Here is a 144,179-nt window from a genome sequence, read left to right as displayed (position 1 = left end):
ACATCATGAGAAGTCAGGACAGTAGGGTTCCATCCATTAATTATTTTGAAAGCTTGAGGTGCTAATAAAGCTGCTGCCCCAATTACTCTTAGGCAGTGGGGCCACCCACGTGAAATTACATCTAATTAGGCCTGACAGAATGTGGTCCACTGGAGAAGGGAATGGCAAGCCACTTCAGTATTCTTGCCTTGAGAACCCCATGAACAGTATGAAAAGGCAAAATGATAGGATACCAAAAGAGGAACTCCCCAGGTCATTAGGTGCCCAATATGCTACTGGAGATCAGTGGAGAAATAACTCCAGAAAGAAAGAAGGGATGGAGCCAAAGCAAAAACAATACCCAGTTGTGGGTGTGACTGGTGATAGAAGCAAGATCCGATGCTGTAAAGAACAATATTGCATAGGAACCTGGAATGTCAGGTCCATGAATCAAGGCAAATTGGAAGTGGTCAAACAAGACATGGCAAGGGTGAACATCGACATTCTAGGAATCAGCAAACTAAAATGGATTGGAATGGGTGAATTTAACTCAGATGACCATTACATCTACTACTGCGGGCAGGAATCCCTCAGAAGAAATGGAGTAGCCATCATGGTCAACAAAAGAGTCTGAAATGCAGTACTTGGATGTAATCTCAAAAACGACAGAATGATCTCTGTTCATCTCCAAGGCAAACCATTCAATATTACGGTTATACAAGTCTGTGCCCCAACCAGTAATGCTGAAGAAACTGAAGTTGAACGGTTTTATGAAGACCTACAAGATCTTTTAGAACTAACACCCAAAAAAGAAGTCCTTTTCATTATAGGGGACTGGAATGCAAAAGTAGGAAGTCAAGAAACACCTGGAGTAACAGGCAAATTTGGCCTTGGAAGGCGGAATGAAGCAGGGCAAAGACTAATAGAGTTTTGCCAAGAAAATGCACTGGTCATAGCAAACACCCTCTTCCAACAACACAAGAGAAGACTCTACACATGGACATCACCAGATAGTCAACACCGAAATACGATTGATTATATTCTTTGCAGCCAAAGATGGAGAAGTTCTATACAGTCAGCAAAAATAAGACCAGGACCTGACTGTGGCTCAGATCATGAACTCCTTATTGCCAAATTCAGACTTAAATTGAAGAAAGTAGGGAAAACCGCTAGACCATTCAGGTATGACCTAAATCAAATCCCTTATGATTATACAGTGGAAGTGAGAAATAGATTTAAGGGTCTAGATCTGATGGATAGAGTGCCTGATGAACTATGGAATGAGGTTTGTGACATTGTACAGGAGACAGGGATCAAGACCATCCCCATGGAAAAGAAATGCAAAAAAGCAAAATGGCTGTCTGGGGAGGCCTTACAAATAGCTGTGAAAAGAAGAGAAGCGAAAAGCAAAGGAGAAAAGGAAAGATTAAATTAAATTCTGACCCTGTGGGCAATTCAGAGTGGGAGCTTGCAGGAGAGCAGTCTGAAGAACCGTCAAAGCCTTTTGAGTATCTGGAGACCAAACCAGTTTGTAGGTTTGGGGCTGCTGAGTTTCAGCTATAAGTTTATATAAAGGCCGGCAAGTGCTCCATAACCTGGAATCCAAGCACGACAGTAGCCTGTGATTTTCAAATAATCCTCTCAATTGTCTTAAAGTCATAGGTAGGGGATGATTTCAGTTCCAGTTCCAGTTCAGTCGCTCAGTCGTATCTGACTCTTTGCGACCCCATGAATCGCAGCACACCAGGCCTCTCTGTCCATCACCAACTCCCGGAGTTCACTCAAACTCATGTCCATCAGGTTGGTGATGCCATCAGCCATCTCATCCTCTGTCGTCCCCTTCTCCTCCTGCCCTCAATCCCTCCCAGCACCAGAGTCTTTTCCAATGAGTCAACTCTTCGCATGAGGTGGCCAAAGTAGTGGAGTTTCAGCTTCAGCATCGGTCCTTCCAAAGAAATCCCAGGGCTGATCTCCTTCAGAATGGACTGGTTGGATCTCCTTGCAGTTCAAGGGACTCCCAAGAGTCTTCTCCAACACCACAGTTCAAAAGCATCTATTCTTTGCCTCTCAGCTTTCTTCACAGTCCAACTCTCACATCTGTACATGACCATGGGAAAAACCATAGCCTTGACTAGACGGACTTTGTTGGCAAAGTAATGTCTCTGCTTTTCAATATGCTGTCTAGGTTGGTCATAACTTGTCTTCCAAGGAGTAAGTGTCTTTTGATTTCATGGCTGCAATCACCATCTGCAGTGATTTTGGAGCCCAGAAAAAGAAAGTCTGACACTATTTCCACTGTTTCTGCATCTATTTCCCATGAAGGGATGGGACCAGATGCCATGATCTTAGTTTTCTGAATGTTGAGCTTTAAGCCAACTTTTTCACTCTCCTCTTTCACTTTCATCAGAGGCTCTTTAGCTCCTCTTCACTTTCTGCCATAAGGGTGGTGTCATCTGCATATCTGAGGTTATTGATATTTCTCCCGGCAATCTTGATTCCAGCTTGTGCTTCCTCCAGCCCAGCGTTTCTCATGATATACTGTGCATATAAGTTAAATAAGCAGGGTGACAATATACAGCCTTGATGTACTCCTTGTCCTATTTGGAACCAGTCTGTTGTTCCATGTCCAGTTCTAACTGTTGCTTCCCGACCTGCATACAGATTTCTGAAGAGGCAGGTCAGGTGGTCTGGTATTTCCATCTCTCTCAGAATTTTCCACAGTTTATTGTGATCCACACAGTCAAAGGCTTTGGCATAGTCAGTAAAGCAGAAATAGATGTTTTTCTGGAACTCTTGCTTTTTCAGTGATCCAGCAGATGTTGGCAATTTGATCTCTGCTTCCTCTGCCTTTTCTAAAACCACCTTGAACATCAGGAAGTTCACAGTTCACATATTGCTGAAGCCTGGCTTGGAGAATTTTGAGCATTACTTTACTAGCGTGTATAGATTTTATTCTCTTGGGTCCTATGGCCCTAGTCCCTTCTGATATGATTAGGCCCAGATATCTAACAGATTGTTGACAAAGCTGAGCCTTTTCTCCTGATGACTTGTAACTGCAGCTTGCCAGAAAGTTTAATTATTAATTCAAGAAGTTAGTAAATCACTTTTTGTGGAAGAAACATATTACACATTACATACGAAGATACACTGATGATCAAAAGCTTAAAATCTAGGTATAGCAAAGAAAGATGGCCAATCTCAACCCAAAGCTTTCACATGCATGAACTAACCCTCACATAGGGGCAAAAAAGCCCCACAACAATTAATTGATTAAAGGTATTCAGCAGAATTGTCAATTATTGAAGTCCTTTGTAATTTAGGAGGCTCTGAGGTAGCTATTGTGGTGGATGTATTTCTTACAAAAAGTGTGTAACAGGTGAACATTCTAGTTTGAATGCTTTAATGAATATAAACACTAGGTGAACATGCCTCTTACCCTTATGAGAGTTCCTGGACAGGAAGACCAGCTTAGAATTCTTTGTCATTGAACAGAAAAGTCTGAATAAAAATTATGAGTGCTGAATTTGTAGACACTATATTGAAATACACAGTTTTAAAAATTAAATACCATTCAAACATCTTGAGTGGTTAGCTGATGAATTTTGTTTTATAATAAAATAGCTAAATATGCAGAATGTCAAAGTTAAGAAGACGTTGGAAATACAACTGAAAAAAATGTCATTTAAAAAAATTAACTATATGTATCCCTAAAACTATTTTATATTGCTTAAGACATTTAAAAGAGCAAAAAAAAAATTAATTTTGAATTGATAATGAAAAGCAGAATGAAGAGGTGAAAAGAATAACACATCAGATGCAAATATCAAGTTATTTCATAAAGGAACTTAAATTCAGAATTTGTATTTTTGAGTGTTGAGGCGAATAGCAAAATTACAATCACTTATCTTCAGAACTAAATAAACATTGTATACAGCAGAAAAAGAAAGATTAAAGTTTTTTTTAATTTACAGATAGGTTTAATAAGGATGAAAAACACACTTTATCACACATTTAGAGCACCTGGTGTAATAGGTTTGGTTTTTATAGGAAATTGAAAAAAAGCAAGCTGCAACATCCTGTTTTATAAATAAGAAAACAAGAGCTAATGAAAGTGAAATAATAGTACCTCTGATTGGATCATTCCCACAGATGAGATATGAAGAGATGGAAGCAGAAGACAGCGTGTCCACAGTGATACAGCTTGTTTTCCTGGGGTTTTCTGAGCTTCCAGACCTCCAAGGGCTATTCTTTGGGGTATTCTCCATCATTTACATCATTATCTTAACTGGAAATAGCCTCATAATAATACTAACTAGGCTTGTCCCTGCACTGCACAAACCCACATATTTTTTCCTGGCAAAATTGGAAATCTGTTCCGTGTCCGTCACTCTCCCTAGGATTCTGGCGAACCTTTGGACTCAGGACAGAAGCATTTCTGTGCTGGACTGGGCTGCCCAAATGTGCTTCTTCCTTATCCTCCGAGCCACTGAGTGCTTCCTCCTGGCGGTGATGGCCTATGACCACTGTGTGGCTGTCTGTGGCTCTCTGCACTATCCCCTGGTCCTGACCCCAAAGGTGTGCCTCCAGCTGGCGGTGGGCTCCTGGGTCAGTGGACTCCCAGTGCAGATAGGGCAAACGTGCCAGACCTTCTCTCTGCGTTTCTGTCATTTGAACGAGATTAACCACTTCTGTGACATTCCCCCCATTCTGAAGCTGGCCTGCGGAGACACTTCTGCACACAAGCCGTCAGTCCCTGCAGTAGCTCTGTTGTTTGCTGCTGTCCCTTTTTGCTGACCCTTGCCTCTTACAGCAGAATCATTTCCACTATTCTGAGGTCGCCAACAGCCAGAGGGCGAGCCGAAGCCTTCGCGTGTTCTTCTCGCCTGTCGGTTGTCCTTTTATTCTTTGGATCTGCTACCATTGCATACTTAAGGCCCAAATGCAGTCATTCTGCAGGACTCACAGACTCCTCTCTCTGTTCTACACCATAGTGACTCCGATGTTCAATCCCATGATATACAGCCTTTGGAAAAGGCTGTGATTGCAACACTGAGAAAATTATTGCTGAAAACAGTAGTGTGATGAGTTTATTTTAAAATGTTTTAAATACTGGCCACACGGTTATTAGAGAAAGTTTTAAAGATCTCTACATTTCCCAGTTTAGAAGTTAACCACTTCTTTTTATATTATATTTTTCAGTTCAGTTCAGTTGCTCAGTCATGTCTGCCTCTTTGTGACCCCATGGACTGCAGCACACCGGGCCTCCCTGTCCCTCACCATCTCCTGGAGTTTGCTCAAACTCATGTCCATCGAGTCAATGATGCCATCCAACCATCTCATCCTCTGTCATCCCCTTCTCCTCCTGCCCCTAATCCCTCCCAGCATCAGATTCTTTTCCAGTGAGTTAACTCTTCACATGAGGTGGCCAAAGTATTGGAGTTTCAGCTTCAGCATCAGTCCTTCCAATGAACACCCAGGACTGATCTCCTTTAGGACGGACTAGCTGGATCTCCTTGCAGTCCAAGGGGCTCTTAGGAGTCTTCTCCAGCACCACACAGATCAGCCTTAATTATTCCTGTGTCCGCTCCCTCCCCTCCCCCTCCCATCCCTCCAGGTCATCACCTGAGACTGGGCTCCCTGTGCTGCCCAGCAACTTCCCACAGGCTATCCATCTCACGCCTGATTGTGTATGTATGTTGATGCAACTTTCTCCGTTCATCTCACTCTCTCCCTCCCCAAATGTGGAAGTCCATTCCCTACATCCATGTCTCCATTTCTTTCCTACAAATAGGTTCTTCAGTATCATTTTTTTTAGATTCCATACACGCGCATTACTTAGTAAAGAAGATTTTACGAAATCGTGGAACACTGCTGTCCCAGGAGTTCGATCACTGGTTTTTAATCTTCTCTCTACCAGATGTAGAGCAAGTCATTTAGCTACTATTTTTTCCTTTCACTCTTTTAAAGAACAAAATTAAAATGAGTATGAAGCTTATTTAAAAGCACATGGCTAGCCATACCATCCCACCAGAAGTGTTGCTGTGTGAAATAAATAAATGTGTTTTGTTGCACAGGCTTGAATATGATTCTAAAGAAAAAAAATACACATTCATGTTTCACAGTGTTTGGTGATGGTAGACAGTACCTTTTTAGTGGCTTTTCAGCTGGTGAAGAAGCTCTTCTGTGGTAGAAATGCAGGTTTTGGTATTTTAATGTGTGTGTTTTGACTGAGCACTTGAATGTTTAAACAGTGCTTTCCTCTGCTGTGTATGTATTCAACACAACTTCATCTTATATATGAACTTCTGTGAATATAATCTGCTGTGACTACAGACACATCTCATTAGTACTTTGCAAGAATTTAATATACTCATGGTGTCAATGCGAGAGCAGTTAAAGAGGTCTTATTTTAAAAAAAAGAATTGCATGCTTCTGTAGGTGTGGATTTCATAATTAAAAATCCTATAGCTAGATATTTAACAGCATTTTTGCACAAATATCTACAAATATTGTGGTTATTTTTTAAAAAGTGTTTCATTTTGTCATCCAATTTGTTGCTACTCCTATATGATTTTAACATTAAAAAGCATTGTTGAACAGGCAGGCTTTGCAGATTTTATTTACAATTTGGCTTACAAAGAATATGACCCCATCATCATTATTTGAAATAATGGTAAAACCAAAGTTGAGAAAACTATTTCCACAGCTTATGATTCAATTCAATTCAGTTCAGTCACTCAGTCGTGTCTGACTCTTTGTCACTTTATGGACTGCAGCACGCCAGACTTCTCTGTCCATCATCAACTCCCAAAGCTTACTCAAATGCATGTCCATCGAGTCAGTGATGCCATCCAACCTTCTCATTCTCTTTTGTTCCCTTCTCCTCCTGCCTTAAATCTTCCCAGCATGAGGGTCTTTTCAAATGAGTCAGCTCTTAACATCAGGTGGCCAAAATATTGGAATTTCAGCTTCAGCATCAGTCTTTCCAATGAATATGCAGGACTGATTTCCTTTAGCATTCACTGGTTTGACCTCCTTGCAATCCAAGGGACTCGCAAGAGTCTTCTCCAACACCACAGTTCAAAAGCATCAATTCTTTGAGGCTCAGTTTTCTTTATAGTCCAACTCTCACATCCATACATGACCACTGGAAAAACCATAGCTTTGACTAGATGGACCTTTGTTGACAAAGTAATGTCTCTGCTTTTTAATATGCTGTCTAGGTTGGTCATAGCTTTTCTTCTAAGAAGCAAGCATCTTTTAATTTCATGGCTGTAGTCACCATCTTCAGTGATTTTGGAGCCCCTCAAAATAAAGTCTGTCACTGTTTCCATTGTTTCCCTATTTATTTTCCATGAAGTGATGGGACTGGATGCCATGATCTTAGCTTTCTGAATGTTGAGCTTTAAGCCCACTTTTTCACTCTCCTTTTTCATTTTCATCAAGAGGCCCTTCAGGTCTTCTTTGCTTTCTGCCATAAGAGTGGTGTCATCTGGGATTATTAGTATTTCTCCCAGCAATCTTGATTCCAGCTTGTGCTTCATCCAGCTCAGCGTTTCTCATAAAGTACTCTGTATATAAGTTAAATAAGCACGGTAACAGTATACAGCCTTGACATACTCCTTTCCCAATTTGGAATCAGTCTGTTGTTCCATGCCCAGTTCTAACTGTTGCTTTTTGTCCTGCATACAGGTTTCTCAGGAGGCAGATCAGGTGGTCTGGTGTCCCCATCTCTTTAAGAATGGTCCACAGTGTGTTTTCATCTACACAGTCTAAGGCTTTGGTGTAGTCAATAAAGCAGAGTTGATTTTTCTGGAACTCTCTTGCTTTTTCAACGATCCAACAGATGTTGCCAATTTGATCTCTGCTTCTGCTTTTTCTAAATCCAGTTTGAACATCTGGAAGCTTATGGCTCATGTACTGCTGAAGCCTGGTATGGAGAATTTTGAAGATTACTTTGCTAGCACGTGAGATGAGTACAATTGTGCGGTAGTTGGAACATAATTTGGCATTGCCTTTCTTTGGGATTGGAATGAAAACTAACATTTTTCAGTCCTGTGACCACTGCTGAGTTTTCCAAATTTGCGGGCATATTGAGTGCAGCACTTTCACAGCATCATCTTTTAGAATTTGAAATAGCTCAACTGGAATTCCATCACCTCCACTAGCTTTGTTCATAGTGATGCTTCCTAAGGCCAACTTGACTTCACATTCCAGGATGTCTGGCTCTAGGTGAGTGATCACACCATTGTGGTTATCTGGGTCGTGAAGATCTTTTTTGTTTAGTTCTTCCATGTAATCTCACCAACTTTTCTTGATATGCTCTGCTTCTGATTAATAATACCTATATTGGTACTGACCTATAGTTATGTTTCAATCTATCTTTCCTTTGAATGTTCAGCCAATCATGATAATAAGTTCCTATGACTAAAATTTTATCATTAAGATTAAATTAGTTAAATATTTATGAATAGCCTTTAAGGAAGAATGGGTTGTTCTCTAGTCTGGAAAGGATCACTTTATCATATTTGAAATATAGCACAATTTTAACAGTATTGTGCTTGTATCATTCAGACAACTGTGACATAACAGGCATGTTTTGTTTTACCATTAAATCTTACTGTCATCATCTGTGTGTCCCTCTCTGCAAACTGTATCGATTAGGTGTATGAGAGTGTCTGTGACAAACAAGTGACCCAGGAATGACAAAGACCTGCCAGCATCTAACTGAGATTATTTCTCAACCCACAGGCTGACCATGGCAGTCTAGTTGTCAAAGTTAATAATTGTTAAATGAGGATAAAGGGTCCTCTTTAGACTCGTTCAGGGGAATGGCCATGTATAATATCATAGAGATATTTTCATTAATTGGTAACATTTTAAAATATATTCTATAATATTTTAAATTTGCATGCAAATTAAAATGCACTTTTTTGTTGTAAACTTTTTGAGAAGTCTGACAAATCCACAGTTATGTTACCAAAACATGATCAAAATACAGAACAGCTTGATAACTCTCCAAAATTCTCATTTTTTGTCTCTCTAGTTAATACCCTACTAATTTACTACCAGCTGACCAGTCCTCTGTCCATATGCCCTTTTCAAAATGTCATATAAATGGAACCATAAAGCCTTTAAGTCTGAATTTTCACTTTGCATAAAGCATTTAGCACATTGCTGCCTGCATCAATATAATTTGTTTATTTATATTTCTCAGCAGTGTCTCACACTCTGTAATATGCCAGAGTTTGTTTACTCATTCCTTGGGTGATGAACGTGGCTGTTTCTAGAATTTCACTGTTATAGCTGCCCTGAATGTTTGGTAATAGATTTTTGTGTAAATACAAGTTTTCATTTCCCTATAAAGTGGGACTTCTGGGTAAATGTGTTTTGTAAGTGTTCCAGTAACTTTATAATGAACCACCAACCTTCAGAGAAGCTGTCTCAATTTCTCATTCCTATGAGAAATGCACAGAAGTTCACTTGTTCTAAATCATCACCAGCATTAAGTATCTGTGCATTGTTTTTTGTTGTTGTTTTGTTTTCATTAGATTTTTTTTCACCGTTAGTGTGTCTAGTGATATGTTAATTTTTAATTTTGAACTTTTCTTAATCAAACTCAGTAATTTCACACTGTTTTTCATAATGTAATTTGTCATCTCTATATCTTCTTTGTTGAATTATCTGTTCAAATTGTTTTCTAACATTTTACCTGTGCTGTTGATTTATTACAGAGTTTTAATATTTTTATATATTTATATGTAAATGTAAAAAGTATATATGCAATGCATATGTATTCATACATATTTATATTCACTGACAGTCTTCCTTGGAAGCTCAGTGGTAAAGAATCAACCTGCCAAGCAGGATATAAGGGTTCAATCCTTGGGTGTGGAAGATCCCCTGGAGAAGGAAATGGCCATCCATTCTAGTATTCTTGCCTGTGAAATCCCATGGACAGAGGAGCCTGTTATAGTCCGTGAGGTTGCAAAAGAGTCAGACATGATTTAGGGACTAAACAACCACAATATTCATTGACAGAGTTACAAAAAGAAAGAAAGCCATTATCCAAAAATTTTAGTGTCAGGAATTAAGCTGATAGAACTGCTCAGCTGCACATGTATGCTACGTTTCATGAAAAGAAACTTGTAACAAGGAGTCTGACTCCATATTTGATGTTTGACTGTCAGTTCAGTTCAGTTCAGTTCAGTCATTCAGTCGTGTCTGACTCTTTGCGACCTCATGTATCACAGCATGCTAGGCCTCCCTGTCCATCACCAACTCCCAGAGTTCACTCAAACTCAGGTCCATTGAGTCGGTGATGCCATCCAGCCATCTCATCCTCTGTCATCCCCTTCTCCTCCTGCCCTCAATCCCTCCCAGCATCAGGGTCTTTTCCAATGAGTCAACTCTTCGCATCAGGTGGCCAAAGTATTGGAGTTTCAGCTTTAGCATCAGTCCTTTCAATGAACACCCAGGACTGATCTCTTTTAGGATGGACTGGTTGGATCTCCTTGCAGTCCAAAGGACTCTCAAGAGTCTTTTCCAACACCACAGTTCAAAAGCATCAATTCTTTGGCACTCAGCCTTCTTCACAGTCCAACTCTCACATCCATACATGACCACAGGAAAAACCATAGCCTTGACTAGACTGACCTTAGTTGGCAAAGTAATGTCTCTGCTTTTCAATATGCTGTCTACGTTGGTCATAACTTTCCTTCCAAGGAGTAAGCATCTTTTAATTTCATGGCTGCAATCACCATCTGCAGTGATTTTGGAGTCCAAAAAAATAAAATCTGACACTGTTTCCACTATTTCCCATCTATTTCCCAGGAAGGGATGGGACTAGATGCCATGATCTTGGTTTTCTGAATGTTGAGCTTTAAGCCAGCTTTTTCACTCTCCACTTTCACTTTCATCAAGAGGCTTTTTAGTTCCTCTTCACTTTCTGCCATAAAGGTGGTGTCATCTGCTTATCTGAGGTTATTGCTATTTCTCCTGCCAGTCTTGATTCCAGCTTGTGCTTCTTCCAGCTCAGCGTTTCTCATGATGTACTCTGCATATAAGTTAAATAATCAGGCTGACAATATAGAGCCTTGACGTTCTCCTTTTCCTATTTGGAACCAGTCTGTTGTTCCATGTCCAGTTGTTACATGGACCTGAAGATATTTTATTACAGGGTTTTTAATTAGTGAAAAATTCATGAATACCAGAGAAAATACTTTAGAATTTAATATTTCTTATATTTATGTAAACTAATGGGCTTCCCTGGTGGTGCAGAGGTTAAAAGCGTCTGCCTGCAATGTCGGAGACCTGGGTTCGATCCCTGGGTCGGGAAGATCCCCTGGAGAAGGAAATGGCAACCCACTCCAGTATTCTTGCCTGGAGAATCCCATGGACAGAGGAGCCTGGTGGGCTACAGTCCATGGGGTCGCAAAGAGTCGGACACGACTGAGTGACTTCACTTCACTTCACTCTGAATAGAAGTTAAATAAGCACGGTGACAATATACAGCCTTGATGTACTCCTTTTCCTATTTGGAACCAGTCTGTTTTTCCATGTTAAGTTCTAACTGTTGCTTCCTGATCTGCATATAGGTTTCTCAAGAGGCAGGTCGTGGACAGCTTTTAAAGCACACAGTTAAAACAGTTGAAATGACCCAGTGTAAAATAAAAGGGGGTCCTCTAAGATTTAAACTTATTATACAAGAACCATTTGAATGAGAAGGGGATTTTTTTGTTTTTTTTTTTTAGTAATTAGGGCCAGAAAGCGCCTTCCTCTTCTTGTCTTCCCCGTCCTTCTGTACCCGCATCAGCCTCTGCAGCCCGAACTTGGGGAGCAGACTCACCGGGCTGACACTGGCAGCTTGCGGCCGCGGGGCTGTGTAAAGGGCGAGGCCCGGCGAGCTTGCGCAGACCTGTCCGCCCGCAGGCTCCCTGCACGCCTCCCCTTGGGGGCTGGCCTTGCACAGCCCCAGCTTCAGGCTGGGGATCATCTGGGAGAGAATGGCCGTAAGCTGGACCCTCCTGTAGTCGGAGGTGATCGGGGCCCCAGCAGCCCTGGCCTCCCCAGGAAGGCAGGAGGACCTTTGCTTTGCCTCTGGTCAGGCCGTCTGGGCTCAGAAAGTACAGGCTGGTCCAGAGACAGCGTGTTCCCAGTTCCCGGGGTACAAGTTGCAAGGAACAGGGACCAAGGACGCATACCCCCACCCGGCGCCAAGGAACCGCGCAATGCCCTGGGGCCTTTGGTTTGTGTCGTTGCTTTGTCTTCCACCTTCATCCATCCCCTTTCTTCAGATGAAGTGGATTCAGGAAGACCGGGGATCAGCTCCCAACAGGTTTCCATTTTACAACTCAATTTGGCCGGGCCATAAAATGGAAATAATGAATGACACCATATGATCACAAACTTAACGCCGTAGCCCTAGTTATGAAGGCTCCATAGGCAATAGCAATGAAATTACTGACTTCATTCCATTAGCAAATGTCAAGTATTCTGCAGCCAGATTTAGCCAATATATTCTGTTCAGTGCCTATTTCAACAGGCTTTCACCTCTGAAGGGACACAAGATACTTTACCTGACTACTCATAGGGTAGCTCGGCCATCTCATACAATTTTTTCAAGATATTAACTGCATTCAACTCCTTCTGGAAATATGTATATGACTCTGTGTATAAAGGGATTTAGGCTTCCCCAGTGGCTCAGCAATAGTTTGCCTGCCGAACTGCAGGAGATGCAGTTTCAGTCCCGGGATCAGGAAGAGTCCCTGGGGGAGAGTATGGCAATCCACTCCAGTGTTCTTTCCTAGAGACAGAGAGTTGTCTCTGGTGCCATCTATCATCTGAAAGATGTAAGAATTCTAGGATCTACAGTATATGGGAAACACTTTTATTTAAGTTCATTCCTCTCAAGTAGTACCAGTGTGAAAGAGCATTTGCTAGGAAACTCTGTTTTCTTCAGGCTGGTTCATGGTGAGCATTTAAGTATTTGAGTGGAAGTAGCAGGCAATGGCATCCCACTCCAGTACTCTTGCCTGGAAAATCCCGTGGACGGAGGAGCCTGGAAGGCTGCAGTCCATGAGGTCGCTGAGGGTCGGACACGACTGAGTGACTTCACTCTCACTTTTCACTTTCATGCATTGGAGAAGGAAATGGCAACCCACTCCAGTGTTCTTTCCTGGAGAATCCCAGGGACGGGAGAGCCTGGTGGGCTGTCGTCTATGGGGTCGCACAGAATCGGACACAACTGAAGGGACTTCGCAGCAGCAGCAGCAGCATATATTTTCTTGATGATCTCCTTTTTTTTTTTAGTTCCATGAACCTTTTAATTACAGCAGCAAAAAACAAGATGAGCACTCCTTCCCTATAAAATTACTAGTTTTGATTAGCTATTTATAAAAAGACATGTTATCTTCTGGGTTCTAATATCCTTTACGTGTGTTCTTCAAGACTGAGACTCAAGGCTGTGAGTGCAGAAAGTGGGAAGCAGCTACAGAAGAGCTGTGTCCCTGCTCACAAGGTACTGACGCCACCAGCGCTCTGAGGATGCACGGAAAGGACAGTCACAAATGACATGTCCCCCCAAGGACTGAAAGAAACAGTCATTGATACCAACAAGAATAATAATGGCCAACATTTATCATGTGCCAAAGCTTATGCTCAGTGCTTCAAAAACCTTACCGCATTTGCCAAGCGAAAGTGAAAGTGTTAGTTGCTCAGTCGGGTCCGACTCTTTGTGACCCCATGGACTGTAGACCAACAGGCTCCTCTGTCCATGGGATTTTCCAGGCAAGTATACTGGAGTGGGTTGCCATTTCCTCCTCCATTGATGATCTCCTTTACCACATTAGTTGCAAGTTCCAAACCAAAGGTCCTTAATACAAACCCTTTTGACCTTGTCACTTTTCATCCAATTCTTTGCTTTTAAAAATTCAATGTATCAATAAATCCATTCAATAAGTTGCTAATTTAGATGCATTTTTCAATTCAATTTTATTTTCTAAGGTTTCCAATCATTTGCAAAGTGCTTCCCAACTTTTGTCATTTTCAATTTTTTTTGACAATTTTCTTTAGGATGTTTTTAGAATTATTTTAAAATTCTTGCTTGCCAACTCCAATTTTGGTTCAATGTGTATTTGCTTTTGGCATTTTCCCTCTTTTATGGGCATAAAATATTTCCTGTTATCATGCTTAGTAATTTGTTTATCACTGTAAACAAACATGTTCTACAGGATTTCTCAAAGCAGTGAAGCTTCAATTATTTTTCTGATGCAATTAAGAGTGATAAGCTCCATTCAATAGAAAACTGATTCTTTTGGTTTTGGCAACATGCACTGTATCTCCAGTTCACCCCTCTTACTAGGGCATAGTGATCTAGGACTTTCACATAAGTACTCGAGCTTTCTTAGCCTCTTCAGCATGAAAGTAATATAGAATTGTCTACTCTTGTATTTCAGAGGTTTTGGACACATCTTTAACTCCCCACTTCAAGCAATTTAAAATTTGGCAAATGCTGTGAAAGGAAGACAGCTCTGTGTTTGTAGCCATGCAAATTTCCAGATTGGGTACTCTGCTGCTGCTGCTAAGTCACTTCAGTCATGTCCAACTCTGTGCGACCCCATAGACGGCAGCCCACCAGGCTCTCCCATCCCTGGGATTCTCCAGGAAAGAACACTGGAGTGGGTTGCCATTTCCTTCTCCAATGCGTGAAACTGTAGTCACTCAGTCGTGTCCGACCCTCAGCGACCCCATGGACTGCAGCTTTCCAGGCTCCTCCATCCATGGGATTTTCCAGGCAAGAGTACTGGAGTGGGGTGCCATTGCCTTCTCCACGTACTGTGTAATTACCAAAAGTTCTGCAAGTTTTTCTGAGAGCAGCTGAAATATTATTGCTTTAGTGAAACTGTCATACAAAACACACATTAGAACAATCACGTTGATGATGAAAAACTGTATTTAGTAACTGGTATGGTTTCGCCTCTTTTTGATGCTCTCAGGCATACCACTCTTATTTAAAAGTCCTTCTGGGACTTTCCCGGTGGTCCAGTGGTTAAGAGTCCACCTGCCACTACAGAGGACATGGGTTCAATCCCTGGTCCAGGAAGATAACCACAAGTCACATTCCATCTAAGCTGTGCACCGCAACTGCTGAACCTGTGATGTTAGAGCCCACGGTCTAGAGCCCATTGTCTGCAACAGAAAGTAGCCCTACTCTCTGCAACTAGAGAAAGCCCATGCAGAGCAAGGAAGACACTGCACAGCGAAAGTAAATAGATAGGTAGATAGATAATTTTTAAAAAATAAAGTCCTTTCATCTTCTCAGAAAGCACCTACGATAACAGGTTCTATAGCAGCCCCGCTGGTCTCACCCTTCAGTGCAACAAAAAATATTACATTTCAGTGCTGAGGATATCAAGTAACATTTTTAGGAACTTCCATGTGGTTTTTGAAATAATTTAAATGAGAGCTACATTTTAAAACATATGAACTATTTAAAAGAACCTCTACAGTATTAGAGTGTAGGACTCTAGTGGGATTTCAAGTGTCAGAAAAAAACAACCACAATATTACTGAGAGTAAAAATTGCCTCTTCAAACTAATGCTAATAGAATTGCTATTATAATTATGAAGCTGTTTCAAAATAATAATTCACGATAACCTACTAATTATTCCCTAGGAATCTCTTGGAAATGAACATGTTTGGAATCTTCAGTTATTAGGTCCCTAATGACTTGAGAATGTATATAAAAGTCCTTGGTTCTATTGGTGAAATTATTCATCTAGGTAATAGGAAAATGTCTCCTTCTTGGGTAAGTAGCTTCTGTGTTTACCAGATTGGCTTTATTAATGCAAAAATAGACTTTTATGGATCTGAGACCACTGACATGTGTCAAAATAGTTACAAAATCATATGTATTAGCATATTATCCACAAATAAATCTACCTGTGTCAGTCTTCTATAGCTTCTACAGGGATCCAAGACACTCACCTTGTTTAAATAATTTTTTTTTTGTTAACAAAAATAAACTGAAACATGATTGGCTACCATGTAGCGAACTGAAAGATGATAGTATCAATTAATTTATTTTCTATTCTAACATTGTTTTGCTATACATTTATGAAAAATTTAGCGAATCACTTAAGTTTGATTGAATCTTTTTGGTCATTCCCATTGAAAGCAAGAATCCAAGATCCACTCTCATCTCTGACTTTTCCCCTCGTGCTTCTCTTCTCACTCACGTTTCTCTACATCAATGGTGGTGGTGGTGGTAGAGGTGATTTGGTTACTAAGTCGTGTTCAACTCTTTGCAGCTCCATGGACTGTGGCCCCAGCTGGCTCCTCTGTCCATTGGATTTCCCAGGTAAGAATACTAGAATGAGTTGCCATTTCTTTCACCAGGGAGTCTTCCCGACCAGGGATCAAACCCAGGTCTCCTGAGTTGTAGGCATTCTCCTGTATTGTAGGCAGATTCTTTAAGGGTTGAGCCCCCAGGGAAACACTTCTTAGTCTATTGGAAGGATGCTTGCCATGAGTCCCCGAGAGCAATGGACTGTGTTTTCAGGAAATAACTGAGTCATTCTGCCCTGCCTTCGGCAAGCCTGTACCACAGCCTGTCTCATGGAGGCCGCACTGTTAATTCTCTAAGCACCTTCATGGCTGTCCTCGTGAACTCTGACTTCACACATATCTGAATTTGAATTATACCTGTCAACTACTTGCGGAGTGACTCGGAACATTAAGCTTCAATGTTCCCATGCAATATACAGAATCAATAATGAGAATCTAGCTTACACAGCCAATCTGTCTTGAAGTTTTGGGGGCAGGAGCCTGGGCCCCGATCCCATTTTCATCACGGCTTAGCTCTCCAGCTCTCGGTGCTTTAGCTCCCTCAACTGTAAGAGAAAGATGACAGTGACAGCAACTGCTGTGAAACTTTGTTAGCATACTTCTGTGTGACAAGTAAACAAATTATATGTAAAGTGTTTAGAATATTGCATTTCACATCACAATCATTATATAAATGACAACTATTATTTTAAAAATCTATGACACAGTTCTAATTATTAGCTAGGGATAAGTGAGAGCAGTGGAGTTTGTTTCTGTTGCTGTTTAGTCATTAAGTTGTGTCCAGCTCTTCATGACCCCATGCACTGTAGCCCATCAGGCTTCTCTGTCCATGAGGTTCTCCAGGCAAGGATAACTGGAGTGGGTCCCCATTTCCTTCTCTAGAAGGTCTTCCCAGATCAGGGATTGCACCCACATCTCCTGTTTGGGCAAATGGATTCTTTACTGCTGAGCAGAGAGCAGTGGAGTAATTGAAACTAATCTTCACTCTCTACCTATTATGTGCCAGTCTATCTAAAGTGAGACAGCAAGAAAGTGTACATAGTTTTCCTAATTTAACCTGGCAGAGAAACCATGTGAAATACTGTTGTCATTATTATAGTAAAATTTTAAATATATGTAATGTTATATGTAATAATATACATATAGTATATGTATTAAGTATAGCAGATTCTCTCTCTCTATACACACACACACACACACACGTAATTGTGCAAGGTCATACAGTCCACGTGGCTAATATGAGATTCTAACCAAATGCTTATTAACTCTAAATTTAGGTCTTATCATTTCTAAATACTCTGATTACCTTGAAAATAGGCAAAATAAGAATAAATTAATTACTATTCTAACAAGGTACTGCATCTCATTCACACTCTTTAAGGTAATAACATAAGACAGCATCCTAACCCTTCTAATTCTCTTAGACTTTTCTGTGCCTATGGTAGAGCATACTTTTAGTGATTAGATGATGTTACAACAATGAAGTTCTTAGCCCTGTAGCTGTCTCAATAATTTTATATAAGTGAGAGAATGATCCCAACCATTTGTTCTAGCCAACTGTGGCACTAGTAACAAAGCTCATTGGAGGTTTCACTTGCTTGTTTTATAGATTTCCAAGTCATCCTTCAAGGTTACAATAAAAAGTCTTATATTTCAAAGTCATGTTCAAATTCTCCTTGCTTCCAGAAAATCTCTGAGATTACGGAAACAGAAATTGACAAAATTCTTAGACTCAATTATCCTGAATTATATTAGAATAAAAATTAAACACAGCTATTTGTGTTTGCTCACATATATAATTAGTGAGGAGGCTATATAGAGTGATTTTTAAAGGTGAGAAGTTAACTTAATACTGTTATGCCCAGTGTCCGAGTCCCCAAAACTGAGAGAATAAGACATCCACAGCAATGCAAAAGCATAAAGGGGTTTATTGCTAGCTCGACCTAGGGCTCAAGTCTTATCCAGCGCAGTGGAGTCTTGATGAGAGCCCCGAGCACTGAATCACATCTACTTTTATACAGACGGTTCTTTGTTCCTGTAACAGCATAGCTGATTGGTTAAACCATACACGAGCATGGGACTTTTAAACCTTGCATCCCCATCCGGATTGGCTCAGGTCTGGCACGGGTGGGGGGGGCTACGGGGATTTTTTTCTGATTGGTCTAGCTACACTGCCTGTGGGAGTTCCCAGTGCCTCAGCTTTCCTAGAGACTAAACCTCAGGCCTAGTCTGCCCCTTAGAGCCTGTCCTGGCTTCAGTTTGGTCCTAACAATACTAATTTTTTGCCCGCTTTACTCAGTCATCTAATATTTATGCTGTACTTACTAGAAGTCAAGAATGATAAAGAATGCCAGAGAAAAGCAGTTAATCACTTTAATCTCCTTGACTTAGTATCTTGACAGGATCTAAGGAACTGCCTTAAACTCGTTTCTGTCTAAAACATGTTCTCAGCTGATGTTTACTGACATTTACTTTCATTTCACTAATATCATTTTTGCTTTTATTATTTTTTTAATAGCTGAATTATGTCTCATTGTATCACTCTAATTACAGTCAAGAGTACAACACACTACTATCTATTAAATACTGGACAGAAGGAGTACATTCTTCTAGAATTATCAGCACAAGATGTACTCAAGTTAACATATTTTTAATAACAGATATATTTTCCTTTTATCATCATTTCACTTATTACTTCATTATTCATTTAATCCTCTGTACTAGCTATAGGCTATACTTGAGAATTAAAAAAAGTAAGAAATATGAGATGTTATCTGCAGATGTCTGTCCAGTAGAAGAACTAGCTGGTAATCAAACAAATAAAACTATTGACCATGAGATAAAGCTATTAGATTCTGAAATATGTTTCTCAGAATTTATATTGGAAGGAGATTTGGTCTGGGACTCTTGACTTGATTGCTTGTTTTTTTGTTGAAACAATAAAATAACCTCATAATTATATCTATTCTTTTTCTCTTTCTATCAACATAGCATCTTAGGATGTTAGAATTCTCATAAGAAGAAAACAGCACAGAATATGGACTCTTTGGATGGAACCTGTGCCTTGGTGACAGAGTTTGTTCTGTTAGGGTTTCCAACTCGTCCTGAACCGAAGATTGCCCTGTTTCTCCTGTTTCTGACTTTGTACTCTATGCTTTTAATGGGGAACATTGGATTGATGACGATAATCAGGGTTGATCCGCACCTTCAAACCCCCATGTATTTTTTCCTTAGTAACCTATCCTGTGTAGACCTTTGCTATTCTTCAGCCATCGTTACCAAAACGCTTGTCAACTTCCTCTCTTAGAATAACTCAATTTCCTGTCATGGCTGTGCCCTGCAGTTCTATCTCTTCTGTGCTTCTGCAGGTACCGAATCCTTTATCTTGGCTGCCATGGCGTATGACTGCTACGTTGCCATCTGTAACCCTTTACTGTACACGGCTGTGATGTCTTGGGGCATCTGCATATGGTTGATCGTCTTGTCATACTTTGGAGGCAATACGAGTTCCCTTGTGCACACATGCTTTGCATTTATTCTGAAATACTGTGATAAAAATGTCATTAATCATTTTTTCTGTGACCTGCCTCCCTTGCTTAAGTTATAGTGTACAGACACGTCACTTAATGAGTGACTTCTCTCCACATATGGCAGCTCAGTGGAAATTATCTGCTTCATCGTCATCGTCAACTCCTACTTTTACGTTCTCCTCTCAGTCTTAAAGATCTGTTCTTCCAGCGGGAGGAAGAAGACCTTCTCTACCTGTGCTTCTCACCTGACATCCGTGGCCATCTACCAGGGAACTCTGCTTTTCCTTTACTCACGACCCAGCTATACTGATAAAATCATCTGTGTTTTACACCATCACCATCCCAGTGCTGAATCCCTTGATTTATAGTTTGAGAAACAAAGATGTAAAAGACGCTGCTAAAAGAGTCTTAAAACCAAAGATAAATCCCTCCTGAGATATAAGGTTCCAGGATTCATTTAAATCCCTGATTACAAAGTCCAGCTGTGTGTATGCTCAGTCATGTCCAACTCTTTGTGACCCCATGGACTATAGCCCACCAGGCGCTTTTGTCCTTAGAATTATCCAGACAAGAATACTGGAGTGGGTTGCCATTTCCTCCTCCAGGGAATCTTCCTCACCCAGGGATGGAACGTTTATCTCTTGCTTATCCTGCATTGACAGGCGGATTCTTTGTCCCTGCAATGCCTGGGACAAACTGTAGCTAAGAACCTGCAACAAGCTTGCCAGCACATACACAATTTCTCACACAAGCATTTTATCAAATGCTTGTTTTCACAGAGCCAAACACATTTGAAATATTTAAAAGTTTCAAACTTGTTGCAAACTAATAGTTGGATAACCTTCCAACTATTCAGTTCAGTTCAGTCACTCAGTGGTGTCTGACTCTTTGCAGCCCTATGGACTGCAGCACACCAGACTTCCCTATCTATCACCAACCCCCGGAGCTTGTTCAAATTCATGTCCATCGAGTTGATGATGCCATCCAACCATCTCATCCTCTGTCGTCTCCTTCTCCTCCTGCCTTCAATCTTTCCCAGCTATGGGGTCTTTTCTAAACAATCAGTTCTTCATATCAGGTGACCAAAGTATTGGAACTTCAGCTTCAGCATCAGTCCTTCCAATGAATATTCCTTTATTATTGACTGGTTTGATCTTCCTACAGGCCAATGGATTCTCAAGAGTCTTCTCCAACATGTCAGTTCAAAAGCATCAATTCTTTGGTGCTCAGCTTTCTTTATGGTCCATCTTTCACATCCATACATGACTACTGGAAAAACTATAGCTTTGACTTGACGGACCTTTGTTGCTAATGTCTCTGCTTTTTAATATGCTGTCTAGGTTTGTCATACCTTTTCTCCCATGGAGCAAGCATCTTTTAATTCCATGGCTGCAGTTGCCATTTGCAGTGATTTTGGAGCCCAAGAAAATAAAGTCTGTCAATTCCAACCACTAGGAGCTGGGAGTTAATGCTAGAACAGATTGTAATAAGTTGTCTTAAAAGATATAGTAAGAACCTCAGAGATTGTGTCTGTGTGTGTTTTCATGTGTAGAATATCTCATTAACAAGATTGCTTTACAAAATTACTGGATTAGGGAGGAAGCCACATTCCTTTGGTTTCTGTGCTATCTCTTGTACCCAACTAGTCAACTGCACTTTGATCAAGTTACTTATTTTTTCTGTCTCAATTATCTGACCTGTAAAATAAGGAGAGTATAGTACCTACATCAATGACTGTTGCATGTTTGACTAAATGCTGACAAACATGCCTGAATCATTTTAAACACTTGATAGATCTTAAATACATATATTTCTTAATCAATTAAAATACATAAAGTGCACAAGATGCTGTGAGGCAGGGGTGCTAGGAAAGCAATCAAAACAAAATGAAATACCTTTATTAAATGCTGTCCAATAACAAGTCAAGAACCTTCTATACCCAATCTAATCCACATTAATTTGAAAACTTTTTCTAAGTGGCATCTTGTATACTAAAGGTTAATTGCAAGCAAAGTATTTGTTTTCCTCCCTATCTTTTATTTTTATGTGTGAAAGTATTACTGAAAGTATGGAACATTCTTCTCTGGTCTCTCAGAAACACAATGAGCTACTGAACCTGTGTCTTCAATGGCTGGTCAACTGACGTGACATTGGGAAGCATCACAGAGAACATTCACTTGAAGCCTGGACATAACAGGACATGTATAATTGCAAAATATATTTCTATAACATATGTTTTTTCTGTTTATTAATATTTTCATAATAATAATATTATTATTAGGGCCACCAAAGATGGGTGGATCATGGTGCAGAGGTCTGACAGAATGTGGTCCACTGGAGAAGGGAATGGCAAGCCACTTCAGTATTCTTGCCTTGAGAACCCCATAAACAATGTGAAAAAGCAAAATGATAGGATGTGGAAAGAGGAATTCCCCAGGTCAGTAGGTGCCCAATATGCTACTGGGGATCAGTGGAGAAATAACTCCAGAAAGAATGAAGGGATGGAGCCAAAGCAAAAGCAATACCCAGCTGTGGATGTGACTGGTGATAGAAGCAAGGTCCGATGCTGTAAAGAGCAATATTGCATAGGAACCTGGAATGTTAGGTCCATGAATCAAGGCAAATTGGCAGTGGTCAAACAGGAGATGGCAAGAGTGAACGTCGACATTCTAGGAATCAGCAAACTAAAAAGGACTGGAATGGGTGAATTTAACTCAGATGACCATTATATCTACTACTGTGGGCAGGAATCCCTCAGAAGAAATGGAGTAGCCATCATGGTCAACAAAAGAGTCTAAAATGCAATACTTGGATACAATCTCAAAAACGACAGAATGATCTCTATTCATTTCCAAGGCAAACCATTCAGTATCACAGTAATCCAAGTCTATGCCCCAACTAATAATGCTGAAGAAGCTGAAGTTGAATGGTTCTATGAAGACCTATAAGACCTTTTAGAACTAACATCCAAAAAAGATGTCCTTTTCATTATAAGGGGCTGGAATGCAAAAGTAGGTAGTCAAGAAACACCTGGAGTAACAGGCAAATTTGGTCTTGGAATATGGAATGAAGCAGGGCAAAGACTAACAGAGTTTTGCCAAGAAAATGCACTGGTCATAGCAAACACACTCTTCTAACAACACAAGAGAAGACTCTACCCATGGACATCACCAGATGGTCAACACCAAAATCAGATTAATTATATTCTTTGCAGTCAAAGATAGAGAAGCTCTATACAGTCAACAAAAACAAGACCAGGAGCTGACTGTGGCTCAGATCATGAACTCCTTATTGCCAAATTCAGACTTATATTGAAAAAAGTAGGGAAAACCACTAGACCATTCAAGTATGACCTAAATCAAATCCTTTATGATTATACAATGCAAGTGAGAAATAGATTTAAGGAACTAGATCTGATAGATAGAGTGCCTGATGAACTATGGACAGGTTCATGACATTGTACAGGAGACAGAAATCAAGACCATCCCCATGGAAAAGAAATGCAAAAAAGCAAAATGGCTGTCTGGGGAGGCCTTACAAATAGCTGTGAAAAGAAGAGAAGTGAAAAGCCAAGGAGGAAAGGAAAGATATAAACATCTGAATGCAGAGTTCCAAAGGATAGCAAGAAGAGATAAGAAAGACTTCTTCAGTGATCAATGCAAAGAAATAGAGGAAAACAACAGAATGGGAAAGACCAGAGATCTCTTGAAGAAAATTAGAGACACCAAGGGAACGTTTCATACAAAGATGGGCTCAATAAAGGACAGAAATGGTATGGACCTAACAGAAGCAGAAGATATTAAGAAGAGGTGGCAAGAATACACAGAACTGTACAAAACAGATCTTCATGACCCAGATAATCACGATGGTGTGATCACTCATCTGGAGCCAGACATCCTGGAATTGGAAGTCAAATGGGCCTTAGAAAGCATCACTACGAACAAAGCTAGTGGAGGTGATGGCATTCCAATTGAGCAGTTTCAAATCCTGAAAGATGATGCTGTGAAACTGCTGCACTCAATATGCCAGCAAATTTGGAAAACTCAGCAGTGGCCACAGGACTGGAAAAGGTCAGTTTTCATTCCAATCCCAAAGAAAAGCAATGCCAAACAATGCTCTAACTACCACACAATTGCACTCATCTCACACGCTAGTAAAGTAATGCTCAAAATTCTCCAAGCCAGGCTTCAACAATACGTGAACCATGAACTTCCTGATGTTCAAGCCAGATTTAGAAAAGGCAGAGGAACCAGAGATCAAATTGCCAACATCTGCTGGATCATGGAAAAAGCAAGAGAGTTCCAGAAAAACATCTATTTCTGCTTTACTGATTATGCCAAAGCCTTTGACTGTGTGGATCACAATAAATTGTGGAAAATTCTTCAAGAAATGGGAATACCACACCACCTGACCTGCCTCTTGAGAAACCTATATGCAGGTCAGGAAGCAACAGTTAGAATTGGACATGGAACAACAGACTGGTTCTAAATAGGAAAAGGAGTATGTCAAGGCTGTATATTGTCACCCTGCTTATTTAACTTCTATGCAGAGTGCATCATGAGAAACACTGGGCTGGAAGAACACAAGCTGGTTTCAAGATTGCCGGGAGAAATATCAATAACCTCAGATATGAAGATGACAACACCCTTATGGCAGAAAGTGAAGAGGAGCTAAAAAGCCTCTCGATGAAAGTGAAAGAGGAGAGTGAAAAAGTTGGCTTAAAGCTCAACATTCAGAAAACAAAGATCATGGCATCCGGTCCCATCACTTCATGGGAAATAGATGGGGAAACAGTGGAAACAGTGTCAGACTTTATTTTTTGGGGCTCCAAAATCACTGCAGATGGTGACTGCAGCCATGAAATTAAAAGATGCTTACTCCTTGGAAGAAAAGTTATGACCAACCTAGAAAGCATATTGAAAAGCAGAGACATTACTTTGCCAACAAAGTCCGTCTAGTCAAGGGTATGGTTTTTCCTGTGGTCATGTATGGATGTGAGAGTTGGACTGTGAAGAGAGCTGAGCGCTGAAGAATTGATGCTTTTGAAGTGTGGTGTTGGAGAAGGCCCTTGAGAGTCCCTTGAACTTCAAGGAGATCCAACCAGTCCATTCTGAAGGAGATCAGCCCTGGGATTTCTTTGGAAGGAATGATGCTAAATCTGAAACTCCACTACTTTGGCCACCTCATGCAAAGAGTTGACTCTTTGGAAAAGACTCTGAAGCTGGGAGGGATTGGGAGCAGGAGGAAAAGGGGACGATGAGGATGAGATGGCTGGATGGTATCACTGACTTAATGGATGTGAGTTTGAGTGGACTCCGGGAGATGGTGATGGACAGGGAGGCCTGGCATGCTGCAATTCATGGGGTTGCAAAGAGTTGGACACGACTGAGTGACTGAACTGAACTGAACTGAACTGAACCTAATATTTTCAGCATTATTATTTATTATATCATTATTTAATTGCCATTTATATATCTGTTGGCGAGGTATCTGTTCAAATCATGTCCCTATTTTTAATTGGGTTGTGTTTTTATTATTTATAAACATTTTGTATAGTCTAGCTACAAATTCTTTGTTGCAAAAATGTTTTACAAATATTTTCTTCATTTCATTTATAAATCTAACATTTATCTATATTACATAATAATACTTAGCATTACATAATAATATAAAACATTAAAAATGATTTCATAAAATTATCTAACAGGAATAATTAATAATCAACAAAACATTTTTTCCCCTCTGCTTATATTCTATTCATATGCTTCAGTTTTTGTTTGCTATATAAACACTATCTCAAAATGGCACAGGTTAAATAACTGGGCTGAATTGTGTTATTCTTCATGTTGACCATGGTCAGACAGTATCATACCATACAGCATCCCATGGACAGAGGAGCCTGATGGGCTACAGTCCAGGGGGTCTCAAAACAACAACAACCAAGTATAAACATTAGTCTGAAGGTTCTTGTTGCTTTATTTCAAAAGCAGTTGAGGTTCCATCTTACAAATAACAACCTGTGAAAAACTGAACTTCATGTGAACAATATATCATATTCTTTAGGTCTAAAAAATGTACATATCACTCATATTCCAATTTTCACATATTATGCAAGACACACACATGCAAACACGTGACACACATATAAATGCATGCAGACACAATGGAGTTAAGTCTATATATTTCAGAAACAATTGAAAGTGGAAGTCATTTAGTCGTGTCTGACTCTTTGTGATCCCCGTGAACTATACAGTCCATGGAATTCTCCAGGCTAGAATACTGGAGTGGGTAGCTATTTCCTTTTCCAAGAGCTCATTCCCAACCCAGGGATCAAACCCAGGTCTCCCTCATTGCAGGCAGATTCTTTACCAGCTGAGCTACTAGGGAAGCCCACAGCATTTATTATCACTCATCTCATTTCCATTTTATAAAGAAAATGTCTTTTTTATATTTCACTGGAGTGGGTAGCTGTTCTTTTCTCCAGGGGATCTTCCCAACCCAGGGATCGAACCCAGGTCTCCCACATTGCAGGTAGATTCTCGACCGTCTGAGCCACCAGGGAAGTTCAAGAATATTGGAGTGGGTAGCCTACCCATTCTCCAGGGGTCTTCCTGGCACAGGAATTGAACCAGGGTCTCCTGTATTGCAAGCTGATTCTTTACCAGCTGAGCTACAGGGTAGCTCAAGAGATAAAAATATATGTGTCAAATAAGTTTGTAGAAATGTTTCCCTTCAACAAGTAAAGAGACTCTTTCTTTGGCACCAGACAATTCCCACAAAAAGGCAATTAATATTATGACAAAACAAAAACACACATCTAGAGAACTGCTCATTAATACTTAATGTCTCACCAAATATTGAACATAACATAAACCAAAACCAGAAACATAATTATTTTATTATGATCAATCTGTGATATGCTCATTATTTCTGGAACTGATACAGATACTCTTAAAACAATCATGGTTTTGAGAAATATTAAAATTGTTATCTTGGTTTGTATCCACATAAATATTCACAGAAAATGCTTAGTCCTGAAACTTACAGCCAAGTATCTCTAACATTAGAGTCTTACCCACATTATTTTGAAGAGGAGAAGACACGTAAATTCATCAAATGTATTCTCTGAAGTAAAGAAAGGAAGGCTCAGAGACAAGCTTGTAGAAAGTAACATGCTTCACCAATTACATTTAGATTTGGTTCAGTTTCCCAGTGTTCTATACCAGGTATTTATTTTTATTGAGTAATAACAGTTATGCCTTTTTCAAGAGGGGGTGCATGGATGTGTAATTGTCTGAATATGAAGACGATTGCAGATAGAATTGGGTTCTATCTTATGATATATTGCAGATGTGCAGAAGTGTTACACATCCAAGTGTCTTTGTCTTGATCATTTTCTGAAAGTTTAGACAAGAACAAGGAAAAATGGATGGAGGGAATTTGTCCTCCATGACTGGATTCATTTTCTTGGGAATTGTTGATAACCCCGAGGACAAAGTGACCATATTTACCACGGTTCTAATTGTTTGTCTCATTGGCCACTTGGCAAATCTTGGGATGACATTACTGCTTGAGATGGATCCCCAGCTGCACACATCCATGTACTTTTTCCTCGGTCACCTCTCCTTCTGTGTCCTCTGCTATTCCACTGCAATTCACCCCAGGATGATCATGGACCTATTTGCCAAGAACAAATCAATGCCCTTCTATGGCTGTGCTCTGCAGTTCTTGGTCTTCTGTATCTTTGCAGATTCTAAGTATCTCCTGCTGGCAGTGATGGCCTACTACCAGTACAAGACTGTCAGCAGCCCCTTGCTCTCTGTGGACAGCATGTCCAGCAGGGTGTGCTCCCTGCTCGTGGCTGGGGCTTACCTGGTGGGATGGCAGATGCTCTGATATACACGGCATTAGCATTTCACTTATGTTTCTGTGGGCCAAATGACAGTAACCATTTCTCGTGTGATTTACCTCCACTTTCCCTCCTCTCCTGCTCTGATATACAGGTAAATGAATTGGCGTTATTCACTATTTTTGGTTTTACTGAACTGAGTACCATTTCAGGAGTCCTTTTCTCTCATTATATCATCCTATCAGTCTTGAAGATTCACTCTTCTGAAGGGAAGTTCAAAGCTTTCTCCACCCGCACCTCTCATTTAAATGTTGTGACAATTTTCTAGGGAACTGTACTTGTATTTCAGGCCAAATACTTCCTACTCTCCACATCAAGACAAAATGACCTAATTGTTCTCAGTTCAGTTCAGTTCAGTCGCTCAGTTGTGTCCAACTCCTTGCGACCCCATGAATCGCAGCACGCCAGGCCTCCCTGTCCATCACCAACTCCCGGAGTTCACTCAGACTCACGTCCATTGAGTCCGTGATGCCATCCAGCCATCTCATCCTCTGTCGTCCCCTTCTCCTCCTGCCCCCAATCCCTCCCAGCATCAGAGTCTCCTCCAATGAGTCAACTCTTCGCATGAGGTGGCCAAAGTATTGGAGTTTCAGCTTTAGCATCATTCCTTCCAAAGAAATCCCAGGGCTGATCTCCTTCAGAATGGACTGGTTGGATCTCCTTGCAGTTCAAGGGACTCTCAAGAGTCTTCTCCAACCACAGTTCAAACGCATCAATTCTTCGGCGCTCAGCCTTTTTCACAGTCCAACTCTCACATCCATACATGACTACCGGAAAAACCATAGCCTTGACTAGATAGACCTTAGTCGGCAAAGTAATGTCTCTGCTTTTGAATATGCTATCTAGGTTGGTCATAACTTTTTTTCCAAGGAGTAAGCATCTTTTAATTTCATGGCTGCAGTCATGAAATTCTGACACTGTTTCCACTGTTTCCCCATCTATTTCCCATGAAGTGATGGGACCGGATGCCATGATCTTCGTTTTCTGAATGTTGAGCTTTAAGCCAACTTTTTCACTCTCCTCTTTCACTTTCATCGAGAGGCTTTTTAGCTCCTCTTCACTTTCTGCCATAAGGGTGTTGTCATCTGCATATCTGAGGTTCTTGATATTTCTCCTGGCAAACTTGATTCTAGCTTGTGTTTCTTCCAGCCCAGTGTTTCTCATGATGTACTCTGCATAGAAGTTAAATAAGCAGGGTGACAGTATACAGCCTTGATGTACTCCTTTACCTATTTGGAACCAGTCTGTTGTTCCATGTCCAATTCTAACTGTTGCTTCCTACCTGCATATAGGTTTCTCAAGAGGCAGGTCAGGTGGTCTGGGATTCCCATCTCTTTCAGAATTTTCCACAGTTTGTTGTGATCCACACAGTCAAAGGCTTTGGCATAGTCAATAAAACAAAAATAGATGTTTTTCTGGAACTCTCTTGCTTTTTCCATGATCCAGCAGATGTTGGCAATTTGCTCTCTGGTTCCTCTGCCTTTTCTAAAACCAGCTTGAACATCAAGAAGTTCACGCTTCACATATTGTTGAAGCCTGGCTTGGAGAATTTTGAGCATTACTTTACTAGCGTGTGAGATGAGTGCAATTGTGCGGTAGTTTTCTTTTGATAGTCTTTGGCATTGCCTTTCTTTGGGATTGGAATGAAAACTGACCTTTTCCAGTCCTGTGGCCACTGCTGAGTTTTCCAAATTTTCTGGCATATTGAGGGCAGCATTTTCACAGCATCATCTTTCAGGATTTGAAATAGCTCAACTGGAATTCCAGCACCTCCACTAGCTTTGTTCGTGTGATGCTTTCTAAGGCCCACTTGACTTCACATTCCAGGATGTCTGGCTCCAGATGAGTGATCACACCATCGTGATTATCTGGGTCATGAAGATCTTTTTGGTACAGTTCTTCTGTGTATTCATGCCACCTCTTCTTAATATCTTCTGCTTCTGTTAGGTGGATATAATTTCTGTCCTTTATCGAGCCCATCTTTGCATGAAACGTTCCCTTGGTATCTCTAATTTTCTTGAAGAGATCTCTAGTCTTCCCCATTCTGTTGTTTTCCTCTGTTTCTTTGCATTGATCACTGATGAAGTCTTTCTTATCTCTTCTTGCTCTTCTTTGGAACTCTGCATTCAGATGCTTATATCTTTCCTTTTCTCCTTTGCTTTTCACTTCTCTTCTTTTCACAGCTATTTGTAAGGCCTTCCCAGACAACCATTTTGCTTTTTTGCATTTCTTTTCCATGGGGATGGTCTTGATCTCTGTCTCCTCTACAATGTCACAAACCTCATTCCATAGTTCATCAGGCACTCTATCAGATCTACAGCCTTATGATTCGCATGTTAAATCCTCTGTTAAATAGCCTACAGAACAAAGATGTGAAACAGGCCCTGAAGAACTGGAAAATGAAAGGTGGTTTTAAAGGGTGTACTATAAATATATAGACACACATACATATGTCTGTTATTTTTGTAAAATTATATTCATGATCCAAGGGAAATGAAATTGTTTCAAATTCTTTAAAGGAGTAAGTAAATATTTTTAGTAAAGTGTGATCTTTAAAAATACTACCGTTCCAAAACACAGCATGCTTCATTGGGTATATACAACTAATACATAGCACTTCCTCTTTGCCCAATACTTCCAGAATTTTGCAATTCTGTCAAATATTATGATTAATTCTTTCATTCAAAGATTATTTCAATTACACTAAGGTTTATTGTATATTTACTGAGAGAACTTTGAGCATTTAGGTCCTTTATATTCTATGATACACCTTGCATTTTCTATATTAATAACTATAAGCTAGAGCTAATAGCAAGGATAAATTAACTACACAGTCAAGTAATTCCTAAGAAGCCTCAAAATCACCCTGAAATAAAAATTGAGGACTATAAATCCAGCAGAGGCAAGACTATCAAAAGAAAAAAGGCAGTCTCTTCAATAAGTGGTGCTGGGAAAATTGTACAGCCTGTGTAAATGAATGAAATTAGAATATTCTCTAACACTGCACACAAAAATAAATGCAAAATGGATTAAAGACAGAAATATAAGATGAGGTATTATAAAACCCTTAGAGGAAAACATAGGCATAACAGTCTTTGACATTCATCTCAGCAATATTTTTTTTTGTATCCACCTCTTAAGGCAACAGAAATAAAAACAAAAATAAACCAATGGACCTAATTAAACTAAAACAACAACAAAAACTTCTGCAAAGCAAAGGATACCATAAACACAATGAAAGGACAACCCATAGGATGGGAGACAATATTTTAAACGATGTGAGCAACTAGGGATTAATTCCAAAATTTACAAACAGCTAATGCAGCTCAGTATACAAAACAAACAATCCAAACAAAAACATGCACAGAAGATCTGAATAGACATTTCTCCAAACAAAACATACAGATGGCCAAGAGGCACATGAAAAGATTCTCAACAGGTGAATCATTAAAGGAATGCAAAGTAAAACCACAAAGAGATATTATCTCACACTGGTCAAAATGGCCATAATCAAAAAGCCTACAAACAATAAATGCTGGAGAGGGTGTCAGTTCATTTGAGTTCAGTCACTCAGTCATGTCCAACTCTTTGTGACCCCATGGACTGCAGCACGCCTGGCCTCCATGTCCATCACCAACTCCTGGAGCTTACTCAAACTCATGTCCACTGAGTTGGTGATGCCATCCAACCATCTCATCCTCTGTCATGGCATCCGGTCCCTTCAGTTCATGGGAAATAGATGGGGAAACAGTGGAATCAGTGGCAGACTTTATTTTTTTGGGCTCCAGAATCACTGCATTTGGTGATTGCAGCCATGAAATTAAATGACCCTTACTCGTTTGAAAGAAAGTTATGACCAACCTGTGATGAAGTGGTGAAGTCGCTCAGTCGTGTCCGACTCTTTGTGACCCCATAGATTGTAGCCTACCAGGCTCCTCTGTCCATGGGATTTTCCAGGTGATAGTACTGGAGTGGATTGCCATTTCCTTCTCCAGGGGATCTTCCCAACCCAGGGATCGAATCTGGGTCTCCCGCATTGTAGACAGATGCTTTACCGTCTGAGCTTCAGAGACATTACTTTGCTGGAGAAGGAAATGGCAATCCACTCCAGTACTATTGCCTGGAAAATCCCATGGACAGAGGAGCCTGGTAGGCTACAGTCCATGGGGTCACAAAGAGTCGGACATGAGTGAGCGACTTTACCTTACTTGGCTAACAAATGTCTGTCTAGTCAAGTCTATGGTTTTTCCAGTAGTCATGTATAGATGTGAGAGTTGGACCATAAAGAAAGCTGATGCCCAAAGAATTGTTGCTTTTGAACTATGGTGTTGGAGAAGACTCTTGAGAGTGCCTTGATCTGCAAGGAGATCCAACCAGTCCATCCTAAAGGAGATCAGTCCCGGCTGTTCATTGGAAGTACTGATGTTGAAGCTGAAACTGCAATACTTTGGCCACCTGATGGGAAGAACTGACTCATTTGAAAAGACCCTAATGCTGGGAAAGATTGAAGGCAGAAGAAGGGGATGACAGAGGATGAGATGGTTGGATGGCATCACCAAGTCAATGGACATGAGTTTGAGTAAACTCCGGGAGTTGGTGATGGACAGGGAGGCCTGGCATGCTGCAGACCATGGGATCACAAAGATTTGCACAAGAGTGAACTACTGAACTGAACTGGTTCAACAGGAAGCTGCAGCACCATCAGATGGAGCTATGTGATCAGTGTGAACACCAGCTGACCCCACAGCTACCTCTGCCTCCCATGGATTCCCCCAAGAATTTCTGAACCATCTTAATGATGAGTCTTCTGTCCTTTTCTCCCTCAATGTGAACCCTCCTGCTAACAAAACATGCTGTGAAATTTAAGACAAGCAAACCTTACATTTGAATCAGTACTAATGAGGTGGATGAAACTGGAGCCTATTATACAGAGTGAAGTCAGCCAGAAAGAAAAACACCAATACAGTATACTAATGCATATATATGGAATTTAGAAAAATGGTGATGATAACCATGTATGTGAGACAGCAAAAGAGACACAGATGTATAGAACAGTCTTTTGGACTCTGTGGGAGAAGGCGAGGGTGGGATGATTTGGGAGAATGGCCTTGAAACATGTATAATATCATATATGAAACGAATCACCAGTCCAGGTTCGATGCAGGATACTGGATGCTTGGGGCTGGTGCACTGCGATGACCCAGAGGGATGGTACAGGGAGTGAGGTGGGAGGGGGTTTCAGGATGGGGAACACGTGTACACCCGTGGCGGATTCATGTTAATGTATGGCCAAACCAATACACTTTTGTGAAGTAATTAGCCTCCAGTTAAAATAAATAAATTTATATCGAAAACAACAACAACAAAAAGAAAAGCCAACCTTGACTACAGCTGGAGTGTGCAAGGTCTGTAGAGGGGCTCTCATGCCGTGTCATGCATCCTCAGTTACCCAACAGGAAGAGATACCCCTTGCATTCTCACACAAGTGCAGTCACATTTCCCCTCCAGCCAGAGGAGGAAGACTTCCCTTTCAGACAACAAGAAACCCAGCTCATAGAAAATCCTTCCGTTTAGCTAAAGAGAAGCCATTGTCACCTGGATGTTTACTTTCGTCCACTGATACTACACTTGTTCACATAGTGACGACTTATTTCCTTGTCGTGCCCTCCTTACCTTAAAAGCCTTCCGTGATGTGTCCCTCCTTGGAGTATCTCTCTGTCTTCTGAATTAAATGCTGCCTGGTTACATGAATCATGTAGTAGAGTCATTTGTTTTAAATTCAAAGTAAATCTTCAAATTTACTTAGCTAATTTTTGTTTTTTAATGTACCGGTGGCAATGATGGGATCTCAAGGGAATTTCTGATGAAATTTGGTGACAAAGAGAAACAACTGTGGTGCCCACACATCCTCTGAGTTCACAGTCTTTCTTGCCATTCATGGAGGTTGTTAGTAAGCTCCTCTTGGTTTGTACTCCATTCTCTTGGCATTTGTGCCCCCAATTTAATTGGCTTTCCTTTTAGGGCAGGTTAGGTTGTCTGGCAGATCGTTGTGCCTGAGGCCAAACCCATAGCCTATTAGATCAAATTTCCAGCGCACAGTAACATTTCTTGGTTGTTGCCAATCTATTTTTTAATATAAATTTATTTATTAAAAAAATAAATTTATTTATTTTAATTGGAGGCTAATTACAATATTGTATTGGTTTTGCCATACATCAACATGAATCTGCCACGGGTATACACATGTTCCCAATCTATTTTTGAGTGGTAAACCCTAGCCCCTAATTTTGTTTGCTAGATTCCAAGTTGGAAACTGACAATGTAGTCTCTAGTTCCCCATGTGTTTGGAATCAGTATCAGCCCAGATTCTGTGCTGAGAACTGGCGGTGGCAGCTTTAGTTCTCCATTTTGCATGGAGTCTCTTTGTAGTCCCCATTTCCAGGGATTTGCTGGTTCTATCCTTTTTCTCAATACAAGGTTCTCTAAGAACTGGTGGTTGTGCACGCCAGGCCTTATTTTGGCCAGGTCATAGCAGCATCTCTCAGGTGGTGCTGATGGTACAGGTTTGTTTGTCTTGTTTTGGGATGACCAAGGCTAGCTAAAGAAGTATGGGAGCCTTCCACTGCTGAGCATGCCACCTTCTGGCACACCTGCTTATTTTATATTTTATATGGAAGAGCTGTAGACCTAGAGGCTATAGATATTTAGAAGATGGCAAAGTTTTACTAATATTGATCTAGAATTACAGTAGTCATTGTGGGGAGTGTTCCAGTTAGACAAGATTGTTCATTTAAGGAAAACCCTAGAGAGCATAGGATCCCAAAGTGGACAAGGTGAATGAGACGCCAACTTTAATTGATACATAAAAGCTTACAGAAGGTTTCAAGATTCCAAAATAGCTTCGTTTAAGGACTCAGTACGAAAAGCTAATGAATGCATTGAAACATGTGTGTTACCACGTGTAAAATAGTTAGCTAGTGAGAAGTTGCCGTATAACCCAGGGAGTTGAACCTGGTGCTCCTTGACAACCTAGGGAAGTGGGAAGAGCTGGAGTGGGAGGGAGGTTCAAGAGGGAGTGGATAAATATATATATACTCTTATGGCTGGTGCACATTGTTAAACTGCAAAAACCAACACAACATTGTAAAGCATTTATCCTCCAATTAAAAATAAGTTTATAAACAATTAAAGAGACAAAATGCACCTAAATCAAAACACTACAAAGACTTAGATCCTGCTGCCCACCTTAGCTTGTCTTTCTCACATGAGTACTCATGTTTTACTAATTCTCTGTCTGAGCTACTTCTCTAATTCAAAGAGTATATTTAAAAATTATCATTTTAAAATAACTGTATCTGAGGTTGCAGGTGAACGCCCTCAGGTATTCTTTACTCCTTGGCCAAAACTGAACTGAGAGCTCCAGCCAGAGAGTTCTTTAAACCTAAGAAAGAGCCCCCTAAGTTCTTTGAAGAGCTAAGAGTCAGTGTCAGGACCTATGACCCCAAAGTGCTAGATCTTTCTCAGCTTGTACACATGTTGGCTGGACTGGGGGAGGCCCCCAAATGGATACAGGAAGCAAAACGGAAAACCCCCAGGATGATATTCAAGGGTTGGGAAGAATCCCCTGGGGGAGGGCATAACAACCTACTCCAGTATTCTTGGGCAGAGAATCCCCATGGACAGAGGAGCCTGGCAGGGCTACAGTCTACGGGGTCATAAGGAGTTGGGACATGGCTGAGAGACTAAGCACAGCACAGCAACTTAAAAGTCTTCCAAAATAACAACTGACTTTTACAAGCCATTTCTAAAATCATCCCTGCTCACACTGATTGATCTGTTATTCGATTATACAAACAAAAGAGGGAAGAATCTGCAGCCATTTGACAGCTAGTTTGGAAACTCTCTATTTACAGCATTTGGGGTTCCATGTAATAAAAAGGACATTCAGCAAACTTTATCTGCCCTCTTTGTTGTTTTTCAGTCACTAAATCCTGTCTAATTCTTTGCGACTTCATGGACTGCAGCACGCCAGGCCTCCCTGTCCTTCACTGTCTCCCTGAGTTTGCTCAAACTCATGTCCATGGAGTCAGTGATGCCATCCAACCATCTCATCCTCTGTCACCCGCCTCTCCTCTTTCCCTCAGTCTTTCCTAGCATCAGGGTCTTTCCCAATGAGTTAGCTTTTCAAATTAGGTGGCGAAAGTATTGAAGCTTCAGCACCAATCCTTCCAATGAATAGTCAGAGTTGATTTCCTTTAGGATTGACTGGTTTGATCTCCTTGCAGTCCAAGGGACTCTCAAGAGTCTTCTCCAGCACCACAGTTCAAAGCATTACTTCTTCAACATTCAACCTTCTTTATGTCCAACTCTCACATCTATTCATGACTACTGGAAGAACTATAGCTGTGACTATAAGGACCTTTGTCAGCAAAGTGATGTCTCTGCTTTGTAATACACTCACCAGATTTGTCGTAACTTTTCTTCCAAGGAGCAAGCACTTTTAATTTCATGGCTTCAGTCACCATCCACATTGATCTTGGGCCCAAGAAATGAAATCTGAACCATCTTCACTTTTCCTCCATCATTTGCCATGAAGGGATAGGACCGGATGACATGATCTTTGTTTTTGAATGTTGAGTTTTAAGCCAGCTTTTTCTCCCTCCTCTTTCACTTTCATTAAGAGGCTCTTTAGTTCCTCTTCACTTTCTGACATTAAAGTGGTGTCATCTGCGTATCTGAGGTTATTGATATTTCTCCCGGCAATCTTGATTCCACCTTGTGCTTCCTCCAGCCCAGCATTTCTCATGATGTATTCTGCATATAAGTTAAATAAGCAAGGTGACAATATACAGCCTTGACGTACACCTTTCCCAATTTGGAACCAGTTTGTTGTTCCATGTCCAGTTCTAACTGTTGCTTCTTGTCCTGCATACAGGTTTCTCAGGAGACAAGGTGGTCTGGTGTTCCCATCTCTTTACAAATTTTCCTCAGTTTGTTGTGATCCACACAATCAAAGGCTTTAGTGTAGTCAATGAAACAAAAGTAGATGTTTTTATGGAATTCTCTTGCTTTTTCAATGATCCAATGGATGTTGGCAATTTGATCTCTGGTTCCTCTGCTTTTTCTAAACCCAGCTTGTACATCTGGAAGTTAACAGCTCATATACTGCTTAAGCCTAGCATGAAGGATTTTGAGCATATTTTTCTGGCATGCGAAATGAGTCAGGGTCTCACTTCACAGCAATTGTACAGTCATTTGAACATTCTTTGGCATTGTCTTTCTTTGGGATTGGAATGAAAAGTGACATTTTCCAGTCCTGTGGCCACTATTGCGTTTTCCAAATTTGCTGGCATACAGAGCGCAGCACTTTAACAGCATCATCTTTTAGGATTTTAAATCACTCAGCTGAAAATCCATCACCTCCACTTACTTTGTTCATAGTAATGCTTCCTAAGGCCTAGTTGATTTCACACTCCAAGATGTCTGACTCTAGGTGAATGACCACACCATCATGGTTATCTGGGTCACCAAGAGCTTTTGTGTACACTTCTCTGTTCATGGAGATTCTCAAGGCAAGAGTACTGGAATGGGTTGTCATACCTTCCTCCAGGGGATCTTTCCAACCCAGGGATGGAACCCACGTCTCTTATGTCTCCTGCATTGGCAGGCAGGTTCTTTACCACTAGTGCCACCTGTAGTACCACCTGGTTGACATAAATAGGCCAAAAGAGCCCTTATATCAACCCTGCTTCTCTTAGAGGAAAGATTGTCGTCATGCAGATAATCTGACTTAAGAATCATAAATGCATGGCAGCTATCATTAAGTCAGTTTTACCAAAGCAGGGAAACTAGTTGCTTATGAGTAATGAGAAGTATGACTGTGATATCACCGAAGTTCCACTTTGGAAAGGGCTGGATATACAATGTGAGGATTTTGATGACTGCAGTACCCTTGGTGTATGTTAATGCACACTTTGATTATTTATGTAAACTTGCTTCGATTCAGATATGGAGTCCCTTCTGGTCATTTTATTAGACCATGTGTATATATCAAGCAAGATTAAATGATATCTTTTGTAAATTACACACTACTTTTTAACCGTGTAATGAACATAGAATTGAGCCTGTTTGAGTCTTGGAAATTGTACATTTTAAAAGAATTATTTAAATAACAAATTTTCTTAAATAGTTAATCAGTTTAAGCTATGTTACTTGGACATTAAGATTATATCATATGTTGGACATATGCATAATATCATTTGAGGGCATTACCACATTGTGAGAAAAAAAATAAGTATTTTTTGCAGGGGACCAAAAAGGAATATTGCCAGATATACGATCATTTGAAAAACCTACACATAATTTTAGGCTGTTGCATTTGAACTGAAAACCCAAGCCTGACACAAGCTGTTATGTACAAAATGCTGTTAGCTGCATGCCCCCCTGGGAGGTGAGTGAAACTCCACACACCTTGTTGTTGGTTTATTTTATTTCTAGAGCCCATTTGCTGCTGTCCTTTACCTTGTTTCCAAAGTAAAGAAACCTGTGTCATGAGTTCAGATCTTATCCTCCAGAAAAGAAAACAATATGATATTGGCATCATCTGACAGGAAGATGAATAAATGGGACAAATAAGACTCTTTCATTGGAGGTTGGCAGCATTTAACTCATGTTTAAAATTTGTGACTCTCTAAGCCATGGGACAGAGCTCAAGCTGATGAAGATCTGTGGAGGAAAGACTTTGGCAGGTCTGCACATGGAACACCGTGACTCTTCTGTTCAGAGGCAATGGTTACAAAGGACAGAAGTCACGAGCATGTCCCCAAGCAGAGAATGCCATTTAGGGCAATGCTGACAATGTCTGGATGTCTTGGAGTTCTGGGAGCTGGAGCTGGGGCCGGGCACCATCTCTGGTCCTTCTCCTGTGCTGCCAGTTTGTTAACTGACATCAGACCCACCATGAAGGACCTATCAGTGGGTGGATACTCAGACCCTAAAGAACACCTGTGAGGTGTGTGCGTGGGGGGTCTCACAGTGAGGTCTCTGTGGGATGCTCTGAGCGGTCTCTGAGTGAGATTTCTCAGAGGGGGTGTACGGGAGGTCCCCATGTGGGGACAGTGTGAGTCTCTGTGTGGAGACTCTTAGTGAGGGGACCTCCATTGCTGGCTGTTCTGCCCCTTTCAGCAAGAGAAGGGCTCAGGGGTTCCCTCTATCTGGCTTCTTGCTGTTCTGTTGGTGTCCCTCTGTGTCATTTATCCCCACAGGTGTCTTCAGGGTCAGCTCCCCCGCCCTCAGCACTCACCTCTCGATGCCTCTGAGAGGACCAGGCAGCACCCAGGCTCAGAGTCTCTGCTTTATGGCTCCCTTTCGCCTGAGCGCTGGAGGTCACTCTGTGCCCTTGGTTTCAGCCACTCCCTTAGGTCCTGGCGGAGTCCCCACTGCTGTGCCCACCCTGGGGGATGGGGCCCAGAGGCAAGACCTGGCTCCAGGTAGAGACCTCAGCACAAGCAGGCCTGTGCACGCTGCCCTGCAGACCTGGTCCTTGTCCTACATGTGGGGGTCCTTGTCCCACATGTGGGGTCCTAACAGGCATGGGGCAGGGCCATTCTAGCTGTCAGCTGGACCAGAGGCCCCTCCTGGAGCTGGTCTCTCCACAGCCTTAGTGACTGTGACACAGAGCCCGAATCGCTCTAAGAATTGCTCTTGTCTCCCTGCTTTCCAGGGCTTCCCTGGTGGCTCAGACGGTGAAGAATCTGCCTGCAATTCAGGAGCCCTGGGTTCGATACCTGGGTCAGTAATATCTCTCAAGGGAATGGCTACCCACTCCAGTATTCTTGTCTGGAAAATTACATGGACAGAGGAGCCTGCAGGGCTCAAAGAGCTGGAAATGACTGAGTGACTAACACTTTCCTGTGTAGATGGGTCCTGGGGAGGAAAGCTGACAGCACCCTTCTCCACCAGCTTGCTGGGTGACACATCCTGTCTGCTGGCTTCCTCCCTGTCTGGGCTCTGTGCTGAGCAAGGCTGATGACAGGTGAGACTTGCTATGACTGCAGCAGAGCCTTTGGGCCTATTGAGTGCCACCTGTCACCTGGGAGCCTCCTTGGACCACATGCATAGGTAGAGCTCCCAGTCCTGTGAAAGCCGATTAACTATACTGTGGAGAGGTGAAGGTTGCCTGCTTGGAGGCTCTGCTGCTTCTGAGAGCCTGGCCCTCTGTCAGGGAGTCCAGGTGGCCTCCCTCTGTCTGGGTTCTGGAAGCTAGAGTAGAGGGGAAACTCTGGGGGTGGGGCTGCCAGGAGCCAACAGCCCCTCACCTCTTTCCTCTGGGGCTGCAGATGCTGGTGGGACACCAGGGGCTCCTTGGTCACTGCACCATCTACGGGCACCTCTGCCCCCTGCCTCCTTTCCCTGTATCCGACACTAGGGGCACAGTGTCCCACCCTCAGACAGTGAGGGGACTGCACACAAACACATGCCCCCTGCCCATTCCCTGGCAGAAGCGGGTACTATGAGCTGTCTTCTTCTCCAGGGCAGGGGTGGACCAGCCCTCAGGGGCCTCCATGCTCCACACTGCAGCCCTCAGAGCTGAGAGTGTGTGGTCCTCATTCTCAACCCTGCTCCAGAGCACGAGGAAAGCAGAGGAAGGGCGACAGGCCTGGCACATCTCATTACAGCTCCATCTGGAAGAGGAGGGGCTTCCAGGACAGCATTATCTAATCCCACCATGACATGGGGATGAGGTTTCCCTCACCCTGGACTCAGCCAGCACTGCCCCAAACTCCCCTCCTTATTCTGATGAGTGAGACTATTTCTGACATTTTCTGAGCCTGGGTTGAATTTCAGCTTCTGTAAACTCTTCCCCTACAGCCTGACAAGTTCAAGGCAGAGAGAGAGGTGTGGAGGACTGAGCTGTATCCTGAGAAGGGAGAGGTCTTTAGGTTTAGTTCACCGTGACATATCCTAAATACTGTTGCTTGTTTCTTTAATACTGTGCTGGTATTATGGACACTGAGGTGCAGGGAGGGAATTGAGTGTGGGTGAGTATCCATGCTGGGGTTCACTTTCCTTCCATGGCCCTATCCCATATGGAAGTCAAAGCACGCACCTGGGAAGAGTGGTCCCTTATAGGTTTCTCCAGAGGCAGGTCAGGTGGTCTGGGATTCCCATCTCTTGAAGAATTTTCGACAGTTTATTGTGATCCACACAGTCAAAGGCTTTGGCATAGTCAATAAAGCAGAAATAGATATTTTTCTGGAACTCTCTTGCTTTTTTGATGATCCAGCAGATGTTGGCAATTTGATCTCTGGTTCCTCTGCCTTTTCTAAAACCAGCTTGCACGGTTCATGTATTGCTGAAGCCTGGCTTGGATTATTTTGAGCATTACTTTACTATCGTGTGAGATGAGTGCAATTGTGCAGTAGTTTGAGCATTCTTTGGCATTATTTTTCTTTGGGATTGGAATGAAAACTGATGTTTTCCTGTCCTGTGGCCACTGCTGAGTTTTCCAAATTTGCTGGCATATTGAGTGCAGCACTTTCACAGCATCATCTTTCAAGATTTGAAATAGCTCAACTGGGATTCCATCACCTCCACTAGCTTTTTTCATAATGATGCTTTCTAAGGCCCACTTCACATCACATTCCAGGATGTCTGGCTCTAGGTGAGTGATCACACCATCGTGATTATCTGGGTCATGAAGATCTTTTTTGTACAGTTCTTCTGTGCATTCTTGCCACCTCTTCTTAATATCTTCTGCTTCTGTTAGGTCCCTACCATTTCTGTCCTTTATTGAGCCCATCTTTGCATGAAATGTTCCCTTGGTATCTCTAATTTTCTTGAAGAGATCTCTGGTCTTTCCCATTCTGTTGTTTTCTTCTATTTCTTTTCATGGATCGCTGAGGAAGGCTTTCTTTTCTCTCCTTGCTATTCTTTGGAACTCTGCATTCAGATGCTTATGTCTTTCCTTTTCTCCTTTGCTTTTCACTTCTCTTCTTTTCACAGCTAGGGATTTCATACGGAAATGTATGCCATTATTACATCAGTGGCTCAGTCACACACTTGATAATGTAAGGAGCAACACTTGGGATTGGAATGAAAACTGACCTTTTCTTGTCCTGTGGCCACTGCTGAGTTTTCCAAATTTGCTGGCATGTTGAGTGCAGCACATAGAAAACAATACAGTTAGCAGTAATAGTAGAATCATAAGTAAGAACTTCAGTCAAGAACTTCTATTAGGTGTAGCCTAGTGACATCTCCAGGTCATCTGACTTAGTTTGTTAAATGACTATAGCCTGCTGTTGATCTCCCGGTTGTAGATCCTGAGCATCTGATCTTTATTCAAAGACTGGTTATTGAGATAAGCTTTAGAGACAAAGTCAGAGTATCCTTTTTAACAACTTAATTAAACCTCTTAGCAATGTAAATGGAGAAGGCAATGGCAACCCACTCCAGCACTCTTGCCTGGCAAATCCCATGGATGGAGGAGCCTGGTAGGCTGCAGTCCATGGGGTCACTAAGTGTCGGGCACGACTGAGTGACTTCACTTTCACTTTTCAGCTTCATGCACTGGAGAAGGAAGTGGCAACCCACTCCAGTGTTCTTGCCTGGAGAATCCCAGGGACGGGGGAGCCTAGTAGGCTGCCATCTATGGGGTCGCACAGAACTGACTGGGGGAAAGAAGTTCAGTCCGTACGCTTCTGTTTAGTAAAGTAGAGACCACAGTAAAAGAACAAAAGAGTCTCAGCTCTGAGTGTCCTTACCTTGTCTTGAAGATAAGGACAAGCCCCCAAGATGATAACCTAGCAGTCAATGGTGACTGATGCCACTGACTTCATGGTGTCTGAAGAAGAAGGTATAACTCTGGGACCAAAGACAATCTCAGTCACTCCAAGCTTTGTGTATATTTTATTTAAAGTTAAGGTGGCAGAAAAAGCTTCTGACACAGACATCAGAAGGGGGCAGGAGTGTACCCACCTCACTAATTTAAGCGGGGCCATATATACTTCTCAACTAGCCTCTGAGAATAGACCAAAAACACCTCAAGGATGTGAGCGTTTTGCCCAGACCCTTTCCTATAACATATATCCAAAGCTCAAAAAAAGGAATGTCCTTGAACCTGAGATACTGCTCCCTACAATGCCTACTTATCTAAGGCAAAAAGAATGTGAAAAAGAAAGAAAGTTTGCCTCCTTCTTAAAGGGGCTTTAGGCTTGGACTCCTTATCAACCTGCTGGGACAGGTAAGTATACAGTTAAAATCAGAAAACTCTAATGTTGGAACATTTGTATAACATACCACTGATAACTCATATAAGTGTATCACTTATAAATTCAGTATGAAGGTCAAAAGATAAAGTATCAAAATAATGATAACTACAAAATGAAATGATGGAACCATGTTTGAAGAATTAGGTGAAAGTATGATACCAAGTCAACAAACAGAGAAACTCAATAAAAAGCTACAAATTAAAAAAGGAAACTAATATAAATTCTGGATTTGAAAACTAAAATAATTAAAATGAAAAATTGATTAGACAGGTTCAATAGCACATTTGAGATGCTAGCAGAAATAATCCATAAAGTTGAAGATGGATTCATAGAAATCAATGTAAAAACAAAGAGAAAAAATGTTGAGGGAAAATGATCCATGGCATCCATTCAGCACACCATCAAGTATGAAAGGAAAGAGACTATCAGAAAGCAGGGAGAGAAAGGGGAGGGAACAAAATTACTTGTAGACATAATGGCTGAAAACGTATAAAATTGTGATGGAAAACAATTTTCAGAGGCAGTGTTTACCTCTAGAAAAATGAAACCAAACTGATCCACTCTAAGACAAATCTTGGTTAAAGTGTGGAAAAATCAGGAAAAATCTTGAAAGTAACAAGAGAAAAGCTGTTCTCCATATACGAGGGGAACACAGTAAGAGTAACCACTGACTTCCATCAGCAACAGCAGAGAGAAGACTGTGAGATGCCATATTCAAAGAGCTGAAAGAAAAAAATTGTCACCCAAGGATTCCATGTCTATAAAATCTATGCTTCAGAAAAGAAGGTAAAATAAAAATATTTCCTGATAAATAAAGACTGAGAGAATTTGCTGTTAGCAGTCCAACTTATAACAAATGCTGAAGGAAAATGTTTGAACTGAAACAAAACAAAACAAAACAAACCCTTGATCCTTAGATTTGAAACTGCTGGGCTGATTTGTTTAAAGGATGAGACAGGGTGCTCAGGGCTGGTGCACTGGGATGACCCTGAGGGATGGGATGGGGAGGGAGGTGGGAGGGGGTTCAGGATGGGGAACACACGTACATTCATGGCTGATTCATGTCAATGTATGGCAAAAACCTAAAATATTGTAAAGTAATTAGCCTCCAATTAAAATAAATAAGTTAATTTTAAAATAAAAAAATAAAAGATGTGTGGGTATGTGTATAGAATGTTTCAAAAGTTTTTCTTTAGTTTATTGATTTCAGAAACAAGGGTGCTGGCAACTTATGAAAAATTGACTCTGAAGGTTTAACTATTTCTATTTGCTTTGTATTTGATTGCCTTGTAAATTTCATATAATTTTAATCTAATTTTTAATTGCCTGTAGTTAATAAGAGAAACCCAAGAAAGACGATAGGCACAGAGGGAGGGCATCAGAGGGCAGGCAGACTGAAACCACAATCACAGACAACAGGCCAATCTGATCACACAGACCACAGCCTTGTCTAACTCAATGAAACCAAGCCATGCCATGTGGGGCCACCCAAGACAGACAGGTCATGGTGGAGAAGTCTGACAGAATGTGGTCCACTGGAGAAGGGAATGGCAAACCACTTCAGTATGCTCGCCTTGAGAACCCCATGAACAGTATGAAAAAGAAAAAGATAGCACACTGAAAGAGGAACTCCCCAGGTCGGTAGGTGCCCAATATGCCCTGGAGATCAGTGGAGAAATAACTCCAGGAGAATGAAGGGATGGAGCCAAAGCAAAAACAACACACAGTTGTGGATGTGACTGGTGATAGAAGCAAGGTCCGATGCTGTAAAGAGCAATATTGCATAGGAACCTGGAATGTTAGGTTCATAAATCAAGGCAAATTGGAAGTGGTCAAACAGGAGATGATAAGAGTGAACATCGACATTCTAGGAAATCAGTGAACTAAGATGGACTGGAATGGGTGAATTTAACTCAGATGACCATTATATCTACTACTGTGGGCAAGAATCCCTTAGAAGAAATGGAGTAGCCACCATAGTCAACAAAAGAGTCTGAAATGCAGTACTTGGATGCAATCTCAAAAACAACAGAATGATCTCTGTTTCCAAGGCAAACCATTCAATATCACGGTAATCCAGGTCTATGCCCTGACCAGTAACGCTGAAGAAGCTGAAGTTGAATGGTTTTATGAAGACCTACAAGACCTTTTAGAACTAACACCCAAAACAGATGTCCTTTTCATTATAGGGGACTGGAATGCAAAAGTAGGAAGTCAAGAAACACCTGGAGTAACAGGGAAATTTGGCCTTGGGTTACAGAATGAAGCAGGGCAAAGCTTCTTAGAATTCTGCCAAGAGAAGGCACTGGTCATAACAAACACTCTCTACCAACAACATAAGAGAAGGCTCTACACATGGACATGACCAGATGGTTGACACCGAAATCAGACTGATTATATTCTTTGCAGCCAAAGATGGAGAAGCTCTATACAGTCAACAAAAAGAAGACCAGGAACTGACTGTGGCTCAGATCATGAACTCCTTATTGCCAAATTCAGACTGAAATTGAAGAAAATGGAGAAAACCACTAGACCATTCACGTATTACCTAAATCAAATCCCTTATGACTATACAGTGGAAGTGAGAAATAAATTGAAGGGACTAGATCTGATAGATAGAGTGCCAGATGAACTATGGACGGAGGTTCCTGACATCGTGCAGGAGACAGGAATCAAGACCATCCCCAATTAAAAGAAATGCAAAAAAGCAAAATGTCTGTCTGGGGAGGCCTTGCAAATAGCTGTGAAAAGAAGAGAAGTGGAAAGCAAAGGAGAAAAGGAAAGATATATCCATTTGAATGCAGAGTTCCAAAGAATAGCAAGGAGAGATAAGAAAGCCTCCCTCAGCGATCAATGCAAAGAAATAGAGGAAAACAATAGAATGGGAAGACTAGAGATCTCTTCAAGAAAACAAGTGATACCAAGGGAACATTTCATGCAAAGATGGGCTCAATAAAGGACAGAAATGGTAGGGACCTAACAGAAGCAGAAGATATTAAGCAGACATGGCAAGAATACACAGAAGAACTGTACAAAAAAGATCTTCATGACCCAGATAATTGCGATGGTGTGATCATTCACCTAGAGCCAGACATCCTGGAATGTGAAGTCAAGTGGGCCTTAGGAAGCATCACTACAAACAAAGCTAGTGGAGGTGATGGAATCCCAGTTGAGCTATTTCAAATCCTGAAAGATGATGCTGTGAAAGTGCTGCACTCAATATGCCAGCAATTTTGGAAAACTCAGCAGTGGCCACAGGACTGGAAAAGGTCAGTTTTCATTCCAGTCCCTAAGAAAGGTAATGCCAAAGAATGCTCAAACTACCGCACAATTGCACTCATCTCACATGCTAGTAAAGTGATGCTTAAAATTCTCCAAGCCAGGCTTCAGCAATACATGAACCATGAACTTCCAGATGTTCAAGCTGGTTTTAGAAAAGGCAGAAGAACCAGAGATCAAGCTGCCAACATCAGCTGGATCATTGAAAAAGCAAGAGAGTTCCAGAAAAAATATCTATTTCTGCTTTATTGAGTATGCCAAAGCCTTTGACTGTGTGGATCACAATACACTGTGGACAATTCTGAAAGAGATGGGAATACCAGACCACCTGACCTGCCTCTTGAGAAACCTATATGCAGATCATGAAGCAACAGTTAGAACAGGACATGGAACAACAGACCAGTTCCACATAGGAAAAGGAGTACATCAAGGCTGCAATTGTCACCCTGCTTATTTAACATATGCAGAGTACATCATGAGAAATGCTGGGCTGGAAGAAGCACAAGCTGGAACCAAGATTGCCGGGGAAATATCAATAACCTCAGATATGCAGATGACACCACCCTTATGGCAGAAAGTGAAGAAGAACTAAAGAGCCTCTTGATGAAAGTGAAAGAGGAGAGTGAAAAAGTTGGCTTAAAGCTCAACAATCAGAAAACGAAGATCATGGCATCTGGTCCCATCACTTCATGGGAAATAGATGGGGAAACATTGGAAATAGTGGGTGACTTTATTTTTTTGAGCTCCAAAATCACTGCAGATGGTGATTGCAGCTGTGAAATTAAAAGATGCTTACTCCTTGGACAACATAGACCGCATAAAGCAGAGACATTACTTTGTCAACAAAGGTCCATCTAGTCAAGGCTATGGTTTTTCCAGTGGCCACATATGGATGTGAGAGTGGATTATAAAGAAAGCTGAGCACCAAAGAATTGATGGTTTTGAACTGTGGTGTTGGAGAAGACTCTTGAGAGTTCCTTGGACTGCAAGGAGATCCAACCAGTCCATCCTAAAGGAGATCAGTCCTGGGTGTTCATTGGAAGGACTGATGGTAAAGCTGAAATTCCAATACTTTGGCCACCTGATGTGAAGAGTTGACTCACAGGAAAAGACTCTGATGCTGGGAGGGATTGGGGGCAGGAGGAGAAGGGGACGACAGAGGATGAGATGGCTGGATGGCATCACCGACTCACGTTGATGGACGTGAGTCTGAGTGAACTCGGGAGCTGGTGATGGACAGGGAGGCCTGGCGTGCTGCGATTCATGGGGTCGCAAAGAGTCAGACACAGCTGATTGACTGAACTGAACTGAACCGAACTGAAGGTAGGATGGGAAGGCTCAGAGGAAGGGAGATGCAAGAAGCTGAGGGGCTGGATGGTTCGGAGGGGCTGCAGTCCAGCCTCCTCCTCTGCTACTCCCTCTTACGCCCAAGAGCCCTTTGTGGCCAGACCAGAGCTCCGTGAGGTGGGCCGAGTACATTAGTCCCCAGGTCACATCCTGTGCTTAGTAGCCTGAGGGCAGCAGTGTGATGCAGACAATGGAGAATCCTCTCTTTTCTCTGAAAAGCACTTTTGATATTTGACTGAACTCCAGTTTCACTTCCTGGGTGATCGATACAATCCTCACCTTTCTGTGTGGACTGGGGCTCTTTTTCCTGATCCTTCACTAACTTGAGTATAACCCATCCTTTCCTCCTCCTAGAAAACATGGAAACATCAGGAAGGTAAGGGACTCTTGGTCCAGATTTACAAGCACATATTTCTGTTTTTTTCTATTATTATTTTCACTTTTCTGAGTCAATATGACCCTTGAGATGGAAAAGAACAGGACATGTATTCTCAAGAAAGAATAGATGGTCATCCCTCTAGGGACAAACCAGGCTGGGCAGAGATACAGTGAACACTAGGATTTCTGTTGAAAGATCTCAACCCCTGTATCCAGGTAGGTAGGTGGCTCCAAGAAAGTCCCAAACACAGTGACCAGAGGCCAATGACTGAATTCTGAGTTGAATCTCAGCCAGAGGACAGACTCCTGAGCACTAGCTCAGCAGCTGTGAACAGTGTCTCAGACAGCACTGGCCTGCTGGCAGTACTGAAGCCCCGAGAGCCTCAGAGCAGGAGCTGGGAAGTGGCGAGGCTGGTATCAGGAAGCAGAGACCTGCCTGATGGAGCTCAGATTCACCCATAGTCTGAGAATGCGTGTATTTCTTGAACAGAGGAACAGTGAAGAAAGAAGTCTAGAGAGAATCTCACACTGAAAATCCTTTATGTCCTTCAAAGAAGGAAAACAAAACATTTCATCCATTTAAAAATGAGTGAAAGGAAAGAAGAATCACAGAGCTGTCAGTGAAATGTAGAAAGTCATATCATGTATGGATGCTGGTGTCTGACGCTTGTCTAGAGAGAGGAGACTGAGATTTGGATCCTAAGTCCTCATTGTCTCTCTCAGCATTGAATGGAGCAGAGGGGAAGAAGCAGAAGCATCAAGAGAAATGGAGCTTTGAAAGGTGAGTTCTGATGTCCAGCCATGAGTGCCCCCAGAGTTAGTCCTCACTTTTCTGGCCATGAGGACCCAGCTCCACAGACTCTGAGAGAGGCCAGTGGCAGGACTTCTCCCTTGAGAAACAGAACTCCCAGGGAGGCTTCTGGGAAGGAGAATACTACCCAGATACCTGAATGAAGCTGTGAGGGGCCTGGAAAAGGCTCTGTACCAAAGGGCATGTGGGCTGCACTGGACAAATAGCACCCACACTGGGAGGTGAGCCCTCGAGAACTCGTAGAACACATGATTTTACTTTGCTCAGATTCAACTGCAGAGTGGTGCCTGCCCGTCCTCCCCATAGGCAAGCTGTGAGGGCATCAAGGGGTGATGAATATGGAAACACTTTGTAAATGATAAACCTTTCCTGAGCTTCACCATCACTGTCAGGGATTGTGTGGCCGTAGACACAGGTGCTTGGTCTCCAGTCTCCCAGTGGTGTCCCCTTGAAGTGACAGTGCACTCATCTCCCTTTTAGAGCCCTAGGCTCCTATGTTCACCACCATGACCCAGTATGCCGATTTTCAGCTTGAAGAGATTGCCAGGAAGCACTGGAAGAGGTCTGGGACCTGACTTCACTTCTGGAAATCTTCCCTTTCTTTTCTAGGTGGTTCTTCCTCCTAAAGCCTAAGGTGTGGCCCCAGGGATACTGGGAGCCTGGGGCTGAGCTGAGAGGGGGAGTCCTGGGGGCGGGGTATGGCCAACGTCCTGGGGTGAGGGACAGCAGGAGCATTGTGAAGTCAGCACTGGGGCCGCGCCAGACTGGGGGGTGCAGACGCCCACCCCTGCCCGCGCGGCCCAGTCCTCCTGGCCCCAGGGCTCCTGGCTGCAGCTTGTTCCCATGTCTCCTGCAGACACCTAGGGAGGTTCCCTGAGAAGGGAGGCTTTGATCAGCTCTCATGTAAAGATTCACCTGGTGAGGCATGCCAACCAGTTCCTGCTGGAGCCCACCAACCATGCAGGGAAGAGGCAGCTCCCCCGTCTCCCCAGCTCCTCTGACCCAGTGTCCCCTACCTTGGGCTTCTACCATTTCTCCAGGCTCAGTGACCTCCTTGGTTTCCATTCCCTCACATTCATCCCTGAGTGCTTCTCCAACACCAGAGCCTTTATTTCCACTGGAGAGCCTTTCACCCTGGCCACTTGCCCTGTCCCCTTCCTCGCCAAGCCCCTCTCATGCGAGAGCCTGCCCTCCAACACCCGCCTCTGCCCCACCGCCATCAGACTCCATGCTGAGTCCCACTCAGGAGTGACTCCATGGTACTTGCACTGGCACCGTCCCACACAGGGCATCTCCACACTCCCCTTAAAGACCAGCTATCTCAGGCATTGTCCGTTCAAGCAGTCTTGTATCAGCCCTGGCATGGTGACAGGAGGCAGCCAAAGCCTGGAGCTTCTCCACCTTGACACATTTAGAATCCAAGCAAGACCACCTTCCCAGCCACTCACCAAAGGCCTCATTTTGGGGAGACCCCACAAATAGGCAGGTAGAGGCTGGTGGCCTCTTTTTTGTCAACATGGATGTCCAGAAGATGCTGGAGATACTAACCACCAAGAGGGTAGAAGGGAAGATTTGGGAGGAGGAAAATGAGGAGGAGGCAGGCTATCACCTAACTTCATTGGGGGAAGAGGATCAAGTCACTCGGTGACAAGCAGGACACCTTGGGTCACCAAAACCTCTGAGCATAAAAGGCAAACTGGAACAGCTGCTTGTTCCCAAGAAGCCCTGATATCCTGACACTTTGGGGAACCATCTACAGAAGACACACAGTTATCTCTTGGAGGGTTACCCTGTTTTGCACAGTGAGAGTCTGGTGGCTACTGTCATAGTACCTGGGTCCCCTCTTGAGTTATGCCCTGTCTTAACAATGAGTGTTCTAAGGCCAAACCATTCCAAATTTCATCAAAAGTAACTTCACAACTGACACTGGCCCAGCACTTGACTCAACCTGTGGCCCAGGATGAATCTCAAAACAAGACTCCATCCATGTCCCAGGTGCAACCATCACCTCTGCATCACATGGAGATGCAGGCCTGCCCCCAATCCTGGCTCCAACCATGCCTATCAGTCACCACCTCAAGTTCACATGGAGAACCAGGCTCAACCACTAACCTTGACTCCAACCATGCAGCAGTTTCAACCTCCACCTCAGGCTCCCATGGAGATCCAAGCCTGACCCAAACCCTTGACTCCAGACATGCCCCAGTGTCAAGCACAAGCTCAGGCACAGTTAGAGACCACTCTCCGTCAATCACTCTCTCTCCGAGTCTGACCATCTTCTCAACACCAGATTGGGTCCTGTGAAACATCTTGCCCTACAGTCTCAAAATAAGGCATAATCTTTCATCTCAAATGCAACTGAAAACCTGGAATGTCACTTTTGGAAAAAGCAACTAGAAAGAGGAAGAGCTTTACCCTCTTTTGTTAATAAATCTCAGCAAGTCTTTAGCCAGGTTACTCCTAATCTTCCCCAGGAGAACAGGTCTTTCTGGGCCCACAGCTCTGTCTCCATCCTTCCTGAGGATTTGGCCAGCCCTGAGGTTTGGGAGGAACCGGAGCACCAGTTTTCCAAAAGGTTCATGCAGCAACAGTTTGGCCTGCCCTGCAGAATTCGAGCGTCTCAGAAACTGATGCAGCCTTAGAATAAATTCCCAAGGCCTTGTCAGGCACAGGGCTGGGAGGGGCCCTCAAAGGCCTCTGCAGGTTGAGGCAAAATCAGCCAGGACACAGAGAAGATGAGGTCCAAGCACCCAGCACGAATCCCACCTGCAATATGATGTAGGGCAGAGTGTGGGGAGGATCCTATAAGATCTGTACCTGATCTCAGCCAACCCTCCAGTGAATGATCCAAGAGTGAAACCTGAGTCAGAAAGAAAGCTGAGCCTCAGCAGAAAGCCTCCAGCAGTCTTACGAATCCTTACAGGGAGGAAGGCACAGCAGATCCATGAGACTGAGATCCCTGTGAATGTCTACAGTTCGATATTTGTTGACAACCTTGTTTTAGACATTCTTGGAGAGACGCATGCTCCCATAGAGACAGAAAATCCACACTCCTCTCAGCATGGGGAAGCCTCCATGAACAACTCCCTTGAGTCTGTTGTTCTCAGTCCTGACATTCAACAGGAGCTGGAAACACATGTAGTAAAGTTGAGGGTGAGGCACAGGTGGGACCTACTCTTCCAGGTCCTCAAGTTCATGCTTAGCTTGAAGTTGAAAAAGGCTCAAGGGTCTACCTTGAAGGCCACCTGTCAATCTGAGGACACCTCAATAGCTCTGTTAACCAAGGGAAAACCTCCTCAGCCCCATGCGAGACAGCAGTAACAAGAGGGGCAAATCCCTCCCTGGAGAGGCCCCTCCCCACTCCCTCACAGGTGAGTGAGGAAGCCCAGGGGGCTCTGGGAGGACCCACAGCTGGTGACACCCGTAAGTCCTCAGAGGACCATCTGACTGCACAGAAAGCTAGCCGCCTTCTCACGCCACCACATACAGTTTAGTGACCAGAAAGTGGCATGATGCCTCTGTCATGGCAGCTGACAAAGGCAGCCTGGAGCCCAGTCCTAGTTCAGCAACGGCCAGCAGCGAGTCACAGGAGGAAGCGGGGGACGAGCCTCCCCAGAATCTTACTCTGTCGTGACTGTAGTAAGATACATCTTCCAGGTGACAAGAACAAGAGCCTGTGGAAGGAGACCCTGCTGGAGAAGAGACTTTGGAACCTAGTGTGCGGGTCAATTCCCTACTCATCAATATGAATTTGAAGAGTCCACGATCTCCAAGGTCCGATTGAAGACCTTCATTGAATACAAAGTCTGTTGCCTCAAATCTGAAAGATCTAACTGTTGAGGCACAGCTTCAAAAGCTTGAGTTCCAAGGGTTCACATACCAGCAGAATCAGAACCGAGGCTGGGCCACCAGTTTGCTCCTTCAGAACTGTGCCACGGATACACTTCTCCAAGACTGTCACTCAGATAAGTTTCTTGCTGCAAACATCTTGGCTTCTCAGGAATCTCTGTCTTGTTCCCAAACCTTGTCCAGAGGAGACACATCCATGTCCAGTTCCCAGATGCTCTATGATGTTACATAGAGTGGAGGCAGCAGCCAGGGGCAGCAGGTGGCCCTGAGGTGGGAGGCCAAATATAAGAGCCAGAGGAAGAAGTGTGTCCCCACTGAAGGGAAAGAGGCATATAGGAGTCCCAAACTAGGACAGCATCAAAAAGGACTGGCGGAATGAACGGCCACCAGGTCCCAGGGATTAGTCACTCTGGCCAGGAAAAGCAATGAGCCGAGTCCCTAGGAAGCAAGTTTCAACAGTTAATCCTGCAGAGTGGATAGGTTCTTTCAGAAAGCTGCTTCAAAAAAAGGATTAATCTCCTTCTTCAGGGGATTTCCCCCAGTAAATGCAAAGAATCAGAAGGGCCCCTGCCAAAAGGCAAGCCTGAAACAGCCACAGCCCAGAGCCAAAGTCAACCACGGACAGCAGGGCTGTTGAGGCCAGACTCTCATGACAGCTGTCGGACAAGATCCTAAACGAGAAGATGGTGCTTCACCACAGACCGCGTGCCTTGGAGTTAAATTGGTTAAAGCAGAATTCCAGGACTCATTAGGTCCACATTACTGCCACCAAAGATTTTCCCTCCGACCAAGGGCAAACGAGTCAGAAGCGACACAGCCCATGATTACCAAGTTACCCCATGGGCTATAGCTCTCCAAAAGAGAGTAAGTGGACCAGTCCCAGGGACAGCAAGTGGGCCCTCTCACCCAGGGAGCCAGGTCCCCTTCCAGGCAGAACCTGGCATCATGGCTCAAGAGTGCAAGTATCGCAGGCCATTCCCTCCACTGTCCAAGGCACTCTCTCCTTCAGAAACATGCCCTTTTTGGTCAATCAGAACATGCTTTTCACAGCATTCCTGTTAGGAAAACTCGATTCCAAGGAATAAATGCTTATCTTACAGAGACTATTCTTTTTTCTCATATTAGCATATCCTCTGCATGCTAATAGCTTCTTGTTACTACAAATATTTTTGCTTCCTGAAATAAATGTTTTTCTTATGAGATCTGGTGGCCTCTGTCTGCACCCTGCTGGGAGAAAGGCAGTGGATAATGGCCCACTCTTTCCAAAGGTGCCTGCTTTGGCTTTCAGGTGGGATGGGGCCATGGGGGGAGGTACACCCCAGCGTGGATACTCGCCTTCACCCCAGTTCCTTCACGGCACCTTCAGTTTCCATGATCTCAGCATTACAGAAACATCCATAGCATTCAGAACACATCAAGGTGAACTAAACCTAAAGACCTCCCCCTTTTCAGGATCTGGCTATCTTATCCTGCTCTCTCTCTACCTGGAAATTGTGGAGCTGTAGCGGGAGGGGCTGTTCAGAGGCTGAAATTTCCCTCAGGCTCAGAAAGTGTCAGAGACAAACTCACATGTCAGAATAAGAAGGGGCGTTTGGGGGCAGTGCTGGTCCTGAGTGAGAGGTGGGAGAACCTTGTCCTCATGTCATGGTGGGATAGATGAAGTTGCCCTGAAAGCCCCTCCTCTCCCAGGAGGAGCTGGAATGAGATGTGCCAGGCCTGTCACCCTACCTCTGTCTTTCTCATGCTCTGGAGCAGAGTTGAGGATGAGGACCACAGACTCCCAGCTCTGAGGATGTGTGGTGGGGAACATGGAGGCCCCCCAGGGCCAGTCCACCCCTGCCCCAGAGGAGAGGACGGCCCTGCTCAGAGCACCCACCTGCCCTGGGAGAATGAACAAGGGGCACAGCTATGTGTGCAGTCACCTCGTGGTCTGAGGGTGGGACGCTGTGCCCCTAGGGTGGGATGTGGGGAAGGAGGCAGGGGGCAGAGGTGCCCACTGAGGGCACAGAGACCAAGGAGCCCCTGGCATCTCACCACCATTTACAGGCCCAGAGGAAAGAAGTTAGGGGCCCGGTGGCTCCTGGTGGCCCCACCCCAGAGTCTCCCCTCTACTCCAGCTCCAAGAGCTCAGACAGAGGAAAAACACCTGCAGCTCCTCCACAGAAGGCCAGGCTGCCAGAGGCAACAGAACCTCCGAGAAGGGAAGCTGCACTTCTCCACAATGTAAATAATCAGATTTCACAGGACGGGGAGCCCAGGACAGACTCATGGTATGTGATTTCGATCTACACGTGTGGCCCAAGGAGGCTCCCAAGGGACAGGTGGGGGGCTCAACAGGCCCAGGGACTGTGCAGGGGTCATAGTAAATCTCACCTGCTCTCAGCCTCACTCATCCCAGAGCCCGGAGAGGGAAGAGACCAGCAGACAGGATGTGTCACCGAGCAGAAAGTCACCTGTCGAGAATGAGGGTGCCGTCAGCTTTCCTCCCCAGGGCCCACCCACACAGGAAAGTGGGGTGACGAGCAATCCCTTAGAACAATTTGGGGCTCTATGTCACAGTCACTCTCATGGTGGAGAGACCTGCTCCTGGAGGGGGTCCCCGATCCAGGAGCCAGCAGGAATGGCCCCGCCTCCATGCCTGTCAGGACCCCCACATGTGGGACCAGGCCTGGGGCTGTGGGTGCAGAGGACACGGGCCTGCTTGTGCTGTGTTTTCTCCCTGGGGCGTCCTGCCTCTGCACCGCATCCTCCATGGTGGGCATGGAGGCTCAGCCAGGGTCTGAGGGAAGGGGTGTGTCCTAGGTCATTGAGTGCCCCCCAGAGTTCACAGAGGGGAGCGCAGAGCACGGATCCTGAGCCTGCCTCATGCCAGGTCCTCTCAGAGGGGCCAAAAGGTGAGTGCTGAGTCGGGGGGGCTGGAACTAAGGTCCCTGTCTGGAGCAATGACGCAGAGGGACACTGACAGAACAGCAAGGAACCAGACGTGGAGAGGCCCTTGCCCTTCTCCTGCCGTGAGGTGCAGAAAGGACAGCAATGGAGGGTCCCCCTCAAAGAGTGGGTCAGACCCACACTGACCCCAGAGAGGGATCTCCCACATCCCCACACTGATCTAGCACAGGGCCCCCCAAAACCCCACACAGAGACCTAGACAGATCCACACTGACCCCAGAGAGGGACCTCTGACAGACCCACAGTGTCCCCAAACAGAAACCTCCCACCCAGCCACACTGACCTTTCACAGGGCCCTCCCAGAGCCCCACGCTCACCCCAGACAGGGACCTCCCACTGACCCACACTAACTCCACACAGGGATCTGCCACAGACTCACAGTGACCCCACACAGGGACTCCACTACCCTCACATGGAATCTGCCACAAATCCACACTGATCCCGTATGGAGTCAACCACAGATTCACACTGATCATGCTTACAGATCTCTAAAACACCCACACTGACCCCATAGAGAGACCTCTGACAGACCCACGCTGACCCTACACAGAGGCTCCACTAACCCCACACAGGAATCTTCCACAATCCACACTAACCCCACACAGGGGTCAAACACAGATTCACATTGATTCTGCTCAGGGATCTCTAGAACATCCCCACGGACCCTACACAGAGACCTGACTGATGCACATTTATCCCACTAGGAACCTTTCACAGACCCACACTGACCCCACACAGAGCCCTCAGACAGACTGACACTGACCTCACACAGGACCCTCTCACAAACCCACATGGAGTAATCTTACCCAGAGTCCTCTCAGATCATTGTACAGAGACCTCTCTTGTGACCCCCACACAGACCTCACAGGCATTCTTTAGGATCTGAGCGTACACCCTTTGATAGTTCATGGTAAGCCCGATATCACTTAACAAACCATATGTATTGATGTTTGGAATGTAAATTGGTACAACAAATATTTAAAATAGAATGGCAATTCTTCAGATAATAAAATTAGAATACCATGTGATCCAGCAATTTCACTTCTGGTCATATAGCAAAAGGAAACAAAGTTTTTAACCCTAAAGAGTTATAGGTTTTAACCCTAAAGAGTCACAGTAACAACTTGGAGAGAAACTTCCTGTTTGTCGTGGTGAATCCATAAAGAATACATGATAATATGTGATACACACACACACACACAAATATACATACATAACATACACAATGGGATATTATTCAGCCTAAAAAAGTAAATCCTGACATTTGCAAGAATATGAATGAACCAGGAGATCATTATGCTAAATAATATAAACCTAACAGCAAAAAGATACGTATGTGTGGAATCTCAGTTCAGTTCAGTCTCTCAGTCATGTTCGACTCTTTGCGACCCCCTGAATTGCAGCACACCAGACCTCCCTGCCCATCATCAACTCCCAAAGTTCACTCAAACTCAAGTCCATTGACGTGAGTCGGTGATGCCATCCAGCCATCTAATCCTCTGCCATCCCCTTCTCTTCCTGCCCCCAATCCCTCCCAGCATCAGAGTCTTTTCCAAGGAGTCAACTCTTCGCATGAGGTGGCCATAGTATTGGAGTTTCAGCTTTAGCATCATTCCTTCCAATGAACACCCAGGGCTGATCTCCGTTAGAATGGACTGGTTGGATCTCCTTGCAGTCCAAGGGACTCTCAAGAGTCTTCTCCAACACCGCAGTTCAAAAGCATCGATTCTTTGGCGCTCAGCCTTCTTCACAGTCCAACTCTCACATCCATACATGACCACTGGAAAAACCATAGCCTTGACTAGATGGACTAAAAAACAAAAAATGGAAATCAAAGGACACAGTAGAAATTGTCTGTAGGTGATCCTGGGGGAATTCAAAACAGGTCTAGAAGCAGATACAAACATTCTGTTATGAAATGAGAAATAAAATGAAGGAATAAGGCCTGAGGCACTAATGTATAACATGGTGACTATAATTTATCATACTGTGTTCTGCCACATCATGGACTGCGGCCTTTTGTGGTGATGGGCCTGTGTAACTCAATGAAGCTCTGAGCCTGCTGTGAAAGACCAGCCAAGACAGACGTGTCATGGTGGAGAGCTGTGACAAACTGTGGTCCACTGGAGGACAGAATGGAAAATCACTCCAGAATTCTTGCTGTGAGAATCTCATGAGTGGTATGAGAAGGCAAAAAGATATGACTCCAGAAGATGAGCCCCCCAGGTCAGAAGATGTCCAGGACACTCCTGGGGAAGAGCAGAATGCAATTACAAATAACTCCAGAATGAATGAAGCAGCTGTGCCAAAGCAGAAATGGTGCCCAGTTGTGGAAGTATCTGGTGGTGAAAGTAAAGTCTGATGCTGTAAAGAACAATATTGCATAGGAATTTGGAATGTTGAGTCTGTGAAGCGCAAGGGAAATTGGATGAGGTCAAGCAGGAAATGGGCAGAGTGAACCTCAACATCTTAGGAACTACTGAACTAAAATAGGAATGGCAGAATTTAACTCAGATGACCATTATATCTGCTACTGTGGATAAGAATCCCTTCGAAGACACAGAGTACCCCTCATAGTCAACAAGAGTCCAAAAGAGCAGTACTTGGGTGCACTTTCAAAAACAACAGAATGATCGCACTTTGTTTCTAGGACAAAGCATTGAACATCACAGCAATCCAAGTCTATTCCCTAACCACTGATGCTGAAGAAGCTGAAATTGAATGGTTCTATGAAGACCTACATGACCTTCTAGAATTAACACCAAAAAAAAAAGATGGCCTTTTCATCATAGAGAAAGGAAAAACATAGGAAGCCAAGAGATACCTGGAGTAACAGGCAAGTTTGGCCTTAGAATACAAAATGAAGCAGGGCAAAGGCTAACAGAGTTTTGCCAAGAGACTACACTGGTCGTAGCAAACTCCCTCTGCCAACAACACAAGAGATGTCTATGCAAGAACATCATGAAATGTCAATGCCAAAATCAGATTGATTATATTTTTTGCTATTGTTTGGTCATTCAGTCATGTCCAACTCTTTGCCGCCTCATGGACTGCAGCACACCAGGCTTCCTTGTCCTTCACTCTGTCTGGAGTTTGCTCAGATTCGTGTCCATTGAGTTGGTGGTGCGATCTAACCATCTCATCCTCTGCTGCACCCTTCTTTTTTGGCCTTCAGTCTTTCCCAGCATCAGTGTCTTTTCCAGTGAGTCAGCTCTTTGCATCAGGTGGCCAAAGTATTGGAGCTTCAACTTCAGCATCAGTCCTTCTAGTGAATATTCAGGATTGACTTCCTTTAGGATTGACTGGTTTGATATCCTTTCTATCCAAGGGACTCTCAAGAGTCTTCTCTCCAGCACCACGATACAAGAGCAGCAATTCTTCAGGCCTCAGCCTTCTTTAAGGTCCAACTCTCATATCCGTGCACAATTTCTGGAAAAACCATAGCTTTGACTATATGGACCTTTGTTGGCAAGTGATGTCTTTGCTTTTTAATATGCTCTCTAGGTTTGTCATAACTTTTCCTCCAAGGAGCAAGTGTTTTTTAATTTCATGAGCAGTGACCATCTGCAGTGATTTTGGAGCCCAAGAAAATAAAGTCTGTCACTGTTTCCATTGTTTCTCCATCTATTTGCCATGAAGTGATGGGACCCGATGCCATGATCTTAGTTTTTTTAATGTTGGATTTTAAGCCAGCTTTTTCACTCCTCTTGCTCCTCTTTGATTATATTCTTTGCAGTCAAAGACAGAGAAGCTCTATACAGTCAGCAAAAACAAGACAGGGAGCTGACTGTGGTCCAGATCATGAACTCCTTATCACAAAATCCTGGCTTAAATTGAAGAAAGTAGGGAAAACCACTAGGTCAATCAAGTATGATCTAAATCAAATCCTTTATGATTATACAGTGGAGGTGACAAATGGATCGGAGGGACTGGATCTGGTAGACAGAGTGCCTGAAGAACTATGGACGGAGATGCGTAACTGTACGTAAGACAGCGACAAAAGTCATCCTAAAGATAAAGAAATACAAGAAGGCAAAATGGTTGTCTGTGGAGGCAAATAGAAGGGGAAAAAGTAGAAGCACTGACAGATTTTATTTTCCTGGGCTCCTAAATCACTGCAAGATTTCATTTAACTTCTACTGAACCTATGTGCATCAGTTTACAAAAGAGGTTCAATAAAAGTTGGATTTCTGGCAAATAGAACAAATTCAGCTCACTTATATATATGGCTATATATTTACAGAAAGGCACTTAATGGTATCTGTTTAGCCTTAACAAATCAATTTCAAAATTACTTTACCCTCTTTTCAAAATCTGCATTTTAAAAAGATAGCAGAGATGAGAGTTCCTGAGAAGACCAGATAGGACTTTTGCATCTCAAAAATATAGGCATGTTTTCCTTGGATGACTTTGTTTCCCACCCCGCCCCCCCCCCCCCCCCCCCCCCCCGCTGCCCCTTTATTTTTTTGATAATTATAAGCCTCTTAAGATAAATAAGGAAGGTTTGGTGAGTGGTGTCTATTAGAAACTCCATCAACTTCTTACCTACTGTCAAAGTTACCCAGGACTCTTGTGGGGAAATTGAAATAGGATGCTTCAAGTCCAAGGGAGTCCTCTGGCCTATTACAGGATATTAGTGCGAGGGAAACTGCCCTGCTGTGGAAGTGGCTCCTGGGTACCGTCAAGTCTTACATGGTGATACCAGACAAGGTCCCTGTGTGCCAGGGGAGAGCATAGAACCTACTACTTAATCTCCACAGGTAGGGGAAATAGGAGGTGGTGAATATGTTGATGGCATGGGGGGAAAGGGCAGTTGGAACAAGTACCAGTGTCACCTGCTTGACGACTGGGGGGGAGCTGGATAGACTGGAGGGGTTAAGTTTTGAAGTAACATGTCCCCACTCTCACTTTTTCCCTCTTTCCTTATAGAACAGGTTTCCTGGGTTTCCTTTCAAACTGCTGCACAGAAGGTGGGAACTCTCCAACTACTCTTCCTCCTGATGCCGTAGCATAAATGCCTTTACATATGGAATCAAATCTCTTTTCCCTGCTTTTTTGCAAAACACTTCTAACTACGAGAGCCATGCAGGGGCTCTCTTTTGATCCTAACATATATTAGGTCCACACCCTACCTGTTACAATGGTATATCATGTCTTAGACATAGGCTCATGGCTAGGTTTTGCCCATTTATCTAATATATGTCCCAAAGGGGTCTCCTTCAGGATAAATGGAATATTTCTCATTTCTATAAGTCTGATGCCAAAGCACAAACGACACAAATTCCAACACAGAAAGCCCAAGCAAATTCCAGCATCGGTGCATACAAAAGCAAACCAAAACCAATGAACTAGCTTTCAAATCAAATAGACTTACCCTACAAAGCCAGTGAACTGCTTCCCAAACCAGGTAGAGGGCATTACAATTCCTTTCTCTAATCAGGTGCCCCAATTAAACAAATTGGCTTGTCCTGTAGAGGTAAAGCCCAAAATGAGGGAGAAATATCATTCCGGTGTGCACAATGGCATGACTTACCCTACAAAACTGAGTCCATTACCTCGCAGAAGTTTGTTGTTTCCTTGCTTAACTGCCAAGTGCTGGGGCAGTCAGTGCCATTTCAGGGAATTTTGAAGGGAAGATCTTCAGGAAAAGGGTCCTAGCAACTGCTAGGACCTTGCCCCAGTACTCCCTGACTAGGGCCGGCTAGGCTGGAATACCGGGGCTCCTGACTGGCTCACCAAATTTGTTTCTGAGTCCAGGCTCTTTCTGCCTATAGTGTGACAGACCATAAATTGGGACAAGGAAGAATGACTTTGGAGAAAGCTGGCAGACCAAGGAGATGGCAGACCAGTCTCTTAAAAAAATATATCTTATCAGGGCCTGGATTCCAGTTTCTTTTATAGAATAGAGATGGGGCGGAGCTGAGGAATTAAAGGAAAAGTAAAGAAAAGGTGATAAGTCTTCCCAAATATCTCCTGAATAGCCAAGCTCTGGGAGAGGATGTGGTAATATCTTCTTTCTTGCAGCTATTCAAAGGTGGCCAGGGTCAGGATGTTTCTCTAAACAAAGGCACTTTGGTTTAACAGGCAGAGACAGTGTTCCCTGAGGCAAACCATTATGTATAGACAGTACCCTTTCAGTGAACAAAAGCAATGGGAAGCAAAGGTCAAAGTGAAAGAAACAGACTCAACAGAAGTCAGATTTTGTTTTCCCTGTAACAGCACTACTTATCAATAAACCATCCGTATATTCCTGCAGAGTACCCTTATGAAGACTCAGTTCCTTTGCATTCCCCAAAAGATGGGGGCTGTCCTGTAAACCCTGTGGGAGCACTATCCAGGGATATTGAGTAGCCTCCAGGGTGTCAGGGTCCCTCCATTCAAAGGCATAAGGTATTGAGAGTCTGGATGTAGGGAAATACAGATAAATGCATCTTTGTGGTCCTAAATATATACTGAGTGCTTCCTGGCACTTGGTTGAGGAAAGTGCATAGGTTTGGCAGCAGTGGGTAACTAGGGATGACTGGCTCATTCACTGCTCATAAGCCTTGAGCAACTGATATTCCCTATTAGGCTCCTGAATGGTGCAGGGTGGGGGTGGGGAGGATCGGGGTGTTACAAGGGGATTGGCAGGGCCTAATGAGTCTGTATTTTAGGAATTCGGGGAACAGCAGTTGGATTTCCTTCATGGCCCCAAGTTTTAAAGGATATTGTTTTTTCCAGGGGTATTTCCCCAGACCTAAACCTTATTTTTACTGGAGGAACATGTTTTCCCTTTCCTGGTCCTGAGGTATCCCAAATTGCAGGATCTACTTATTCTCTGATTTTGGGGGGAATATTTTGATGACCAGCAGGTGGGTCATCTGGGGTTGCTAATAGATGCAATCTCTGCTTGAATTCTCTACCTTCTTGGACTTCACCCCATCCTAATAATCTACTCGCTCCTATCTTATTTATCAAATCTTCTGAGAAGGGGGACGTGGAACTCTGGAATATACAAAAGGGGGTGAGTAGTAATAATGGACCGGACTTCTCAGGTGAGGGAAGATGTAGCTGCCTTCCCTTTGACAATCCGTCAGCTCCCATCCCAATACAGTCTCAGTTGGAGAGAGGGCCAAGTCAGAACAGAGCAGGCAGCTCCAGTGTCTACAAGAAATTCAGTTCTCCTACCTGCCATACCAGGGGTGGCCCAAGACTCCTCTGGAGTAACGAGGATGGATCAAGTGGAATCTGGAGCCAGGCAGGTGCTCAGGCCCCAACGGCGACAGTTGGGATTGCCCCTTAGGCATCCCACAGGAGAGCAGGGACATTCCCCTTGCAGTGCCTCCCTTTATGACAAAAGGCACATTGGTTCAAGCCCAGACAGCTTCTTTGCCATCTGCCCAGACATCTCAGCCCTCCAGGGTCCACTCGAGGCAGCGGGTGAATCACAGCAGCCAAAACTTGTTTTCTTTACTAGCCCCTTGTCTTTATTGGCCTCTTCCATCAAGTTTTGGTTACTATAGACCTTGAATGCCTCCTCTACCAAGATTGACAACGGGGTTGGGAGTCTAGCCTCAAATTTTTGTAATTTTCTCCTTATATCAGAAGTAGCCTGGGCGATAAAATGCATGGCCAATAGCATCCTCCCTTCTGTGGACAGAGGCTTTCCTGAAGGCCTCTGTTACCCAGTTCAGGGAGACTGCCAAGTTTTCATCTCTTTCCTGTGTAACCTTTCAGATCTTATCATAATTTACAGGTGAAATTTAAAGTTTCACCATAAACTTTTTCATTCCTTCTGATAGACAAGTAATGCGATGTCTCACCCTAGCCTGACCTATACGATCTTCATAGTCCCAGTGTGAGTCATGTTCTGGGCATGCATCCCCACCCACCTGATAAATTTGGTGGATGGATCAGTGGCCCACTGCTTGTTTCCTGGCCTTCCTCAGAATATGCCCCTTTACAGCCAGGCTGTAACTGTAGGCCAGAATAACCATGATGTCCTGCCAGGTGAGAGAGAATGTCAACTCCAGCCTGATAAATTCATCCCTCAACTTTTCAGGGCTCTCTGAGAACCTGTGAAACCCCTCCTTACAGATTCCTAAGTCTCCCATTCAGAAGGGGACATGCACTCTAGTCGTCTTTCTGTTCCCTTCAGCCACTTCCCAAAGTGGGTGAAGGCCTTGTGGGGCAGAGGTGGGGGCTAACTTTGAACCTGAGGCTGGGTGACAGGAAGTTCCACTACAGATTACCCCGGAGGGACTAGTCTCTCTCTCCTGAGGTACTGGGGCATATAAAGGAACATAAGGAGGGAAAGTTTGGGGTTAGTCAGAAGGCCGCAGAGCAGTAGCAGGTTCTGGGAAGTAGGTGGGGCTTGTTTTTTCCCCACCTGCGAGTTGGGGAAGGTTGGGAGGGGATCATCTAAAACATCAGAAGTGTTTACTGATTCCCTAGGTTTTTTTATTACAGGAGCAAGATAGAGTAGGGTTTTGGTAAAGGACCATGAAACCTTTCTCCCCTTTTTGTTTGCCAAAGTGACCTGTGGGATTTTAGTTTCCCAGTGAGGGATTAAACCTGGCCCCTCAGCAGTGAGAGCTTGGAGTCCTGACCACTGGACCACCAGGGAAATCCCAGGAGCATGAAGGCTTGAACATAGGGAACCTCAATCCATTTTTCCATGTTGCAACAGAGAAGAACTAATTGCAAGATGGCATTATAATTTAGAGAGCCGTTTTCAGGCCATTTTCAAAATGCTTTCTCCACTTTCCAACTTATATAAGGCCCAGGCCATGTTACAATAGAGTTTTAAGTTTTTCCCTTTTCAGTCTGTCTATTTTGAAAAAATTTCAGGTTTTAAAGATATACCCAGGAGGTTTCTCTTCTGGCTTACATCCTCACATGTTGAATAACCTGCAATCCAGAAAGAGCGCTCCTAGAAAGGTAGTTCAGTGTCCTGGAGACACTCACCTGGAGGCTTTTGCCCTATAATAGGTTTTCTTATGCTGGGGGTGGTATTCCACGAGTGTGAGCATCTGTGAAGCCTAGGATGTGGGCTGCTTGGAAGTGACCAGCACAACAGGTATTCTGTGACATGGTATGTATGGGCTGCCAAGGCCTGGAGTGAAGGGAGTCCCAGAGGTGGAAAAAAGAACTCCTGAAGGACCTGGGAGCTGAATGCAGTGAAAACTGCCGTGACTGACAGGACTTGAGAGCCTAGAGGTGGCATTATTCCCACAGGGGATTTTTTTTTAGGTAGAGAAAGAATAAACAGCAGAAGAACCCAAAACCCTTTCCCCTATTTGTCAGCTACAGTAACACTGGGGAGAGCCTGATAACCCATCTGACACAGGCAACAGTGAGTTTGGACAAGGTTTCCCGTGTAACTTAACACACTAAATGAGCACAGTCGGTTTAGGATCTCCCTTTTGGATGCTCCATGGGGCCCTTGAAGCATTTCAAAGTTTACTGGAAGTCAAAAGAATTTCAACCAGAATTTGATGTTTGGGAAATCTTTCAAAATTTCAAAAAGTTTTAAAATACTCAGTCAGAGAGAATCATAGGTTGCTGTGAAACAATTATTCCTTGAGCTAAAAAAAATTCAAAAGTAAGTACAGATCACTTAACATCACAGAAACTCATAATCTGTTATCAAAAGCAGCGTTTCAGGAAAATTTCATTCTCTTATGAAAGAAACCAAATCCAGTCTCATATCAGCTTACTCTTAATAAAATCCATCTATCTACTTAAATGTAATCCAACTTTAGACAGTCCCAACCTCATACAAAATTCTTTTCTCGATGTTCCTTTCCCAGAAATCCTCTGCAATTTTCTGTAGCCATGTTTTGTACCTTGTTTTATCTATGCAGAGCTAACCAGCTCTAGGACAAAATCACCTCTTTCTTTTTATTAATAACAAAGTATATTTCCATTCTTTATACCTTCTTTTCTGAAAACATACATACTATTTTTCTTAAGCCACCCTGAACTGCATTTTATATTAACATTCCCTGATTGGAATATCCCATAACTTCTAGAAACACATATTTTTCCAAAGCACAATTTCTTTCCTTGATGTGCTGCAAGACATGTGTCTAATAAAGCCAAACATCTTTAGTTTCTCTCTTACAAGAGAAAACAATAGGTAAATTTAGACCTGATTAGCAATTAAAGTTCCAATATTTCATTTCATTTAAAATGTCCTGAATGCTCAGTAGATTACCATTCTTTAACTTAATTTGGTTTCAAGTTACCAAAAGTAGGAGGAACTATGCTAGATGGACATTTCCAAAACATAATCATTCCCATAAAAGTGTGAATGTGTTAGTCACTCAGTTGTGTCCAATTCTTTGCAACCCCATGAACTATAGCCCGCCAGACTCCTCTGTCCATGGGATTCTCCACACAAGAATACTGGAACGGGTAGCCATTCCCTTCTCCAGAGGATCTTTCTGACCCAGGGATGGAACCCAGGTCTCCTGCCTTGCAGGAGGATTCTTTACCATCTGAGCCACCAGGGAAGCCCAATTATTCCCATAGAATTTACTGAAAACTCTTATCCCAGTCATATTTACTTAGAAGTTTAATCATATCAGGTTATTTTCCTCAATGACAGATTTTACAATAGAAACAATATGTACTTATTGACTTCCAGTAACTCTAGGTACAGTAAAAGTATTATACTTATTGCTGATAATACAGAGAAGTCTGTATTGATTAAACCCACAAACTTAAGCCAGACAACTTTTAAACCACCAGAGATCTCATAGTTTTCCTGCTTGAATTCTAAAAGGCCTTTTATTTCCCCTCAGTCTGGGGGACTACAGATGTATTTCCTGAGAGAATCCCGGCCAAATAGGCTTCCCAGGTGGTGCTGGTGGTAAAGAACCCGCCTGCCAATGCAGGAGACATAAGGGACGCAGGTTCAATCCCTGGGTCAGGAAGATCCCCTGGAGTAGGAAATGGAAACCCACTACGGTATTCTTGCATGGAGAATCTCATGAGCAGAGAAACCTGGCGGCAGAATAGCACACTGCAAAGTCAGAGGATAGTGATACAGGCTCCTCTCTTCCTTTTTCATTCTTTAAACTCCCACTAAGTTGGCTCAGTGGGTAAAGAATCTGCCTGCAATGAAGGAGACACAGACAATGAGGACTGTATTTGTATTTCAAGGCATAGGTGCTCCACCAGGCCCACAGTGTCAGCAGAGACTTGCAGGAGCAGCTGGACAGACAAACCTCAATGACAGAAACTGAAAGACACAAACAAGAAGTATTCAGGATTAAAAGGATGGGAGATGTAAAGGGAGGAGGGACAGAAAAGACTGATAAAAGAGAAAATGACAGAAAGAGACTGCAGCTTCAACCGCCCCCTGTGAGTGTCTGTTTAGGCGCCAGCCTGTGAGCTTCCAGAAAGGGCCAGTTAAGGAGGGAGCACCCTGTGCACTGCCTACCGGGGTGATCAAGCCTGGAGACCAGCCAGCTGTACGTTGACTGTGGGGCTCTAACCCACAGGTGGGACTCACCCATGTGTACACCAGTATATGGGAATCCACGGCAGCACTTCAGCAAAGGGCCCCATGCCCCAGTCTGTCTCAAAAGCGGAGGAAAGGTAAGAGACATACAGAAAGCAAATCGCAAACTGGAAAATGTAATTCTAACAGTATCAATAATCACATTAATGAGAATAAATACTCAAAATTAAAGACAAAGGTTGATAGACCATATTTTAAAAAACAGGATCCTTATCAATGTCAACTCTATAAAGTGGAGGAAAGAAAGAAAGGGAGAGAGAGAAAGAGAGGAAAGAAGGGAGGACTGGAAAAAGAGAAAAGAAGATAGGAGGGAAAAAACTAAAGGAATCCAACTTTAAATGGAAAAGTTAGAACTGTTATTGCAGAAGACATGATTGCATGTGTTAGGAAACCTCAATAAACCCACCAAAGCAAAGTAAAACAAGATGAAACAGGCCGGGATAAAGAAAGAAGTTTAGAAAGTTCATAGGGAGTAATATTTCCTATAAAAATGAATTGTGTTCCTATATATGAGGTACAAAAATATGAAAAGGGAATTAAAATAATTTCATTCAGAATAGCATGGAAACTGATACAATACCTAGCAATAAACATAATAAAGAACTATAAGATCTGTACACTGAAAACTACAAAATATTGCTGACAGAAATTAAAGATCTCTCCAAAGAGAGAAATAGTTCTTGTTCATGGATCAGGAAATTTCATATTATCAAGAAAGCATTTCTCTTCAAATTGGTCTATAAATTTAATGCAGTCCCAATGAAAATTCTGGCAGGCTTTTTTGGGGGGGTTGAATTTGACCTAAAATTCAGAGGGAAATGTGAAGAATTCAAATCAGCCTAAACAATTTGGCAATAGAATAAAGTTGGAGAACTTTTATTACCTGATTTCAAATTTTACCATAACATACTAATCTAGACAGCGGATCTGGCACGGGAAAGGAATATAATTCAATGGCACAGAATTGAGAGTCCAGGAACAGAACCTTACTTTGTGTCATGAATTGATTTTCAACAAATGTCTTAAAACAATTCAACATGAGAAATACTAATCTTTCTTTTTTAACCAAGAAAAGGTACTGGTACAAATGGATAGCCACAAGAAAGACCAAAAACTAAGAAACAGAAACTTACTATATCACACTAGGCAAAAATGAACTAAAACTTGATCATGGCTTCAAATGTAAAAAACAACCTTTAACATTTCTCAGAGAAACATAGGAGAAAATCTTCATGATCTCTTAGCTATAACATCAAAAGTATGAGTTATATAAGAAAAAATTAGTAAATTAGACTTCATTAAATTAAACACTTTTGCTCTTCAAAAGCCACTGTTAAAAGACAAGCCACAGCCTTGGAGAAAATATTGCAAGTCACATATTTGATAAAGAATGAAATCTTACCATTTGTGCCAACATGCATGGACCTAGAAAACATCATGTGCTCTGTTCTGTGCTAAGTCGCTTCAGTCATGTCTGCCTCTTTGCGCTCTGTGGACTGTAGCCCTCCAGTCTCTTCTGTCCATGGAATTCTCCGGGCAGGAATACTGGAGTGGGCTGCCATGCCCTCCTCCAAGGAATCTTCCCAACCCAGAGACTGAACTTCTGTTTCTTAAGTCTCCTGCATAGAAAGGCAGGTTCTTTACCACTAGCGCCACCTGGGAAGCCCAGAGAGTATTACGCTAAAGTGAAATAAGTCAGACAAAGACAAGCATTGTATGATGACACTTATATGTGAAATCTAAAAAATAAATGAACAAACATAAAACATAAGCAGAGTTATAGACACAGAGAACAAATAAGTGGTTACCAGGAGAAAGAGGATTGAGGGGGAAGAATGCAAAAGCTGAGGGAGATTGAAGTTCCAGCGGTAAGAGTTCCACGGTGGTCCAGTGATTAAGAATCTGCCTGCCAATGCAGGGGACACGTGTTCAGTTCCTAGCCTAGGAAGATAACACATGCTGTGGGGCAACTAAGCCCATGCGCCTCAATTGCTAAAGCCTCCACACCCTAGGAAAAGTGCTCCACAAGACAAGCCACCATATGAGAAGCACCACACCACAACAAAGAGCTCCCCCTGCTCCCCACAGCTAGACAGATCCCTCGTGGGGCAACAGAGACCCAGCACAGTCAAAAGGAATAAACAAATAAACAGTATTTATATAGTTGCAAAATAAATGAGTATGAGATGGGTAAGAAATGTCCAGTGTGGGTAATAGAGTCAATAACTATGGAATGTCCTTGTATGGTGATGTAACTAACTTATCATTTTGAAATGTGTAGAAATAGCCAATCTCTATGTTGTGCAACAGGAACTAACATAACATTGTAGGTCAAGTATACTTCAAAAACAAATTCATAGAAAGAGATAGATTAAACTTGTGGTTACACGAGGCCAGGAAGTAGGAATTGGATAGCCACAGTCAAAGATACACACTCCCAGTTACAAGGTAAATAAGTACTAGGAAAGTAAAATTCCCAGTTTTAAGATACATAAGTATTAGGAATGTAATATACAGCATGATAAATGTAATTAATACAGCTCTCTGTTATATATGAAAGTTGATAGGGTAAATCCTGGCTTCTAATCACTGGGAAATACATTTTTTTTTTTCCAATTTCTTTCATTTTGTACCTATGTGGTTTCTTTAAATTTATTGTGATGACCATTTCATGATGCATGTAAGGCAAATCACTATGCTATGCACCTCAAACTTAAAAAAAATGAAGGAAAAAAAAAAAAGAATGGACTAAGGTTAACATCAATGTATCAATATTGGCTCACTAGTTATGATAAATGTACTGTAGTAATACAAGATCTTAACATTAGGGGAAACGGGGTGAGGGGGATATTGGAAGTCTTTGTATTATCTTTGCAGCTTTTTCATAAACCTAAAACTATTCTAAAGTAAAAGGTTTATTTAAATATAAATATGTATTTTTTTAATTTACTGAAAATCATTGAATTGTCCTTTGTAATAAGTGAACATTATGGTATATACATTTTATCGAAGTAGAGTTGTTTAAAAAGTTATTAAGACGATCAGGGTGGGATTGGGGTTAGTCTGGGTGGGGTTAGTCTGGGGCGGGGCCAGAGCAGGGTGAGGTCAGACTGGGGTCAGTCACCCTGGCAACGGACAGGGAGGCGGGGATCCCCCAAGGTCTAGGCCAGCCCGCAGCTCTTCTCTGGCTGCTGCTTGCTGAACGTGGCCATCCTGGAGCTGCGAGGTTCCCAGCCAGAGCCGCCCCCCGGCCGACTGCAGGCGATGGGGGAGCGTTGAGGGGCGGCGCTCCGACTTGGCTGGCGAGCACGGCGGTTGGCTCCAGGAGCTATAGGTTCGTTGGGACCTCGATTCGGGCCAAGATCGCCTAGCCTACGGGGCCAGAGGGCGGCCGGCTGTGACCAGGGCCTGTCTGTCCTGAGCCACTAAGCCTCATCTTTTCTCTGCCCTTCCCTCCTACCAGAGAGCCCAGAGATCCCCTCCACACTGGTGGGTCAGGCCCTCCACTGTGAGGCCTCTGGGTGGGAAAAGACCCAATCCCTTTGTGGGGCTGTGGGAGTGGGGACTAGCAGGGTCTGGCCCAGAGGTTGGCGGCTGGGTGGAGGAAAGTTCTAGGACTACTGAGCGAATAGGCCTGAGTCCAGGGACCAGGGGTCTCATTCCCCTCACTGAGGCCCTGGGAGCCCAGGCCCTAGCCCAGGATGCCCGGTCTCAGGGGGCCTGGGCACACTCCAGCCCTCTGGGGTGTGAGTCCCAGAACCAGGGCCGTCCTCATTAGCTCACTCCTTCTTCTTTTAGAAATGGAGACTCCTGCAGAGCCACAGAGGGGAGTGAATTGCTCCAGATCACACAGCACCACAACTTCTGCCTGCAAGTCTCCCTCCCTAAGACATGGGGTAGAGTGGAGGGAGCACAGGCCCTTAGAAGCCGTGGTCTTGAGAAAGTAATGTTGGCAACTTCTGAGACCTTTAGTTCTTTGATCTACAAGACAAGGCACTGAGGCGTGCTAGGTGAGAGAAGCGAGGTCTGAGTCATGCCCAGTGCTTGGCAGCCTTGCTCAAGGATGTCCATCTGCCTGGAGATGTTCCTGTGAGCTGGTCCCCCCGGACCCCTGGGTCCTTATCCTCACAGGGCTTGATGGGTTGTGCTCTGCTGTCCGGTCCTCAGTGGCAGCCAGTGAAGGCAGGGTCCAGGGAGCCCTGTCATTTTGGCTAGGCTGCTGGAGGCCTGGCCTTGATTTTCCCATACGTGAGACAGGGAGGCTTTCCTGGCGGCAACACCTGGAGTACCACCAGTGTCTCTATTAAAGGCGGCAGGGGAGTCTCCGTAGTGTGCGGGAAGTCCAGGGTGATGGGGAGGACCTGTGGTGGCCGGGCTGTGGAGGCTGTGGTCCCAGGGCTTGCATGTCTGTGGAGCTATGCTCTTGAACTCCAGCTGGCTCCTTTCCGCCGCCTACTGCTTACTCAAGTATGTCTCCTTCCTAGGCTGCCAGCACAGGTGCTTGCAGGGGAGGGGGATGCAGGGGAGGACGAGGAAAGGGGGATGGTGTCCCGCGTTAGCTGCTCTGGGCTTTCTTCTGGGCAGTCTGTGGCCTTCCGAGGCGTGTCGTTCCTGCCTTTGGCCTGTGTACCCTCCGCCTGGACTGTCCTCCCCGCTCACCTGCCCAGATCCTCCTCATGCTCTGCCCTCAGCCCCTGTGTCCGTCCCCCAACACAGGTGTGCCTCAGGAGAGTGGCAGTGTCAGTCCTTGCTGCCATTTGGTGTGGATTCATCTCAGATCGCACCTTCTTCTCAGTGCCCCCTTATTGCCAGGTGTCAGACTCTAGATGGAGGCCTGGGACCGCATGTGTGGCCAGCAGCTGAACGATTCTTCCTATTACTCCTGCGAAACCGTGTGCCCAGGAGGAGTCATGGTCACTGGCGTGCATGCAGGGAGCCGTGGTGCCAGGCTGCATAAGGGGGAGGTGGGCTCCCTGGGAGAGTGACAGGGCTGCCCAGGAGTCAGATTCATCTAGTCTGATTTACCTGGTGCCTGCGGGTCACCAGGGAGTTCAGGCGTCACAGCCCAGGTCTGGGCCCTGGAGCTCTGAGGGCTCAGAGTCCATTGGCACCCACTCTGTGCCATGCTCCGTGCAAGGCCCTCTGTGGCATCAGGGGTGGTGAATCCTTCCTCACCAGGTCTCCATCCTGTCAGAAGAGAAAGCCCAGCATGGATGAGAAGGGCAGAGCACATGGGGTGGGAGGTCAGGAGATGTGTGGAGAGGGAGGGCTTGCTGGAGGGGAAGGGTTGGGTGAGGGGAACTTGAGAGAGGGTCTCCAAGTAGATGCGCTGTGAAGACAGTGAGGGAGGAAGGTCGTTTCAGCACCTGTGTTGGGGGAACAAGGCAAGGTTCTGTTTCGTGCCGTCATTTGCTCATTTATTTAACGAATCTTTTGCAAGTCCTTGTAACTCAGTGGAGAAGCAGGCTTTCGGCAGGTAGGTGTTGAAAAGGGATGGTCAGGAAGACTGTGGGGCCAGAAGGTGGGTTGTGTGGAGTCTCGGGAAGGGTAAGGTTAGAGCTGGGACCAATCCAGAATGTCTGCCGTGCACAATCAAAAGGCCTTCATTTGATGACCCCACAGAGTTTTCCAGAACAAGGATTCAGTGCTTCTCCAATTCTAGTATGTGATGGAGAAGCCAGCCGTATGTTTGACACTATAAGTAGGATATCAATTAGCCTCAAGAAAGAAGGCCTCCTGAGCATTAGAAATGGGGAGACAGAAGCTGTCTGGCATCAGGTGGAGTGGAGGGACCCAGAGGGCTGTGGGCAGTTAGATGAGGATGCAGGGAAAGAGCTAGTCCCCACTTGGAGATGATGGTGACGGTGCGCCTTTCCTCCTCCAGGAAATCCAAAGCCCCAGGGAACTACGGAGTTCTGTTAGGAAGCACCCAGCTGTACCAGTGCACCCAGCACACCCGGGAGGTGTCTGTGAGCCAGATTATCACACACCCAGACTTCGAGAAGTTACATCCCTTTGGGAGCGACATCACCATGTTGCAGCTGCTCTTTCCTGTGAACTTCACCTCCTACACCATCCCTGCCTGCCTCCCAGTCCCTGGCATGAAGCTCCCCAGGGACTCATCCTGCTGGATAACTGGCTGGGGGATGCTCAACGAGGAAAGTGAGGGGGCGTGGGGGAGTGGGGGGGGATGAGAATGGGGAGGAGGAAGGGGAGGACAGAGGAGCAAAGAAGGGAGGTATGTCTCCACTTGAGGGGTCCCCAGGCAAAGGTCCCCTTGGCCCACTATGCTTCATTTCCAGAGAACTGGACCATTCTAGTTCTAGTTCTGAAAGTGTGTGATTCTAAGGCTTTGGTGTTCCCTAAGTGTAAAGCTCTGAAGTCTGGGAATCTTTGACTTTGCAGTCAAGAATCTGCGTTCTTGAAGTCTTTCTGGTTCTTGATACCAAGGTTTAAATCAACCATAGATCTGAATGACTTGATCCAACTCAAAGATTGTGGTTGGGACCTGACTCCTTCCAAGTCACTGACAAACTCTCTGATTTCACAGTGCCATAGGAGGCGCTTGGGAAAAGTGGGGAAAAAAAACTCAAGTATGACCTCTGACCTCTGAGGCTGCCTGATCGATTCTGAACCTCTCTTTGCTCTTCTCCCAACCCAGTTCAGTCATCTACTTTGTAGGCTCATTAGGTGAACTGAATGACACAGGAAAAAAATTGAGTTTCTTAAGTTTGAAAGTGGAGAGATGTAGGCAAAAACTTATGAGAAAGAGTTCTATTAAAGAAAAACTTTAATGATTTGGTGAAATGATTATGATGCAAAATTAGGGAGGGAAAGAGTACTTATTTGTAATTGTTAAGTTGGGTCATAATTTGATATGGTGTTCCTCTACAGAGGTACTACAGGCATTTTGAACTGATGCTGTTTTCATTGGGTGGGATGTTCCAGCATCTCTGGTCCCTGCCTGTTAGTATGTCACTAACACGCCCTAATCATAGGACAAACAACCAGGTCCACAGCATTCTCACACCACACAGACACACAGACACACACACAATATACAGACACACACAAACAACACATGTGTACCATGCTTCACACATACACACACGCAACACATATATACCATACTTCACACACACACACAGGCACAATACAGAGACACAGACACAACACATGTATTTCACACACACAGATACACGTACAGCACATGTATACACCCTTCACACACACACACACACACACACACACACACACACACACACACAGACTGGTTCCTCCTTGAGGACAGGGACCCTGTCTTTCTTGTTTCGATATCCCAGTCCCTGCCCCAGGCAGGGCCTGGCACCTGGTAGGTATCCCGCTGCTGCCCCCGGGTCTTTCTTCCCTGGACCTCCAGACTGGTCTCAGCTCCCATCCTGTGTGCTCTGTGTTACTCTCCTTATAGCTGTCTGAGTATTTGCTTTAGAGCAGGAGTCATGCCAGTTCCCTGCTCATTACCCCCAATTCCTTCTCATTTCTACTTAAAATAAGGTCGCAACTCCCTGCCTTGGCTCTCAGGCCCCATTCCTCACTCTCATCTCCTCCTGCGTCCCTCACCCACACCACCCCAGCCAGCAGGCCTCCTTCCTGCCTTGACTATTTCAAGGCCATTCCCACCTCAGGTCTCCACCTCGACTATCGACTCCCTGGACGTGTTTGCTGTCCTGACTGACCTTGCCATGACTCGTTTCTTTACATATGCAACTCAGCTGCTCCTCTGAGGAGCTTTACTTGATCATGTGAGCTGAAACAGGCCACCCCTGATAGCTCATCTTCCTGTTTTGTTTCCTTTACATCCCTTATCATGTCTCAAATAAAGCTCCTTATTTATTCCACTCACGCTGTCTGTCCCAACTAAAAACACTCCTCTGTATCATTAGTTAAAAGATGCTTAACATGAGGACAGAGGAATAAATGAGTAAACTGAATGAAGAATAAATGAGTGATAGGATGAGAGGATGGATGGTGGGAAGGTGGGAGGATGAGTGGGTGGAAGGGAAGATGGGTGAAAGGATGGTGGGCAGAGAGATGGAGTCAGTGGGTCTATTGATGGAGCGGAGAATGGAGAGATGGATGAAAAGATGAGTGTATAGGCAAATGGATGGAAGGGTGAGTGGGCAGATGGGACATGAGGAAAGATAGGTAGGTGAATGGAGGAACAGGTGGATGGAAAGCAATGTTAGTGACAGACAAAAGGTGAGTGGATGGGATGGTTTGTCAAAGGATAGAGAGGTTGGTGAATGGTTGCTAAGCACCACTGAGCGGCATGTGTTGGTGGGATTTGCCTTTTCCTTTTGTGGAATAGGAGTGTGGCCTATTGCTATGAAAGAGGTTGAGGGAATAGGATGAATTTGGAAAAGTTTGAGAAACAGGGGAGGGCTTATTAGGCATTGATGGAAGACTGAAACAAGGATGAAAGCTCTGCTGTGCAGAGAAAACCCCATGTTGGGGGGCAGTGCTGACTGGTAAGGCAGAGCTCTGAAGCTAGGCTACAGCATCCTTCCCTGATTTCCTCCTTATCCTCACAGCACCTCTGCTCGAACCCTTCCATCTCCAGGAGGGTAAGGTGAGCTTCATTGAGAACAGGTTCTGTAAACTGTTATATGGAGATGGAAAAGGCAAGACTGCTCTGTGCATGTGAACATGCTGGGTGCTGGGGACTTCTTGACAGGAAAGTCCATCTGCCAGGTGAATAAGGCCCTTTCTGTTTTTCCCTCACCTGTTCTCAGGGCTTCAGTTGCTCTGGGGGAGGGGCTGTGTTGCCTCTGCTCTCTTTGTGGAGCCCCTGTCTAGTCAAGGCTATGGTTTTTCCAGTGGTCATGTACGGATGCGAGAGTTGGACTGTGAGGAAGGCTGAGCGCCGAAGAATTGATGCGTTTGGACTGTGGTGTTGGAGAAGACTCTTGAGAGTCCCTTGGACTGCAAGGAGATCCAACCAGTCCATTCTGAAGGAGATCAACCCTGGGATTTCTTTGGAAGGAATGATGCTAAAGCTGAAGCTCCAGTACTTTGGCCACCTCATGCGAAGAGTTGACTCATTGGAAAAGACTCTGATGCTGGGAGGGATTGAGGGCAGGAGGAGAAGGGGATGACCGAGGATGAGATGGCTGGATGGCATCACGGACTCGATGGACGTGAGTCTGAGTGAACTCCAGGAGTTGGTGATGGACAGGGAGGCCTGGCGTGCTGCGATTCATGGGGTCGCAAAGAGTCGGACACGACTGAGCGACTGAACTGAACTGAACTGAACTGGGACTTCCCATTTCCTCCTTCTGTGAGTCTTCCTGGACTCCATCCCTTGGCAGTGTCCCCCAGGCCAACTCCCCTTCCTAAGTTCCTTGCACATGAAGGCATCTACAGCATCTATTCTTGACGCATATATTAAAGTTTTTACTGAAGTATAACATACATACAAAAGAATATATCCATGCTCTTTTCATAAGTTGAATGAATTTTCACATAGTGAGGCCACATGTGATCAATACCCCAGAGGCCCAACTCACCCTTCCTGTCACCAACACCCAACAGAAACCACCATCTTCACCTGTAATACCTTAGATTAGATTCTGAATGTTCTGTAAGTAGAATTTATTTCCAGTTGTCAGCCTTCCTTGTCTTAATGTTAGGCTTGTGAGACTCATCCATACTGTTACCTGTTCAGTCTCCTTGCTCTACAGGACTCTGCTGTGTGCATTGAATTTGATGATCAGTTACACTCTTAATGGAGATTTTAGTACTTTCCAAGTTTTTCGCTTTATTTCACTTCCAAATGTTTCACCTTCTATTTCACAGAAACCCTTGAGTAGAATTGTTGGAATAAAAGGTATGCGTATATTCAGCTTTGGCAAATATTACCAAACATCTCCACAGTGGCTCACCGTTTCCACGCATTCAAGCAGTGGATTAGAGTTTATATTCTCACCAATACTTAGCATTTTCCATCTTTTCTCATTTTAATAGACTGTTGTGGTTTGCGTTTTCCCAATGACCATTTAAGTATACTTTCACATATTTATTGTTATTGGATATCTATTTTATGTAGCTTCCTTTCGAGATGTTTCCCCCTCTTATTTTTCTCTGGGGTTCTCTGTCTCTTCCGTCAGGGGCTCCTTATGCATTTTATATATTCCAGATGTATGTCTGTTGTTGGCTGTTTGTATTTTCGTGTATTTGTTTGCTTCTGTGTCGGTTCTGTTTGTTTTGCTTCGCCTGTGTTGGACCTTGGTTGTGGCACACAGGCTCTTACCGCAGAGCGTGGGCCCTCTCCCAGCGGTAGCACGCGATGTCCAGAGTGCACGGGCTCAGTAGTTGCAGTGTGTAGACTTAGTTGTCCCGTGGCATGTGGCATATTAGTTCCCTGACCAGGGATGGAACCCATGTCCTCTGCAAGGAGGGAAGATTTTTAACCACTGGACCACCAAGGAAGCCTCCTTGTTGGATATTTTAATTGTGAACCTTTCTTTACACTCTGGGTAGTGCCCTGTTTTATAGATGAGAAAACAGGCCTGGAGAGGACAAGTGGCTACCCTAAAAGAAGGCAGCACAGCATGGGCCCCTGTGTTTTCACTTGAAGCCTAACGTGACCTCCACCGCGTTGCCCTCAGGGCCGGGCCTCCCAAGCTGGCATCATGTGCCAAGCTCTTCCATGGCCCTTTGTCTGCTTGCCTGCTGGGTATCCATAGTGCCCTTAAGCTAACTCCTCTCATTTCTCAGGATGAGGACACCACTGAGATGGACCCTGAAGAGCCAAAGCAGCATATAACCACCCCCCTGCCTCTCTTAGCCTTTCAGTCACCACAGCCTACCTGAGAGACTCCGTCTAGATTCATCTTCGGCCATATCACCTGCTCTGGCTCCCATCCTCCAACCCAGGCCCCTCTTCTCTCCCTGAAAGTGCCTCCCGCCTTGCACAGGGCACCCAGAAACAGGTCTGAGTAGAGGCAGACCACAGGGGCACTCAGTGCTTAGACTGTGGGGCAGAAAAGACACGGTTCCGGTATTCAGTCTGTCATTTCCTGGGATTGTGACCTTAGCTGAGTTTCCTCACCCATGAAATGGATTTGCTAAAGCCTCCTCTTAATAAGGTCCCTGTAGGAAATTTAGTGCTGTACTGGCACTCACGAGGTACTTAGCAAGTCTTGGCTTTGAATCTCCTGGCCTGGCCTGCCTCTGTCTACCTGGATTGTACCTGCTCTTCTGGACCTGTCTTAGCCCTGTCCTCTCACCCAGTGTGCAATTCACGGCCCAGTCTCCACTCAGCACACACAAAACCCACACACCCACACTCAATTTACTCTGTCTTTTCAGTAGTGCAAAGCACAGCTCACTTTCCATGGGATATGCTAGTGGTGGGGTTCCTCTGCCTTCTGAGAACTCCCGTGGGGTCAGGAGGCTCCTGGAGCCCTTCCCATCTCCCTCATACTAGCCCAGAATCCACCATAATATCAGCAACCACAAGGCCCATCTGCATGAATCCCTGAGGCCTCGAGTGTACAGGGGCCTGGCCTTCCCCAGCCTTAAAGAGGGCAGTATGGGTCACTGTCGGGGGGAGGGGGGTGGGCAAGGGCACCCCAGGTAGGGACCCCAGAGGAGAAGGGCTGAAGTGATGATGGCACATTCTCAATGTCCAAGAAGCCCTGGTGTGACTTTCTTGGTGCTTTGCTGACATCACCTTAAATTGGTGGCTCAGACAACAAAATGTATTATCTTACATTTCTAGACATCAGAGTCTAAAGGCAAGTTGTTGGTCTGGCTGCTCCCTTCTGGAGGCTCTAAGAGAAAATGTTTTCTTGCTTTTTCTTTTTTTTTTAAATATAAATTTATTTATTTTAATTGGAGGTTAATTACTTTACAAAATTGTATTGGTTTTGCCATACATCAACATGAATCCGCCACGGGTGTACACGTGTTCCCCATCCTGAACCCCCTCCCACCTCCCGCCTCGTACCACCCCTCTGGGCCATCCCAGTGCACCAGCCCCAAGAATCCTGTATCTTGCATCGAACCTGGACTGGCGATTCGTTTCATATATGATATTATACATGTTTCAATGCCATTGTCCCAAATCATCCCACCCTCTCCCTCTCCCACAGAGTCCAAAAGACTGTTCTATACATCTGTGTCTCTTTTTGCTGTCTCGCATACAGGTTTATCATTAACATTTTTCTAAATTCCATATATATGCATTAGTATACTGTATTGGTGTTTTTCTTTCTGGCTTACTTCGGTTCAGTTCAGTTCAGTTCAGTCGCTCAGTCGTGTCCGACTCTTTGCGACCCCGTGAATCACAGCACACCAAGCCTCCCTATCCATCACCAACTCCCGGAGTTCACTCAGACTCATGTCCATCGAGTCCGTGATGCCATCCAGCCATCTCATCCTCGGTCATCCCCTTCTCCTCCTGCCCTCAATCCCTCCCAGCATCAGAGTCTTTTCCAATGAGTCAACTCTTCGCATGAGGTGGCCAAAGTACTGGAGTTTCAGCTTTAGCATCATTCCTTCCAAAGAAATCCCAGGGTTGATCTCCTTCAGAATGGACTGGTTGGATCTCCTTGCAGTCCAAGGGACTCTCAAGAGCCTTCTCCAACACCACACTTCAAAAGCATCAATTCTTCAGTGCTCAGCTTTCTTCACAGTCCAACTCTCACGTCCATACATGACTACTGGAAAAACCATAGCCTTGACTAGACGGACCTTTGTTGACAAAGTAATGTCTCTCTTTTTGAATATGCTATCTAGGTTGGTCATAACTTTCCTTCCAAGGAGTAAGCGTCTTTTAATTTCATGGCTGCAGTCACCATCTGCAGTGATTTTGGAGCTCAAAAAAATAAAGTCTGACACTGTTTTCACTGTTTCCCCATCTATTTCCCATGAAATGATGGGACCAGATGCCATGATCTTCGTTTTCTGAATGTTGAGCTTTAAGCCAACTTTTTCACTCTCCACTTTCACTTTTATCAAGAGGCTTTTGAGTTCCTCTTCACTTTCTGCCATAAGGGTGGTGTCATCTGCATATCTGAGGTTCTTGATATTTTTCCTGGCAATCTTGATTCCAGCTTGTGCTTCTTCCAGCCCAGCGTTTCTCATGATGTACTCTGCATAGAAGTTAAATAAGCAGGGTGACAATATACAGCCTTGACGTACTCCTTTTCCTATTTGGAAGCAGTCTGTTGTTCCATGTCCAGTTCTAACTGTTGCTTCCTGACCTGCATATAGGTTTCTGAAGAGGCAGGTCAGGTGCTCTGGTATTCCCATCTCTTGAAGGATTTTCCACACTGTATTGTGATCCACACAGTCAAAGGCTTTGGCATAATCAATAAAGCAGAAATAGATGTTTTTCTGGAACTCTCTTGCTTTTTGCATGATCCAGCGGATGTTGGCAATTTGATCTCTGGCTCCTCTGCCTTTTCTAAAACCAACTTGAACATCTGGAGATTCATGGTTCACATATTGCTGAAGCCTGGCTTGGAGAATTTTGAGCATTACTTTACTAGCGTGTGAGATGAGTGCAATTGTGTGGTAGTTTGAGCATTCGTTGGCATTGCCTTTCTTTGGAATTGGAATGAAAACTGACCTTTTCCAGTCCTGTGGCCACTGCTGAGTTTTCCAAATTTGCTGGCATATTGAGTGCAGCACTTTCACAGCATCATCTTTCAGGATTTCAAATAGCTCTACTGGAAATCCATCACCTCCACTAGCTTTATTTGTAGTGATGCTTCCTAAGGCCCGCTTGACTTCACATTCCAGGATGTCTGGCTCTAGGTGAGTGATCACACCACCATGATTATCTTGGTCATGAAGATCTTTTTTGTATAGTTCTTCTGTGTATTCTTGCCATCTCTTCTTAATATCTTCTGCTTCTGTTAGGTCCGTACCATTTCTGTCCTTTATTGAGCCCATCTTTGCATGAAATGTTCCCTTGGTATCTCTAATTTTCTTGAAGAGATCTCTAGTCTTTCTCATTCTGTTGTTTTCCTCTATTTCTTTGCATGGATCGCTGAGGAAGGCTTTCTTATCTCTTCTTGCTATTCTTTGGAACTCTGCATTCAAATGATTATATCTTTCCTTTTCTCCTTTGCTTTTCACTTCTCTTCTTTTCACAGCTATTTGTAAGGCCTCCTCAGACAACCATTTTGCTTTTTTGCATTTCTTTTCCATGGGGATGGTCTTGATCCCTGTCTCCTCTGCAGTATTGGCAATCTCTGTCCATAGTTCATCAGGCATTCTATCTATCAGATCTAGTCCCTTTAGTCTATTTCTCACTTCCACTGTATAATCATAAAGGATTTGATTTAGGTCATACCTGAATGGTCTAGCAGTTTTCCCTACTTTCTTCAATTTAAGTCTGAATTTGGCAATACAGAGTTCATGATCTGAGCCACAGTCAGCTTACTTCACTCTGTATAATAGGCTCCAGTTTCATCCACCTCATTAGTACTGATTCAAATGTATTCTTTTTAATGGCTGAGTAATACTCCATTGTGTATATGTACCACAGCTTTCTTATCCATTCGTCTGCTGATGGACATCTAGGTTGCCTCCATGTCCTGGCTATTATAAACAGTGCTGTGATGAACATTGGGGTACACGTGTCTCTTTCAGTTCTGGTTTCCTCCATGTGTATGCCCAGTCATGGGATTGCTGGGTTGTATGGCAGTTCTGTTTCCAGTTTTTAAAAGAATCTCCACACTGTTCTTGGAGAAGGCAATGGCACCCCACTCCAGTATTCTTGCCTGGAAAATCCCATGGACAGAGGAGCCTGGTAGGCTGCAGTCCATGGGGTCACTAAGAGTCGGACACGACTGAGCGACTTCACTTTCACTTTTTACTTTCATGCACTGGAGAAGGAAATGGCAACCCACTCCAGTGTTCTCGCCTGGAGAATCCCAGGGACGAGGGAGCCTGTTGGGCTGCTGTCTATGGGGTTGCACAGAGTCAGACATGACTGATGTGACTTATCAGCAGCAGCAGCAGCCACACTGTTCTCCATAGTGGCTGTACTTGTTTGCATTCCCACCAACAGTGTAAGAGGGTTCCCTTTTCTCCGCACCCTCTCCAACATTTATTGCTTGTAGACTTTTGGATAGCAGCCATTCTGACTGGCGTGAAGTGGGACCTCACTGTGGTTTTGATTTGCATAATGAGTGATGCTGAGCATCTTTTCATGTGTTTGTTAGCCATCTGTATGTCTTTTTAGAGGCCCCAGCATTCCTCAGCTCATGGCCCCTTCCTGCGTCAGCAGATCACATTGCTCCTCCCTCTGCTCCTGCCATCACATCTCCTCCTCTAACTCACACCCCCTGCCTCCCTCTTTCCTCATGAGTACCTTTGTGTTTATGTTGGGTTCAACCCGATAATTCAGGATAATCTTCCTATTTCCTGATTCTCAACTCCATCACAGCTACAGAGTCCCTTTTTCCATGTAAGGTAACATAGCCCCAGGTTGTGGTGATGAGGATGGCCGTCTTTGAGGGTTACTTTTGGCTAGCCACACCATGTACCCTTCTCTTTTCTTCAAGTCACCACTTCCGCCACCCCTCCCTCTCAGCTGGAGAGCTGGCTTCCTGTTTCACTGAGAACTTCAAAGCATTCAATGGGGCTAGGTGCCATTCATCTTCCCAGTCCAGCAGGCATGTTGCATCTCTCCTGAGCTCCTGGCCCATTGTAGCCAGTCCTTCCTGAAGCTCTGAGTGTCCCGAGGCTCCCTTGCTCCATGTCATATCTCCGCTTTCACGGCTCTCATATAAATGTGTGGTGGCAATCTCCTTCCCACTACTGCCCAGTCTCTCTGCCTCCTTTCCCCCAAAGACTCCTCCTAACAGCCCTGAATCTAACCCACTCTACCCAGGGATGGCCCAAGTACCACCAGAGCCACATGGCCAACGTCCCCAGGAACCTGTCTTGCCAGAGACATCCGTGGTCCCAAATCCTCCTCCCACTCAGCACTTGAGCAAGTCTCACTGCCATTTCCTGGGCAACAGGACCAGCCAGCCACTCCACTCTGCACTGGTCCCTTCCCCTCCCGCCTCTAAAAGCTGGAGACCCCAGGGCTCTGTGCTCAGCCTGCTCCTCCCCCTCTGCACTTCTTCCCTGGTTGGTGAGATAGACTCAACTTTGACAGGTCCTGTTGCCTCTTTCAATGTGTTGTCCCAAATCTGACTGTTTGTTACCACCCTGACCCCTCCCCACCCATAATCTCTCACTTCTCTCCTGTAGCTGCCTCCAAACCAGTTCATTCTCCACACAGCACCAGAGCAATCCAGGTGCTAGACTTGACCTAGCAGTTCTCCATGGGCGTCAATTCCAACCCCCGCCATAAAGGCCCTGGGAACCTGAGTCCCGCCTTGCTTCCCACTTGTCGTTGCTCTTCCTCCCACGCACCTGGCCATCCCTCCTCTCCTCGTCTGCACTCACTGCTCCCTCTGCTCCAGCATCAGAAAGTTGGGTTGTCCTATTTGGAATCTCAGCTCATGCAAGCTGCATGCTTCCACCCTATGAAACGTCCTTCCCTTCCTGTCCTGTCCCCTCCATGGCTTGCTTCCACATGTCACGTCTGACAATGGCAGTCTAGTTGGAATCTTTACAAAAGCTTCATGAAAGAGGAGCTTTGTCACTTCACCCCTGTGCTCAAGGGCAGAAGCTGCTCTGAATGCTGGATGTGTGTGTTGGACAGGTGCTTGAAGGGGACCAAGCACAGCCATGGCCCATGCTCCTCTACGTACCTCCAACGATGAAACCTTCCATTTGGCCAATGAAGTGAGGGAGTTTCCACCCAGATGGTCCTGCCCTGACAGCATTTCAGGACTCCAATAACTCCCAGAGGCTTTCAGGAGATCCTCAGCTGCTCCTTGAGCAATACAGGCTGCCTCTACCAGGCCTGGGTATGGGCAATTTCTGAAGAAACTCAACCAAGAAGTTGAGAGAAAACTAAAGCCCTGACTAAATGAATGAAAAAGGAAGATGACTCAGGTGGGGATGTCCTGCTGCAGCTCAGAGTTTGCAAAAGCCAGGTCTGCAGCAGCTTCAGCTGGCCAGTCTCCACTCACAGACCAGCTCTCTTGGGTTCAAATCCTGCAGCTGCCCCTTCTTGGCCTTGGAGAGTGCTTTCTCCTGGACCACCGTGCCCTTCCTGGGCACAGCCTCCATACTGATGGATTTACATTTGTGATTATTCTGAGGGTCAATCAGGAAATTCCTGAAGCATGATTCCAGTGCTTACCTGCATGACTTAATCAGACTGGTCTGAGTGGGATGCTGGTGTCTGGAATTTCACAGCGGTCCACCCGAGTGAGGCCGGAGGGCGGAGGCTCATAAGCCCCACTTTGCTACCTGGTCTCCTCAGACCTGGCTCAGTAACCCACCTGAACTCTCATTTCTTTCCTAGAGTGATTCTGGGGGGCCCCTGGTCTGTGACTTCACTAGTTCTGGATTTTGAAGAGGCTGGCCAGCTGGGGCTTTGACTGCCAACACCCCATCTACCCTAGCATCTTCACCAATGTCACCAACTGGATCGACGAGATCCAGAGACTCACACCCCTCCCTGAGCCCACGTCTGCTCTCCTCCACAGACCCAGTTTCCACAACAGCCTCCTCGCTAGAACCTTCCCACCTCCCCTCCCTCAACCCCATCCGCTCTCAGTGGTCCCTTCTTGGCTTTCCTGTCACCAGCTGTGACCCCCACAAACCAAGCTTGAAAAGCCAAATAAAAACAAATGAAAGACTCATCCTGATCCTGTCTTTGGGCCCTATTGCTCCTCCTGATCCTCAGCACTCACCCCTTCACTTGAGGTTTGTCATCTGACTTCTGGACAAGGAAACAGCAACTTGCAGGAGCATTAGAGCAGGGGGAGGGCAGGGGTGAGGACACTGGAGTCCAGCGGTGGGGAGAGAGAAGGGCATCTCCGCTTGCACGCACCACTCCTGCTGTGGGAGTGCACAGACTTCGGAGGAAGTACATCAGTCAGCTCCAGCTGCCATAACAAATATCACAAGCAATGTGGCTTAGACAACAGGAACCTTCCTGGCCCTCAGCCCCACATGATAGCTCCCTTCTGGCCAGGGGCCCAGGTCAGCCTGTCCCAAGGTCTCCACACAGTAGAAGTAGAAGCCTAGTGTCTCCTTTCTGCTTAGCGGGACTCAGGACTCAGTGGACCCTGCCTATAAGCCTTGAAGCAATGCTCTCATCCTTCCGGCTCGTCTGCCTGTCACAGAGTCTTTGTGTAGCCAGTAGGATCCCAGGAAGCCTTACAATGCACTTGCCCCAGCCTTCAGAATCCCTGATAATCTGGTAAAGTTCCCCTTTGGCACATATCCAATATGGATTAGATGCTATTCAAAAGATTCAGGCCAAATTCTTTCCAGTCCTGGCATTGCCCACATATCCTGGACTCTCACTGGCAGATGAGCACAAATGGACTCACAGGGACTCTCACATGGATCCCACTGGCTGGAGCCAGGAATTTGCGCAGGAACTCCCTCCCCTAGATGAGCTTGGAAGGCCTCAAGAAAGTGTCTTCCCAGCGTCCACATATTTCCACAGTCCCTGCCTCTGGCTGGAGTTCTACCCCTGAGGTACCACCATGCTTAGCTGTGTGTCCACCACCAGCATCAACCCTTAAGAGCCCAGCAGTCTCTGGAAGGGGGAAGACTAGCATTCCCTGTCTTGGTGGCGGACTCAGTTATGGATCCTCAGGCAAGACGCTCAGGGCCCTGGAGTCCGGGAGCTACGACCACGCCGTGTGGTCCACACACGTTCTGCAGAAGATCAGGGGGCTCAGGCAGTCCAGCTGCACTCGCAGCCACTCCGCTGTTCCCAAGTTCTTATTTTCCTCCCAACCCCAGCAGCCCCACGCTGTCTGTGCCCTGGAGCCTGGCCTTCATACACCTCATTTCTGGAGCTAGGTGGTTCTCTCTTCCTCCTGGTTGTCCTTAGACCTCTAACCAGGGGATCCCAACACATACCTCATCCGCATAACAGATGGACCAAATGTCAACTCCAGCCCAGCCAGTTCCCCAGTGCCTGAAACTGACTCAGTGCTCAGCATTATCTTGGTTTAACTGCTTTTTAAAGATGAATGGATGCCTAGCAGGGTTAAGTAGTTTTTCAGACATGACATAGGTAGAGATTAGTGGGAACTTGATCTTTCAAATCTTGATCTTTCTTACAGAACTTGAATATCTTTGTTCTTTGTACTCCTGCAGACTGTACCCAGATGCCTGTTACCCTGTGTTCATTTTCCTGGAATAAATAGCCAGAAATACAATTGCTGGAGCACATGGTAAGTATATATTTAGTTTTTTTTTTTTTTTTTTAAGAAACAGACAAGCTGCTTTCCGGAGTGACTTTATGATTTTACATTTCCTTTAGTAACACTATGAGAAATCCAATTTCATGGCATACTCAACTAACAAGTTAATTTTCATTTTAGCTGTTCTAAATCAACATGTGATTATTCTCATTGTGTTCCTAATTTGAGTTTCATTAATGATCAGGAGTTTTGAACATCTATTCATGACTCACTTGCCAAACACATGTCCTCTTTGGTGAAACGTCTGTTCATATCTTTTCCCCATTTTCTAATTGAATTGTTCTTCTTTTTACTGAGTTTTACTCATTTTTTCTACACTCTAGACACAAGACTTTTCTCAGATGTGTGACTTGCAAATAATTTCTCTAAACTCATAGCTTCTTCTCATCCTTAACAGAGTATTTCATGTAGGAAAATACTGAATTTTAGTAAAATCCAATTTTTAGTAAAATCCAATTTTAGTAAAATCCAATTTTCTCTTCTTTTAATGTTTTTGCTCTCATGTATAAAAACTCTTCACCAAGCCCTAGGACCCAAAGATTTTCTCCTACTTTTCTTATAAAAGTTTCAAAATTTAAAATTTTGCATTTAAATCATATTGAAAAAGAAAGAGAACTGGGAATCCAGAACTCAGGTTTCTTTCCTCTTCTTTGTTACAACTGTGTAGGAAATTTGTGCTTAACTCCTGCCCAATATCCTCACGATTTCTAACGTTTTTCCCAACTCTAAATCTGAAAGATTTCAATGATATATATATTGGATACTTTCAGTGGGTTTTACCAGTCACTTGAAGGGAATGATTTGTCCATCTAGATATTTCCCAGGCCTTTAGTACTCTTCAGTGCAAAAATATCTTCTTATATGCACCTAACTTTTATTTTTTGTTCTCTGGATTAACTACTGTGTGTACTCTCCCTTGACCTTAGTTGAGAAGACGAGGTGAGATAAATTTAAAGAAAATCACAGTAAACTTAATTAAAAAAAAATTAAGTGTTGAAGAAATTAACAACTTGGAGACATTTCTCACTATTTGAGCTTTTCTCATGGGAAAATATGATATTATTCTTAACCAGTAACTTCAAACTAGAGGAATGGGGATGTAATATATTGTACCCTGGCACTCCAGAAAGGCAGACGTTCTCGTTGATTCTTCCCCTTGTCCTGTCAATCAGTTGTTAAAGGAGTCTCATTCATAGCTCTGAGTAGAGTTTGAATGAGCCCTTACCAGGGCCACTGACATACAAACTGAATTGTGAAAAAAATTAACCCATCTCATGTCTACCATCATCTTGTACTCTGTCAAAATCTCAGACCACAGAGGCAGATATAATTAAATCAGTCCAAAAGTAATTTGGGGAGACAGGCAACAGAAGGGAGTAACTAGAAATCCTTTTACCATGATCTCTGACTATTTATGCAGAAAGGTGGGGGCAGGTAATGTTTGCTGAGAAAAAAGAAAAATCTCTGGATATGGAGCACAGACCTCAGATGACCGATCATATTCTACTGAAGCGTGGAACATTAGAAGTACAGTGGGATCCCATGCTTATGTCTTGTAGAGTTTGCAATCTGTCTGCTTGGAGGCTCTCAGTATTGTTAAATACCAGGGGTTTTAAGAGGTATCCTGTGAAGCAAAAATGGTACTAATCTTGCAATTGATCACTAAAAGAATCTGATGATCGAATCTTCTTTCAAAAGTATTACCAGCCCAAGTCAATAAACTGATTCTGCTACTATTTGTTTTTTTTTAGATTTGACAGCTAAAATTCTCAAATATATAATAAAAATGAAAGGGAGCATAAAATTATTCCCATGCTACTGCTATCTCAACTGAAACTGACCCACATTTTCAAGTCCTGATCAAAGTTATTGATAACAAAAACCTGCAAGGAAACATCTGAGAATCAACATTTATTGAAGTACCTCCATGTAGTAAATAAATACAGTAAGAAAAAATATTCTAGTAAACAGAATGCATTTGGATAGTCTAGGAATGGAGTCAGCAGACAGTATCTCAAAGTGTTTCCCAGGTCTGAAATTCTTTGTTAGGATTGTTCTTTAGTGAAAACTTTTGGCCTCGCAGGGAAAAGGACCTACTGTTTTTTGACAAACATAAATAAGAACCAAGGAACTGCAGTCCAAGAAAAGGCATGAAAACACTTTCCCAGTTTAAGGATATTGTGCTTAGGGTGGAGTTCTCCAAAACTCTTGTACCTAAATGCATGGATTTCACGTGTGCAATGTAAAAGTCACCAGTGGGCATCTCACAAGAGCTAGTTTTAAGAAAAGAGTGCTACAAAGGTTCCCGGTGAGAATCCACGGATACAGAACCTCCCCACCGTGCCCGGACCCTCCACTTCTCTCCTCTCCTGCAGCAGCCTCATGGGACAGTTGCCTGTGTGCCGCGGGTCTGCACGCATGCACACGCCCACTGTGGGCAGGCAGACGGCCGTTATCCAACAGCTGCTCCCAGTGTCTGTTCAGGCTGTCCCCTCAGGAAGACAGGAGCTCTCGCGGCGATAAGAGGGCGGAGCCCCAACAGCTAACCTGGCTTGGGCGGGGGCGGGCCCTCATGGCAGCCTCTAGAATCAATTACAGGAACTTTGAGGTATTTGAGGTAAGGGAGATACAGATTCTTCACTGCTCAGGTGTTCCCTTTCACTCTGGGGGTTACTTGTGCCCTTGTCGGTGTAGGGAGACTCCCCTAGTGAGTCTCCTTTTGAACATGAAAAGAAGGAACGTGAGAAAGAGGTAGAACAAGTCATTGGAAAATCAGTGAAAGAGAGTGAAGATCTAAAGTACATTCTCGTAGTTTCACACGTGACTTCCTTTTTCAGGTGAAAACATCAGTCAACACATGTGTTCAAACTGCTCTTGTCCCTGATGAGAGGAACTTTGCCGAATGTAGTAACAGACATGGATTTGTGGTCTGATGTCAAATCATGATTGACTGGCAAGCTTTGATGGGGTTTGTACCTATTTCATTGGTTGGTATGATAGTCCAATGTGTGGGTTGGTTTTGTCTGTGGCTATTTGTGTTTGAATTCATGCCTCTATTTTTGTGAGAGCGTGTAAGGGTGAGTGTTGTATTTTGGAGGGTGTTGAGCTTGTAACACAGGCATCAAGGAGTTAGTGATTAGGTGTTTGTAATTTGGTGTTTGAGAACTATTTTTACATGCCCTTTTTTCACCCATGAATTTGGGGATTTGTATGTGTTTAATGGTAGATTTTTAATATGTGTAAGGGCAATGTTAGGAAAAGTACTGGTGTGTATTAGTTTGGGTGTACAGTCTATTTTGTGTAATTGAGGAATGTCAAATGATCATTTGTGTACTGAGGGTATCATTTGTGTCTCGTGCTTGTTCTATGCGTCTGTGGTTTTTGTGTGTGTGGATTTTCAGGAGCTGTCTATGTGTATTTTGCTATGTAGGGGGAAAGTCTGTAGCTATTTTATAGGGCTGGTAGATGTTGTTTATAATAGTGTTTAGATGATTCTATATTCTGCAAGATGGAAAAATTAATTCTGTGTGAGAATTTGGGAATGTGGGGGTAAGCATATACAGGTAGTGTGGGTAGTGTGTTTGAAACAAAGAGTAAATATAATTATATGTTTGCATATTTGTAGTGTAGTGGGTAATTGTGGTTATATTTGGGGCTTAGGGAGAGTTGTGTGTATAATGAATTTATGTGTGTATTCAAGAAGCACAGCCATTGGAGAAATATTTGCTAGTGCTATGTATTTCTGTTTTTCAGTAGGGGCCTCCTAGGCTTATATAGTTTGAGAAGTAAGTATGTGTGTATCTGATGAGAAGGTGAGGTTCCAGGTTTATACAGGGAATTTAGTAAATTTCATTTAAGTGTATTAGAAATATGTGACACAGTTATTTGCTAGTATATGCAGATGTATGAGCCAGCTCCTACTAGCCAGGGATCATTTGGTATATGGAAATTATTTCATAAATGGTTTCCTGGAGATATTTCTATGTATCTTTCTGGTGTATACTGATTTGTATGTGTCCATCATCAGACGCATGAATTACGAAAGTACTCATAATGTGGGGAGTGTTAGGAGTATTCAAGTGTATTTCTTTGGAGACTGCTAGGGTGTTTATACATGTGTGTTGTAGTAGGTAATATATTTGTATATTCATGATGAAGATAGATATACATATATAGTGTCTTTCTATTTATATGTTGGGAGAGAGGTGAGGAGTGTGTGTTCTGGAGAGATAGTATAGCGTATCTCCAGCATTCTCGCCTGGAGAATCCCTGTGGAGAGAGGAGCCTGCCAGGCTATAGTCCATGGGGTCACAAAGACTCTGACATGACTGACAAACTAGGCACAACACAGCACGGCACAGCATTTTATTCTTTATATTGACTGAGAATGGTGTTTCTTTCTTAATATCTTTTTTGGGTTGTTCATTGCTTTTATATAATGACTTCTATATGCTGATTTTATATCCTGCAACTTTGCTAAATTCATTTATGAGTTCTAATGGTTTCTGTTGCTGCTGTCACTGTTGTTTTGGAAACTTTAGGATTTTTTACATATATGATCATGTCATCTGCAAATGAAGGTAATTTTACTTCTTCCTTTCTGATTTTAATGCATTTAATTTCTTCATCTTGCCTAAGTCCTCTGGCTAGGACTTTCAGTGCTATGTTGACTGAAAGTGGTGGGTGTGGGCATTTTTGCCTTCTTCCTGATGTTATAGCAAAAGCTTTCAGTTTTTCACTGTTGAGTAATATGTTTGCTCTGGTTTTTTCATATATGCCTTTATTGTGTTGAAGTACAATCCTTCTATACCCAATTAACTGAGAGTTTTTCATGAAAGAATGTTGAATTGTGTCAGATCCTTTTCTGCGTCTATTGACATGATCATATGAGTTTTTCCCCTTCATTTTGTTAATGTAGTGTATTGTGTTGATTGATTTGTGTATTTTGAACCATCCTTGCATCCCATGAATAAATCGCAGTTAATCATGGGGTACCGCCTTTTAAATTATTCTTGAATTAGCTTTGCTAATATTTTGTGGAGGATTGTTGAATCTGTGCTTATTCCAGATATTGACCTATAATCTTCTTGTAATGTCTTTGTCTGCTTTTCGTATCAAGGTAATGCTGGCCTTGTAAACTTAATTTGAAAGTCTTCCCTCCTCTCCAGTTTATTTGGTTGAGATTGAAAAGGATTGGTATTAATTCCTTAAATACTTGGTAAGATTCAACAGTGAAGCCATATGGTCTTAGATTTTCTATATTTTTATAAGATTGATTCAATCTCATTTGTTATTGGTCTGTTCAAACTTTCTGTTTTGTCTTGATTCAGTGTTGATAGGTTGTATGTTTCTAGGAATTTATCTGTTTCTTCTAGGTTATCTAATTTGTTGACATAATTGTTTATAGAAGAGGAACTAAAAAGCCTCTTGATGAAAGTGAAAGAAGAGAGTGAAAAAGTCGGCTTAAAGCTAAACATTCAGAAAACGAAGATCATGGCATCCGGTCCCATCACTTCATGGGACATAGATGGGGAAACAGCGGAGTGTCAGACTTTATTTTTGGGGACTCCAAAATCACTGCAGATGGTGACTGTAGCCATGAAATTAAAAGATGCTTACTCCTTGGAAGAAAAGTTATGACCAACCTAGATAGTGTATTGAAAAGCAGACACATTACTTTGCCAACAAAGGTCCATCTAGTCAAGGCTATGGTTTTTCCTGTGGTCATGTATGGATGTGAGAGTTGGACTGTGAAGAAGGCTGAGCGCCGAAGAATTGATGTTTTTGAACTGTGGTATTGGAGAAGACTCTTGAGAGTCCCTTAAACTGCAAGGAGATCCAACCAGTCCATTCTGAAGGAGATCAGCCCTGGGATTTCTTTGGAGGGAATGATGCTAAAGCTGAAGCTCCAGTACTTTGGCCAACTCATGCAAAGAGTTGACTCATTAGAAAAGACTCTGATGCTGGGAGGGATTGTGGGCAGGAGAAGAAGGGGACGACAGCGGATGAGATGGCTGGATGGCATCACGGACTCGATGGACGTGAGTCTAAGTGAACTCCGGGAGATGGTGATGGACAGGGAGGCCTGGCGTGCTGCGATTCATGGGGTCGCAAAGAGTCAGATACGACTGAGCGACTGAACTGAACTGAATGATTCTTTTATTTCTGAGACATCATTTGTATTGCCTCCTCTTTCATTTCTGATTTCATTGATTTGTCTTCACTCTTTTATTTTAGTTAATCTTGCTAACAGTTAGTCAGATTTATGATTTAAAAAAAACACCACTTTTAAAAATTTCTATTGTTTTTCTATTCTCTAATTCCTTCTGCTAAATGTGAGATTAGAGTTTTCATTTTCTATAGTTCCTTGAAGCATAAAATTAAATTGTTTCGTTTTTCTTACCTTTTAATGTATGCATTTACCACTAGGAATATCTCTTGTAGTACTGCTTTTGTTTCATCCCATAAGTCTTGGTGTGTTGTGTTCCATTTTTGTTTGTCTCAATGTACTTTTTCATTTTCCCTTTGATTTTGTCTTTGACTCAATGTTTTTTAAAAAATGTTATATAGTATTATAAATATAATTGAAATTCATGTATTTTATATATGATTGTTAAGAAAATAAATCCTAAGAGTTTTCATCACAACAGAAACATTTTTCTTTTCTTTTTTTAAATTTTTATCCGTATGAGATGATGTTCACTAACTTTTTTGTGGTAATCATTTCATGATGTATGTAAGCCAAATAATCATGCTATATGTCTTAAAATTAGGCAGTGGTCAATGTCAATTATACTCCAATAAAACCAGAAGGGGGGAAAAGAATGTACTGTTTACTTTCCACATATTTGTCAATTTTCCTGTTTTCTTACTCTTATGGGATTTCTTGGTTCATCCTGTTGTGATCAGAAAAGATAACCTGAAATTATTGCTGTCTTTTAAAATTTTTGCTCTATGACCAGAAGTGGTATTCCTGGATCACGTGGTATTCTAATTTTATTTTTTTGAAGAATCTCCATACTATTTTAAATATTGGTTGTACCAATTTACATTCCAAACAGCAGTGCACATGGTTTGTTAAGTGATATCAGATCCACCATGAAGAAACTATCAAAGGGTGTACACTCTGATTCTAAAGAATGCCTGTGATGTCTATGTGGGGGTCTCGGTATGATGATCTGAAAGGACTGGGTGAGATTACTCCGTGTGGGTTTGTGAGGGGGTCCTGTGTGTCATTAGTGTGGGTAAATGTGTGTCTGTCAGAGGGCTTTGTGTGGGGTCAGTGTGGATTCGTGGGAGATTCCCGAGTAAGGTTAGTGGAGTCCCTGTGTGGGGTTGGTGTGGGTCTGTTGGCGGTCTCTGTGTGGGCTCAGTGTGGGTCTGTGCGAGGGGTCCTGTGCAGGGTCGCTGTGGGGCAGTGGGAGGTCCCTGTCTGGGGTGAGCGTGGGGCTCTGGGAGGGCCCTGTGAAAGGTCAGTGTGGCTGGGTGGGAGGTTTCTGTTTGGGGACACTGTGGGTCTGTCAGAGGTCCCTCTCTGGGGTCAGTGTGGGTCTGTCTAGGTCTCTGTGTGGGGTTTTGGGGGGCCCTGTGCTGGATCAGTGTGGGGATGTGGGAGGTCCCTCTCTGGGGTCAGTGTGGGTCTGACCCACTCTTGGAGGGGGACCCTCCATTGCTGTCCTTTCTGCACCTCACGGCAGAAGGGCAAGGGCCTCTCCACGTCTGGTTCCTTGCTGTTCTGTCAGTGTCCCTCTGCGTCATTGCTCCAGACAGGGACCTTAGTTCCAGCCCCCCCGACTCAGCACTCACCTCTTGGAGCCTCTAAGAGGACCTGGCATGAGGCGGGCTCAGGAGCCGTGCTCTGCGCTCCCCTCTGTGAACTCTGGGGGGCACTCGATGACCTAGGACACACCCCTTCCCTCAGACCCTGGCTGAGCCTCCATGCCCACCATGGAGGATGCAGTGCAGAGGCAGGACGCCCCAGGGAGAAAACACAGCACAAGCAGGCCCGTGTCCTCTGCACCCACAGCCCCGGGCCTGGTCCCACAGGTGGGGGTCCTGACAGGCATGGAGGCGGGGCCATTCCTGCTGGCTCCTGGATCGGGGACCCCCTCCAGGAGCAGGTCTCTCCGCCATGGGAGTGACTGTGACATAGAGCCCCAAATTGTTCTAAGGGATTGCTCGTCACCCTACTTTCCTGTGTGGGTGGGCCCTGGGGAGGAAAGCTGACGGCACCCTCATTCTCGACAGGTGACTTTCTGCTCGGTGACACATCCTGTCTGCTGGTCTCTTCCCTCTCCGGGCTCTGGGATGAGTGAGGCTGAGAGCAGGTGAGATTTACTATGACCCCTGCACAGTCCCTGGGCCTGTTGAGGCCCCCACCTGTCCCTTGGGAGCCTCCTTGGGCCACACGTGTAGATCGAAATCACATACCACGAGTCTGTCCTGGGCTCCCCGTCCTGTGAAATCTGATTATTTACATTGTGGAGAAGTGCAGCTTCCCTTCTCGGAGGTTCTGTTGCCTCTGGCAGCCTGGCCTTCTGTGGAGGAGCTGCAGGTATTCTCCCTCTGTCTGGGCTCTGGGAGCTGAAGTAGAGGGGAGACTCTGGGGTGGGGCCACCAGGAGCCACCGGGCCCCTAACTTCTTTCCTCTGGGCCTGTAGATGGTGGTTGGACACCACGGGCTTTTGGTCACTGCACCGTCTATGGACACCTCTGCCCCGCCTTTTTCCCTGCATCCTACCCTAGGGGCACAGCATCCTGCCCTCAGACCATGAGGTGATGGCACACACAGCCAAGAACCCTGCTCATTTATCCAGGGGAGGTGGGTGCTCTGAGCACGGCTGTCCTCTCCTCTAGGACAGGGGTGGAATGGCCCTTGGGGGCCTCCATGATCGCCACTGCACACTCTCAGACTGGGAGTGTGCGGTCCTCATCCTTGCCTCTGCTCCAGAGCATGAGAAAGACAGAGGTAGGGTGACAGGCCTGGTGCATCTCATTCCAGCTCCTCCTGGGAGAGGAGGGGCTTCCAGGGCAGCTTCATCTATCCCACCATGACATGAGGACAAGGTTTCTCCTACCTCTAGGGGCCAGCACTGCCCCCAAATGTCCCTCCTTATTCTAACATGTGAGTTTGTCTCTGACACTTTCTGAGCCCGAGGGGAATTTCAGCCTCTGAACACCCCTCCCCTACAGCCCCACAATTTCCAGGTAGAGAGAGAGCAGGAGAAGACAGAGCCAGATCCTGAAAAGGGGGAGGTCTTTAGGTTTAGTTCACCTTGATATGTTTTAAATGCTATTGATTGTTTCTGTAATGCTGAGATGATGGAAACAGAAGTTGCAGTGAAGGAATTGGGGTGAAGATGAGTCTCCACTTTGGGGTCACCCTCCCTCCATGGCCCCATCCCACCTGGAGCCAAAGCAGGCACCTGGAAAGAGTGGGCCATTATCCATTGCCTTTCTCCCAGCAGGGCACAGACAGAGGGCACCAGATCTCATAATAAAAAACATTTCAGGAACCAAAAAAAAAAAAAAGTATGGTAACAGGAAGCTATTAGCACACAGAGGATGCACTAATATGAGGGGGAAAAAAGGGTCTCTGCAAGATAAGCATTTTTTTTCCTTGGAGAAGAGTTTTGCTACCAGGGATGCTGGGAAGCATGTTCTGGTTGAACAAAAGAGGTATATTTCTGAAAAAGACAATGCCTTGGACCACTAGTGGAGGGGACAGCCTGGGACACTTGTTACTCAAGCCATGCTGGCAGGCTCTGCCTGGAAGGGAACCTGTCTCCCTGGGTGGGAGGCCCACTTACTGTCCCTGGGACCAGCCCACTTATTCTCTTTTAGAGAGCTATGTATCTCTTCTCACTCGTGTGTTCTTTGGTTGCAGTAATGTGGACCCAATGGGTCCCGGAGTTCTGTTTCATACCAATTTAACTCCAAGGCATGAGGTCCAGAGTGAAGCACCATCTTCTCCTTTAGGATCTGTCCAACAGCTGTCATGAGAGTTGGAGGCTCAATAGCCTTGCTGTCCGTGGTCGATGTGCTTTTGACTGCCTCTTGGCTCTGGGCTGTGGCTGTTTCAGGTTTGCCTTTGTGGAGTGGCTCTTCTAGTCCTTTGTTTGCATTTACTGGGGGAAATCCACTGCAGGAGATCAATCCTTTTTTTGAAGCAGCTTTCTGAAAGAACCTGTTTCTTCTTCAGCATTAAATGTCGAAACTTGCTTCTTAGGGACTCTGCTGATTACTTTTTCTGGCCAGAGCGACTAATCCCTCTGACCTGGTAGCCATTCATTCTACCAAACCTTTTTGTTGCTGCCCTACTTTGGGACTCCTATATGTCTCTCACGCTTCAGTTGGGACACACTTCTGGCTCTTATATTTGGGCTCCCATCTCAGGGCCACCTTCTGCCCTTGGCTGCTCCCTCCGCACGATGTAACAGCATAGAGTGTCTGGGAATTGGACGTGAATGTGTCTCCTCTGGACGAGGTTTGGGAACAAGACAGAGATTCCTGAGAAGCGAAGATGTTTGCGGCAAGGAACATATCTGAGTGACAGTCTTCGAGAAGTGTATCCGTGGCCTAGTCTTGAAGGAGCAGCCTGGTGGCCCAGGTTAGATTCTGATTCTGCTGGTCTGTGAAACTTGAAACTCAAGCTTATGAAAATGTGCTTCAGATTTTAGATCTTCTGGATTTGAGGCAAGAGACTTTGTATTCAGTGACGGGTTTCTACTGGACGTTGACGATCGTGGACTCTTCAAATTCATATTAATGAGTAGGCATTTGACCCACACACTAGGTTCCAAAGTATCTTTTCTAGCAGGGTCTCCTTCCACAGACTCTTGTCCCCTGGAAGATGTGGAACATTCATCAAGGTCCATTAATCTCATGATAGAGTAAGATTCTGGGGAGGCTCATCCTCCAACTTCCTCCTGTGGCTCATTGCTGGCCATTGCTAGACTACAGCTGGGCTTCAAGCTGCCTTTGTCAGCCCCCACGACAGACTCACTGTGCCAAATTCTGGTCACTAAACTGTATGCTGCAGCATGAGAAGGTGGTTTGCTTTCCTGTCCAGTCAGAGGGACCTCTGAGGGCTTATGGATGTCACCAGCTGTGGGCCCTCCCAGAGCCCCCTGGGCTTCCTCACTCACCTGTAAGGGAGTGGGGAGGGGCCTCTCCAGGGAGGGATTTGCCCCTCTTGTTACTATTTTCTTTCTTGCATGGGGCTGAGAAGCTTTTCCCAGACCTTTGGTTAATAGGGCTATTGAGGGGTCCCCAGATTCACAGGTGGCCTTCAAGATGGACCCTTGAGCCTTTTTCAACTTCAAGCTAAGCATGAACTTGAGGACCTGGAAGAGTAGGTCCCACCTGTGCCTCACCCTCAACTTTACTACATGTGTGTCCAGCTCCTGTTGCATATCAGGACTGAGGACAAGAGACTCATGGGAGGTGTTCATGGGGGCTTCCCCATCCTGAGAGGAGTGTGGATTTTCTGTCTCCATGGGAGCATGTGTCTCTCTAAGAGTGTCTAAAAGAAGGTTTTCAGCAAATCTTGAAATATAGACATTCAACAGGGATCTCACTCTCGTGGATCTCCTGTGCCTTCCTCCTTATAAAGACTCCTGAGACTTCTGGATGCTTCCTGCCTACTCTCAACTCTCAGACTCAGGTTTCACTCTTGGATTGTTCACTGGAGGGTTGGCTGAGATCAGGTACAGATCTTTGAGGATCCTCCTCACACTCTGCCCTACATCATAGTGTCCCTCTCTCCCTGGCGGGATTTGTGCTGGGCACTCGGACCTCATCTTCTCTGTGTCCCAGCTGATTTTGCCTAACCTGCGGAGGGCCTTGAGGGCCCCTCCCTGCACCTGACAAGGCCTTGGGGATTGATCCTGAGGCTGCATCACTTTCTCAGATGCTTGCATTTTGCAGGGCAGGCCACTCTGTTGGTGCACCAACCTTTAAGAAAACTGATGTCACAGTAGCTCCAAAATATCAGGTCTGATCCTTTCCCCAGGAAGGATGGAGACAGAGCTGTGTACCTGGCAAGACCTATTTTCCTGGGAAAGGTTGAGAGTGACCTGGATAAAGATTTGCTGAGATTTCTTAACCAAAGAGGGAAAGTTCATCGTCTTTCTAGTTCCTTTTTTCAAAAGTGACATTCCAGGTTTTCAGTTGCATTTGAGATGAAAGATGTGCCTTATTTGGGACTGTAGAGAAGATGTTTCATAGGACCCAATCTGGTATTGAGAAGATGGTCAGACTCGGAGAGAGGGTGATTGATGGACAGTGGTCTCTAACTGTGCCTGAGGTCATGCTTGACATGTTTGGAGTAAAGGATTTGGATTGGGCCTGAATCTCCATGTGAGCCTAAGGAGGTGGCTGACAGTGAGGTAAGGTTGGAGTCAAATGTTGGGGTTGGGCCTTGGTCTCCATGTGAGCCTGAGGTGATAGTGGTTGACATGGGGACATAGTCAGAGTCAAGGGTAGGGGATGGGCTGGGGTCTGTATGAGAGGCCGAGGTGGCTGTGGTTGACATTGTTCCATGGTTTTTGTCAAGTGTAGAGGTTGTACGTGGGTATTCCTGTGAGCCCAAGGTGGTGGTTGAAACTGGGGCATGGTTGTAGAAAAGGGTAGGGATTGGGCCTGGGATTCTATGGAAGCTTCAGGTGGTGATTGACACTGAAGCAAGGTTGCAGACCAGGGTAAGGGTTGCGCCTGTATCTCTATGTGAGCCCAAGGTTCCGGTTGAAACTGGGACATGGCTGAAGTCCAAATTTGGGGTCAGTATTGGGTCTCCATATGAGTCTGAGGTGGTGGTTGAAACTACTGCATGACTGGAGTCAAGGTTCGGGGTTGAGCCTGTGTCTCCATCCGAGCCCGATGTGGTGGCTGAAAGTGAGGCATGGTTGGAGCCAAGAGTTGGGGGCGGGCATGTCTCCATGTGACCCTAGAGGTGACCTAGAGATGATGGTTGCACCTGGGGCATGGTTGGAGTCTTGTTTTGAGGTTTAACCTCAGATGAGTCAAGGGCTGGAACAATGACAGTTGTGAAGTTAATTTATCTTGAATTTGGAATGGTTCGGCCTTAGAATGCTCACTGAATAAAACAGGACATAACTCAAGAGGGGGCCCAGGTACTGTGACAGTAGCCACCAGACTCTCACTGTGCACAGAGAGGAGACCCCAGAAGAGCTGGCTGCATGTCCTCTATAGATGATCCCTCCAAGTGTCAGGATATCAGGGCTTCTTGGGACCATGCAGCTGTTCTCGTTTGCTTTTTATGCTCCAGAAGTTTTGGCGACCCAAGGTATCCTGCTTGTCACCGAGTGACTTGATCCTCTTTCCCAGTGAAGTTATCTGGTAGCCTTCCTCGTCCTCTTTTTTCTTTCTTTTTCCAAATCTTCAGTTCTACTCTATTGATGATTAGTATCTCCAGCAACTTCTTGCATCCGCATTGACAAAAGAGAGGCTACACGCCTGTTTGTGGGGTCTCCCAAAATGAGGCCTCAGGTGGGTAGAGGGGAAGGTGTTCTTGCTGGAACTCTAAGTGTGTCAAGGTGGAGAAGCTCCACGGTTTTGTTGTCTCCTGCCACCAGGCCAGGTTGATACAGGACTGCTTGAAAGGACAAGGCCATGATGGCTTGTCTCCAAGGGGAGTGTGGAGATGACCTGTGTCACATGGTGCCCAGTGTGGGTGCCGTGGGGTCACCCTGATTGAGACTCAACTTGGAGCCTGATGGTGGTCAGGGAGAGGAGGGTGTCAGAGGTGCAGGGCAGGCTCTCACATAAGGGGGGCTTGGTGAGGAAGGGGAAAGTATAAGTGGCCAGGTTGAAAGGCTGTCCAGGGGGAAAAAAGGCTCTGGCGTTGGAGAGGTACTCAGGGATGAGCATGAAGGAATGGAAACTGAGGTCACTGAGCCTGGAGAAATGGTAGAATCCCAAGGCAGGGGCTGCTTGGTCAGAGGAGCTGGGGAGATGGTGGGAGCTGCCTCTTCCCTGCATGGTTGATCGGCTCTAGCGGGTGCTGATTTGCAAACCTCACCAGGTGAACCTTGACATTAGACCTAATGAAAGCCACCCTTGTCAGGGAACCTCCCCAGGTGTCTGCAGGGGACATGAGGAACAAGCTGCAGCCAGGAGCTGCCAGGCCTGGAGGGCTGGGTGGGCCAGGCAGGGGTGGGCACCTGCACCCCACAGCCTGCACGGCCCCAGTTCTGACTTCACAATGCTCCTGGTGTTGCTCACCCCAGGACGTTGGCCTTACCCCACCCCCAGGACTGCCCCTCTCAGCTCAGCCCCAGGCTGCCAGTATTCCTGGGGTCACACCATAGGCTCTAGGAGGAAGAACCACCTAGAAAAGAAGGGGAAGATTCTCTACCTTTCCATAAGTGAAGTCAGGTCTGGAACCACTTCCAGTGTTTCCAGGCAATCTCTTCAAGATGGAAGTCAGCAGATGGGGCATGATGGTGAACATGGGAGCCTAGGGGTCTTACAGGAAGTTGAGTGCACTGTCTCTTTAAGGGGACACCATTGGGAGATTGGAGCCCAAGCATGAGTGTTCAAGGCCACATGATCCCTGACAGTGATGGTGAAGCTCTGAAAGCATTCATCATTTACAAAGTGTTTCCATATCCATTACCCCTTGCTGCCCTCACAACCTGCCTGTGGAGGAAATGGGCAGGCATCTCTTTGCAGTTGAATCTGACCAAAGTAATACCATGTATCCTATGTGTACTGGAGGGCTCACCTCCAAATCCAGGCCCTATTGGTCCAATGCAGCCCACATGCCGTTTTGGACAGTTTTATTCTACATATGGAATCTGGGAAGAATCTGGGTTCTGGTCTCATTCCCAGAAGCCTCCCTTGGAGTTCGTTTCTCAAGGGAGAAGTCATGCCACAGACCCCCTCAGAGTCTGTGGAACTAGGTTCTCATGGCCAGAGAGGTGGGGACTAACACTTGGGCCACTCATGGATGGACATCAGAACTCACCTTTCAAATTTCAAATCTACATTTCTCCTGATGCTCCTCCTTCTTCCCCTTCTTTCTGTTGGATGCTGAGAGAAAATGAGGACTTAAGACCCAAATCTCAGTCTTCCCTCTCAAGACAAGCATCAGACACTAGTGTCCATACATAATATGACTTTCTACATTTCACTAACAGAGTTTGTGATTTTTCTTTCCTTTCACTCATTTTTAAAAGGGATACAATATTTTGTTTTCCTTCTTTGAAGAACATAATGAAATATTTTCAATGTGAGATTCACTCTGGACTTCTTTCGTCACTGTTCCTCTGCTCAAGAAACACACATATACTCAGACCTATGGGTGCATCTGAGCTCCATAAGGTAGGTCTCTGCTTCTTGATACCAGGCCCCCAGCCCTCCAATCCCTGCTCTGAGGCTCTCAAGGCTTCAGCACTGCCAGAAGATCAGTCCTGTCTGAGACACTGTTCACGGCTGCTGAACTGGTGCTCAGGAGTCTGTCCTCTGGCTGAGATTCAACTCAGAATCCGGTCATTGGCCTCTGGTCACTGTGTTTGGGACTTGCCTTGGAGTCACCTGCCGACCTGGATACATGGGTTGAGATCTTTAAATAGAAATCCTAGTGTTCACTTGGAGAAGGCAATGGCACCCCACTCCAGTACTCTTGCCTGGAAACTCCCATGGACGGAGGAGCCTGGTAGGCTGCAGTCCATGGGGTCACGAAGAGTCAGACACGACTGAGCGACTTCACTTTCACTTTTCACTTTCATGCATTGGAGAAGGAAATGGCACCCCACTCCAGCGTTCTTGCCTGGAGAATCCCAAGGACGAAGGAGCCTGGTGGGCTGCCATCTACAGGGTCGCAGAGTCAGACACGACTGAAGCGACGCAGCAGCAGCAGCAGCAGCAGCAGCAGCAGCAGTGTTCGCTGTACCCTGCTCAGCATTGTTTGTCCCTAGAGGATATTCATCTATTCTTTCTTGAGAACACATGTCCTGTTCTTTTCTATCTCAAGGGTCTTATTAGTTGACTCAGAAAAGTGAAAATAAGAATACAAAAGAGCAGAGAAATATGTCTCGGTGACTCTGGACCAAGAGTTCCTTACCTTCCTGATGTTTCCATGTTTCTTAGTGAAAAGTTGTTGCTGAATGAAAAGCCGGCCGGGATTCTTGTCCTCAGGAGGAGAATTCAATCTGGGGCCAGAGACGAGGCTTGATCACTCAGAGCTTTGTATAATAAAGTTTTATTAAAGTATAAAGGAGATGGAGAAAGCGTCTGACATAGGCATCAGAAGGGGGAAGAAAGAGTACCCCCCTGCTAGTCTTCAGCTGGATGTTATATAGTCACTAGCAGTCTGTTACTGAAAGAAAGAAAGGGAAAGTGAAAGAAAGTGAAGTTGCTCAGTCATGTCTGACTCTTTGTGACCCCATGGACTGTAGCCTACCAGGCTCCTCTGTCCATGGGATTTTCCAGGCAATAGTCCTGAAATGGATTGCCATTTCCTTCTCCAAAGGAATGTCTTAAAACTCAGAATGGCACCAGGGCCCTCACCCATAAGATGCATTTGGGGATAATCTTGGCACCAAACGGTTCAACCTGGGCCATAAAATGATTAACATGAACCTTGTAGAAGGACAGATTATCCTACAAATAGTTTCATTTACATAGATGAGGGAAACAATATCTGAGTATAACACACTGGTTTGTCAAGAAGGTTCTGAGCCAAGAGGCGAACCGACTTGAAGACAGAGTTTGGGGTAAATGTATAGTACATTAGCATAGCTTAAGACAAACATTTCCATAAGAGAAATGCATTGATTATCTCAAGGTTTGAGAATAGTTAACTTCAGGTGAAACCAGGTGTCATTATGGCAACACAGTATTTTTTTTAATTTAAATTTATTTATTTTAATTGGAGGCCGATTACTTTACAATAAGAAACCTCCTTTTAAATTTCCATAGAGAAGGAAAAAAATATCGCTAGTTTGTTTCCTCTTGCCGCTTAAGAGAGATAAAAATGTCTGACACTTCCATGCTATTTCTTCCACTTGGAGACCCCTGGCCTTCCTGCCTGTTACCCTCTCATCCCCCCTTTTCTTTTAGGAGAATTATGTTGCCTATGAAAAAGGGGCGTTGTTCTTGTTCCATAACTGCTTCCGAGCTGACAAGGGGTGTTGTCCCTAAACTGGTGAGGCAGCATATTCTCCTAATCCTCATATTGAGAATATCTGATCCAGGGGCCCCAAATAGTAGCTGGAGAAAGATGTAGCAGTAGCAGGAGTTTGAGCAACCATTTGGAACTTAAAAGCTTTCATGCGGCTAGAAACAAATCCAGTCACCCAGTTCCAGATGCAGGGCAAAACAGTCATTAAAACAAGCTAAAATCAAAATTAAAAGTCACGTTATGTCCATAGTTAAAATGTAACGTGTTGTACCAGTCCATCTGAGGGTTGTTAGATGTCATCAGATGAAGAAGAGGCATCACATATGATTGTTGTCGAAGGTATTCACAGACTTGGAGAAAGTCTTTTCCTTGAAGTGGAGATGTCGACCACGGGAAGCCTTCCTCTGATGAAGAGGGGAGTGCTCCACAGACCCAGCAGTTAGACTGACTGTGGAGTGCAGCGTAGGAATGAGCCCAGAACAGGAAGGCATTGTCTTGAGGGTCAAACGGCAGACTCAGGACTTTTGGAGTCAGCAGAAGTAAGCTCACATAGGTTATCAGGCTCATCTGAAAAGTACAAAGTCAGAGCATAGAAAGTAAAGATATTAAATGAAGTCACTTAATTCTGGTCAGGGTGTCACCTCTTAACTCGAGTGTGATGTACCCATGAATCAATTCCTGGCACTTTGACAGCTGTGGGAGAAGAAAGAGTAGCCTGGCAAGGGCCTGCCCAGAGGGGCTCGAGGGTTGGGCCCCCAGATACCAGTGTTTTTAAGGACCTCGGTTCCTGGCTCAAATAGAGGCTGGGTCAGGAGTCGTCTCCTGGAGTTCTGTTAACTCCTGTTGAAAAGCTGAGAGCTGAGTTACATAACTAGTTAATTCCAATGCTTCAGGGTCTATAACAATGTCTGAATAAGAAAGGCCTTTCATAAATACATTCAAAGGGGGACAGTCCCTCCTTTTTGGGGGGGGCGCAGTTCGAGCCCTCATTAAAGCTATGGGTAGGACTTTAATCCAATTGTCCTGCATCTCTTGAGTTAATTTGCGCAGGTGTCTTTTGATAATGTCATTAGCTTTTTCAACCTTTCCTGAGGATTGGGGTCTCCAGGAACAGTGTAAGTGATATTCTATTCCTAGAGCTTTAGATACTCCCTGAGTTACAGCAGCTTTAAAGGCAGAGCCATTGTCACTCTGAAGGCTCCGTGGCAGCACAAACCTGGGGATAATTTCATGGATTAAAATCATTATAACCTCCTTAGCCTGTTCACTACGACAGGGAAAAGACTCAATCCATCCAGTAAAAGTATCTACCCAAACTTGTAAGCAAGAATATCCATTAGCTTTTGGCATATGAGTAAAATCAATTTCCCAGTCCTCTCCAGGATACTTCCCACTTCATTGTAATCCAGATTTTGCTAGCTTTTCAGTCTTTGGGTTATTTTTCTGACAAATCTCACACCTTTTGATAATGTTCTTTAAAGTTTTCATTACATTTTTACCTTCAAACAAATGAGAAGCCATTTGGTAAGTACTCTCTGCACCCAAATGAAAACTCTGATGTAAACCCTTAAGAATTTTCCACTGAGCATTTTCAGGAATTATTAATCGTCCATCCTCAGACTGTAACGATCCTTTATCAGTAATCTTGGCTCCTCTTTTCTCATATCTTTCTAATTCTTCCTCAGTATATTGTGGTTTTTCCTGTTCCACAGGACCTGTCCAGATCAAAGGCGTCTGTAGTGAAGGGGTTTCATAAAGTGCCGCTTTTCTGGCTTGACAGTCAGCCAGCTGATTACCTTTGGCCACTTTACTCCCATCCCTGCTGTGCCCTTTGCAATGCGTAACAGCTACTTCTTTAGGAAAATATATAGCAGTTAAAAGTCTCCTGATCTCTCTGAAATGCTTAATAGGTTCTCCTGTTGCTGTTTTAAACTGTCTTACTTTCCATATTGCAGCATGAGCATCTAAAATCAAGCATACTTAGAATCAGTGTAGATATTTACTCGCTGACCTTTGCTTAACTCTAGAGCTCGGATCAGAGCCACAAGCTCCGCTAACGAGCACTGGTTCCCTGGGGGAGAGATTTTGCTTTCAAAACCTGTTCAGCAGTCACCACAGCATAACCTGCTTTACGCTTTCCATCCTGAACAAAAGAACTGCCATCTGTAAATATTGTCATGTCAGGATTGTCTAATGGGGTATCCATTAAGTCTTCCCGAGCTGCGTAGTTTGAAGTTAGGAACTGGGAACAATCGTGATCATGTGTTTCATTTTCCTTCTCAGGAAGGAAAGTGGCAGGATTTAAATTTCCACAAACTTTAACCTTAGTTACTGGTCCTTCTAACAACAATGACCAATATTTAAGAAGCCTACTGTCTGTCATCCAAATATTAACCTTAGAATTTAAGATTCCACTCACATCATGAGAAGTCAGTACAGTAAGGTTTTGTCCATTAATTATTTTTAAAGCTTCAGGTGCTAATAAAGCCGCTGCCCCAATTACTCTTAGGCTTAAGAGGGGTCACCCACGTGAAATTACATATAATTCTCTGCTTAGTTAAGCAATAGGTTGCTGGTGAGGCCCTCGGGGTTGTGTCAAAACTTCCAAGGCCATACCTTTTCTTTCAGTGACAAACAAATTAAATTCTGACCCTGTGGGCAAGCTCAGAGCTAGGGCTTGCAGGAGAGCGGTCTGAAGAACCTTAAAAGCCCTTTGAATTTCTGGAGACCAAACCAGTTTGTCAGTTTGGGCCTTCTGAGTTTCTATAAGTTTATATAAAGGCCGGGCAAGTGCCCCATAACCCGGAATCCGAATGCCACAGTAACTTGTGACTCCCAAAAATCCTCTCAATTGTCTTAAAGTCATAGGTGGAGATGATTTAGTATAGGTTTAATTCTCTTAGGGCCTATGGCCCTAGTCCCTTCTGATATGATTAGATCCAGATATCTAACAGATTGTTGACAAAGCTGAGCCTTTTCTCTTGATGCCTTGTAACCGCAGCCTGCCAGAAAGCTTAAGAAATCTTCTGAGGCTCGCGAACAAGCTTCCTCTGTCTCAGCACAGAGCAAAATATCATCTACATATTGTAACACCACCGCTTCAGATCTATTAAAGTTTTGTAGATCCCGTGACAAACTTTGTCCAAATAAGTGAGGACTGTCATGAAATCCCTGGGGCAAAGCTGTCCAGGTTAACTGAGAAGCTGGCTGCGTAGGGTCTTCAGAGGCAAATAGAAATTGACTTTCCTCTGCCAAAGGCACTGAATAGAAGGCATCTTTCAAATCAATCAATGAGAAATATCTGGCTCATTTAGGAATTTCAGACAATAGAGTAAAAGTGTTGAAACTACCCACCCTGGCCAGGCACCATAGTAACCATTTGCATGAGTTGTTTTATGACAGGAGATCCTGATAAGGAATACAGAACTAATAAGCCACCACCAACCGGAAGAGTTTGGGAAAGGTCGAAAGGAGACACTGCGTGTCTGTCTACTTCCCAGAATCCCTCTCGCTAGCATCCATCTTGGCTGAGCGATGTGTGCGCCACCAGGAAAGACTCCGAATTAAAATGATTGGCCAAAGACCACCCAGAAACTAATCCCATCATCGTAAATCCCGAGACTGCGGCAGAGCAGTTCTCCTGGGATCCCTTACCCTACTGCTCTCCACCCGGGTGCCCTTTCCCAATAAAATCTCTTGCTTTGTCAGCACATGTGTCTCCTTGGACAGTTCATTTCCAAGTGTTAGACAAGAGCCCAGTTTCGGGCCCTGGAAGGGGTTCGCCTTCCTGAAACAAATGGCAACTCTGGTGGGACTCTTCTTCGCTGAGACTGACATCCTGACCACTCGGGGTCCTCAGGGGCCAGCTTGCCTGCCAACGGACCAGACCCAGTGGCCACAGCTGGGACCCTTTTGTCCCTGGTCTCCTCCTGACGTGGACAAAGTGCCCCGACCGGGTAAGGAACAAGAGGCTTTATTGACCTCTCTCCCCTTCCCTCTCTCTTTCCTCTCCTTAACCCTTCCTATCCTTCCCTGTTTTTCTAGTTCCCTGGTCTTGGATGCTGGAATCTGGTCGAAGGGCCTCAGCCTGAGCTGAGGATTGGAGACTGATTACCTCCTCTTGAAAGCTTCCCTGGTGGCTCAGATGGTAAATCGTCTGCCTACAATGCAGGAGACCCGGGTTTGATCCCTGGGTTGGGAAGATCTCCTGGAGAAGGAAATGGCAGCCCACTCCAGTATTCTTGCCTGGAGAATCCCACGGACGGAGGAGCATGGTAGGCTACAGTCCATGGGGTCGCAAAGAGTTGAACACAACTGAGCGAGCTTCACAGCTTCACACTGCCTCTTGGCAGAGAACTTAAATTCTGGTTCTGGTCTGGTCTGATTTCTGGTAGGGCCGAGTTCCAGTCCTCCCTTCTCTGGAGGCCCAGGGTAAAGTTCCATAACACCTGGGTATCTGTAGGTGGCAGGAGACATCTATAAGGCCACCCCTTTCGCCCCCCTCTCCCGCCTCCTCCCCCTTCTTCTTTCAACCTGGCTTCCTTTCCTCCCTTTGAAATCTTTGATGTTAGTACTTGGATCTGAAGTTCTGTGTCTCTATAGGAGGTTTTCTGAGAGACTGTATTCTTGTATTTAAGGGAGTGTCTGATGAGGACTGCCAGGTTTATATGTGTGTGTTTTAACTCTGTGTTCTGTGTTGTGATTTTTGATAGCCGTTTTGCTTTGTCTGGCCACCATTTGCTTTAGACCTGCCGCCATCTTGTTAGAACTTGATTTTCTTTCCCTGTGCCTTGAGACCAGGGCTCTCCGGAAGACTTATCTAGACCATCTCTGACTCTTGAGACTGAGGGAAAAGGAGAAAAAGACTTTAAAAATTTTATTTATTTCAACTGTTTTTTTTTATAAACTAGTAAATTTATATTGTAATATCTAATTCATGACTAAACTTAGAAAATGAAGCTAGATCTTGCACTGTGTCTGTCTAAATATGTCTTGGTATGTCTTTGTCTCTGGGTAATATTTTTGAGGTTAATTCGTAAATGAGCTCTTTTTATTTGGCTTAAAAAATGGTAAGCACTTACAAATCAAATAATTCTAAATTAAACAATAAATTCCAGGTTCATGTGAACTGGGAAATATTCAGTATTAAATACCTGACATTAATGTTTGTTTGTTGACCTATCTAATATAGACATGTCTTAGAGTAATTAACATTAAGTAGAATATTTTCATTGTAACTAGGTTTAATATAAGTTAAACATTATATCTGTTACAAGTTTATCAATAAGGAAATTACCTCGAGTGAAGAAACTTCTAAAAATGTAAATGAGATATGATCTTTTATATAAACTTTATTAAGAATAATTATTCTTTAGAAATACCTGTCTAAAATAGTCTCTCCAGATTGGCATAACTTAAATTTCTAAGGGTTGTGCCAAGTGTGCTAAGTGTTGGAAATCTATTGAATAGTTAGGTCATTTCCAAATAAAATAAGATTTTGAAACATTTACTACTAAACACTAATTTCCTTTTACAGAGAAACTAAAGAGATTTGGGGCTATAAATGAATAATGTTTGGTGCCATCCTAAAATGTTCTAAGAAAGCGAGGGTTTTAGAAATTATCACTGGTGTTTATGCTCACCAATCTATAAAATGCTAATATAAAAGTTAGTTCTTGGTTTCTAAAGGAAAGTAGGAAGTGTGTTTTCAGTAAAAAAAAAAAAAAAGAAAAGATATGAAAAAATACTAAAAAGAGTTATGCATGATCAGGATTTTCTAAAATTGGATTATAATTAGTTAGATAAATGGATTTTGTTACAAATTTCAGAGCCATAAGAAAACTGGTTAGAGTCAACTACATCCAAGATGGCGGAGCTGACTTTCACTAGACCTTGAGCCTTGGTATTTAGGCATATTGTGACATATCAACAAGCTAAATGATACACCCCTCGACATTGACTAAATCTGACCAAATGTTCTAAACCTTTTTAATTGATCTTTTTGATAAAACTTCCTAAATAGAATTCTTTTGAAGTTCTTTTGACCTCTAGCTAACTTTAGGGTGCTTCAGACGGCCCCTGAAACATCCCAAAGAGAGATATTAAACTATGTTTATTTGATTGATTAAATTACATGAAAAAGATTATCAAATGAGTAATAAACCTGCTCATGTTATAATGTATGGTAAAATTACTAATACAGATATCCTAGAAATTAAATGGAGTTCTTAACATTCTGATATGTCCTGGTATTCTAATGGAAAACCTGATGACTTCACAAAAGTTAACAAAAGGACTGAATGAACCAGCGAATATGCTTATAACTTTTATGGTTTCTATCTGAAAAATTACTGGTTTTCAGGGAGTAGGGAAAACCTTCCTCTCAAACTAATTATGACAATACTTTGGTAAAATTAAATGTTATAAACAAAACAATTATATTTTCTCTCTATCTGACTCTCCAAAAATTGGAAATTCTTAGGTTTCCAGTAAGTTTATCAAATAAGTTAGGAAGGTTATCTCACGGGTACAAAAATCTCAAGAAATTTTTGAGACCTTAAAAAGGGAAGAATTCACCTAGATTTGTTAGGCAAAATCTGTGATAAGCCTTTGGTGTGAGTTCCCCAGCCCTGTTTTATTTTAAAAGTTCAGTCTGAGACTCTATAAATGTTTCAGCAAAATAAAAAGTCTATAATCAATTGTGGTTATATAAATCTTCGGACCAAAATTAGTGAGAACAGACCTATTTTGCAAACAAACTAGCCTTAATTTGGTTATATTTGATAAAAATGAGGGTAACTTAAGGGAGAAAAAGATATTTCAAAAAATGTTAAATCCCAGTTTGTTAATGGAGGTTTACATCTAGTAAGACTCATCTCTTGGATAGTTCTTCGCTGTTATGTGATATTAATGTAAAATTTAATTGAATTCTTAAAGAACACCCTAAGTTTGTTTCTGAAGCTTATCTCAGTAATCTATCTTTGGATGAAGATCAGATACCTCATGACCTGCAACCAGGATTGGAAAAAGACAATTTAAGGGACTGTCTCCAACCTGGATGGAAAGACTTTTTTACCAGGTACTTTTTACTAGCTCATGCACAATGAAACTGAAGGGAAATTAATTCTTAGATTAATTCCCACTTCCAAAGGCCCCTACACTGGATTGGTCTATAGAAAAGACAGCTGACCTGATCTCACCTTTAAATGATGCTCAAGCAGGAGAAACTACACGACACCAGGATGAGAAGACGACGACATCAGAGGTAGACAGCTTGCCCAAGATGCTGGACCTGATTCGTATGATCGTTTATGTTTTCTTGACTTCTTAGACCTTTGCATATATAAATCAAATGCTTTTCTATCATAGGCCTGATTCTATGCCAATTTTAGAATCAATTCAGTTGTTGGGTTTGTGGCCAATTACCTGTGTCTAGTCCTGGGTTACCTTGTTAAATTTCTCTACTACAAGACTCTAACTGGTTAGCCCTGAGAAAATTTACTTAAAAAAAAAAATTATAGTCATATTTAGGTTACTGTGATATTACTAGATGGGATCCCCTCACTGGGCCAATTAATAATGCCTGCTCTGACTCTGGCCATAAATTTGAGCTTTTTTCTATTACTCAAGCTCAATCAGAGCAACAAGAAAAGTTTCAGCAAAGGAGGAAAAAATCTCCCACCATTATGGGATGGATTTTAAATAGATAACACCAGACTATGCTAATTTAGGTTTAAAGTCTCCTCTGTGTTGGAAACAATTAAATAATGCTAAGGACAATCAGCCTAGTAACACTAGAAAATGGGGCTATGTGTGTTATAGACTGTGCCAATATATAATTTCCCTGGAAGATAAAGATTCTACAAAGCAGACTAAGTCAGATGACCTGAGATATACTGGGCTACATCTAATGGAAGCTCTTAACTTAAGTCTTACTTGTGACTTCACTAATACTGCTGGCTACGTTATTTGTATTTCACCTGTTTTACAAAATTGCTGTTTCTTATACCGTCAAATGTGTGTGTGAGGCCTCTAATAGAATAATATATAGTCCCTTATGAGATCGATGATGGTAACAGTGTAACTCTAGATATGGGAAGAAGCAACAATAGGGAATATTTTCCCAGACCAAGAGGCTAGTAAGACAGGTGGTCCAGAGAATTTTGGATACTGTTTTATGGCCTAGTCCAGTAACAGCACATTGAGTGGCCTGTCAACAAAATCTTTGCCAAACCTAAGAATGGACATTCTCAGCACCATGGGATAAAATGGTCATGAAATGCCCTCTTCAAAATCATGGTCAAGTTTATGAGCAAAAAGGGGCTCTGCCAACTGAAGACTGACACTTGCCATCTACATCTACAAAGATTAAATCATGGCTGCTGCAACTGCTGACTTTCAATGCCCCTGAAAGGAGTTCAGGGTGAAAATCAGGAATGAGGCACTCTGTGCTCTGGGAAAAACTGGCAGAACAGGCCTTCAGATAGTTAGACCTTTTCAGGAGAAGATTTTATGAGTCCCAATTCTTGTATCTTCTCATACCTAGAGAAACACTGACGTCATTAACGGTGAAATCTGCTTTGGCTGTTAAGGAAAAGTTGACAATTAAAAGTCAAAATAGAGTAGCTATGGTTCAGATATCCTGGGAAATATCTAGGTGATTCTATGGGTGTACTTTCAGGTTAGACCTTGTATTGCTAAACACTTGAGTTTTCTGAGTCGTGTCAGGCTTGGATGCCACCATTCTCAAAACAATGTCTGCTGGAAGCTAGTAACTGCAACCTTACTTTTTATAAAACTAGGCAACTGGCTCCCTGGATACAAGTCTCCCTGAAGTGCCAGGTCCAGACTGGGTTTCAGGCCTATTCTTCTAAAAAGAAATGAGATTTATTTTGTCTACTAAATTCCAGTTATCCCTCCTCCAACTACTTCTAATTGGGTCTGTTACACCGAAATGGCAGACCAAGGGATTGAGATTTTAATCGTACAAGACTCAGATGTAGAACTTGGAACTCAGAAATACTTCTAATTCAGTGTCTATACGCCAAGCTGAGGCAGTCCTATACTCCATTTTGACAGAAGTTATCACAGTCATAGCTGCCTAGTTCCCTAAATTAAAACTGAACTCTGCGGGGCTCTGGAGTAGAGATCTGTTCTGTGTTCTCCATTTCTTATCTGTAGGATGTAGGCTTCATTCAGCCTCCTTGACCTTCCCTGAGTTCCAAAGGGTGGATTCAAATAATTGCTAATCAGGGAAGGGAGGGGATACAGAAACAGGAGAAACAATTAAAGATTGGTACAACATCAAGACAGAGTCCTGGTTTCTACTCAAAGAAATATGCATAACAATGTCTTTGAGTTTTTCTACAGAACTGGAGCCCCCACCCAGGTGGAGGATGGTAACTTCAGACTGAAGACAAGATTCTTGGAGCACAGCTCTGTTGCCTCACCACCAATCAATCAAAAAGGGTCACAAACCCTGCAACCCTCACCCCAAATGTTGCCATCTGTTTCTGGGGGCCAGAGATGACCATCCTGTTACTTCTCCTGTTTGGCCCCTGTCTATTTCATCTCTGAGAGGGACCAGCAGTTTCAAACTAAATTGCTATTATTATAAGGGTGAATGCTGGTTTCAGGCCAAAAAATACCTTGACTTAGATCTGGTTGAGAGAGACTTCTGCTCTGCTAGGCAGGCCTACGCCCATGCACAGCAGGAAGAAGTTACAGAAGAAAGAGACCTCCGCCCCAATTCCCAAGAAGTATCGTGAGTGTGAAGTCTCTCAGGGGGGAGTTGTTAAGAAGAGCACACTGATTGAAACCGCCCACCCTGGCCAGGCACCATAGTAACCATTTGCATGAGTTGTTTTATGACAGGAGATCCTGATAAGGAATACGGAACTAATAAGCCACCACCAAACGGAAAGTGAAAGTGAAGTCGCCAGTTGTGTCTGACTCTTTGCGACCCTGTGGACTATAGCCCAACAGGCTCCGCAGTCCATGGGATTCTCCAGGCAAGAATACTGGAGTGGGTTGCCATTTCCTTCTCCAGGGGATCTTCCTGACCCAGGGATCGAACCCAGGTCTCCTGCACTGGAGGCAGACGCTTTAACCTCTGAGCCACCAGGGAACGGGAAAGGTTGAAAGGAGACACCGCGTGTCTGTCCACTTCCCAGAATCCCTCTCGCTAGCATCCATCTTGGCTGAGCGATGTGTGCGCCACCAGGAAAGACTCTGAATTAGAATGATTGGCCAAAGACCACCCACAAACTAATCCCATCACCATAAAACCCGAGACTGCGACCCACGCGGCAGAGCAGTTCTCCTGGGATCCCTTACCCTACTGCTCTCCACCCGGGTGCCCTTTCCCAATAAAATCTCTTGCTTTGTCAGCACGTGTGTCTCCTCGGACAATTCATTTCCAAATGTTAGACAAGAGCCCAGTTTCGGGCCCTGGAAGGGGTTTGCCTTCCTGCAACATAAGGATTAGGCACCACGGGGTGTAAAGAAACTACAGCCTCATTTATTATTTGTAAGTCTTGAACCAGTCTCTATTTAACATTTGACTTTTTATATCTAAAATAGGAGTATTGTATGGAGTGTTACAGGGAATTAATAGTCCCTGCTCCTTTAAATTTTTAACGATGGGTTTTAACCCTTTTTTAACCTCAGGTTTTAGTGGATACTATTTTTTATGTGGAAATACGTGTGGGTCTTTGAGCTTGACAACTATAGGAATACCATTTTGTGTTCGACCCACGGAGTTTTTATCAGCCCATACTCTAGGATTTACATTTTGTTCAACTAAAAGGAGAGAAAGTGAGGGCTCCATACGTATGAAAACAGAGGCATGGACCTTGTTCAATATATCCCTCTCCAAAAGGGGTGAGGAGATTCTGGCACGATCAGAAACTCATGTGAAAATAGCACAGAATCCCAGTTCCAAGATAAAGAATAACTGAAATAAAACCTTTTGGCTCATCCAGACAGTCCCATTATGGAGGCGGATCAGGAAGAAAGTGGGCCAGGGGCTTCAGTAAGCACACAGTATGTTGCCCCAGTATCTAAAAGGAAATCAATGGATTGGCCCCCCACAATTATTAATACCTGGGGTTCCTCAGGTGTAATTAGGACGGGAGCTTGTGTGGGGACCCCCGGGCACCTTTAGTCCTGATTGTCCTGAGAGTCCGACCCCGGAGACCTACGCCTCTGGGGGCAGTCTCTCTTCCAGTGTGGTTCTTTGCAGACCAGATGTGGAGCCAGGGGCGGCTTAGATGCCTGAGGGCAATCCCGCTTGAGGTGCCCCTCCTTTCCACAGTAATAGCAAGCCCATCCCTTTTCACTTGGGTCCCTCTGGGCATTTTTCTTAGGCTGTTTAGGAACGTTTTTCATAGCCATTGCGAAGGCTTCCACCTTTTTCTTTATCTTTTTCTGCCTTTCTTTTCTTCATATTCCCTACCATAACAGACTGTCTGAGCCAGTTGTAACAGAATATCTGAAGACTGATTTGGTCCATACGCCCATTTTAATAGCTTACAGCGGATATCTGGAGCCGACTGAGTGAGAAATCTATCTTTTAAGATAACTTTTCCCTCTTCACTTTTGGGATCAATTTCAGTGAATCTGCGAAAGGCTTCTTTTAGTCTATCTAGGAATTTACCAGGAGCTTCCTTCTCCTCCTGTTCTATGTCTGCCAGTTTGCCATAGTTTAAAGGCGTAGAATGCACCTGCCTGAGTCCTTCAGGAATATATCTGACAAAATGGCTCTGATCCCGTCTTCCTTTAGCTGTGTTGTAGTCCCAGTCTGGTTCTGTAGTTGGGACTGCCTGATTCCCAGTGGGGAGGGCCGCTATCTCATCCTGCCTCTCCTCTACTGATTCATTACGAAGCCATTCATCCCTATAAGCAACCGCTTTCCCCAGAACACGAGTCTTTGAGTTGGGAGTCAGTGTTTGTCCCAAGATATACATCACATCCTTCCAAGTAACATCATAGAGCAGAGTAACGCCTTTAAAAGCTCTAATATATTTTTCTGGGTCCACTGAATAGTCTCCCAGATCCTCCTTGATTCTTTGTATTTCTTGATAAGAAAAAGGCTTATTAACTCTCATAGACTGATTATTTCTCCCGGTGGGTGTTTCATGAAGAGGCAACAGCTTGTGTGGCTGTTCCTCAGTCTCTCTGGCTGCTCTGCACATATGATCCCAGGGATAGACTGGAGCAACCTGTTTTTCTTTATCTCTTTGTCTACTGTCCTTCATCTCATCTTTTACTTCGATGGTCTGAGTTTCTGCTGAAACCAGAGTAGTCTGAGGTCGTACTGAGACAGGAGTTGTTTGGACCTCCATGTGGGCAGTTTGAATCTGTTTATATTCCCACTGAGACCAAGGCAGTTTGAATCTCAGTTTGGGTTTCCACTGAGACAAAGGCAACCCTTCTTGGGGGTGGGGGGTTCCTCTGGCTTTCAGTTTGCTCAGCTTGGAGCCCCAGTTACAGGGGCAAAGTAGGAGGACAGGAGGGAGTTGAAGGTTTCACTCCCAAATCTATACCCTTAGGACATAAGTCTGGCGTATTTCACAGAGAGAAAAAGGGCAACACATATGCTACTTCTATCCATTTCCCTTGTTCTTTACAGAACCGGTCTAATTGTAAAACAGTATTATACTTAAGAGACCCTCCAACCAGCCACCGTTCGCCGTCCTCCATTGGATACCGTGGACATGCAGTATCGCATAGGAAGTCCAGGTGTGTCTTCTTTAAGCCCTGGGGATCAAATCTATCCCAGTTTTTCGGGATACAGTTCAATGGAGTGAGGCTGGAATTGTTAGCTCCCATCTGTAAGAGAGGAAAAAAGCAACCAGCGCCATCTTTCTACCGGAGGCATCCCTCACTGCTCTAGGAGGGGGTGTAGACAGACTTTACACCAAAAGCTTTTCCTTCCTGGTCAGACTTAGTCTGTCCCTTAGCGATGCAGGCACCGTACTCGTCCCTGCCGGTTCTACCACTGAGACAGCGTGGGGATGTACCAGGGGTAGACCTGATAGCATCCCTACCTGACGTCCAGCTCTTCACCGTTAACCTTGCTTGCCTCTGATGCCACCTGGGGTGCAATCAGAGTAACCTTCCGGAATGCCTCCCAAACTAAGACTGCTGGACTAAACATTCGTCACCTGAGTGCCTCTGCATGGCCCTGAGTATATTCCAGACCACAATAAGACCGATACGAACATAAAACTGAGATGTTCCTTCCAAGCATCACCACACCAGTATAAGAGCCTCCTCTGGTCCACTAAGAGCCAGCGTTACCAAAGGAGAAAAAAAACCCATTCCGGTCCCAATCTGAGTCACCTTTAACCTCAGAGATGTTCTTAGAGCTAGAGCTCCATCTAGCTTCCGAACTTTCAATTCCTAGTAAGGCTGGCACTTTCCTGACCGCCAATTCAAGTTTGGGACCTAAGTAACAGTACACAATAACAGCATAGATCACAAGTCCCTTGAAAGTCTATGATCCGATAGATTAGATTAGTACTTCTAATTCCCAAGGAGTTATGAAATGGTTAAAGAGACCAAAAAGTTTGACTGAGAAAGGAGAGTTCGGTCCACATGCTTAGCCAATTACTGGTTGGTTCCCAAAGGAGACACTGGGTGCTTCTCGGCATTGGCAGGTTGGTATAAACCCCCGACAGGTTTCTGCCATAAGCCAGATGAGATCACTGTAGAACAGCAGAGCAGGGCTCCTCACTTGCTTCATTCACACAGGGCATGTCATTCATTCACACAAGCACACCGTAGGTTTAGTAAAGCACAGCAGACAATGTGTTCGCTAAGAGAACAAAGAACTAGAGCTCCAAGCCTCCTTACCTTGTCCTGAAGGATCCCGGATGATCCCTCAAGATGAAAGGTTGTTGCTGAATGAAAAGCCAGCCAGGATTCTTGGCCTCAGAAGAATTCAATTTGGGGCCAGAGACGAGGCTTGATCGCTCAGAGCTTTGTGTAATAAAGTTTTATTAAAGTATAAAGGAGATGGAGAAAGCTTTTGACATAGGCATCAGAAGGGGGCAGAAAGAGTACCCCCCTGCTAGTCTTCAGCTGGATGTTATATAGTTACTTGCAATCTGTTAATGAAATAAAGGAATGTCTTAAAACTCAGAATGGCACCAGGCCCCTCACCCATAAGATGCATTGGGGGATAATCTTGGCACCAAATGGTTCATCCTGGGCCATAAAATGATTAACTTGAGTCTTGTAGAAGGACAGATCACCATACAAATAGTTTTGTTTACATAGATTAGGGAAACAGTATCTGAGTATTGTCAAGTAGGTTCTGAGCCAAAAAGCGGAACTGACTTGAAGACAGAGTTTGGGGTAAATGTATAGTACATTGGCATAGCTTAAGACAAACACTTCCACAAGAGAAATGCATTGGTTATCTCAAGGTTTGAGAATAGCTAACTTCAGGTGAAACCAGGTGTCATTATGGCAACACAGTATTTTAAGAAAACCCGCCTTTTAAATTTCCATAGAGAAGGAAGAAAATATCGCTAGCAAAGAAACATCTTGCTGCTTAAGAGAGATAAAAATGTCTGACACTTGCAGCCTATTTCTTCCGTTTGGAGACCCCTGGCCTTCCTGCTTGTTACCCTCTCATTAGGACGCGGTAAAGATGAATTATTCTTGAGGTAGGGAAGAATCAGGAAAAAGAGCCCCACTCCACACAGAAAGGTGATTAAGGTAATGACTGCCCAGGCAGTGAAACTGGAGTTCAGCCAAATATCAAAAGTGCTTTTCAGAGAAAAGAGAGGATTCTCCATTGTCTACATCACACTGCTGCCCTAAGGCCACTGAGCACAGGATGTGACTTGGGGACTAAAGTACTCCGCCCACCACATAGAGCTCTGGTCTGGCCACAAAGGGCTCTTGGGCGTAAGAGGGAGTAGCAGAGGAGGAGTCTGGACTGCAGCCCCTCTGAACCATCCAGCCCCTCAGCTTCTTGCATCTCCCTTCCTCTGAGCCTTCCCATCCTACCTTCAGTTCGGTTCAGTTCAGTTCAGTCGATCAGTTGTGTCCGACTCTTTGCAACCCCATGAATCGCAGCACGCCAGGCCTCCCTGTCCATCACCAACTCCCAGAGTTCACTCAAACTCACGTCCATCGAGTCAGTGATGCCATCCAGCCATCTCATCCTCTGTCGTCCCCTTCTCCTTCTGCCCCCAATCCCTCCCAGCATCAGAGTCTTTTCCAATGATTCACCTCTTCGCACAAGGTGGCTAGAGTATTGGAGTGTCAGTGTTAGCATCAGTCCTTCCAAACAGCACCCAGGGCTGATCTCCTTTAGAATGGACTGGATGGATCACCCTGCAGTCCAAGGGATTCTCAAGAGTCTTCTCCAACACCATATTTCAAAAGCATCAATTCTTCAGTGCTCAGCTTTCTTCACAGTCCAACTCTCACATCCATACATGACTATTGGAGAAACCATAGCCTTGACTAGATGGACCTTTGTTGGAAAAGTAATGTCTCTGGTTTGGAATATGCTATCTAGGTTGGTCATAATTTTCCTTCCAAGGAGTAAGCATCTTTTAATTTCATGGATGCAATCATCATCTGTGGTGATTTTGGAGCCCCCCAAAATAAAGTCTGACCCTGTTTCCCCATCTATTTGCCATGAAGTGATGGGACCAGATGCCATGATCTTAGTTTTCTGAATGTTGAGCTTTAAGCTAACTTTTTCACTCTCCTCTTTAACTTTCATCGTTCTACCTTATCATCTGTTATATAGAGACATTAGTCAAGTGTTGATTCATTCCACCTAAAACTCAAGAGAATTCCTGATTCCCTTTATATAACTGCTCGAGCCTCATCAATACTTTTAAAAATCTGGAGTTCTAACTTTGGTTAATCACAGGTATTTTTACTCTTATGATACTAATTTTTTTAAAAAAATCAGTTAATCTTTACTATATTCAAATACAGGGAATTAAAAATTAGATAAAAAATGATTTGAAATTTACAAGGCCACAAATTATAAAGCAAATTGAAATAGTTAAGCCTTCAGGGTAAATTTTTCATAAGTTGCCAGCATCTTTCATAAGTTGCAGCAAAGTGTTAACTCAATCAGCTTGAGGTCCCTCAAGCCCTTCACATTCCAGAGTGACCACTGACCTTTTGATCCATGAAGATAATTTTTGAGTCCTGGGAATAGCTTGCTTGATAAGATCATATTTGTATAAATGAGACCTTGGTCTTGCCAAGTTGTTTATGGAAATGATGTGATTAACAGTGTTCAGTTCAGTTCAGTTCAGTCACTCAGTCGTGTCCGACTCTTTGCGACCCCATGAATTGCAGCACGCCAGGCCTCTCTGTCCATCACCAACTCCTGGAGTTCACTCAGACTCACGTCCATCGAGTCAGTGATGTCATCCAGGCATCTCATCCTCTGTCGTCCCCTTCTTCTCCTGCCCACAATTCCTTCCAGCATCAGAGTCTTCCCAACGAGTCAACTCTTCGCATGAGGTGGCCAAAGCAATGGAGTTTCAGCTTTAGCATCATTCCTTTCAAAGAAATCCCAGGGCTGATCTCCTTCAGAATGGACTGGTTGGATCTCCTTGCAGTCCAAGGGACTCTCAAGAGTCTTCTCCAACACCACAGTTCAAAAACATTAATTCTTCAGTGCTCAGCTTTCTTCACAGTCCAACTTTCACATCCATACATGACCACAGGAAAAACAATAGCCTTGACTAGATGGACCTTAGTCGGCAAAGTAATGTCTCTGCTTTTGAATATGCTATCTAGGTTGGTCATTACTTTCCTTTCAAGGAGTAAGCGTCTTTTAATTTCATGGCTGCAGTCACCATCTGCAGTGACTTTGGAGCCCCCAAAATTAAAGTCTGACACTGTTTCCACTGTTTCCCCATCTATTTCCCATGAAGTGATAGGACCGGATGCCATGATCTTGGTTTTCTGAATGTTGAGCTTTAAGCCAACTTCTCCACTCTCCTCTTTCACTTTCATCAAGAGGCTTTTTAGTTCTTCTTCACTTTCTGCCATAAGGGTGGTGTCATCTGCATATCTGAGGTTACTGATATTTCTCCTGGCAATCTTGATTCCAGCTTGTACTTCTTCCAGCCCAGCATTTCTCATGATGTACTCTGCATATAAGTTAAATAAGCAGGGTGACAATATACAGCCTTGACGTACTCCTTTTCCTATTTGGAAACAATCTGTTGTTCCATGTCCAGTTCTAACTGTTGCTTCCTGACCTGTATACAGATTTCTGAAGAGGCAGGTCAGGTGGTCTGGTATTCCCATCTCTTTCAGAATTTTCCACAGTTTATTTTGATCCACACAGTCAAAGGCTTTGGCATAGTCAATAAAGCAGAAATAGATGTTTTTCTGGAACTCTCTTGCTTTTTCCATGATCCAGCAGATGTTGGCAATTTGATCTCTGGTTCCTCTCCCTTTTCTAAAACCAGGTTGAACATCAGGAAGTTCACAGTTCACATATTGCTGAAGCCTGGCTTGGAGAATTTTGAGCATTCCTTTACTAGCATGTGAGATGAGTGCAATTGTGCGGTAGTTTGAGCATTGCCTTTCTTTGGGATTGGAATGAAAACTGACCTTTTCCAGTCCTGTGGCCACTGCTGAGTTTTCCAAATTTGCTGGCATATTGGGTGCAGCACTTTCATAGCATCATCTTTCAGGATTTGAAATAGCTCAACTGGAGTTCCATCACCTCCACTAGCTTTGTTCGTAGTGATGCTTTGTTCACGTGATGCACACTTGACTTCACATTCCAGGATGTCTGGCTGTAGATAACTGATCACACCATCGTGATTATCTGGGTCGTGAAGATCTGTTTTGTACAGTTCTTCTGTGTATTCTTGCCACCTCTTCTTAATATCTTCTGCTTCTGTTAGGTCCATACCATTTCTGTCCTTTATCGAGCCCATCTTTGCATGAAATATTCCCTTGGTATCTCTAATTTTCTTGAAGAGATCCCTAGTCTTTCTCATTCTGTTGTTTTCCTCTATTTCTTTGCATTGATCGCTGAAGAAGGCTTTCTTATCTCTTCTCCTATTCTCTGGAACTCTGCATTCAGATGCTTATATCTTTCCTTTTCTCCTTGGCTTTTCGCTCCTCTTCTTTTCACAGCTATTTGTAAGGCCTCCCCAGAGAGCCATTTTGCTTTTTTGCATTTCTTTTCCATGGGGATGGTCTTGATCCCTGTCTCCTGTACAATGTCATGAACCTCATTCCATAGTTCATCAGGCACTCTATCTATCAGATCTAGGCCCTTAAAGCTATTTCTCGCTTCCACTGTATAATCATAAGGGATTTGATTTAGGTCATACCTGAATGGTCGAGTGGTTTTCCCTACTCTCTTCAATTTCAGTCTGAATTTGGCAATAAGGAGTTCGTGATGTGAGCCACAGTCAGCTCCTAGTCTTTTTTTTTTGTTGACTGTATAGAGCTTCTCCATCTTTGGCTGCAAAGAATATAATCAATCTGATTTTGGTGTTGACCATCTGGTGATGTCCATGTGTAGAGTCTTCTCTTGTGTTGTTGGAAGAGGGTGTTTGCTATGACCAGTGCATTTTCTTGGCAAAACTCTATTAGTCTTTGCCCTGCTTCATTCCGCATTCCAAGCCAAATTTTCCTGTTATTCCAGGTGTTTCTTGACTTCCTACTTTTGCATTCCAGTCCACATCTTTTTTGGATGTTAGTTCTAAAAGGCCTTGTAGGTCTTCATAGAACCGTTCAACTTCAGCTTCTTCAGCATTACTGGTTGGGGCATAGACTTGGATTACCATGATATTGAATGGTTTGCCTTGGAAATGAACAGAGATCATTCTGTCGTTTTTGAGATGGCATCCAAGTACTGCATTTCGGACTCTTTTGTTGACCATGATGGCTACTCCATTTCTTCTGAGGGATTCCTGCCCACAGTAGTAGATATAATGGTCATCTGAGTTAAATTCACCCATTCCAGTCCATTTTACTTCGCTGATTCCTAGAATGTCGATGTTCACCCTTGCCATCTCTTGTTTGACCACTTCCAATTTGCCTTGATTCATGGACCTGACATTCCAGGTTCCTATGCAATATTGCTCTTTATAGCATTGGACCTTGCTTCTATCACCAGTCACATCCACAGCTGGGTATTGTTTTTGTTTTGGCTCCATCCCTTCATTCTTTCTGGATTATTTCTCCACTGATCTCCAGTAGCATACTGGGCACCTACTGACCTGGGGAGTTCCTCTTTCGGTATCCTATCATTTTGCCCTTTCATACTGTTCATGGGATTCTCAAGGCAAGAATACTGAAGTGGCTTGCCATTCCCTTCTCCAGTGGACCACATTCTGTCAGATCTCTCCACCATGACCCACCCGTCTTGGGTTGCCCCGCGGGCATGCCTTAGTTTCATTGAGTTAGACAAGGCTGTGGTCCTAGTGTGATTAGATTGACTAGTTTTCTGTGAGTATGTTTTCAGTGTGTCTGCCCTCTGATGCCCTCTTGCAACACCTACCATCTTACTTGGGTTTCTCTTACCTTAGGTGTGTGGTATCTCTTCATGGCTGCTCCAGCAAAGTGCAGCTGTTGCTCCTTACCTTGGACGAGGGGTATCTCCTCACTGCTGCCCTTCCTGTTTTAAGTTGACATGGAGGCCTGGCAAGGCTGTATCAGTCTGATCTCAGGGAGGGGGTACTAATGACTAAGTAGCTAAGGTCAAGTATATGGGCTCTTCATCCCTATGTGACCTCAGTTCAGTTCAGTTCAGTCGCTCAGTCGTGTCTGACTCTTTGCGACCCCATGAATCACAGCACGCCAGGCCTCCCCGTCCATCACCAATTCCTGGAGTTCACTCAAACTCATGTCCATCGAGTTGGTGATGCCATCCAGCCATCTCATCCTCTGCTGTCCCCTTCTCCTCCTGCCCCCAATCCCTCCCAGCATCAGGGTCTTTTCCAATGAGTCAACTCTTCTCATGAGGTGGCCAAAGTATTGGAGTTTCAGCTTTAGCATCAGTCCTTCCAACGAACACCCAGGACTGATCTCCTTCAAATGGACTGGTTGGATCTCCTTGCAGTCCAAGGGACTCTCGGGAGTCTTCTCCAACACCATAGTTCAAAAGCATCAATTCTTCGGCACTCAGCTTTCTTCACAGTCCACCTCTCACATCCATACATGTGGAAAAACCACTGTAAAAACCATAGCCTTGACCAGACGGACCTTTGTTGACAAAGCAATGTCTCTGCCTTTTAAAATGCTGTCTAGGCTGGTCATAACTTTCCTTCCAAGGAGTAAGTGTCTTTTAATTTCATGGCTGCAATCAGCATCTGCAGTGATTTTGGAGCCCCCCAAAATAAAGTCAGCCACTGTTCCCACCCCCCAGTAAAAACCCTGGAAATTCAAGGCTTGATGACGGTCAACACTACTCTTCACATGCTGTCGCACTGTTTGCTGAGAGAACTAAGCACTGTCTGAAAAAACAAACAAACAAACAAACAAACAACTAAGCACTGTCTGTAGAGCCCCATTAGGCCAGACAACTGGAAGATTGCATACAGCTCCCTGCACCTTTTTTTTTCTTTTTGGCTAGTTCTGATCTATATTCTTTTGCTGGTTTTAATCTGTATCCTTCTGCTGACATAAACCATAGTAAGTGCAAGTATTGTGAGTTCCAGGTGGAATGAACTGAAACCTGACTAATGTCTCTGCCTAACAGGATGAGAAGGCAGGATGGGAGGCTCAGAGAAGGGAGGTGAATAGAGCCGCAGGGCTGAGTGGCTGGGGAGGGGCCATGTTTCAGCTTCCTCTTCTATTACTCCCTCCTCACCCTCAGGAGTCAAATGTGACCAGACCACAGCTCTAAGATGTTGGTGTAGTACTTTAGTTCCCAAGTACATACCCTGTTCGCAGTTGCCTAAGGGCAGGGCAACGGAGAATCCTCTCTTTTCTCTGAAAAGCACTTTTGATATTTGGCTGCACTTCAGTTCCATTTCCTGGGCGATTGATACCATTCTCGCCTTTCTGTGTGGACTAGAATTATTTTCCCTGTTTCTTCCCTACCTTGAGAATAACCCATCCTTTCCTCCTCCTGGGAAATGTGGAAACATCAGGAAGGTAAGGAAACCTTGGTGGAGACCCACAAGTACGAGATCCTCTCTTCTTTTCTATTATTATTTCTACTTTTCTGAATCCTCTAGAGAGATCCCTGAGAAGGGAACGAATAAGACATCTATTCCCGTGAAAGAATAAAGCATCACCCTCTGGGGACAACCAGGCTGGGCAGAGGGCAGAGTGAACATTTCTCTCCAAGACCTCAGATATCGGTTGTCCAAGTCTGTTTGAGGGCTCCAGGGTATGTCCCAAACACAGTGACCAGGGCCTGAGGGCTGGATACTGAGTTCAATCTCAAACACAGCACGGGCATGTGAGAACTGCTTCACCAGCCATGAAAAGGTATCTTGGACGAGGACTGATCTGAGGACAGTGCTGAAGTCTTGAGCGTTTTGGAGTGGGGCCCTGGACTTGGAAAACAGACCCACCTGACAGAGCTCAGATTCACCCATTGTTCTGAGAATGTGTGCATTTTTTGAGCAGAGGAACAATGGTAAAATATCCAGGTGAATCTCACTTCAAAATCCTTATGTTCTTCAAAAAAGGAAAACAGAAAATATTTTTATCCACCTTAAAAATGCATGAAAAGAAAGAAAAACCACAGAGTTCTGCTAGTGAAATGCAGAAAATCATATTATGTATGGACACTGAGCGTCTGATGCTAGTCTTTAGAGGGGAGCCTGAAAATTGGGTCTCAAGCCCTCACATGTGTGGGTGGATCTCAGCATCAAGTGGAGCCAAAGGGGAGAGGTAGGAGTAGGGAGAAAAATGGAGCTTTGAAAGGCACGTTCTGCCATTCAGCTACATGTGTCCCTGGTGTTAGCACCATTTCTCCAGCCCTGAGGGCTCAGGACCACTGGCTCAGGAGAGGCCAGTGGCAGGGCCCGTCCCTTGGGAAACAGAAATCTCAGGGAAGCTCCTGGAAGAAGAGCAGAACCCAGATACTACCCAGATTCCATGTAGTGAATGAAGCTGTGAGGGGCCTGGCAAAAGGTGTGGCCCAGCAGGTGCCCATGAGCTGCACTGAGCCAATAGCACCTGGATTGAGAGGTGGAACTCCAGGTCCAACTGTGGACACATTTTTTGTTTTAATTAATTTATTTTAACTGGAGGATAATTAGTTTTGCACATCGTTTAACTTCTCTCATATTCGTTTATGCGGTGACTGCTGTCTATTCTTCCCCACAGAGGGGTTGGTGGGGGCGTCAAGGGGTAGTGGATATGAAAGCACTTTGTTAATGTAAACCCTATCATAAGCTTCACCATCACTGTCAGGGATCATGTGGCCTTGGGCCCTAGTACTTTGATCCAATCTCCCAGTTTTGTCCCCTTAAAGAGACACAGCAATCAGCCTCCTATAATACCCCTAGGCCCTGGCTTCCTCACCATGACCCATTCTGCTGATTTCCAGCTTGCAGAGGTTGCCTGGAAGCACTGGAAGAGGTCTGGGACCTATCACTTCTGCAAAGGCAGACAATCTTCCTCTCTCCCCTTGGTGGTTCTTCTTCCCAGAGCCTATGGTGTAACCCCAGGGCTGCAGGTAGCTTAGGGTTGAGCTGGGAGGGGGCGTCCTGGGGGTGGGTTATGGCTAAAATCCAGGGGTGAGGTACAGCAGGAGCATTATAAAGTCAGTATGGGGGGGACGTGCAGGGCTGTGGGCTGTAGATGCCCACCCCGGCCAGCCTGCCCATCTCTCCTGGCCCGGTAGATCCTGGCTGCAGCTTGCTCCTTAAGTCTCCTGCAGACACCTGGAAAGGTTCCCTGACAAGGGTGGCTTTCATCAGGTCTCCTCTCAAGATGCTCCTGGGGAGGCGTGCAAAGCAATACCTACTGGAGCCCAACAGCTGTGGAGGGAAGAGCCTGGTCCCACCATGTCTCCTCGGCCCAAACAGCCTCTACCTCGAGCCTCCACCTTTTCTCCAGGCTCACTTCCCTCCTTCATTTCCACTCACTCAAATTCATCCTTGAGTGCCTCTCAACACCAGAGCCTTTCCTTCCCCTGGACAGTCTTTCACCAAGGCCACTTGCTGTCTCCCCTTCTCTACCATGTCACCTTGATGAAGGGACCTGTCCTCCACCTCTGACACCCTCCTCCACTTCACCACCATTAGGCTCCATGCTGAGTCTCACTTAGGGTAACTCCATGGCACTCCCACTAGGCACCATCCCACAGAGGTCATCCCCATCCTCCCCTTGGAGTTGTCCATTCAAGCTTGTCTCGGGGCTTGTCCATTCAAGCTGTCCTCTTTCAAACCTGTCTTGTTGGTAGGGGGCTGCCAAAGCATGGAGCTTCTCCACCTTGACACACTTGGAGTCCCAGAAAGAACACCTTCACTGCCACCCACCAGAGGCCTTGTTGTTAGGACACCCCAGAAACAGACAGGTAGAGGCTGGAAGCTTCTCTTGTCAACCTGTATGTCCAGAAGCTGCTGGAGATATGAATTACCAAGAGAGTGGAACTGAAGATTTGGAAGGAGAAGTAAAAGGAGGAGGAGGCAGGCTACCATCTGACTTCATTGGGGATGAGAATTAAGTCACTGAGTTACAAGCAGGACACCTTGGGTCACCGACACTTCTGGAACATAAAAGACAAACCAGAACAGCTACTTGGTCCCGAAAAGACCTGATATCCTGACACCCTGTGGGATCATCTACAGAAGACATGCAGGCAGCTCTTCTGGGGTCTCCCCTTTCCACAGAGTGAGTCTCTGGCGGCTACTGACACAGTACCTGGGTCTCCTCTAGAGTAACACCCTATCTTATTCAATGAATGCTCTAAGGCTGAACAATTCCAAATTCAAGCTAAATTAACTTCACAGCTGTCATAGGTCCAACCCTTACCCATGCTGTCTCCCAGGCTCAGCCTCAGTCCTTGACTCCAACTATGTCCCAGTTGCAACTACCACCTCTGGGTCACATGGAGACCCAGGCCAGACCCCTACCCATAACTCTAACATGCCCCAGATTCAATCACCACCTTTGGGCTGACATGAAGACTCAGGCTAGACCACAACTCTTGACTCCAACCATGCCCCAGTGTCAATCACCACCTCAGGTTCAAGTGGAGACTCAGGTCCAATCAAAACACTAGACTCCAACCATGACTCACTTTCAACCACCACCTCCAGCTCATGTGGACACATGCTCAACCACAACCCTTGACACCAACCACAGCTCACTTTCACTGACCACTACCTCAGGCTTACATGGAGACCCAGGCCCAACTCCAACCCTTGACTCCAACCATGCCTCACTATCAACCACCACCTCAGGCACACATGGGGACCCAGACCTGACCCAGTCCTTGACTTCAATAAAACTTTAGTCTCAACCACAACCTTGGGCTCACATGGAAACCCAGGTCCAACCCCAACCCTTGACTCCAACCATATCTCACTCACAGACACAAACTTGGGCTGACATAAAGACTCAGGCCAACTCCTATCCTTGACTCCAACCAAGCCTCACTCACAGCCACAACTTAGGGCTCACATAGAGAGCCAGGCCCAACTACAACTCTTGACTCTAACTAAGCCTCACTCTCAACCACAATTTGGGGCTCATATGACAATCCAGGCCCAACTCCAACTCTTGACGCTAACCATGCCCCAAGATTAAGGACCACTTTGGGTTCAGTTAGAGATCACTGCCTGCTGGAGTCCAGCTCCAGCAGCCAGGGATTCAGCCTGAAGGGGTGAGCGGTGTTGGGGAGGGAAACTGAGGCAGACTCTTAGTTTTTCTTTGGACTGCCTGTTTATTTCAAGCTTATGATTCTCTTTTATACTTTTACAAAAGCGTTAGGTCAGAGGTTTGATATTTTTAGTTCCCAGAGACCCAGATTTATTTTTCTCCAAAAATCATTGTTGCCTCTCAAAAGGAGTTCCTTCCTCAGCGATTCTCTTATCTACTTTTTCTCATGTGTCCTTGTGAATACACTGTAACTCATGCTATTGTCTCGGCTGCATACCACATCCCTCAGTTTAATTCTTATCTTTCTAAGTCCTGTTTGCCCCTAGTATCCTAAGCTCACTATTTCTAAGAAAGGGCTTCTAGCTAATAATATCTCTAAAGTCCCTAATCTCTATAAGATATAGTAAAATATTGTAACATTATAGCAATCCATAAATCTTTAGCTTTAAACTATTTTAATTATTCCTAAGCCCTAAATTCAGTAAACTCCTTTGCCATAAACACTTTTCTCACAAATGGGCTTCAGATAGGAATCCCTCCGTGGTCTCAAGCTGCGGCCTCTGTGCTCACCCTGGAACACTCTTTTGTAAAAGTCCTTGAACAAATGTCAGTGATTAACTTTATGAATTATTCTTTGAGCACAGCTGCAGAAGGCTTTGTGCCTTCTCATGCTCCTCTCAAAAAACAACAAGCACCTTAATATTCCCTTCAGTCAACTCAGCCGAGGAAAGGAAAAAACAAGTCAGAATCACAAAGCCTGACTCCTTCATTCCAGGTCTGTGCCTACAGAACAAAGGGAGGGGATTTAGGGCCACGCCTCTATTTTGTCAGAATGCCTAACGTGGCTCCCAGCAACTGCCCATCTCACACTGTCTTTCCCAATACAACCGTCTTCCTATCAACTGCAGACTAGGTACTATGAAGTCTTGCCCTATAATCCAAAATAAGCCATAATCTTTGATCCCCAATGCAATTCAAATCCTGGAATATCATTTTTTTTTTTTAAAAAGCAACTAGAAAGTGGGAAAACTTTATCCTCTTTGGTTAAAAAAATCTCAGCAAGTCTTTAACCAGGTCACCCCCAATCTTCCCCAGGGGAACAGGTCTTCTCAGGCCCAGACCTCTGTCTCCATAACTCCTAGGGATTTGATCAGCCCTGAGGTTTGGGAGAAACTGGAGTACCATCTTTCCAAAAGGTTCATGCAGCAAGAGAGTGCCCTACCCTGCAAAATCCAATAGTCTCAGAAAGTGGTGCAGACTTAGGGCGATTCCCTAAGGCCTTGTCAGGCACTGGAAAAGAAGGAGCCCTCAAGCCCCTCTGGAGGTCTAGGCAAAAGCAATCTGGATGCACAAAAGATGAGGTCCTGGTACCCAGCAAGCATCCCACAAGGGAAGCACCTGTGCCAGGATGTAAAGCAGAGCATGGGGAGGATCCTAAAAGATCTGCACATGATCTCAGCCAACCCTCCAGTAAAGGTTCCAAGTGCAAAGCCTGAGTTAGAAAGAGTTGAGCCCAGGCAGGAAGCATCCAGAAGTCCTGGGGGTCCTTATAAGCAGGAAGGGACAGCAGATGCCTGAGTGACGGATCCCTGTTAGTGTCTGTTGTTGAAGGCTTGCTGTCAACCACTTTTAGACCTTCTTGGAGAGTCAAATGCTCCTACAGATACAGAAAATGCAGGTTCCTCTCAGGATAAGGAAGCCTCCATGAACACTTCCCATGAAGTCTCTTGTCCTCAGTCTTTATATTCAATAGGAGCTGGAAGTGCATATGACAAGGTTTTGCATCAGGCACAGACAGGTCCTACTACCCAAGGTCCTCAAGATCACATTTAGCTTGAAGTTGAAAAGTACTCACTGCATATTCCTTGCAAGGTCCACCTTGAAGGCCTCTCTGGGGACCACCCAAAAGCCCAGTTACCAGAGGGCTTGTGAAAACATTCTCATCCCCATCCAGGATAGAAAGTGAAAACAATGTAGGCAGTGCCCACCCTGGAGAGTCCCCTCCCTGCCCTCTAATGTGTGACTGAGGAAACCCCAGGGGGCTCTGGGAGGAACCTCTACTGACAAATGTCCAGAAGCCCTCAGAGGCCCCTCTGACTAGACAGGAAGACAAGCCACCGTCTTAGGCCCCCACATAGAACAGAATTTGGCACAATAAGTCCATTGTGGAGGCTGACAAAGGCAGCCTGGAGCCCAGTCCAAATCCAGCGGTGTTTATGAATGAGCCACAGGAGGACTCTGGAGGATGGGACTCCCCAGAAACTTGAGAGAGTCACGGACCTCGATGAATATTCCCAATCTTCCAGAGAACAAGAGGCAATGGGCAGAGACACTACTTGGAAAGGTACTTTTGAACCTGGTCTATTAATCAAATACCAAATAATTAATGTAGATATGAGGAGATCATGGTATCCAAGGTCCCATAAAAATCCCTCCTCGAACACAAAGTCTGTTGCCACAAATCAGGAAGATGTATACTTTGATGAACAGTTTCAAAAGCTTAAGTTCCCAGGGTTCACAGACTGGCAGAAAGAGGCTCAAGGCCAGGCCACTTGCCTGCTCCTTCAGGACTGTCCCACTGAGAGGCTTCTCAAAGACTGTCATTTGTATATAATCATGGCCACAAACACCTTGGCTTCTCAGGGATCTCTGCGCTGTTTTGAGACCTTGTCCAGTGGAGACACATCCATTTCCCACACATGTGATGTTACACCGAGTGGAGGGAGCAGCCAGGGACAGCAGGAGGCCCTGAGAAGGCAGCCCCAACACCAGAGTCAGCACAGGAAGTTCATCTCCACTGATGCGAGAGAGACTAATCGGAATCCCAAACTAGGACAGCATAGAAAGTGATTAGCAGTACGGAAGTCCTACCAGGCCTGCAGGATGAGCCACCCTGCCCAGAAAAAGGAATCAGCAGAGTCCCTACAGAGCAAGTCTCACAAGATAATCCTGAAGAAGGGACACATTTCTTCAGAAAACCACTTCAGAGGCAGGATTAAGCACTTTCTGCAGTGGATTTTCCCCAATAAATCAAAAGACCAGAATAGTCCCTGCAAAAAGGCAAGCCTGCAGCAGACACTGCCCAGAGCCAGGGAACAGTCCAGAGGAGTCTGATGATGGACATCGAGACTGCTGAGGCTCAGGCTCCCATGACAGCTGTTGGACAGATCTTAGAGGAGATGGAGCTTCATGGACCTCAGCTTCAGAGTTTCATTGGTACAAAGGAGGACTCGAGGGCCCATAGGTCCAGCTTACTGCTACAATAAGTTTCTCTCCAACAAAGAGCAAAGGAGAGTGATGGAAAAACAGGGGGGACAAATGGGGGACAAACAGTGTGCTACCCCCATGGGCCACAGCTCTCCTACAACGAGTAAGTGGACCAGTCCCAGGGACTGTACGTGGACCTTTCCTCCCAGGGAGTCAGGTCCCCTTCTGGGCAGAGCGTGCCAGCATGGATCAATAGTGACAAGGGTCCCAGGCCATCCCTTCCACTGTCCAAGGCAATATTTTCTTCAGAAACACACCTCTTCTGGTCAATCAAAACATGCTTGTCACAGCTTTCCTGAAAGGAAAACTCTTCTCCAAAAAAAAAGCATACCATGCATATGAAAACATTGTTCTCTCGTTAGAACATCCTCTGTGTGCTAAAAGCTTCTTCCTGCCACAAACTTAGTTTCCTGAAATAAATGTTTTTTCTCATGAGAAATGGTGCTCTGTCTGTGTCCTGCTGGCGGGAAGAAAATGGATCAGGGTACACTCTTCCCAGGTGCCTGCTTTGACTTCCATATGGGACGAGGCCATGGAAGGAAAGTGAACCCCAGCATGGATACTCAGCCATAGCCTAATTCCCTCCCTGCACCTCAGTGTCCGTAATGCCAACATTACAGAAACAAGGAACAGCATTCAGGATATGTCACAGTGAACTAAACCTAAAGACCTCCATCTTCTCAGCATCTAGCTCTGTCGTTTCCACTTCTTTCTCTACGTTGAAATTGTGAGGCTGTAGGGGAGGAGTTTGCAGAAGCTGAAATTCCCCTCAGGCTGAGAAAGTGTCAGAGACAATTCACATGTCAGAATAAGGAGGGGAATTTGGGGCAGTGCTGACGCGGAGTCCAGGGTGAGAGATCATCCCCGTGTCATGGTGGGATTAGATGACTCTGTCCTGGAAGCCCCTCCTCTCCTGGATGGGGCTGTAAGGAGATGGACCAGGCCTATCACCCTTCCTCTGTGTTTCTCATATGCTGGAGCAATGGCGAGGATGAGGACCACACACTCTCAGCTCTAAGGGTGTGCAGTGTGGAGCATGGAGGCCTCCAAAGGCCAGTCCACCTCCACCCTGGAGAGGAGGACAGCTTGCTCACAGTACCCACCTCTGCCAGGGAATGGGTAGGGGCATGTCTTTGTGTGCAGTCACCTCACTGTCTGAGAGTGGGACACTGTGCCCCTAATTTCAGATGCAGGGAAAGGAGGCAGTGGGCAGAGGTGTCTATAGATGGTGCAGTGACCAAGGAGCCCCTGGTGTCCCACCAGCATCTACAGGCCTATAGGAAAGAAGTGAGGGGCCCATTGACTTCTGGTGGCCCCACCCCAGAGTCTCCCTTCTGCTCTAGCTCCCAGAGCCCAGAAAGAGGGAGGCCACCTGGAGTGCCTGACAGAGGGCCAGGCTCCCAGAGGCAGAAGAGCCTCTGAGCATGGAATCTTCACTTCTCCACAGTGTAGTTAATCAGCTTTCACAGGACCTGGAGCTCAGGACAGACTCGCGGCCTGGGACCTCTACCTATGCGTGTGGCCCAAGGAGGCTCCCAGAGGACAGGTGAGCTCTACAGGCCCAAGGGCTCTGCTGAAGTTGTAGCAAGTCTCACCTATCATCAACCTTGCTCAGCCCAGAGCCTCAAAGGGGAGCAAGCCAGCAGATAGGATGTGTTATCTAGCAGGTGGGAAGTGACCTGTGGAGAAGGGAGCGGTCAGCTTTCTTCCCCAGGACCCATCTACACAGGAAAGTGTTAGTTACTCAGTCATGTCCACCTCTTTGAGACCCCATGGACTGTAGCCTGCCATGCTCCTCTATCCATGTAATTTTCCAGACAAGAATACTGGAGTGGGTAGCCATTCCCTTCTCCAAGGAATCTTCCTGACCCAGATATCGAACCCAGGGCTCCTGAATTGTAGGCAGATTCTTCACCGTCTGAGCCATGATGGAAGCCCTGGAAACAGGGAGACAAGAGCAATTCTTAGAGTGATTCAGGCTCTGTGTCACAGTCCCTAAGGCTGTGGAGAGACCAGCTCCAGGAGGGGCCTCTGGTCCAGCTGACAGCTGGAATCACCCTGCCCCCATACCTGTTAGGGCCCCACATGTGGGACAAGGACGCCGACATGTGGGATGAGGATTCCCACATGTGGGACAAGGACCCCCACATGTAGGACAAGGACCCCCACATGTAGGACAAGGACCCCCACATGTAGGACAAGGTCCAGGTCTGCAGGGCGGCATGCACAGGCCTGCTTGTGCTGAGGTCTCTACCTGGAGCCAGGTCTTGCCTCTGGGCCCCATCCCTTAGGGTGGGTACAGGAGTGGGGGCTCTGCCAGGACCTAAGGGAGTGGCTGAAACCAAGGGCACAGAGTGGCCTCCAGTGCTCAGGCGAGAGGGAGCCATAAAGCAGAGACTCTGAGCCTGGGTGCTGCCTGGTCCTCTCAGAGGCATCGAGAGGTGAGTGCTGAGGGCGGGGGAGCTGACCCTGAAGACACCTGTGGGGATAAATGACACAGAGGGACACCAACAGAACAGCAAGGAGCCAGAAAGAGAGAATCCCTGTGCCCTTCTCTTGCTGAAAGGGGCAGAACAGCCAGCAATGGAGGTCCCCTCACTAAGAGTCTCCACACAGAGACCCACACTGTCCCCACATGGGGACCTCCCGCACACCCCCTCTGAGAAATCTCACTCAGAGACCGCTCAGAGCATCCCACAGAAACGTCACTGTGAGACCCGCCCCCCGCCCCCACACACACACACCTCACAGGTGTTCTTTAGAATCTGAGTATCCACCCACTGACAGGTCCTTCATGGTGGGTCTGATGTCAGTTAACAAACTGGCAGCACAAGAGAAGGACCAGAGATGGTGCCCAGCCCCAGCCCCAGCTCCCAGAACTCCAAGACATCCAGATATTGTCAGCCTTGCCCTAAATGACATTCTCTGCTTGGGGACATACTCGTGACTTCTGTCCTTTTTAACCATTGCCTCTGAACAGAAGAGTCATGGTGTTTCATGTGCAGACCTGCCAAAGTCTTTCCTCCACAGATCTTCATCAGCTTAAGCTCTGTCCCATGGCTTCAGCTCAGTTCAGTTCAGTTCAGTCGCTCAGTCATGTCCAACTCTTTGCAACCCCATGAATCGCAGCACGCCAGGCCTCCCTGTCCATCACCAACTCCTGGAGTTCACTAAGACTCACGTCCATCGAGTCCGTGATGCCATCCAGCCATCTCATCCTCAGTCGTCCCCTTCTCCTCCTGCCCCCAATCCCTCCCAGCATCACAGTCTTTTCCAATGAGTCAACTCTTCGCATGAGGTGTCCAAAGTACTGGAGCTTCAGCTTTAGCATCATTCCTTCCAAAGAAATCCCAGGGCTGATCTCCTTCAGAATGGACTGGTTGGATTTCCTTGCAGTCCAAGGGATTCTCAAGAGTCTTCTCCAACACCACAGTTCAAAAGCATCAATTCTTTGGCGCTCAGCCTTCTTCACAGTCCAACTCTCACATCCATACATGACCACAGGAAAAACCATAGCCTTGACTAGACGGACCTTATTCGGCAAAGTAATGTCTCTGCTTTTGAATATACTATCTAGGTTGGTCATAACTTTCCTTCCAAGGAGTAAGTGTCTTTTAATTTCATGGCTGCAGTCACCATCTGCAGTGATTTTGGAGCCCAAAAAATAAAGTCATGGCTTTGAGAATCACAAATTTTAAACATGAGCTAAATGCTGCCAACTTCCAATGAAAGTATCTTGTTTGTCCCGTTTTATTCATCCTCCTGTCAGATGGTGCGAATATCACATTTTTTTCTTTTCTTTCCAAGGAGGAGAAGATCTGAACTCAAGATGCAGATTTCTTTACTTTGGAAACAAGGTAAAGGACTGTAGCAAATGGGCTCTAGGAATAAAATAAAGCAGCAACAAGGTGTGTGGAGTTTCATTCACCTCCCAGGGGGCTGTGGAACTAACGCAGCGTTTTGTACAAAACAGCTTGTGTCAGGCTTGGGTTTTATTTTTCAATGAAAATGTGTATGTTTTTCAAATGAATCATTTATCTGGCAATATTCCTTTTTGGCCTCCTGCAAAAATGCACTAATTTCTTTCTCAAAATATGGTATGCCCTCAAATGATATTATGCATATTTCCAACAAATGATAAACTGCTAATGTCCAGGTAAGATAGCTTAAACTGATGAACTATAAAAGGAGATTCAGTATTTAAATAATTCTTTAAAATGTACAATTTCCAAGACTCAAATGGGCTACATTTTATTTTCATTACAGGGCTAAAAAAGGATACTTTGCCTCAAATAGTGTGGAATTTACAAAAAGATATCATATAATCTATGTTTGATGTATACTCATGCCCTAATAATATGGTTTTAGAAAAGGCAGAGGAATCAGAGATCAAATTGCCAACATCTGCTGGATCATCGAAAAAGCAAGAGAGTTCCAGAGAAACATCTATTTCTGCTCTATTGACTATGCCAAAGCCTTTGACTGTGGGGATCACAAAAATTGTGGAAAATTCTGAAAGAGATGGGAATACCAGACCACCTGACCTGCTTCTTGAGAACCTATATGGAGGTCAGGAAGCAACAGTTAGAACTGGACATGGAACAACAGACTGGTTCCAAATAGGAAAAGGAGTACGTCAAGGCTCTATATTGTCACTCTGCTTATTTAACTTACATGCAGAGTACATCATGAGAAATGCTGGGCTGGAAGAAGCACAAGCTGGAATCAAGATTGCCAGGAGAAATATCAATAATCTCAGATATGCAGATGACCCCACCCTTATGGCAGAAAGTGAAGAAGAACTAAAGAGCTCCTTGATTAAAGTGAAAGAGGAGAGTGGAGAAGTTGGCTTAAAGCTCAACATTCAGAAAACGAAGATCATGGCATCTGGTCCCATCACTTCATGGGAAATAGATGGGGAAACAGTGGAAACAGTGTCAGACTTTATTTTTCTGGGCTCCCAAATCACTGCAGATGGTGATTGCAGCCATGAAATTAGAAGACGCTTACTCCTTGGAAGGAAAGTTATGACCAACCTAGATAGCATATTCAAAAGCAGAGACATTACTTTTCCAACAAAGGTCTGTCTAGTCAAGGCTATGGTTTTTCCAATGGTCATGTATGGATGTGAGAGTTGGACTGTGAAGAAAGCTGAGCGCTGAAGAATTGATGCTTTTGAAGTGCAGTGTTGCAGAAGACTCTTGAGAGTCCCATGGACTGCAACGAGATCCAACCAGTCCATCCTGAAGGAGATCAGTCCTGAATGTTCATTGGAAGGACTGATGTTGAAGCTGAAACTCCAATACTTTGGTAACCTGATGTGAGGAACTGACTCACTGGAAAAGATCCTGGTGCTGGGAAAGATTGAAGGCAGGAGAAGCAGATGACAGAGGATGAGGTGGTTGGATAGCATCACCAGCTCTATGGACATGGGTTTGAGCAAGCTCTGGGAGTTGGTGATGGATAGGGAACCCTGGAGTGCTGCAGTCCATGGGGTCCCAGAGTCAGACAAGACTGAGTGAGTGAACTGAACTGGAGGGACCCTGGTAAGCTAAGCCCCAGGCTTAACAACTTTCCAGTCTTACATGATAAACAAAGAGCATTAACCTGAAACCAGGGCTGCAATTTGCTCACAAACTGATGGTGGTATCAGTTTGAGTCCTCAGATTATAAACTGGAATCCCAAGCTGCAGTATTTGAAGTCCCACTTACAGAGCACACACATTGCCTGGAAATGTTTCCCAACTGGGGCTCCAGATATGCTGTGTCCTGGGACTTCCCAGTGTTGTTTAAATCTGGGTGTTGGTCAAAACCCAATTTGATGTATCCTCTGCTGTTTCTATTTCTCTTTTCTTTTAACATTAGTATATTGAAAGAAAGCTAGGTAATTCCCTAATAAATTTAGGAATTTTATTTGCATGTAACAAATGGCTTATTTTGTTAATGAATTCTTTGAATCTGAGACTAAAGTGAAAACTTTCTGCAAAACACCCATCTTCATCCTTGTCAGTTCACTTATCCCGAGAGGTCCTGTGTATCCCTGAGATGTTAGGCTTCCACACATTTAGGCTGGTTGAAGGGTTTCCCTGGTGCTTTACTAGTAAGGAATCCATCTGCAATGTGGATTGATCCCTGGATCCCTGAGTTTGATCCCATGGTGAGAGAGATCCCCAGAAGGAGAAAATGGCAAACCACTCCAGTATTCTTGCCTGGGAAAATCCATGGACGGAGGAGCCTGGAAGGCTGCAGTCCATGAGGATGCAAAGAGTCAGACATGACTGAGCACATACACACTGGTTGGTTGAGACCTAGTGATACAGCTGAGCAGATTGATACTCAATATTCCTCATCGTATCTGGGGCAGCTGGGTTCAGGGACACATGACTTTGTAGACTTTCACCACCTGGATTCAATGTGGAGGGTGTTCTTGCCCATCAGCTGTGACACAGAAGAGCCAGCACCACCTGGAGATGTCCCACCAACTCGCAGGGGCTTTTCATGCGGGAGCACTTGGTTATCTGACCTCTTATCCAGGAAGCACCATGACTTTTGACTGCTGCCTGTTACACCAACAACACACCTCTGAGGGTTCTCCTCTGCATGGCCATCTGTCCACCAGACCCACCCCTCTAGGGGCCCAGATGCTAGGATCCACCACATAAATACTGAAGGAGCGCTCACCAGCCTGAGGTACAGACATCCCTCTATCCATCTGCATGATTTCTGCTTGGAATCCCCAACACTGATGGGAATCCTTTGATCCACCTGATAGGAACAATGCAATGACTCAGAATGATGAGAGTCCATTCACACATACAAGGGCCCCAAACCCCAGAAGCCACACCCACAATCACATAGGAGGGTCCTACAATGTTCCCACTGATGCCCAAACATTCGTGCTGACACATACATACTTCTAAACACACATCAGTGTGTGCTGATAAATACTTAATAAAAAGCTCTTTGAGAAAGGCAGGAAGGACTCAATTTGTGGTATCTACATAAATGTTCCCACCATGGTCAATTTCAAGCTACCCACTTGACATCACTGAACGCAGAGCTGGGAGAAGATATATATCATTGACTATCCGAAGCTAGCATGAACCAGTTCCAGCACATCCCAAATCTTTTCATATGAGTGTGTGCACACAATCCACTTACACCCTGAGTAGGACCCTCAACTCCCACCACAGATATATAAGCAAAAGGATAACACACACACACATATATATATGTGTATATACATATTCTGAACACACACTTACATTCCTACCCTCATTTTAAATAAATATACACACAGAGCAACTTTTACTATCTAAAGTTTTACAGACAAAGCCCTACTCACCCTGAATATTTCCATGCCACTCTTAACAAGTATATGTATAAACACACACAACCTGGGCCTAAACACAAACATGTGTAACCAAGATACCACTGAGATGTACACAGTGAATACATACACACACAGGGTCACCAAGTACACAATTGTCTCATGTATAACTCCAAAAAGACCCACATGCAGCCCTAGAATACAAATACTCCAGACTTCTGAACATATACATAACCTACATAGTCTACTGAATCCTCACATCTGCCAGAATACTTACCTAACAGCCCCAGGAACTCAAATCACACACAGCCACAAGCCATCTACACTTATCAAGCTGAACCTCGAACCACTTGGGGTTTAGGGTGACAATTCTCCTTCAGTGCTTCTGTGTGCATGGATCATGTATTAGTGCTGTCAATCAGTTCAGTCGCTCAATTGCGTCTGAATCTTTGCAACCCCTCGGACTGCAGCACAGCAGTTCTCTCTGTCCATCACCAACTCCTGGAACTCTCTCAAACTCATGTCCATTGAGTTGGTGATGCCATCCAACCATCTCATCCTTTGTTGTCCCCTTCTCCTCCTGCCTTCAATCTTTCCCAGCATCAGGACCTTTTCCAATGAGTCAGTTCCTCGCATCAGGTGGCCAAAGTATTGGAGTTTCAGTTTCAGCATCAGTCCTTCCAATGAATATTCAGGACTGATTTCCTTTAGGATGGACTGGTTGGATCTCCTTGCAGTCCAAGGGACTCTCAAGAGTCTTCTCCAACACCACAGTGCAAAAGCATCAATCCTTTGGCATTCAGGTTTCTTTATGGTCCAACTGTCACATCCATACATGACTAATGGAAAAATCATTGCTTTGAGTAGATGGACCTTTGTCGATACATTAATGTCTTGCTTTTTAATATACTGTCTAGGTTTGTCATAGCTTTTCTTCCAAGGAGCAAGTGTCTTTTAATTTCATGGCTGCAGTCACCGTCTGCAGTGATTTTGGAGCCCAAGAAGTTAAGACTGTGTCACTGTTTCTATTGTTTTCCCATCTATTTCCCATCCAGGACCGGATGCCATGATCTTAATTTTCTGAATGTTGAGTTTTAAGCCAGCTTTTTCACTCTCCTCTTTCACTTTCATCAGGAGGCTCTTAAGTTCTTCACTTTCACAAACATGGTATGTCTTTGTTTCTTTAATGTTCCATAGTGGTGTGGCAGATGAACTGTCTTCTGATGCTTGTGATCCTTGTCCAGAGATGTTTTGTCTCTGTAGTCAATACCTGTGCCCAGCCTCTCTGCAGAAGTAGTCAGAGGTCATGATCTAAAGGAATTTAAATACTCCCTTCCACAACTGGTCCTCCCAATTTATATTTGGGCTGATTTGAATATATCTGTCTCTGGGGTGCAGTATTTTGTAATAGTACAAAAATGATTACAGAATTATGACAGGATAGTTATTCCACAATGCAATTTCTATATCAGTGGCACTGAGAAGATGCATTCAATATTGTATCCCAGTTATGAATAAGAATCTTATAAATAACTAATAGAATGACTTAACAAGAGGACAAAGCAACAAGGAAGCTATCTTTTCTTGAGTGCCTGTGTGCAATATTTTGCCTCACCATCCCTCTAGCATGAAGTTATAGGTTGAAAATCTTAACTTAAAGTTTTCCTTCATGATAAAAGCTCAAGTACTGAGTGAAATTTCCAAGTTATTTTTTCAGTCCCCAAAAGGAGTTTCTTGATACATATTTCACCATGATATTGCTTGAAATACTCTCACCTCATCTTCTCATTTTCTTTTGAACTGTTTTCCCTTGCAAGGGGCAAGGAGCTTCTTATGCACCAACAGGAGTCATTTTCATAGTGTGAAACTGTCCTTCTAAACCTCTCTTTCTTTCCCCAACACCGCATAATCAGTATTGCTGCTATAGCAGGGAGTGACTCTTGTTTCTCAAGGTATTTGTTTGCAGTCCTCTGAGGTTTTCACCCTTCATCTCCCTTGACAAGATTCTTAACAATTCTTCTCCCAACACAAATGTGAATACTCTTTCATATCATTTGATAGTGATAACCTGACTGATTCACAATATGAAAATAAGAATCAGGCAAATTTTTTTAGATGAGATGTTCCCATGATTTCTGTGCAGATGCAAACAGGAAATTCACAAGCTTATAAGCTGGGCTTGCAGGCTAAGATTTAGATGGAAGTGGGTTTGTGTGAATGGAGAATGGATATTGGTAGGTAAACTCTTGACATTATCTGAAGGCACACATCCATTTCATGGGTAGTGGATTTTTAAAACCTAGAAAAACCAGGGCTGTAGGATATTTCATCCCTTTAACACAAGGAAAGAGAAGATTTTTGCCTTCTTGTTCCTTACTTCTTCCTTAGCCTTACTTAAAGTCTAAACATTGAATGCTATATGATGGCTCTTCCAAATCAATTTCCTCCAAAGAGTCTGAAGGGTTTGTACATGTTTGCAATTGTGTTTTGTGTTGGACACAAAATATGCACTTCTATTGACTGCCCATTCTCTTTCTCAAAAGATGAGTAACTATTAATGGCTTAGCATGTTACACTTTATTTGGAAGTGTTGCCAGATAAAAAGCATATATTGAGGTAACTGTAAATCTCACTCATATAATCAGAGAAAGAATTTGTGGTAAAACTATTTCTAAATATTGCATAGGACAGTTACACTAAAAATTAATTGTCATTTCTGTGAAATTCAAAAATCAAGTTCAGTTAAGCATTTGTTATTTTTATTTGCTAGTTCTGTCCACCCTATCCTTTCAGGTACTTTAAAATTTAAGAGATGGTAGAAAATTTTTGTTCTAGGACTCTAGTCCATGAACAGTGGAGCCATGATATCAGTACAAAGACAATCATTTGAAATATACTCAGATATAGTGAAACGTATATGCTACCCATTCCAGTATTCTTGGGCTTCTCTTGTGGCTTAGCTGGTAAAGAATCCATCCACCTGCAATGCTGGAGATCTGGGTTTGATCCCTAGGTTGGGAAGATCCCCCAGAGAAGGGAAATTCTATCCACTCCAGTATTCTGGCTTAAAGAATTCCATGGACTATATAGTCCATGGGGTTGCAAAGAGTTGGAAACGACTGAGCAACTTTTTTCTTTCACTTTCACATGAACCAGGAGAAAAACTGAAGGCAGTTGTAAAAAAGAAACTAGATTGCATTCGTTTTTAGTTGCAAATCACATCTATGGAAGGACTTTAATAAAACAGATAACCCTGGTTTCCTCTGGGAAGAGGATAGGGTTGACAGCAGAAAGAGGTGGGAGGTGGGCTTGTCACCAAAAGGTTGCGGCTGCTAGCCATGTGTTACGCCGGATTTGTGATCTCCAGAGGAGAGGTTTTCAATCCGGGGTCAGAGACGAGGCTTGACTACTTCGAGCTTTTTGTGTAGCAAAATTTTATTAAAGTATAATAGAATTAGGGAAAGGTTCTGACATAGACATCAGAAGAGGACAGAAAGAGTGCCCCCTTGCTAATTTTTAACAAGGTGTTTTATGTCTATTAGAAAGCTATTTAATTAGATAAGAGAGACGCCTCAAGGCTGAGGGAGTTTCACCAGGCCCCTCTCCCACAATATACACTTTTGAGTTAGGATGGCAAGAGGTGTGCCATCCTCCACCATAAAACAATTGACAGGAATACTGGTTTGTTGAGCCATTATCAGCCCAAGGTTTAAGAAAAGAAAAAAGTTAGTCTTAGGTAGAACCATTTTAAAGAAAGGGAAATTCCAAAGCAAATATATAGTTTCATTACATAACAAAAACTCATTGGTTAGCTAAAGGTAGAACCATGTGTCTTCAACATAGATTTTTGTTTGTTTGTTTTTTTTAAGAAACCTCTTTTAATTTTGTGTAGAGAAGGAAAAAAACATCTGCCACTTGCAGTTTATTTCCTCCTGCCCCTTGGGTACCTCTGGCCTTCCTGCCCATTACCCTCTCATCACTGCCTAGTTCTATTTTGCACAGTGTAAAATATTGTACTAAAATAATTTTAAAAGTTTTAAAAGAAACCCTAGTTAACAATAATGTAATACTATGAGAAACACATTTGGTGAATTCTGGTCTTGGACGTGTGGGCTGCGTAATGTTTTTTTTGATAGAGGGTGGCGTTCCAGGACAAAAGACCGTTAGTAAGGAAAGTCCTGCTGCATGTTGGTTGGGGTACAAGAAATGCTTCCTTAGGAATAATGTACATACAGCAATCAAAAACCCTGCATCTGCAGAGACAACCCTAATTTCAAACATTTGGTTCCATGTGGCCATAAATACCCAAGTGTTTATCAGACACAGTTCTGAACTTTGTTTAGAAAGTCTTGTCTCTGTTGAAGTAAGTCAAGAGCCAGGCAGGAAGCAGAGGGTGAGGGACACAAAACTATGGTTAATAGGTAAAGAAGTGAAATAAAGGGAACATCAAGATGCTACCATCAAGAACAACCTTGATGCTTTGAATCTGAAAACCAGTTGATAAATTGCCTAAAAAGGCAGACACCAATTGTGTTGCTACTATATAATGTGGAAGGAATGTCTGGTTCTTGCCTTCCTACCAGAGCCCTTCATGACTCCGCGCCCCACAGGCCAACCTGCCCTGTGCCCCTCCACCACTGCCGAATGTTTCAGTTCCACATTCTACAGTTTGAATTCAAACTTTTTCCTCCTTTACTTGGATGCTGAGTATCTGCTGAAGCAGGTCACTCTCTGGGTCCTGATCCTGACTATTCTCACTGAGGTTACCAGGCAGCAGTGGTCAGTGTCCAAGCCTGCGGGAATGGCTTTAGAAGTAGGTAAGCCTGTAGGCTGGGGTTGTGTTCTCAGAGACTCTGACATTTCTCTGTCGGGAGCCGCATTAGGCACTACTGACCAAATGGAGGCGCAGCCCTAAACCCCCTCCCTTTGCTCCGTAGGCATGGACCCAGAATGAAGGAGTTAGGCTTTGTGATTCTGACTTGTTGTTTCCTTTCCTCGGCTGAGTTGACTGAAGGGAATATTAAGGTGCTTATTGTTTTTGAGAGGAGCATGAGAAGGCATAAAGCCTTCTGCGGCTGTGCTCAAAGAATAATTCATAAAGTTAATCACTGACATTTGTTTAA

General features: G+C 44.3%; 1 protein-coding gene and 3 pseudogenes across 1 annotated transcript; all 4 read left to right on the top strand.

The window, feature by feature from the left end:
- The first annotated feature begins 4,122 nt into the window (after positions 1–4,122).
- LOC128066258 (olfactory receptor 10AG1-like) lies at positions 4,123–5,061 on the top strand (annotated as a pseudogene).
- A 14,303-nt stretch (positions 5,062–19,364) lies between these two features.
- On the top strand, positions 19,365–20,292 carry LOC128066234 (olfactory receptor-like protein OLF1; annotated as a pseudogene).
- A 6,990-nt stretch (positions 20,293–27,282) lies between these two features.
- LOC128066136 (olfactory receptor 5W2-like) lies at positions 27,283–30,182 on the top strand (annotated as a pseudogene).
- Positions 30,183–52,154: 21,972 nt separating this feature from the next.
- Positions 52,155–133,880, top strand: LOC128066257 (putative serine protease 47). Its single transcript, XM_052659357.1, is given in 5 exon segments — positions 52,155–52,221; positions 71,467–71,542; positions 71,544–71,624; positions 73,042–73,319; positions 133,804–133,880. Coding segments are annotated over 5 exon segments (579 nt in total).
- Positions 133,881–144,179: the final 10,299 nt, after the last annotated feature.

The sequence above is a fragment of the Budorcas taxicolor genome, chromosome 20, assembly GCF_023091745.1.
Source record: "Budorcas taxicolor isolate Tak-1 chromosome 20, Takin1.1, whole genome shotgun sequence".
NCBI classification, from domain to species: Eukaryota; Metazoa; Chordata; class Mammalia; order Artiodactyla; family Bovidae; genus Budorcas; species Budorcas taxicolor.
The sequence above is the reverse complement of the archived record's forward strand: the minus strand, read 5'-3'. Positions and strand labels throughout refer to the sequence as shown.